The sequence below is a fragment of the Mauremys reevesii genome, linkage group 22 (assembly GCF_016161935.1).
Source record: "Mauremys reevesii isolate NIE-2019 linkage group 22, ASM1616193v1, whole genome shotgun sequence".
Classification (NCBI taxonomy): domain Eukaryota; kingdom Metazoa; phylum Chordata; order Testudines; family Geoemydidae; genus Mauremys; species Mauremys reevesii.
The window spans coordinates 9,555,915-9,670,288 of record NC_052644.1 but is presented as its reverse complement, the minus strand read 5'-3'; the positions used below and the strand labels follow the sequence as shown (position 1 = coordinate 9,670,288).

General features: G+C 51.7%; 3 protein-coding genes across 5 annotated transcripts; all 3 read left to right on the top strand.

Annotated features, from left to right (window-relative positions):
• Positions 1–14,466: 14,466 nt before the first annotated feature.
• LOC120388076 (deleted in malignant brain tumors 1 protein-like) lies at positions 14,467–55,879 on the top strand. The gene is made up of 16 exons (XM_039509638.1): positions 14,467–14,699; positions 19,872–19,898; positions 22,415–22,744; positions 23,529–23,858; positions 25,018–25,341; positions 26,117–26,446; positions 27,154–27,483; positions 30,049–30,378; positions 35,230–35,559; positions 36,365–36,694; positions 37,536–37,865; positions 38,481–38,810; positions 52,396–52,725; positions 53,916–54,029; positions 55,011–55,148; positions 55,223–55,879. Exons 1-15 carry the CDS (start codon positions 14,579–14,581, stop codon positions 55,139–55,141), a joined length of 4,017 nt encoding a protein of 1,338 aa, XP_039365572.1. The 5' UTR covers positions 14,467–14,578; the 3' UTR covers positions 55,142–55,148; positions 55,223–55,879.
• A 14,766-nt stretch (positions 55,880–70,645) lies between these two features.
• Positions 70,646–80,728, top strand: LOC120388836 (scavenger receptor cysteine-rich domain-containing group B protein-like). Its single transcript, XM_039510929.1, has 5 exons — positions 70,646–70,866; positions 78,330–78,356; positions 79,423–79,752; positions 80,521–80,684; positions 80,720–80,728. Exons 1-5 carry the CDS (start codon positions 70,746–70,748, stop codon positions 80,726–80,728), a joined length of 651 nt encoding a protein of 216 aa, XP_039366863.1. The 5' UTR covers positions 70,646–70,745.
• A 4-nt stretch (positions 80,729–80,732) lies between these two features.
• Positions 80,733–113,694, top strand: LOC120388081 (deleted in malignant brain tumors 1 protein-like). 3 transcript variants are annotated; one of them, XM_039509647.1, is made up of 12 exons: positions 80,733–80,850; positions 81,558–81,887; positions 84,429–84,758; positions 90,276–90,605; positions 91,420–91,749; positions 92,590–92,919; positions 95,352–95,681; positions 98,037–98,366; positions 108,237–108,566; positions 109,763–109,876; positions 110,847–110,984; positions 111,062–113,694. In XM_039509647.1, exons 1-11 carry the CDS (start codon positions 80,739–80,741, stop codon positions 110,975–110,977), a joined length of 2,997 nt encoding a protein of 998 aa, XP_039365581.1. In that variant the 5' UTR covers positions 80,733–80,738; the 3' UTR covers positions 110,978–110,984; positions 111,062–113,694. The 3 variants fall into 3 exon arrangements, with proteins under 3 accessions (XP_039365581.1, XP_039365580.1, XP_039365582.1); XM_039509646.1 differs by having other exon boundaries at positions 110,847–113,694; XM_039509648.1 differs by lacking the exon at positions 98,037–98,366 and having other exon boundaries at positions 110,847–113,694.
• Positions 113,695–114,374: the final 680 nt, after the last annotated feature.

The following is a 114,374-nucleotide window of genomic DNA, read 5'->3' as shown; positions in this document are numbered from 1 at the left end:
CATCAGCAGAGTTGAAGGATGCCGCACGCAGGTAATCCGATGCTGGTTAGTGGCAGTGCTCTGATTTGTAAATGCTGGTTTTTTTCTGGTTAGTTGAGTTGCAGCTGCAGGCTGAAAGCAGCGTGATGGTCTCTTCCCAGCTCCAAGGTTTGCCTTGCTTGGGAGCCTGAGTGTTGAGACAGTGTGAAATAGGAAGGGTTTTTAGTTGCACATTTTGTTTTAGCTAAGAGTCTCCCTGAGCCAAACAGGCTGCCTGCCGTAGAGGCAGAGGGCCGTGCCCAGATGCTGGGCTGGGCCAGTGTTCCGAGAAAGCCTTGTGACGGAACACTTGCAAATCAGTTCTTCCCTGGTGTTTCAGTATCAGATTTACCAGGCCATAGAGATCTCTAGTGTAAACCCTTCGACTTGGAGATTAACTTGGCTCATAGCAAGAAATTGGTTCAGCAAAACAGAGGCTGTTAGGAGCAGGGTCCCAGCTGGAGGCAGACTGACATCATGTATCCAAAACATCCCTACAAGGAGCACACACAGTTCATTGACACACATGTTCTCCTTTGACAAGAGCTGGTTGTGTTACAAGTAAGGGTGGCAATACCACCATGCTACTCTTACTTCTGTGCTGCTGCTGGCGGGGGCGCTGTCTTCAGAGCCAGGCAGGCCAGCAAGCAGCCAATGCTCTCCATTGCCCAGCTGTGAAGGCAATGCTGCCCCCAGTCACAGGATGTTGCCAGGTGATGCTTTTGTTCCTTTTGGAGGGGTGTGGGGGTGAGCCTTGTGCATATCTGTGTCCTTAGAAGAATCAATTGTTTGTGTGTGGTCATTTTTTGCTATACAAATGTCTAGGAAACAGCTGTGTAATTGTAATGAAGACCTCCAAAAACAGTTCATGTTTTTAAAAAAAGACACTTCAACACTGGACAACAGCAAAGTTGTATGTGAGACATGTGGAGCACATTCCTCCATTGCCAACGGTTGAAATGACATTACCCAGCACCTTCAAAGCAAGAAACACAGAGATGCTGGTAAAAATAAGTGTTTAACACTAAGTGTTTCAGGATTTTTTCTGAGGCAAGACACAGAAGCTGAAAAAGTTTTTGCCAGTGAGGGAGTATTTGCTTACTACTCAGTGCGGCACGCACACAGTTTCCGCTCCAGTGACTGTACATCACAATAATTGGGAAACTAGGCCAGTCTACGTTTTCATCTGCTCACACAAAATCCGAGGCAGTCGCTTGCAACGTCTTAGCCCCTTTAACCATTGAAAAAATGCAGCTTGAGTTGGACAGGAGTTTCTTTATTGCGCTTCGTGTGGATGTATCGATCAAAAACGAGCAAAAACTATTTCCTGTTCTTATATGGTATTTTCTCCCACTGGGTGGAGTTTGCACAAAAATTACTGATTATTCATCTCTATCCAGGGAAACATCAGATTTGCAGTGTGCATTCATCCAGCAAGTGATTAAGAAGTACTCTCTTAGTGGCAAGATTGTTGGAATTTGTGCAGCTAACACTAACACTAACGCTGGGGGTGCCAGACGTTGTGGGAAAAACAATTTGTGGTGAAATCTCCAGGCCAACTTAGGAAAAGAGATCTTCAGTATTGGGTGCGGTGCACATATTGTGCATAACTCCAAACTGATTGTCTTCCTTTAGATGTAGAGATCTTTGCTGGAAAGGTTTACAAATACTTTCATATCTACACAGAGCATGTTGAAGAGCTGAAAGGTTTCTGTGGATGTATTGAAACTGAGTATACCAAATTACTAGAGCATGGCAGCACACAATTCCTCTCACTGAGACCAGCAACACGGGATTCTGTCAATTTTGATGGGCTTAAAGCGTATTTTCTTTCTCAAGATAAATGCCCAACACTGCCAAAGAAGCTCTTCGATGCTCCTGCCACTCAACTGTGTCTTCGATTTGTCAGCAGACAAACTGCCATGTTTCAAAACCTAATGGAGATGATAGAGAAAAATGCTTTGTCAGTGGCACTTCAAATACATTCCCTGCAGGTTAACTTATTGGAGAGGCTTGGAGAAAGATGTGTCACCACAGAAGTGAAGAACCTACTGCACACTTTTGTAGAATGCAGGCAAATGAAAGAAAAGGAGTTTTACAACGTAGTTGACAATTTTTACACAACAGGCCTATCCTACTTAGAGACTGAGAGCACTGAAGACCTGCCTTTGAGTGCACCGAAAAGTTTGAGTGGGCTTTGCTAAGAAATATACAAGACAGCCTCCCTGCATGCCACATCAGAATTCCCACCTTATATATGTTGGATGAGAATCGTCTCTTTGACAAGTGGTCTAGTGCCAAATCAATTGTCTCCAGTTGTCTTTCAAACTGGAACCGTCAAAGAACGCCCATCACCGAAAGGTGGCAGAAGAATTTTCAAGAGCGATTGACAGTAATGCAGTCCAATACACAGATCTAGCCAAGGCTGTGGAATTTGTGCTGTGTCTGCCTGGTACTACAGTGCCTGTTGAATGTGTCTTTTCAATTATGAATGATGTGTGGTCTCCTGAAAAATCACATCTGAATATCTCCACCACGAAGGCGGTCTTGAGTGTGCGAGTTCACTTTTCTCTAGACTGCACTGCATTCTACGACAAGTTGCTGAAAGACGAGCAAACCCTCAGCCAAATAGCATCGTCAGAGAAATATAACGGGCATCAAGCAGCTTCACACCCTGAAGAACGGCAAGGCAAGGAACAATCCCAGTAACAACTGAGTTTTAAATAAAATATATGAACATGGATATAAAATATATGAAACGGCCTTATCTTGTTTGCATACTGTAAACTCCCCTGAGCACTGGCCATCTCTTACCCGGTGTCCCGTTTTCAGAGTAGGGAAATATGGTCACCCTACCCTGTAGTCACTGCTCGGAGCTGCTCGCCTGGCAAAGGGGGCGCTGTGGGGATGTCAGGCTTCACCCCATGAGGGGCCAGCAGGTCCCTTTGCACAGACTGAAGCCCCTGCTGGCCGGATCCCCTTCCTGTCCCCAGTGTGGCCCCAAGGCATGGGAGAGACCCAAAGGAGGGGCCTTGCGGGAAGCTGAGAGCCCCCTGTTTTACTGGCTCCCTCCCGTCCCTGGGCCGGGCCTGCACAGTCTATTCAGTGCTGAGTGTGTGCAGGGGTTGGGGGGGGACCCAGTGTGTACGGGTGTGGGGGTTGGAGAGCGGTGCTGAGGGGTTGCCAGGGCAGGACGGGCTCAGCTGCTGGCTGGATGAGTCCCAGAGAAGGCCTGGTCCAGAGAGTTGAGAACCAGCTCCCACCACACACAGAGGCCCCAAATGGGGACAATTTGCCAAACTTTCCCAGTACCTTCCAGTGGCCTGGCTTAAGAGAGGGGCAACAGATACAGATTTGTTATTGTAGGGTCTCTCCTTTGAGCTGTACTGCACACACTGCCTTGTTATTGTAGGGTCTTTCCTTAGGGGTGTACTGCACACTCTGCTTTGTTATTGTAGGGTCTCTCCTTAGGGCTGGGCTGCACCCACTGTTTTGTTATTGTAGGGGGTCTCACAATAGGGCTGAGCTGCACACACTGCTTTGTTATTGTAGAGCAGTGGTCCCCAACCTTTTTGTGGCCAGTAGCACAGTCATGGTTTCAGAAGAGTGTGGCGGGCGCCAACAATTTTTCAAGGCTTATTTTGTATTTCTACATTAAATAATATGAAAAATATCATATTTAATATACATAATATATGAATCCATACAATAAAAGGGTAACTTTACATGTAAAAGGTATTAATTAAATTATTCGGCAATTACTCATTCACCCGACCATGTGAATTTGCCCTTTTTTATCTACCTGTAAGAAAAATTAAGGAGTTTTTACAAAATAAATATCATAAACAGTTTTAATCTTATTTATTTTAAAAAGGTTAAACATTGTTGAATTGCTAGTCCAAATATATTTATTATTCTTATTTTAACATAGAATGAAACCTGTAGCCCCGAAATTCTCTGCCCCTGGCAGGCGCGGGGCCCCGACTTCTCCGGCACGCGCCCCGCGCCTGACGGGGACCAAGAACACCGGCGCCTGCAGCCTGCAGCACCAGAGAAGCTGGAGAGAAGCTGCAGCCCCGCGCCTGCCAGGGACAGAGAACACTGGTGCCCGCAGCCTGCAGCCCCAGAGTTCCCTGTACCTGGCAGGTGCGGGGCCGTGGCTTCTCTCCCCTGCTGGGCACTAGGCGAGTGCACATAAATGCCCCGGTGGGCGCCATGGCACCTGCGGGCACTGTGTTGGGGACCACTCTTGTAGGGTCTCCCCTTAGGGCTGGGCTGCATAGGCTGCTTTGTTATTGTAGGGTCTGTCCATAGGGCTGAGCTGCACACACTGCTTTGTTATTGTAGGGTCTGTCCATAGGGCTGAGCTGCACACACTGTTTTGTTATTGTAGGGGGTCTCACAATAGGGCTGGGCTGCACACACTTCTTTGTTATTGTAGAATCTCCCCTTAGGGCTGGGGCTGCATAGGCTGCTTTGTTATTGGAGGATCTCTTGCAAACACTGCTCTGCCAGGCAGAAGCTTCATTCCCATGCTGGGGGGAGGGGCTGCAAGGACACTGGGCAGTGTTCAGGATGGCGGGAGGGAGCAGAGCTGGAGGGTGAGTGTGACACAACATACCTGTGTCCACACCCTACACTGCACTGTAATAATCTCTGTACAAGGTATGCCTGGTGAGGTATCATTTGAAAACTCCTAGTTTGCTGATTGAGAATATCATGGCAAAGGGCTCGCAGCGGCATTAGATGTGAGTTATAAATGGAAGCTGAGACCATGACTAAAAGTATGTTTTCCAGAGTGGTCTGGGGAATGGCCAAACTAGTTCCTTGGAGCCAAAGGGCAAGCGGATGCCTCTGCCAGGCGTAAACTCGGCTGATGGGTTAGGACTCGCTAAGTAGCCATTTTTTGGCAAGAAAGGGGCAGGTGCAAAAATCTGCATCTTAGCAAAGAAACAGCCTGGAGCTCCCTTCCACACAGACTCCCTGTCACCCAGCTCCCAGCTGGAAATGCTTCCCAAGAGCGGAGAGGACTATAACGAGAAGCGGCAGACACACCAAGGCACCACCTCTCTGTCCCGGTCTTTCTCTGGCATTGCACCTAAAAAGACAAAGGGAACGGTCACTGCATTCTGGAACAGGGGGTCTTGACCTGAGAGTTTGTTCAGTAATCTGCTGAAAGCATGCGGTGAGAACTCTTTGCTTTGACTCTGATATAGTTAGTTAAGTTAGGCACCAGTAAGTGTTTTATCTTTATTTTTCTTGTAACCATTCCTGGCTTTTATGCCTTATTTCTTGTACTCACTTAAAATCTCTCTCTTTGTAGTGTGACAAAGTTCCTCCTCTATCTTGTTGGGTCCTGCGCTTATTGGCAGATTTGCTCACCTCGGTGATCTTCCCCACAGTCTGGGTCAACTTCTCCTGTGTCTGATCAGGCATTGGGAGGTTTGGGGGGAACCCGGGCCCACCCTCTACTCCGGGTTCCAGCCCAGGGCCCTGTGGATTGCAGCTGTCTGTAGTGCCTCCTGTAACAGCTGCATGACAGCTACAGCTCCCTGGGCTATTTCCCCATGGCCTCCTCCAAACACCTTCTTTATCCTCACCACAGGACCTTCCTCCTGGTGTCTGATAACGCTTGTACTCCTCAGTCCTCCAGCAGCACACCCTCTCACTCTCCGCTCCTTGCGCCTCTTGCTCCCAGCTACTCACATGCACTTCCTCTCCTCTGGCTCCCCCTCCCTGACTGGAGTGAGCTCCTTTTTAAACCCAGGTGCCCTGATTAGCCTGCCTTGATTGGGTGCAGGTGATCTAATCAGCCTGGCTGCCTTAATTGGTTCTAGCAGGTTCCTGATTACTCTAGTGCAGCCCCTGCTCTGGTCAGTCAGGGAACAGAAAACTACTCATCCAGTGACCAGTATATTTGCCCTCTACCAGACTCCTGTACCCCACTGGTCTGGGTCTGTCACAGTAGTTAATAAACTTGTTTTATTTTTTATCTAATCCAGTGGGTTCAAGTTGAAGCATCTGAGTAACTCCATTTGGGGTAACAAGTTGTATGCATATTAATCCCTTAAAGGAATAACGGACTCAATATACTTGTACTGGCTGGGCAGTACAGGACACGTTTCTGGGGGGAAATCTGGGACTGGGAATGCAGGGGGGTCACCCTGTGGTAATCTTTAATGCTGATAGGAGCCAAGGCGTGGCTGGCTGTCTGCAGCCCACACAGACATAGCTGGGAACAACTTACATGTTGGGGACTGTTTGTGAGCAGTCCAGACTGGAGGCTACAGCAACAAGGAATTGTAAAGGGCACCTCAGGCTGCAGGGCCAGGGTGACACAGCCCCCCACCAGCCTGGATTGTTCCCCGGGATGTCACAATGGTGCGGCAAACTAGGGGTTATGCACAACTTGTTATTTTGAATGGGGTTTACACTTTAAGCACTGGTAGAGCAATTTGAAGTGAGTCTCAAGTGCGGTGGCTGGGAACAGTCAAAGCGAGGTTATCGATTGGTGTTTTCTGTTTGCTTATTTTGGGCAAGGAAAATAGAAACAGTAAAGCATGACTACGACTGCCAGTGAAACAACTGCAAAGCTAGAACTGGCCAGGCTGGAGACAGAAGAAAGAGGAGAAGTCTACATTAGAAAATTAAGTCAACCTAAGTTACCTCAGTGTACAGTTGCCACAGTAATTAAATCGCTTTTGCATATCCATACTACACTCCTTGTGTCGTCGATGTGCATCCTCACTAGGAGTACTTGCATCGATACACAGAGCAGTGCACTCACTGTGCAAATTGCCACCATCTAGCACAAGGTGTTTTGGGAAGGATCTTCAATGTCTCATGGGGACAAATAAGTCGCACAGAGGTGACTGGGAACATGATTTCAATGTCTCATGATGCAGTTTTCTCCATCCCATGTTTTTATCTGCATCCCATAATGTTTTGCACCTCTTTACAAAAGCCCCACAAGCCTGCACATCTGCCATCTCTGTGAGAAGACTGGATCCTGCACAGATCTGCACTGTTGTGATGAGCATTGTGAGCGCAACATTCCTGATCCTGCAGTATTTCCAGAGCCATGTGGAATATGGCAATTCCTTGCAGACTGGCTTGCCATGAGTCATGAAAGAAACAATTCACGTTTATCGTTGGCAGTCACGGAGCAGCTGCAGACAGTGGAGCACTGGTTCTGGACCTGAGAAAGAAGCACTGACTGGTGGGATCACATTCTTATGCAGGTATAGGATAACGAGCTGTGGCTGCAGAACTTTTGGATGCACAAGGCCACATTCCTGGAATTGTGTGTGGAGCTCACCCCAGCCCTCTGGCTCAGCAACACCAAAATCAGAACTGCACTTACAGTAGAGAAGCAAGTGGTGATTGCTGTGGGGAAGCCTGCAATGCCAGATTACTACTGATCAGTCAGGAACCATTTTGAAGTTGGGAAATCCACTTTAGGGGTTGCTATGATCAAGTGTGTAGGGCCATTAATCGTGTCCTGCTATGAGGGACTGTGATTCTGGGCAATGTGCAGGACATACTGGGTGGCTTTTTCAGCATTGGGGTCCCCGAACTGCGGTGGGGTGATAGCTGACATGCATATCCCCATTTTGGCACTAGACCACCTTGCCTTCATCAACAGAAAGGACTACTTTTCTACAGTATTGCAAGTGCTGGTGGGTCACCATGAACATTTTACTGACATCAGTGTGGGATGGTCAGGGAAGGTGCATGACACAAGCATCTTTAAGAACACAGGCCTGTTCAGAACGCTGCAACAGGGACTTTTTTTCCAGACAAGAGGATACCATTAGGGATGTTGAAATGCCAGTAGTGATCCTGGGGGACCCAGTTTACCCCTTAATCCCGTGGTTCATGAAGGCGTACCCTGGCCACCTCAACAGCAGCAAGGAGCACTTCAACTACAGGCTCATCGGGGCAGAATAACAACTGAATGTGTCTTTGGCTGCTTGAAAGTCCAGTGGCTCTGACGACTCACTAGGTTAGACCCCCATGAAAATAAATAGCCCAGTAGTTATAGCTGCCTGCTGTGTGCTTCATACTATCTGTGAAGCAAAGGGGGAAATGTTTTCACCAGGGTGGAGAGTGGAGGTGGGAAGGCTGTCTGTTGATTTGAGCAGTCAGATCCCAGGACTATAAGAATCGCTCAGTGGGGAGCTATAGGGCTCAGGGAGGCACTGAAACGTTGTTTTAATAACAAGCCACAGTAACTTGTGTTGCTATTGTGTGGTGTGCCTGACATTGATTTTTTTGCACCCCACTATGGACTTTGTAATGAGTGCCGTGTGTGTACTACTGTAACATTGCAAATGCACCTATTGCTATTATCTATGAATGATGTCAGCCCCAGCTACCATATGCTGCGAACTAGTAAAGATTAATTGTTTCTGTAAATAGACTTTATTCCAAACAGAAGGAAACAGACATATTAATAACTGGATTAAACTTTATAAATACAAGGTGTAACCGGGGTCCTAGTGGGAGCCAGCTGTGGTCAGTCAATCGGGATGAACTGCAAAGAATGGGGCAGACAATCCCCATAAAGCTGGTGGATATTCCAATACTTAGATTCACCAAAACAGCCTAAAACAGCTTCTCTATTACCTTACTGTTACTCAGAAGTCCAAACAACACAGTTCCTTTAAAGTGACCCAGCCTCAGGCCTCCATCCAGGTACCCACGTCAAATATGATGAAAATTTCTCTAGCAAAGGATGTTAGGTCAAGAAAAGTGTGGGCCCCTTACTGAATGAGGGAGGAAACCTAGTGACATTAGAATTAGGGTGATTCATGCTAAATAGGCTAGAACTTTGAAATGCAAACCTATATTGTTAGAAGTAATACTCATTGTGTGTATCTTAGATGCTACCCAGAAACAGACAGTTCCTGCCTGTCACTATAACTATTGATTCAGGGATCAAAAGGGAATATTAACATTTGGATGAATCTTGGGTAAAAGAATGTCATTGTCTATATGTCTCTTTGAAGTCTGTAATAGACTACCTAATGGATAAATTGCCCTATGTTAATTTGTGTAACTAATTACTGATGGTGTTTAGAAAGGAAAAGGTTACATCAAAGGCCTATTGTTCAGTCAGGACTGTGTGGTCAAGTGGTTGCTAGAACTCTGTATAAAAAGGCCCTTGGGTCCTGATTCTGTCATCCCAAATATGCTTAGGCTTCATCAGGGGAAGTTTGAGTCACAAGACTGAGGTCCCAGTTATGCTTAGTTAATAAGAGATGGCTGTAGCATGTACCCAAGATTCATCCAAATGTTAATATTCTCTTTTGATCCCTGAATCAATAGTTATAGTGACAGGCAGGAACTGTCTGTTTCTGGGTAGCATCTAAGATACACACATTCAGTAAGGGGCCCACACTTTTCTTGACCTTCCTCTTGTTGCTAACATACCTGAAGAAACCCTTCTTGTTACTCTTAACATCCTTTGCTAGCTGAAACTCCGAGTGTGATTTGGTCTTCCTGATTTCACTCCTGCATGCCTGAGCAATATTTTTATACTCCTCCCTGGTCATTTGTCCAATCTTCCTCTTCTTTAAATTGTTTTTTGTGTTTAAGACCGTCAAGGATTTCACTGTTAAGCCAAGCTGGTCGCCTGCTGTATTTACTATTCTTTCTACACATTGGAATGTTTTGTTCCTGCAACCTCAATAAGACTTCTTTAAAATACAGCCAGCTCTGCTGGACTCCTTTCCCCTTCATATTCGCTTCCCAGGGGATCCTGCCCGTCAGTTCCCTAAGGGAGTCAAAGTTTGCTTTTCTCAAGTCCAGGGTCCATATTTTGCTACTCTTCTTTCTTTCTTCCTTTCTTTCTTTCTTGTGTCAGGATTCTGAACTCGACCATCTCATGGTCACTGCCTCCCAGGTTCCCATCCACTTTTGCTTTCCCTGCTAATTCTTCCCTGACTGTAAGCAGCAGATCTAGAAGAGCTCTGCCCCAATCTGGTTCCTCCAGCACTTGCACCGGGAAATTGTCCCCTACAGTTTCCAAAAACTTCCTGGATTGACTGTGCACTGCTGTATTACTCTCCCAGCAGATACTGGGATGATTGAAGACCCCATGAGAACTAGGGCCTGTGATCTAGTAACTTCTGTTAGTTGCCAGAAGAAAGCCTCATCCACCTCACCCCCCTGGTCTGGTGGTCTATAGCAGATTCCCACCACGACATCACTCCTGTTGCTCACACTTCAAAATTTAATCCAGAGATTCTCAGGTTTTTCTGCAGTTTCATACCAGAGCTCTGAGCAGTCATACTGCTCTCTTACATACAATGCAACTTCCCCACATTTTCTGTCCTGCCTGTCCTTCCTGAAAAGTTTATATCCACCAATGACAGTACTCCAGTCATGTGAGTTATCCCACCCAGTCTCTGTTAGTCCAATCATATCATAATTCCTTGACTGTGACAGGACTTCCAATTCTCCCTGCTTGTTTTCCAGGCTTCTTCCATTTGTGTATAGGCACTTAAGATAACTCGCTGCTCATCCTCCCCTCTTGCTTTTTGCCTCTGTCTTCACAAACAAGATGAGCTCCCAGACTACTGCACTGGGCAGCACAGCATGGGAGGAGGTGACCAGCCGTCTGTGGAGAAAGAAGTGGTTCAGGACTATTTAGAAAAACTTGATGAGCACAAGTCCATGGGGCCAGATGCACTGTTCTCGAGGGTGCTAAGGAAGTTGGTGGATGTGATTGCAGAGCCATTGGCCATTGTCTTTGAAAACTCATGGCAATCCAGGGAGATCCCAGATGATTGGAAAAAGGCTAATGTAGTGCCTATATTTTAAAAAGGGAAGAAGGAGGATCTTGGGAACTACAGGCCAGTCAGCCACACCTCAGTTCCTGGAAAAATCATGAAGCAGGTCCTCAAGCAGTAAATACTGAAGCACTTTGAGGAGAGGAAAGTGATCGGGAACAGTCAGCCTGGATTCACCAAGGGCAAGTCGTGCCCAACTAACCTAGTTGCCTTCTATGATGAGATAACTGGTTCTGTGGATGAGGGGAAAGCAGTGGATGTGTTATTCCTTGACTTTAGCAAAGCTTTTGATACGGTCTCCCACAGTATTCTTGCCAGCAAGTTAAAGAAGTATGGGCTGGATGAATGAACTATAAGGTGAATAGAAAGCTGGCTAGATTGTCGGGTTCAATGGGTAGTGATCAGTGGCTCCATGTCTAGTTGGCAACTGGTATTAAGCGGAGTGCCCCAAGGGTCGGTCCTGGGGCTGGTTTTGGTCAATACCTTCATTAATGATCTGGAGGATGGCGTGGACTGCACTCTCAGCAAGTTTGCAGATGACACTAAACTGGGAGGAGTGGTAGATACACTGGAGGGTAGGGATGGGATACAGAGGGATGTAGACAAATTAGAGGATTGGCCCAAAAGAAACCTGTTGAGGTTCAACAAGGACAAGTGCAGAGACATGCACTTTGGACGGAAGACTCCCATTCAATATTACAGACTAGGGACCGAATGGCTAGGCAGCAGTTCTGCAGAAAAGGACCTAGGGGTTACAGTGGATGAGAAGCTGGATATGAGTCAACAGTGTGCCCTTATTGCCAAGAAGGCTAATGGAATTTTGGGCTGTATAAGTAGGGGCATTGCCAGCAGATCGAGGGATGTGGTCATTCCCCTCTATTCGACATTGGTGAGGCCTCATCTGGTGTACTGTGTCCAGTTTTGGGCCCCACATTACAAGAAGGATGTGGAAAAATTGGAAAGAGTCCAGCGGAGGACAATAAAAATGATTAGGGGGCTGGAGCACATGACTTCTGAGGAGAGGCTGAGGGAACTGGGATTGTTTAGTTTGCAGAAGAGAAGAATGAGGGGGGATTTGATAGCTGCTTTCAACTACCTGAAAGGGGGTTCCAAAGACTAGATCTAGACTGTTCTCAGTGGTAGCAGATGACAGAACAAAGAGTAATGGTCTCTAGTTGCAGCGGGGGAGGTTTAGGTTGGATATTAGGAAAAACTTTTTCACTATGAGAGTGATGAAGCACTGGACTGGGTTACCTTCGGAGGTGGTGGAATCTCCTTCCTTAGAGGTTTTTAAGGTCAGGCTTGACAAAGCCCTGGCTGGGATGATTTAGTTGGTAACTGTTCCTGGTTTGAGCAGGGGGTTGGACTAGATGACCTCCTGAGATCCCCGCCAACCTGATATTCTATGATTCTATGAAATACGATGACCACCCTCTTTCCAAATGCTTTTTTTGCTCTGTGCATACTTCTAACACTTCCCGTAACACCTGTCAGTGGAAAATGCAGCTTCTCCAAGATGAAGTTAATAAAAACACATCTATGCTCCACAATGACACAGGAGAGGCTGGTCAGCCTTGCAACCATCTCACTGGAGCATGAGCTGGCCCAGACTGTGGATCTTCAGGAAGCAACTAAAATCTTTGCAACCGAAAAGGCATAGAAAGCACCACTTTGATTATTCAAACAGCTAAAAATGCCAGTGTTTACTATGCAGACAAGACAAGTCACATTTGCTGTTCAGGTGTTTGAAAGTTAAGTGTTACTTAACATTTTTGAACAAGGCACTTTAAGTTGTTAGTTCTCCTTTATTGGGGTAGGTAGCAGAGCAGTACCATGAGAAGAGTAGAACAGGAAGAAGGCAGAATTGAGACCTTTCAAAGTTTTAGCCCAAGCGAGGGGGAATGGCTCCCAGCCTGAGGTGCCAAAATTTTGTGGGCCAGCCCTGGTCCCACCCAACTCTGTGGGTCCCTTTGTCCCATCCCCCAGAACTGCCCCGTCACTATAGTAACCAGTCCCAGCTGTTCAGTCCTACCACAAAGGAGCTCCCTCCCCCAGCATTCTCCCCTGGCCCTGACCCCTCAGCTCTGGTGGACACTTTTGCAGATAGGAGTTCAGCACTGGGGCGGAGAGGGGGGCACTTTTCACCATCTCCAGGGGGCGCCCCTCGGCTCTATCCAAACATAGGGCAGATTCTCACAGGGGCCCAACCCGGCCCTTGTGCACCCAGCGCTGTGCCAGTGACCCTGCTATGCACTGAGCCCTGGTGTCCATCGAGCTGCTCATGGGCCTGTCCCTGTGCTGTGACAGTTCGTGCAGACTCAGGGGATGAGGGTGAGGGGTTCGCACGGCTCCCCCCAGCCTCAGGCCACCTGACCATTTACCAGCATCCAGGCTCACCACCATTGTGCTGCCCATCCCCCAGCCTGCTCCCATCCCTGGACTCCCTCGGTAGCTCTGTGTCATCTGCACCGGTCTCCCCCTCCCCTGCTCACCCTGCTCCCAGCAGGGGAATAAATGTGTGAAACACCCACCCCAAAGCAGGCCCAGCCCCGTATCTCCCTGCTGCCAGGAGGAGAGTCACCACTGGGGGCTCCTCTTTGGCCTTGTCCACACTAGGCCAGTAGCCTCGGTTGGAGGCTGGGCAGCTAAGATGTTAACTAGCCTGGCTGTAAACCCTCGTGCAGGCCAAGTGCAGACTTTTAAACGTGTGTGAACTTGGGACAGGAGACCAATGAATTACGAAGCATGTTTACCAATGAAAAATGCTAGTCAGACTGTGATCACTTAGATGCCAAACACTTCCCTGTTCTGCTGAGATCACCAAGGATGGGCATAGACCAAACATCCACCCCAAGCCTTCAGGAGCTAGCCAGAGACTGAGCCGCGTAATCCTCGATCTGCAAGGAGGCAGCATCCTTTCGGGATTTGCGGAGATGCTAACATGGGAACGTGGCTTGGGCATAATCTCAGGTGCGAATGGACCTGCTCTAGGTACACGGGGGTGTCCCCACAGGGTGAGGCCAGTGCAGTGATGCCCTTTCCCTGGGCAGACAAAAGCTGTGTCTACACCACAACTGCTGCAGTGTCACAGATCAGTGCTGCAGCTACGCCGCTGTGGTGTCGTGTTGCAGATTCTACAGCAATGGAAGGGGCTTCGCCATTGCCGTAGTTAATCCATCCCTCCAAGCTGGGTGAACCTAAGCTTTCTGTGTCGATCAGACCAAGCCTCAGCCTCGTTCAACTGGAGTAAGGATGTCCACATGGCCCTCAGCTCACTTTAACTGCATGGGCTCATGCTCGTACGCTCAGTCCAACCTGTGCACCTGCCCCGTGTCCACCAGGCCTCCGTGGATCAGTTCTGCTGACTCCCTGTGAACCAGCTCCAGGAACAACTCCTCTGCCCCATGTGCCCCAGAACCAGCTGTGCCAAGAGAGGTTTGTTTGCTCAGCGTGTTCCAGGAACACATATTTCACAATCCAATGATTTCAATAAAGCCACAGCGCAGGGCACAAGGGTCACTTCTCCTCTGTGGGCTCAGTCGCACACACCCACTGCGTCATTTCACGGGGGGCACGGAGGGAGGGGTCTCTGCAGTGAGAGGCCTGTCACACATCCTGTCCCCTTGGGTCCCTGCCTCCTTGGTGCCTGCCCCATCTCCCCAGCCTCCCAGCCTGTGACCATCACACGGAGCTCAGCCTGCCACTCTCACAAGGACGATCGCCTGCCCTAACGCCTGGCCACACTGCCCCAAAAGGACTGTGCTATGAACATGGAGTTTCCCGGGTGCCTCCTGCTCCCAGCTGGACACCCCCTTGGCAGGAGCTCGGCTGCCTGCACGGGAGCTAGGAACGCAAGGTTCCCCATCCTCCTGGCCTGGTTTTGGGGTGAGTGGCCTTTTCCCTTTTCTCTGGCTTTGAATAGCCCTGGGGGCATCCTGTGATTCTCCAGTCCCACCCATCAGACACGGCATAGCTGTGTCCTGGGAGCCAGGACTCCTGGAGTCTAGTCTGTCTTGGGAAGGAGAATGGGGTCTAGTGGATAGAGTGGGGGGGGGGAGGGGGATGATACCAGGATCTATCTAGCCGGATGTATGATTTTACAATACAATTCGTTTAACTTTTGTTAAGTGTTAAAAGAGTAAAAAGAAACTGGCATGTCTCTGACTCCTGGAGGTATTTCCCAGCCACTCTGGGCTGGTCTCTTTAGGAACACGGGACACAGAGTGCGTCATATAATCCTAGTCACATACTTATCCAGCGCCATCTTCACGTGAGTTAGCGGGTTCTCCCCTCACCCATTAGGAGGCTGTTCCCGAACCTTCTTCTCTCAGCCTAACATGACTCCTGGACAGTTTATTCCCACTTGTTCTTGTGCCAACAATTTCCTTTCGCTTTATTTGGAATTAATCCTGCTTTGAATAGGGGTTGGACTAGATGATCTCCTGAGATATCTTCCAACCCTAATCTTCTATGATTCCATGAGTAGCTCTTCTCACTCCCTGGGGGTCCCATGATGGATTCATACAGAGCAACCAGATCCCTGCTCAGCCTCTGCTGTGCCAGCTAAACTGGCCAATCCCCTCTTGTCTGACCAGCCTCCATGCCCCGACTGTCCTAGCAGCCCTTCTCTGCACCTGGTCCCATCTGAATCCATCTGTCTTGCATGCAGGTGACCAGAACTGCACACAGGATTCCAAATAATCGCCCCAAATGACCTAACTCCTGTCCTGCTCTCACTGTGTTTGTTCAGAGTTTGACGCTTCATTTCTTAAACATTATTTATTATGCAAACACAAGAATTCATGTTACGGCAGCACTGTAGGCCGAGCTCAGGGCCCTGTGGTGCTGAGGTAATGACGGCCTCTGAATTTCCATAAATCTGCAGCTAGTCTCTGCAAGGTCTCTCTGGTAGAAATATTTGTACACTGTACAGTTCAGCAATGTCTCTTAAGTTGATTTGTATTGGATTTCCTTTCAAAAGCCTAAGAACATAAGAACATAAGAACAGCCATACTAGATCAGAGCAATGGTCCATCTAGCCCGGTATCTTGTCTTCCAACAGTGTCCAATGCCAGGTGCCCCTGAGGGAATGAACAGAACAGGTAGTCATCGAATGATCCATCCCCTGTCACCCATTCCCAGCTTCTGGCAAAAAGAGGCTATGGATACCATCTCTGCCCATCCTGGCTAATAGTCTTTGGTGGACCTATCCTCCATGAACTTATCTAGTTCTCTTTTGATCCCTGTTATGGTTTGGTCCTTCACAACATCCTCTGGCAAAGAGTTCTGCAGGTTGATTTTGTGTTATAGCATCAACTCTTCCAGTGAGTTCTTCCACCTTTCTCACTAGGCCCATTGTGGCTGACAAGCTGCTGCTGAGAAGGTTGATGGCCTGTGGTCCTTTGATCCCATGCACTCTGAATGCAAAGCTTTTGTCTTAGTAAGTTGTTTCTGTGGTGAACTGGCCCATGCATTTAAGAGTACCTCCAGGGCTAGGCACAGCCCTCAGGTGACTTCAGCTATGGGAGGATGTGACAGGGTGCACTCACCCTGAACTGGATGGGGAAGGGTTATTTCCTCACCGTGGGCGGAAGAGGCCACGCCCCCATGTCCCTACCTGGCATGTGCCAAGTGTAGCGCTTCTATAAAAGGGAGCAGCACAGCTCAGTCAGGGCAGACCGCTGGAGAGGAAGGACTCTCCCCTCTCAAAGTCCCAGACTGCAGGACCCAGAGGTACCGAGATGCTTAGGTACTTGAGGACACCACTCGAAGGTAGGAGCCACTGGGAGCAGCACAGCCTAGGGAGACCAGAGACCCAGAGGATGTCTACAACAAGACTGCAGGAGTCACAGTAGGAAGTAGCCCAGGAAAGGACTAGCCATTGTTCCTACAGCAGTCAGCGCGTATCAAGTGGATCCCAAATGATGAAGTGGCGAGTCTATTCGCCACTACCATTGTCCTGGGCTGGGACCCAGTGGAGCAGGGAGAGCGAAGGTCCCCCTACAATGGCCGCCACTCACTTCTGGGAGGCAGCCAAATCCCCACTCCAACCAATAAGCCTTCCTGCCCTGAGGATTAGGACAAGCCATTGGCTCTGGCCTCAAGGCCTTACTGCCCCATGGACCAGGGCAAACCTTATTGTCTCAGGCCACTAGACCTTTCTGTCCTGCAGCTCAGGGCAATCCTATGGGCTCAGGTCACTGGGCCTCACTATCCTACGGACAAGGGCAACCTTATTGACTTTATCCACTGGGCCACATTGTCTTGAGACAACAGACAGCTTGAAGACTGGGGTGCACTCACCCGCGCTAGACGGGAACACCCCACCCTGTCACAGAGAGGTTGAAGAGGATTCTAAGTCCCTTCTGAGATGCCTGAAACATTAGCTCCTGAGTCGGTTTTACAGTCAAGTGTCTTGCCATGAACATTCAGTTTCACTCTCCAGACAGGCTCCATGTCAACACAAGCGATGGATCCCAGAAACAATGGCTCTGGATTGTCTGTAATCTGAAGTGGCTCCCTAACTGCTCTGGTGCTGCAAAGAGCTGCAAAATGTCCATATTTCATGCAAATATTACCCATGTGCCTCTGGCTGGACATGTATCAACTCTTGGGATAGGACCTTTTCCGCACCTGACGTATGTAGTCTGTCCCTCTTAGCCTGGGTATTCTCTCTCCCTGCCTCAGACCTTTTACGGTAATGACCTCTAATACTGAAGTATCTGTTTATAGCTTCTAAGAGCTACACCAGAGTTTACAGCAAGGTAAGGCAGCTGTGCCAAGCTCTCTAATGTAACCACTTGAGCTGACGGGAGAGCTCTCCACTTGGCTTAACTACTCCAGCCCCGTAAGCGGCAGTAGCTACATCGGTGGGAAAGCTTCTTCTGCCCACATAGTGCTGTCCACACTGATGCTTAGGTCAGTGTAACTTACATCGCTCGGGGGGTGGGGGGTTTCACACCCCTAAGCGCCATAAGTTATACCACAGCAAGTGCTAGTGTAGACATTGCCTAAGCTAAGCCATAGCTAGTTTCCGGTTTATCAATTTGCTCCTGGCTTTTGTTCTGTTGTTTGACTAATTCAGACTGGTTTGTTATTTGAACAGCTGGAGCTAGAGTTAAATGTCTTTTCAGATGTAGCTGCTGTGAAATTTTTTTATCTGTTAGCCCACACAGGCTGGTTATTGGGTTATTTCAACCTTACATTCCTGAAATCACAGTTTTCACCCAATATATGTGGAGCTTTTATAAAACATTTGAAACTTTCCCCTGGTTTTTGAGTTCTCTGGTTGAAAGAAGCTTCTGCATAAGCCACATTTCTCTGAAGTATGCATCAAACATAGCCAGATCCCTTTCATAGTCACCTTTGTGACTGTCTTCAGTAAAGTCAAAGGATTTAAAGATATGCTCTGCCTCCTTCCCATAGCCTACATTAAAGACGATACCTGCATGTCTCCAGTTTCCTTGTGCAGCTTGGCAGCAATGTGAAATCTTGTTTCCAGTCTGTCCATGGTGAAGTTTGTGAAAGCTGAAGTTCTCTGGGGCACTGAAGAGTGGCCTGGTGATGAGATCCTGCATCCTGTGTAGCTTTTTTCCTTCTGTTTATGTTCTTAATTTACTCCACACGCCATGTCCTGTTCTTCTGTACCAGACATGGACTGGTCACAGAGCTTGCTTTTACACACCACGATCCTTTAATGCTCTGCCAGGCGTGGCTGATATCAGCTTAAAACAGGGGCAGGCAAACATTTTGGCCTTAGGGCCACATCTGGTGGCGGAAATTATATGGAGGGCCAGTAAGTGGAGGCTGTGCCTCCTCAAACAGCCAGACATGGCCCAGCCCCTGCCCCTATCTGCCCCCCCACTTCTCGCACCCTGACGGCCCCCCTGTAACCTCTGCCCCATCCACACACACACCTGCTCCCTCTTGCCTGACTGCCCCCGGAACCCCCACCCCTGACTGCCCCCCGCTGTCACATCCAACCCCTCCTCACATTCCTGACTGCCCCCCCGGCACCTCTGCCCCATCCAACCACCCCTTCTCCCTGTCCCCTGACTGCCCCTGGAACCCCTGCCCCTGACTGCCCCCGCCACCTCATCCAACCCCACCCCTCCTTCCTGACTGACCTCCGGGACCCCTGTCCCGAAGCAACTCCGCTGTTCCCTGCTCTCTGACCGCACCGACCCCTATCCACACCCCTACCTTCTGCCCACCCGCCTGAGCTCCCCTGCCCTCTATCCAACCCCCCCCCTGCTCCCTGCCCCCTTACCGTGCTGCCTGGAGCACTGGAGGCTGCTCATGCCACCGCGCAGCACAAAGCACCGGGTCAGGCTGGGCTCTGCAGCTGCGCTGCCCCAGGAGCTCGCAGCCCTGCCACCCAGAGCATTGCGCTGCCGGCGGGGTGAGCTGAGGCTGCGGGGGAGGGGGAACAGCAGGGGAGGGGCCGGGGCAGGAGCTCAGGGGCCGGCAGGAGGGTCCCATGGGCCGGATGTGGCCTGCAGGCCGTAGTTTTCCCACCTCTGGCTTAACATAAGGTATTTTACACACATCACCACCTAGTGGCTGAGCAGCATAATACTCTTTTGCATTCCATGACAGGGCTTGTGGGGCTGTCACACTCCAGGGTGTGGGGAGACTAGCCCCAGCCAGGCCTGAGGGGAGCAGGGTGTGTGGGCCCTTCAGCGATGCAGGCAGTGTGAAAGCAGGTGGCTCGGTTTGGAAGGGCTGGTGCAGTGTCACTGGTTCTCAAGTCGCTCACTACGTCTTGTATTTTGCTGGCTACTTAGGGCTCATATGCACTGGAAACATTACAGTGTAGATGCTACCAATGCCGATGGGAGAGGTTCTCCCATTGGTGTAGGCAATCCAGCTCCCTGAGAGTCAATAACTAGGATCACTGAAATATGACCTGCAGCTGAGACCTTTTCTCCCAGTGCATCAACAGATGGCAGGGTAGAGCTCACTCAGACCACTGCTTACCTCAGCCAGTGTTTGGAGATCCCTCAAGTGTCCAGTCATAGAGATAGAGACTTACCTCATGTCTTTGCTTTCTTTCAGCTTCCATGACAGGACTCCCCATGGCAGGTAAATATGAACATACGCAGAGGGTGCGGGGTGCATGTTGCAGGGTGCAGCTCTGTGTGCAGCTATCTCATAAATATGGGGTGGGAAAGAGCAGAGTTAAGTTTATTTAAACTAGTGGTTCAAATGTAGAGTTGGAGATCTGGGTTCAAATCCTGCCTCTGCCAGACTCACCCTGTGGACTCAGCCTCACTATGTGCCTCAGTTTTCCCCATCAGTGAATTGTTAGCAAGGCAGACTGTCACCACAGGAGGGTGCTCAGTTCAGCATGGGGCCGGCACTGTCTGTGTGTGGAATATAGAGGAGCCCAGTCAGGGCCAGTGGAGGCTTTGGGGGAGCAGAACTACAGCTCCTCGAGGCTGCTGCTGTTGGCTCTGGTCAGGTAGGGTCATTGGGGCACAAACGGGGAGGGAGCCCAGGCAGGGACAGAGGGCAGTTTAATCTCCTCACCATTACGCCCTTTGCCCCTCGGCTGGGAGCAGCTCAGACTGAGGGCTGGCCTGGCTTGCGCACACTTGTCCTGTCATGGAGGGGAATTAACCCCAGCAGCTCATTTTACATTTTGGGCATCAGAGAGCTGCAGTGGCTGCGACTTCCACTCACTACCAGCTTGGACCCAGGGCCCCAGATGTGAAAGCCCAAGTGCCTGTTCCCCCCACGCCAGCCGCTGCCCCAGCCTGAGCTGGAGCCAAATGGGAACTTGTGCCCTCCAGGGGAAAAGCTCCAGGTCTCCTTCCCCCAGTGCACTGCATCAGCTCATCCCCCTCACACAGACTGCACTGGCCAGTGTCCCCTCGGAGAAAAGAGCCTGTTTCCCATTCTCCATCCCACGAGTCAGCCATTCCCCTCTGCCTGGGGCTGGATCACAGCTGCTGACCTCTCGAGAGGAACCCCGCAGTGTCCCATTCCCAGCCCCGCTGAGCCAGCCAATCTGCCACACTGAAACTGAAAGGGAGCCAGAGTAAATGGTAGGAGAAAAATCCCATGTTCCTTTCCTCTAGCCCATCCCTGAGTGTTTATCCCCTTCAGGTGTTTGCAGACTCAGGCATCCCCGAACTAACTCAGCTCCGACTGGTGAATGGCCCGAGTCGCTGCGCTGGGAGGGTCGAGGTGCTTCACAACAAGCAGTGGGGAAACGTGTGTGATGATGGCTGGGACTTAACTGATGCTGGAGTCGTGTGCTGGCAGCTGGGCTGTGGGACGGCGTTATTAGCCTTGGGGAGGGCTCACTTTGGGAGAGGTTCTGACACCATCTGGATGGATCAGGTTAACTGCACAGGGACAGAAGCTGTCCTCGCCGATTGCAGGGCTCGGCCTTTGGGAGAGAATAACTGTCACCATGGAGAAGATGCCAGTGTTGTGTGCTCAGGTAACCCTCCTCAGTCACATCACTGGGACTGCTGCCTGGAACAGGCTGGGAAGCTTTCAGCACAGTCCCTGCTTTCCTGTCTGAGCCAGTGCTGACTCCAGTGTCCCAGAGAGGTGCTGGGGGGCTCTGCTGTAGGGAGAGGTGTATGTGTCCCTGTGAGAGACCTTCCCCCATCTCTGCTTGCTCCAGTCCCAGTGCCAAGCTATGGCACAGTCTGGCACTCTGTGGCCATTGGTGCCACCAGTCACATTCAGTGTCAGCTGGAGCCTGTAGCTGTTCACTGGGAACTGTGGTCACTTTACCAAGCATCAGGCTCCTGAACCCAGTGTCCCGGGAAATTGGCAACTTAGCTATATGTTACCCTTGGCGAGGAGATTGGACACTGTCAGGGCCAGTAACACAGTGGTGTGGCCTAGTTGTCAAAGACAAGGTGGCATCAGGATCACGGTTGGAAATCACAGAAAATATGAAAGACAGAAACAGAGTATGAAGCCTTGTCCAAAATCAAGCCACAGTCAGAGTTGGTCTCTGGAGTTAGGGTGAGGAAGCAGGAACAAGGGGCAGTAATGGGAGCAAGGAGCAGGCACAGGGCCAGGCAGCAGGAGCCAGGAACTAGGGGTGGTAACGGGAGCAAGGAGCAGGAACCGGGCGAGGAAGCAGGAACCTGGTCCCTGGGGTCTGGCCAGCAGCAGCCTTAACAATGAATTGCTCAGACAAGGGGTAGGATGGGAATAGGAAGTTTTACACCTGGAGGTGTCCAATCACCAATTTGCTTCTAGTCATCTGCAAATGGTGGGTGGGCCTCTGCTGCTGGGCCATTAGCTACTATTCCCTCATTTCACCATGATGTGACAGGTAAGGCTGTAGTTCGGCAACCTCTCGTGGATCTGGGTTTGAGACCTGTAGTGCATGGGAGATGACTAATTCTTTCCCATTTCCTGCATAAACAGCTGGGCCAACTTTGCCTACCATGTCTCTCAGCTGTCCTGATTCACCCCAGAGGTGGCAGCATGTCAGTGGTGGGGAGTGAGCCCTTGATGAGTATCTGTTATGCAGACCTATAAGTGGGAAGCACTACATTCTCCAGTGTCACTAATGATCACATGCACAGGAACTTCCCTGAATGTTTATTCCCTTGGGGTGTTTGCAGACTCAGGCATTTCAGCAGTGGCTCAGCTCCAACTTGTGAATGGCCCAAGTCGCTGCGCTGGGAGAGTCGAGGTGCTTCACAACCAGCAATGGGGAACCGTGTGTGATGACAGCTGGGATTTAACTGAGGCCAGAGTCGTGTGCAGGCAGCTGGGCTGTGGGACGGCGTTATCAGCCCCACGTGGGTCTCAGTTTGGACAGGGAACTGACCGTATCTGGCTGCATAAGGTAAACTGCACAGGGACAGAAGCTGCCCTCTCCGAATGCAGGGCTAGGCCTTGGGGAGAGCATAACTGTAACCACGTAGAAGATGCTGGTGTTGTGTGCTCAGGTAAGCCTCATGTCTTCTGTCACGGTAGGTGCTGAATGGAGTGGATTAGGAAGCTTTCAGCACAGTCCCTGGTTCCCCATCTGAGTTCCTGTGCCCCAGCATTGTGCCATGGGCCTGTACTGAAGGGAGCAGTTTGGGAACACAGTAGGGGGTGCTCTCCCCTAGCAGTCTGGGCTCACCCCAGTCATCTTGTTGTCTGATAAAAGGATTGTGCTGCAGGGTACAGGACTCTCTCCTCACAGTCAGAGACACTCACAATACCTCAGAACTGAGCTAGGCACCTCGAGCTGCAGAGGGTGATGTGTGGGTCACAGTGAGAGGCCCTCTCCCTGCTCTGATCGCTCTGACCCCCACCCCTCCCTGGCACAGTGGGGTGCTGGTAAGCATGGATTCCAGCTGTGGGACTTGGTGTCAAACCGAGCTTGTAGCTGCTCCTGGGGACTACAAACCCAGGTCACTTTGTTGGGCTCCTAGCTCAACCATGCTGGATAATCTGCACCACAGATAATTACCCCTGAACCTGTGATGTCCCTCACAGCTCTAACCGGATGAACATTTCCCCCTACTTCCTGTCATGCACAGTCACCATATTTCTGAGCCGTGACTTTCAGCTGTCCTGTCCCATCCCGAAGTGGCAGCATGTCAGTGGTGGGGAGTGAGCCCTTGGCATGCAGTGGCTGTGGTAGGAGGCCAGTCACACCCATCAGCGGTAGGTGATACAGTCATCAGCATCGCTTGTGATCAGATGCACAGGAATATTCTTGAGTTTTTATTGCATTTGCAGACTCCAACATTCCAGACCCAGGTCCTCTCCAACTGGTGAACGGCCCCAATCGCTGCGCTGGGAGAGTCGAGGTGCTTCATAACCACCAGTGGGGAACCGTGTGTGATGATGGCTGGGACTTAACTGATGCTGGAGTCGTGTGCAGGCAGCTGGGCTGTGGGTCAGCATTATTAGCCCCGGGGGAGGCTCACTTTGGGAGAGGTTCTGACACCATCTGGATGGATGAAGTTAACTGCACAGGGACAGAAGCTGTCCTCGCCGATTGCAGGGCTTGGCCTTTGGGAGAGAATAACTGTCACCATGGAGAAGATGCCAGTGTTGTGTGCTCAGGTAACCCTCCTCAGTCACATCACTGGGACTGCTGCCTGGAACAGGCTGGGAAGCTTTCAGCACAGTCCCTGCTTTCCTGTCTGAGCCAGTGCTGACTCCAGTGTCCCAGAGAGGGGCTGGGGGGCTCTGCTGCAGGGAGAGGTGTATGTGTCCCTGTGAGAGACCTTCCCCCATCTCTGCTTGCTCCAATCCCAGTGCCAAGCTATGGCACAGTCTGGCACTCTGTGGCCATTGGTGCCACCAGTCACATTCAGTGTCAGCTGGAGCCAGTAGCTGTTCACTGGGAACCGTGGTCACTTTACCAAGCATCAGGCTCCTGAACCCAGTGTACCGGGAAATTGGCAACTTAGCTATATGTTACCCTTGGCGTAGATGGGATTGGACACTGTCAGGGCCAGTAACACAGTGGTGTGGCCTAGTTGTCAAAGACAAGGTGGCATCAGGATCACGGTTGGAAATCACAGAAAATATGAAAGACGGAAAAAGAGTGTGAAGCCTTGTCCAAGGTCAAGCCACAGTCAGAGTTGGTCTCTGGAGTTAGGGTGAGGAAGTAGGAACAAGGGGCAGTAATGGGAGCAAGGAGCAGGCACACAGCCAGGCAGCAGGAGCCAGGAACTAGGGGTGGTAACGGGAGCAAGGAGCAGGAATCGGGCGAGGAAGCAGGAACCTGGTCCCTGGGGTCTGGCCAGCAGCAGCCTTAAGAACAAGTTGCTCAGACAAGGGGTAGGATGGGAACAGGAAGCTTTACACATGGAGGTGTCCAATCAGCAGTTTGCTTCTAGTCATCTGCACATGGTGGGTGGGTCTCTGCTGGTGGGTGATTAGCTACTATTCCCTCATTTCACCGTGATGTGACAGGTAAGGCTGTAGTTCGGCAACCTCTCGTGGACCTGGGTTTGAGACCTGTAGTGCATGGGAGATGCCTAATTCTTTCCCATTTCCTGCATAAACAGCTGGGCCAACTTTGCCTACCATGTCTCTCAGTTGTCCTGATTCACCCCAGAGGTGGCAGCATGTCAGTGGTGGGGAGTGAGCCCTTGATGGGTATCTGTTATGCGGACCTGTAAGTGGGAAGCGCTACATTCTCCAGTGTCCCTAGTGATCACATGCACAGGAACTTCCCTGAATGTTTATTCCCTTGGGGTGTTTGCACACTCAGGCATTTCAGTAGTGACTCAACTCCGACTTGTGAATGGTCCAAGTCGCTGCGCTGGGAGAGTCGAGGTGCTTCACAACCAGCAATGGGGAACCGTGTGTGATGACAGCTGGGATTTAACTGAGGCCAGAGTCGTGTGCAGGCAGCTGGGCTGTGGAACAGCGTTATCAGCCCCACATGGGTCTCGGTTTGGACAGGGAACTGAACGTATCTGGCTGCATGAGGTACACTGCACAGGGACAGAAGCCGCCCTCTCCGTATGCAGAGCTAGGCCTTGGGGAGAGCATAACTGTAACCACGTAGAAGATGCTGGTGTTGTGTGCTCAGGTAAGCCTCATGTCTTCTGTCACGGTGGGTGCTGAAGGGAGTGGATTAGGAAGCTTTCAGCACAGTCCCTGGTTCCCCATCTGAGTTCCTGTGCCCCAGCATTTTGCCATGGGCCTGTACTGAAGGGAGCAGGTTGGGAACACAGTAGTAGGTGCAGTCTGGGCTCACCCCAGTCCTCCCGCTGGCTGATAAAAGGTCTGTGCTGCAGGGTATGGGGCTCTCTCCTCACAGTCAGTGACTCTCACAATTCCCCAGAGTTGAGCTAGGGAGCACGCGCTGCAGAGGGTGATGTGTGGCGTACAGTGAGAGGCCCTCTCCCCGCTCTGATCGCTCTGATCCCCCACCCCTCCCTGGCACAATGGGGCACTGGGTAAGCATGGATCCCAGCTGTGGGACTTGGTGTCAAACCGAACTTGTAGCTGCTCCTGGGGACTACAAACCCAGGTCACTTTGTTGGGCTCGTAGCTCAACCATGCTGGATAATCTGCACCGCAGATAATTACCCCTGAACCTGTGATGTCCCCCACAGCTCTGACTGGATGAGCATTTCCCCCTACTTCCTGTCATGCACAGTCACCATGTTTCTGTGCCCTGACTCTCAGCTGCAATGTCCGACCCCGAAGTGGCAGCATGTCAGTGATGGGGACCTAGCCCTTGACATGCAGTGGCTGTGGGAGGAGGCCAGTCACTCCCATCAGCGGTAGGTGATACAGTCATCAGCATCGCTTGTGATCAGCTGCACAGGAATCTTCTTGAGTGTTTATTGCATTTGCAGACTCCAACATTCCAGACCCAGGTCCTCTCCAGCTGGTGAACGGCCCCAATCGCTGCGCTGGGAGAGTCGAGGTGCTTCACAACCATCAGTGGGGAACCGTGTGTGATGATGGCTGGGACTTAACTGATGCTGGAGTCGTGTGCAGGCAGCTGGGCTGTGGGACGGCGTTATCAGCCCTAGCGGGGGCTCGATTTGGGAGAGGATCTGACACCATCTGGATGGAAGAGGTTAACTGCACAGGGACAGAAGCTGCCCTCGCCGATTGCAGGGCTCGGCCTTGGGGAAACAATAACTGTCACCATGGAGAAGATGCCGGTGTTGTTTGCTCAGGTAAGCTGCCTCTCTCACGTATCTGGGGGTGCTGCGTGGAACAGGCTGGGAAGCTTTCAGCACAGTCCCTTCTTTCCTGTTTGAGTCAGTGCTGACCCCAGTGTCCTAGTGAGGTGCTGGGGGGCTGTGCTGTTTCCCTGTGAGATATATAGCACTCCCTGGGCCAGGCAACAGGCGTCAGGAGCAAGGAACAGTAACTGGGCAAGGAAGCAGAAGTCAGGAACAAGAATGAGGAACTTGGGCAGGTCCGATGGGTCTGGCCAGCAGCTGGCCTAGCAACTGGTTGTTCAGATAAGGGGTAAGACAGGACCAGGAATCTTTATACCTGGAGGTGTCCAATCAACAGTCTGCTGCTAGTCACCTGACCATGATGAGTCAGCAAGTGTGGCCTCTGGTGGTGGAACATTGACGCTCTAGTTGGGCAATCTCGTAGGCCTAAGTTTCAGACCGGCAGTATCTGAGAGAGACATAATTCTTCCCCACTTCCTGCCTAAACTACTAGGCCATCTTTTCGTAGCCTGTCTCTCGGCTGCACTGTTCTACCCCAGAGGTAGTAGCATGTCTGTGGTGAGGAGTGAGCCCTTGATGGTCAGTCACTGTGTGCTGAGGCTGTTTAGACCTGTCAGTGGGAGGCGTTGCATTTCCCAGCATTGCTAGTGATAAGATGCACAGGAATCTCTCTGTCTACTCCCTTGGGGACTTTGCAGACTCAGCCCTTCCACATTTGGCTCAGGTGCGATTGATGAACAGCCCAAGTCGCTGCGCTGGGAGAGTCGAGGTGATTCGCAACCAGTTGTGGGGAACCGTGTGTGATGACGGCTGGGACTTACAGGATGCCGGAGTCGTGTGCAGGCAGCTGGGCTGTGGGACGGCGTTATCAGCCCCAGGAGGGGCTCGATTTGGACAAGGATCTGGGCCAATTTTGCTGGATGAGGTTAACTGCACAGGGACCGAAGCTGCCCTCTCCGAATGCAGGGCTAAGCCTTGGGGGGATCATAATTGTCACCACAGAGAAGATGCCGGTGTTGTGTGCTCAGGTAACTCTCCTTCATCATGCCCATGTGAAAAGCAGTTCGGGGATTCATTGGGGCGCTCTCCCCTCACAGTGAGTCCTGACCCTACTACACAATCTGATGCAAAAACTGTGCTGCAGGGAGTGGGGCTGGGCTCAGCGGAGGCTGCTCTCCCTGCAGATTTATGCGTAACCACAAGGCCCCAGGTCACCTCTAAGGGCCTTGCTGCAGGGAGCAGTGTGGGGACCACAGGAGGGGGCTGCCCTCTCTCAGAGTCAGTGCTGATCCCAAAGCCTCCGCGTGGTGCCAGGGCACCATGCTGCAGGCTGAGATGTATACGCCACCTCTGCTCAATCTGATCCCCCCACCCAACTACAGCACTGTGGGCGCTCTGTGACCAGTGAGTTCTAGTCAGACTCGCTTGGTGTCTTATTCTGATGAGATGGGAGGGAATAGCCTTGATGTGCGTAGACAGCTGCCATTTTTGTATGCAGTGTAGTTGCAGCCATGTCAGTCCCAGGATACGAGAGAGACAAGGTGGGTGAGGAAATGTCTTTTATTGGACCAACTTCTGTTGGTGAGAGAGACAAGCTTTCCAACCATACCAAGCCCAGACCTGAAGAAGAGCTCTGTGTGAGCTCCAAAGCTTGTCAGGAGAGAGGTGGGGTGTGGGATGCAGCAGGGGGCTCAGCACAGGGGGTTGGGGTGCAGGATGCAGGAGGGGTTCGGAGTGTGGGCTCTGGCCCGGCACTGCTTACCTGGAGCGGCTTCGGAGTGCCAGCGGCCTGGCACCACTAAGGCAGGTTCCTTGCCTGCTCTGGGCCCACACCGCTCCCGGGAACAGGGAACTGTGGCCAATGGGAGCTTTGGGTGTGGAACCCACAGGCAAGGGCTGCGCACGGAGCCCTCAGACCCCCTACCCTCACCTGGCCGCTTCGAGGAGCAGCACGGTACCCACGGCGCCACTGGGGTGGCAATCCCACAGGCCGGATCCAAAGCCCTGAGGGGCTGGATCCTGCCTGAGGGGATGGATCCTGCCTGTGGGCTGCAGTTTGCCGACTACTGCTGTAGATTCCTGTAAGGCATTCAACTTGGCACTGCACGAGAACAATGCAAAATTGACATTATACATGATAAATCAATTAAAAACTGGCCAACTTCCTGGTCTCAAAATGTAATTGTGAATGGGGAATCATCATCAGGCAAATGTCTTTGATTGGGGTCCTGCAGGATCACTTCTTGCCTCTACACTATTTAACAATTTTATCAAGGGACTGGAGGAAAACATCACTTAGAAAGTTTGCAGATGACACAAAATTTGAGAGACTGGTAAATAGTGAAGAGGACCGGTCACTGACACAGAATGATCTCAATCACTAGGTAATCTGGGTGCAAGCAAACAAGATGCCTTTTAACATGACTGAATGTAAAATTATACATCTAAAAACACAGAATGCAGGCCATACTTAAAGAGGGGGGACTCTTTCCTGGGAAGCAGTAACTCTGAGAAAGATTTGGGGATGGGGGGGTGGATAATCATCTAAACAGGAGCTCCCAGTGTGACTCTGTGACCAAAATGGCTAATGCAGTCCTGGGATGCACACACAGGGGAATCTCGAGTAGCTGTAGAGAGGTTATTTTACCTCTGTAGTTGGTGCTGGTGCGAACGCTGCTGGAATCTTGTGTCCAGTTCTGGTGCCCACAATTCAAGAAAGATGTTGATAAATTTAAGAAGGTTCAGCAAAGAGCCATGAGAATGATCAGAGGATTAGAAAACCTGCCTTGTGGTGATAGACCCAAACAGCTCAGTCTGTTTAGTTTAACAAAGAGAAGGTGAAGGGGTCACTTGAGCACAGTCTGTAATTACCATCATGGGGAACAGAAATGTGATAATAAAGGACACTTCAATCTTACAGGCAAGTGATTAATAAGATCCAATGGCTGGAAGTTCAAGAGAGACAAATTTAAATGACAGATAAAGTGCAAATTTGTATCGATGAGGATTCATAGCTGTTCGAACATCTTATCAAGGGCTGTGGGGGATCCTCCCTCACTGGCAATTTTTAAATCAAGATTGGACGTTTATGAAAGATCTGCCCTAGGAATTACCCTGGGGCAGGTCTCTGGCCCATGCTACACAGGAGGTCAGACGAGGTGGTCACAGTGGGCACTTTGGGCCTTGGGACTCTCTGAATCCTGCTGATCAGATTCAGTGTCAGATGGAGCCTGCAGCCATTCCCAAGGAGTAGGGACCTTGGGTCACTTTGTCAAGCATCAGGCTCCTAAACCCATTGCCCTGGCCAATTAGCATCTTAGCTGATGAACCATGAACCTTTCACATTTGGCACCGTTCTGACTGGCTGCAGAATTCTTCCCCCCGTCCTGCCTAAATAACTGGGCCAGATTTCTCTTCCCTGTTTCTCAGCTGCACCCTAGTAGTGGCTGCATATCAGTGGTGGGGAGTGAGACCCTGAGAGGCGGTAGCTGTGTGAGGAGGCTGTTCAGACCCATAAGTGGGAGGTGCTACTTTCCCCGGAATCACCACTGATTAGATGCACAGGAGTGTTTATTCCCTTGGGGTGTTTGCAGGCACAGGCATCTCACAAGTGGCTCAGCTCCGACTGGTGAACGGCCCGAGTCGCTGTGCTGGGAGAGTCGAGGTGCTTCACAACCAGCAGTGGGGAACCGTGTGTGATGACAACTGGGACATAATTGATGCTGGAATCGTGTGCAGGCAACTGGGCTGTGGGACAGCGCTATCAGCCCCAGGAGCGGGTCGATTTGGGCAAGGATCTGACCGTATCTGGCTGGACGATGTTCAGTGCAAAGGGACAGAAATTGCCCTTTCCGAATGCAGGGCTCGGCCTTGGGGAGACAATAACTGTCACCACAGAGAAGATGCCAGTGTTGTGTGCTCAGGTAACCCTCATCCATCACTATGCTGTTGCAGGGAGCAGGGTGGGAAGCTCATTACAGGGCATTGTCTCCTCACACCCATTATTAACCCCAGCACGGTGCTTAGGGCCTGTGCTTCAGTGAGCAATATGGCGGTTCCAGTAGGGAGCGCTCTCCTCTCACAAGCCCTGGTGACCCTAATTCCCCTGTGCAGATCTATAGGCCTGTGCTGCAGGGAGCGGCATGGGGGCTCAGTAGGGGGCACTCTCCCCTTGAAGTCAATGCTGGCCCCTGCGCCCCAGTGTGGGGACGAGGGGCCTGCGGTGCAGGGAGGAGGGCTGGGTGTAAGTAGGGGGTGCTCTCCCCTTGTAGTTGTGCTAGTCCTAAGGCCCCAGTGCGGTGCCATGGGCCCCTAGTATGAGGAAGCCTTGTCTGTGCCCACTGGGGGGCAGTTCTCCAACTCCCTCAGCCACAGGCCACACAAGCCATTTCCTCTAGGCCTCGTGGGGTGGCCTCTCTCCAGGTTGGCAATAGGCACACTCCAGCCCCCTGCCCTCCGAGTGTCCCCCTATAGCTCCCAGCCCCTGCCCCACTGGGCATTCACAGCAGTCACAGATCTGCTGCTCCCAAAGGAACAGGGCCCTCAGCTGACCAGTTCCACCTCCCATCTCTGCCCCAATCGACACACATCCCTAGTTCACTTCATAGTCACACCAAGGACAAGTGATTTCACAGAGTGTAGAGATTCGAGGGGTAGCAAGGAGAAGGGTTGGAATGAAATGGTTCCATGGCCAATAAAATCATACCACGCTGACTAGAGCCTGGACTCATTGAACGAGATACTTTTCTGTCTGGTAGAGCAACGCTCACCCCACAGTCCTTCCAGGGTTTTACACCAGGCTTGGCTGTTATCTCCTGTTCCTGAGACAAACGCTGTCAGCTGCCTCCTGGGTGAAAGGGAGCTCTTGTCCCCTCTCCTCTTTCTTTCTACATACAGACCATTGTCTCTTCCTAGAGGAGGTCTCTCTTCAGACACTTATTCTAGGGGTCTTTGTCCTTGTAAATTCTCAGGCCCCCACAGGCCCAGACAGTGAATATAGCCTGTCTCCACGGCTGTGCTTTGTTCTATGTGCTGATTGGCTCAGCCGAAGGGATTGCCATGGCGCAGGTGACAAGCTTCACTTCAGCACTTCTGGAGCCTCATATTCCACATTTTACATCTCTCTTCAACTATGTCCCATCCAAACATCTTGCTCCCATTAGGTCGACCTCACATGCCACCTTTGGTGAGCTATTGTGCATATATCTCACCCAGGGGATCCCGGTATAACTCTAAGTATCCCTGTGCCCTCTGCCAGTTGGCATTTAGTTATCCCTGGGACAGACCCCTCTGCTGCACAAGGGGGGGCTGGATAACTATAACTTCCATTAGTTGGATTTGGTGTCAACGGAGCCTGCAGCCGCTCACTCAAACTAAAAATCCAGGGCCAATTTCTCAAGAGTCCAGTTCCCAATCACCGTGTTCCGGCGGATTTGCATCTCAGGAAATTAGCCCTGAACCTGTAACTTCCCCAACAGCTGGACATAGGACACTTCCTGTCCTACACAGCCTAAATATTTCCCTGTCCTGTTTCTCAACTGCCCTGTCCTAACCCAGAAGTGGCTGCATCTCAGTGCGGGGAGTCGTCTTCTTTTGTGTATTTCACAAGTTGATATCTAGGTAACCCTTCTGCCAGGTGGAGTCAGCAGCAACCAGGGCTGGCTTCAATATCTAGGATTCTAGGGGTCCTTTTCATCAATACCACAGAACCTGCTTGAGCACCCCCCCCAGTAACCTGGGACAATTACACACCACCCCCTGGGTGCTTCTATGAGGCAAAGCTTCCCTTCTTGGAAGCACAGAGTCTCAGGGCAGAAAAGAAACTTTTTAATAAAACCCAGCATTAGCTTGGGAAAACACCGGAAATAGATAAAACCATGAACAAAACACCTATCCCAGAGTACACTGGGCAGTGTCTTGCCTCAGTTTCTAGAGTCCAGCAACTCAAAGTTCCTTTAAGGTGCCCCTCCCTTCCTTCTCCACCACATCCCACTCACAGAGGGGGGAGGGATAGTTCAGTGGTTTGAGCATTGGCCTGCTAAACCCAGGGTTGTGAGTTCAATCTTTGAGGGGGCCACTTAGGTATCTGGGGCAAAAATTGGTCCTGCTAGTGAAGGCAGGGGGCTGGACTCAATGACCTTTCAAGGTCCCTTCCAGTTCTAGGAGATTGGTATATCTCCAATTATTACCTATTACCACAGTGGTTGTCCTTGGTTTGTGAAGACCCAGAGTTTAGAGGTGCACCTGTGTGAGTTCAGCTCCCACCATGGGGGCAGGGAGGAGAGTGCCTGGCTCGCTCTGCTGTCTGGGTGCTTGCTCTGGTGGCAGCTGCCCTGCCAGCCACTCACCAATCTGCTCACCCTCACCTTCTGCTGCCCCTGGTCTCTCCACTGTGACCTCTGTAGTCGCTCTCTTGAGGCTCCACCCAGCTCTCAGTGACTGTCAGCTGCTAGTGGGGAACCCTCAGTGCTGAAGCAGGCTGGACAGAAACAGTGTCTGACAGCAGGTGATTTCAGCTCTAGTGATCACTGAAACCAAAAAACCTCCTAATGGAACTTTAATTAACTGGGCAGATTGAACCATGGCTAGACCTCATACACAGAGCCCACACCCCTCAGCAGGAACACCCATCTCCACCCACCCCACTCTTCATAGGAGTCTGGTGTCTGAACCCCCCTGGTTAGTGAGTTCAGTTCAGTTGTGGGTGACCCCCTCAGTCAGGGCAGGCTAAGCACAGTTCTGCTGCCCTTTACTCAGACAATCAGGACAACAACATTTCACTACCCCTGTATTCAGTACTACAGTGATTTGTAACCCAGCACCAGCCAACACAGCTCTGTCTGCTGGATACCTGCTGGATACGAGGTGGAATGGGTGTGTTCATGTAAATAGTATCTGGTCCTGAAGCCTTTTCCCCTCCCCAGCTCATCACTCGCTGTCAGGGGAGAGCTCATTCCAACCGTACTCACCTCTAGTTCAGGGATCGGCAACCTTTGGCACACGGCCCATCAGGGAAATCCGCTGGCGGGCCGGGAAGGTTTGTTTACCTGCAGCGTCCACAGGTTCGACCAATTGCAGCTCCCACTGGTCGCGGTTCGCCACTCCAGGCCAATGGGGGCTGTGGGAAGCAGCGGCCAGCACATCCCTCAGTCCGTGCCGCTTCCTGCAGCCCCCATATCAAAAGCTTTGTTAAAATCAAGGAATAACATGTTCACTGCTTTCCCTTCTTCCACACAGCCAGTTATCTTATCATAGAAGGCAATTAGGTTGGTCAGGCATGACTTGTCCTTGGTGAATCCATGCTGACTGTTCCTGACCACTTTCCTCTCCTCAAAGTGCTTCAAAATTGATTCTTTGAGGACCTGCTTCATGATTTTTCCAGGACTGAGGCGAGGCTGACTGGCCTGTAGTTCCCCAGATCCTCCTCCTTCACTTTTTTAAAGATGGGCACTACAGTAGCCTTTTTCCAGTCATCCGGGACCTCTCCTGATCGCCATGAGTTTTCGAAGATAATGGCCAATGGCTCTGCAATCACACCTGCCAATTCCTTTAGCACCCTGGGATGCGATGCATCCTGTCCCATGGACTTGTGCTCATCCAGCTTTTCTAAATAGTCCTGAAGCACTTCTTTCTCCATAGAGGGCTGGTCACCGCCTCCCCATGCTGTGTTGCCCAGTGCAGTAATCTGGGAGCTGGCCTTGTTTGTGAAGACAGAGACAAAAAAAGCATTGAGTACATTAGCTTTTTCCACATCCTCTTTCACTAGGTTCCTCCCCCATTCAGCAAGGGGCCCACTCTTTCCCTGACTACCTTCTTGTTGCTAACATACCTGTAGAAACCTTTCTTGTTACTCTTAACATCCCTTGCTAGCTTCAACTCTAAGTGTGATTTGGCCTTCCTGATTTCACTCCCGCATGCTTGAGCAATATTTAGTACCTCTTCCTGGTTATTTGTCCAATCTTCCACTTCTTGTAAGCTTCTTTTTTGTGTTTAAGATCAGCAAGGATTTCACTGTTAAGCCAAGCTGGTCGCCTGCCATATTTACTATTCTTACTACACATTGGAATGGTTTGTTCCTGGACTCTGGGTGACGTTTTCAGGGAGCTATGGAACCAATATATGTAAATTCAGTGCTGATGTCAGGCTAAGGCAACCACTAATAACAGGGGTGACTGTGTTCAGCTGCCAATCACCAAGATGCTTATGCCAGCATCTGCCCCGCAGCACTGCACAGTATCACACTGAAGTGAATACCAGCGCCAGGAGTGAGGGTGTAAATCTCCTCCTCAGGAGGTTCCTGCCAGCTGCACGGGGATAATCTTTTTAAGTGCTCTAGTGGAAGTGGTTTGTTAGTGGGGAGGGATAGCTCAGTGGTTTGAGCATTGGCCTGCTAAACCCAGGGTTGTGTGTTCAATCCTTGAGGGGGCAACTTAGGGATCTGGGGCAAAAAATTGGTCCTGCTAGTGAAAGCAGGGGGCTGGACTAGATGACCTTTCAAGGTCCCTTCCAGTTCTAGAAGATTGGTATATCTCCAATTATTACCTCTTTTATTACCAATCTGCCTAACTAGGTGACAGCTGGATGGGAGGGGAACGAACAGACTTCAACATTACCCAAGTGATTAGCCTGCTCGGTGGTGGGGAGCCCTTGAAAGGCAGTTGCTGTGTGCAGAGACCGGTCAGACCCATCAGCAGGAGACGCTCCATTCCCCAGTGAAACAAGAGATCAGAGGCCCAGGAACCTCCCTGAGTGCTTATTCCCTTGGGTGTTTGCAGACACCGGCATCTCCGAAGTGACTCAGCTGCGACTGGTGAACGGTTCGAGTCGCTGCGCTGGGAGAGTCGAGGTGTTTCATAAGAAGAAGTGGGGAACTGTGTGTAATGACAGCTGGGACCTACTGGATGCTGGAGTCGTGTGTAGGCAGCTGGGCTGTGGGACGGCGTTATCAACCCCCACTGGAGCTCACTTTGGGCGAGGATCTGACCATATCTGGCTGGGTAATGTCAACTGCACGGGGACAGAAGCTGCCCTCTCCCAATGCAGGGCTAGGCCCTGGGGAGACAGTAACTGCACCCATGAAGAAGATGCCAGTGTTGTGTGCTCAGGTAACCCTCCTCCATCACTTCACTGTGGATGGTGCAGGGATCGGGTGGGAAGCTTTCAGCACAGACCCAGCTCTCCTGTCTGAGTCAGCACTGACTCCAGTGCCCCAGCATAGTACTAAGGGCCTGTACTGCAGGGAGCCCGTTGGGGGTCACAGAAAATGTTGCTCTTCCCATGGTGTCAGCACTGACCCCATTTCCCCACACAGTTCTACAGGCCTGTGCTGCAGGGAGCGGGATGGGGGCTCAGTAGGGGACGCTCTCCCCTCGCAGTCAATGCTGAGCCCAGTGCCCCAGCACAGCACTTAGGGCCTGTGCTGCAGGGAGCAGTACGTGCGCCTCCGTGAGAGACCCTCCCCATCGCTGATCCCCCTGCCCCACAACAGCACAATGGGGCGCTAGGTAACCGTAGCTCCCATTTCTGGGGTTTGGGGTTGAATGGATCCTGCAGCAACTCAGGGATCCCTTTATGAAGTGTGGGGTTCCTATCCCCGTCACTTCGGGTGATTTACATCTCAACTAATTTGCCTGAACCCGTAACATCCCCCACAGCTGTGTCTGGAGACAGGGTTCTTCCTCAATTCCTCTCTTACACAGCCCATGAATTTCTATGTCCTGTCTCTCAGCTGCCTTGTTCCACCCCAGAAGTGACTGCATATCAGAGGTGTGGGGTATGTCCTTGACAGGCAGGCGCTCTGTTTAGAGGCTGTTCAGACCTGTCAGAGGGAGGTGCTAAGTTCCCCAGCATTAGTAGCAAACACATGTACAGGAACCTACCTGAGAGTTTATTCCATTGGGGTATTTGCAGACTCAGGAATTTCAAAGCAGACTTCGCTCCGTCTGGTGAACGGCACGAGTCGCTGCGCTGGGAGGGTCGAGGTGCTTCACAACCAGCAGTGGGGAACTGTGTGTGATGACAGCTGGAACCTACAGGATGCCGATGTCGTGTGCAGACAGCTGGGCTGTGGGCTGGCGTCCACAGCCCCAGGCGCGGCTCACTTTGGGCGAGGAACTGACTCCATCTGGCTGGATGATGTTCACTGCACAGGGACAGAAGCTGCCCTCACTGATTGCAGGGCTCGGCCTTGGGGAGAGAATAACTGTCACCATGGAGAAGATGCCGGTGTTGTGTGCTCAGGTAACCCTCCTCCATCCCGGTAGATGCTGCAGGGAGTGGGGTAGAGATCAATAGGGGGCGGTCGGTTCAGAGCCCAATGTAACCGCAGTGTGCTGGGGCCCATGCTGCAGGGACAGCGTGCGGGCTCCTGAGGGACTGCTCTGCCCTTGCAGTCAGTGCTGACCCCCATGTGGGTGAAGGGACTGTGCTGTAGGGAGCAGTTTGGGGACCACACAAGGGGCCTTTCCCCCTGCAGTTAGTGCTGACCCCAGTATTCCAGGGTGGTGACGGCTGTAGGAGGCAGGGTGCTGGTTTTAATAATAATGCCCTCCCCTTGCAGGCAGGGCTGGCCCTAGTACAGCACTTAGGGCCTGCGCTGCAGGGAGCAGTATGTGCACTTCTGTGAGAGACCCTCCCATCGCTGATAGCTCTGGTCCCCCTGCCCCACTACAGCACAATGGGGCGCTGGGTAACCGTAGATCCCATTTCTGGGATTTGGGGTTGAATGGAGCCTGCAGCTGCTCAGGGGCAGTAGAAACCTGGGATCCCTTTATGAAGTGTGGGGCTTCTCCTCCCCACACTCTGGGTGAGCTAATTACCCTTGAACCTGTAATATCCCCAAAGCTGTGACTGTTGACAGGGTTCTTCCTCACTCCCTCTCCTGCACAGCCCATGAGTTTCTGGGCCTGGTCTCTCAGCTGCCCTGTCCTACTCCAGAGGTGGCTGAATGTCAGTGGTGGGGAGTGAACCCCTGACAGGCAGTTGCACAGGCTGTTCACAGCCATTAATGGGAGGTGCTCCTTTCCCCAGGGTTAATAGTGATCAGATGCAGTGAGTGTTTATTTCCTTGGGGCATTTGCAGACTCAGGCATTTCAGAGCAGACTCAGCTCCGACTGGTGAACGGCCCAAGTCGCTGCACTGGGAGAGTCGAGGTGCTTCACAACCTGCTATGGGGAACCGTGTGTGATGACAGCTGGGACATAACAGATGCTGAAGTTGTGTGCAGGCAGCTGGGCTGTGGGACGGCATTATCAGCCCCAGGAGGGGCTCGATTTGGACAAGGATCAGACCCCATCTGGCTGGATAACATCAACTGCACAGGGGCAGAAGCTGCCCTCTCCGATTGTAGGGTTCTGCCTTGGGGAATCCATAACTGTAACCATGGAGAAGATGCCGGTGTTGTGTGCTCAGGTAACCCTCCTCCATCACTGTGGGTGTTGTGGGGAGCAGGATGGGGGCTCAGTAGGGGGCGTTCTCCCCTCGCAGTCAGTGCTGAGCCCAGTGCCCCAGCACAGCACTTAGGGCCTGCACTGCAGGGAGCAGGACGTGCGCCTCAGTGAGAGACCCTCCCCGTCGCTGATCGCTCTGATCCCCCTGCCCCAGTACAGCACAATGGGGCGCAGGGTAACTGTAGATCCCCTTTGTGGGATTTGGGGTCAAATGGAGCCTGCAGCTGCTCAGAGGCAATATAAACCCTTGGTCCCTTTATGAAGTGTGGGGCTCTTACCCCATTATAGTGATTTTAATCTCAGCCAATTACCCCGAACCTGTAACATCCTCCACTGCTGTGATTGGAGACGGGGTTCTTCCTCACTCCCTCTCCTACACAGCCTGCGTGTTTTCATGGCCTGTCTCTCAGCTGCCCCTTCACGCCCCAGAGGCTGCTGTATATTAGTAGGGGGGAATGAACCTGTGTCAGGCAATTGTAGAGACTGATCAGATCTGAGTTGCTATGTTCCCCAATGTCACTAGTGATCAGAGGCAAAGGAATTTCCCTGAGTGTTTATTCCCTTGGCACATTTGCAGACTCATCCGTTCCAGAGAGGGCTTCAATCCGACTTGTTGATGGTTCGAGTCGCTGTGCTGGGAGAGTCGAGGTGTTTCACAACCAGCAATGGGGAACCGTGTGTGATGACAGCTGGGACATAACAGATGCTGGAGTTGTGTGCAGGGAGCTGGGCTGTGGGATGGCGTTATCTGCCCTAGCGGGGGCTCACTTTGGGCAAGGATCTGACAATATCTGGCTGGATGATGTTCAGTGCACAGGGACAGAAGCTGCCCTCGCCGAATGCAGGGCTCGGCCGTGGGGAGACAATAACTGTCACCATGGAGAAGATGCCGGTGTTGTGTGCTCAGGTAACCCTCTTCCATCACGTCACTGTGGGTGGTGCTGGGAAGCTTTCAGCACAGACTCAGCTCTCCTGTCTGAGTCAGCACTGACCCCAGTGCCCCAGCATGGTGCTAAGGGCCTGTACTGCAGGGATCCAGTTTGGGGTCACAGTAAGTGTCTCTCTTCGCGTGGTATCAGTGGTGACCCCATTTCCCTTGCCTGTGCTGCAGGGAGTAGGGTGGGGGCTCAGTAGGGGGCGCTCTTCCCTCGCAGTCATTGCTGAGCCCAGTGCCCCATCACAGCACTTAGGGCCTGCGCTGCAGGGAGCAGTACGTGCACCTCAGTGAGAGACCCTCCCCGTCGCTGATCGCTCTGATCCCCCTGCCCCACTACAGCACAATGGGGCGCTGGGTAACCGTAGATCCCATTTGCAGGATTTGGGGTCGAATGGAGTCTGCAGCCACTCAGAGGCAGTAGAAACCTGGGATCCCTTTATGAAGTGTGGGGCTCCTCCCCCCGTCATTCCGGGTGATTTCCATCTCAGCTAATTACTCCTGAACCTGTAACATCCCCTAGAGCTGTGACTGGAGACACGGTTCTTCCTCACTCCCTCTCCTATGTAGCCCATGAGTTTCTGTGCCTATTCTCTCAGCTGCCTTGTTCCACCCCAGAGATGGCTGCATGTCAGGGGTGGGGCGTGAGTCCTCGATAGGCAGGTGCTGTGTTTAGGGCTGTTCAGACCTGTCAGCGGGAGGCGGTACGTTCCCCAGCGTCACTAGCAATCAGAGGCTCAGGATCTCTCTGAGTCATTATTCCCTTGGGGTGTTTGCAAGCTCAGTCATTCTAGGTTTTGATCCACTCCAACTGGTGAATGGCCCAAATCCCTGTGCTGGGAGAGTTGAAGTGCTTTATAATCAGCAGGGGGGAACCGTATGTGATGATAACTGGCAGTTACCTGACACTGACATCCTGTGAAGGCAGCTGGGCTGTGGGACGGCATTATCAGCCCTGGCAGAGCTTGATTTTGGTGAGGGTCTTATCCCATCTGACTGGATGATGTTCACTGCAGAGGATCAGAAGCTTCCCTCAGTGAATGCAGTGCTTGGCCTTGGGGAAACCATAACTTTCACCACAGAAAAGATGCTGGTGTTATGTGCTCAGGTAACCCACATCCATCACCATGGTGCAGGGAGTGGGAGAGGGACTCAGCAGGGGGCACTCTGCCCTCACAGTCAGTGCTGACGCCAACACTCCAGTGTGGTGCTAAGGGCCTGTGCTGCAGGGAGCAGCTCAGGGACTACCATGAGGGCTGGATGTCAGTGGTGGTGATTCAGCCCGAGACAGGCAATCACTATGTGTGGAGCCCATTCAGACCCCTCAGTGCTATGTTCCCCAGCGTCTCTAGCAATCAGAGGCACAGAAATCTCTCAGAGTGTTTATTCCCTTCGGTGTTTGAAGATTCAGGCATCTCAGAAGTGTCTTTGCTCCAGCTAGTGAATGGCCACACTCGTTGCACTGGGAGAGTTGAGGTGTTTCATAACCAGAAGTGAGGAACTGGGTGTGATGGCAACTGGGACTTACATGATGCTGGAGTTGTGTGCTGAGCAGTGAGACGCCATTATCAGCGCCACATGGGGCTTGGTTTGGACATGGATCTAACTGTCCCTGGCTGGATGATGTTAACTGCACAGGGACAGAAGCTGCCATCTCCAAATGCAGGGCTCGGCCTCTACTGCAGAGGGGTATGTGTGCTGTGTGGAGAGGCCTTCAGCCCCATTTGATTGTTCTAGTTAGGAAAGCAAAGGGACAGAATAAGAAATCTATGACCAGCAGAGTTATTTTTATTTTTAAAATATATTAAGAACCAAAAGAATCCTAACAATGATATCGGTCCATGCTTAGATGGAAATGGTAGAAATATCAATAACAATGCAGAAAGAGCAGAAGTGTTCAATAAATATTTTTGTTCTGTATTTGGGAAAAAGAGATCATATAGTCTCACCATATGGTGATGGTAATGCTCTGTCCATTCCACTAATGTATCAGGAGGATGTTAAACAGAAGCCACGAAAGACAGATAGTTTACAATCAGCAGATTCAGATAATTTGCATCCAAGGGTTTTAAAACAGTATGGAGCATGCTGGAATGTTATTATTGATTTTCAGTAAGTCTTGGAGCGCTTGGAAAGCTCCAGCAGCCTGGAAGAAAGCTCATGTTGTGCCAATTTTTAAAAAGAGATAACTCGGGTAATTACAGGCCTGTCAGCCTAACGTCAATCCCAGGCAAGATAATGGAGTAGCTGATATGAGAGTCGAACAATAAAGAATTAAAGGAGGGTAATGCAATTAATGGAAATGAACATGGGTTTATGGGAAATAGATCTTGTCAAACTGAGCTGATTTTTTTTTTTGGATGAGATTACCAATTTGGTTGATAAAGGTAATAGTGTGGATGAAATAGATGGAGACTTCTGTAAGGTACCGCACAGCATTTTGATTAAAAAAACTATAGCAGTATAAAATTAACATGGCACACGTGGCAGGGAGCGGTTCTTAGACCTATGATATTTAACATTTTTATCAATGACTTAAAATAAAATATAAAATCATAGGTGTTAAAATTTGCAGATGATACAAAAATTGGGGGAGTGGTAAATAATGAAGTGCACAGGTCACTGATTCAGCCTGATCTGGATTGCTTGGTAAACTAGGTGCAAGCAAACAATGTACATTTAAATGTAAATATCTACATCTAGGAACAAAGAATGCAGATCATGTTTACATGATGGGGGATTATATCCTGGGAAACAGTGACTCCGAAACAGATTTCCAGGTTGAGGTAGACAATCCAGCATGAGCTCCCACTGAGACTCTGTGGTCAAAATGGCTAATGCAATCCTGGGATGTATGAAGAGAGGAATCATGAGCAGGAGCAGAGAGGATATTTTACCTCTGTGTTTGACACTGCTGTGGCCATTGCAGGAATACTGTATTCAGTTCTGCTGCCCACAATCCAGGAATGATGTTGATAAATTGGAGAGGGTCATAGAAGAGCCACAAGAATGATTAAACGATAAGTAAACCTGCCTTACAGCGACAGGCTCAAAGAGCTCAGTCTATTAACAAAGAGAAGGGTGAGAGGTGACTTGATCACAGTGTACAAGAATCTACCTGGGGAATAAATATTTAATAATGGGCTCTTCAATCTAGCAGAGGAAGGTAGAACAGCATCTAATTGTTGAAGGTTGAAGCTAGACATATTTAGAATGGTAATTAACCATGGCACAAATGACCATGGGTGGTGGTGGTTGAGTCAAGAATGGATATTTCTGTAAAAGCTCTGCTCTAGGATCAGACTAGGTGCTCAAAAAGGTACGTTCTAGCCTTGGAGTCGATGACTCTATGATCCCCTGCCCTGCTATGGCACAATGGGGCACTGTGTAATCACAGGCCCCACTGGTTTGGTATGGTGTTAAATTGAGCCCGTAGCCAATTACATGGACTAGAAATGAGAACATAAGAACATAAGAAAGGCCGTACCGGGTCAGACCAAAGGTCCATCTAGCCCAGTATCTGTCTACCGACAGTGGCCAATGCCAGGTGCCCCAGAGGGAGTGAACCTAACAGGCAATGATCAAGTGATCTCTCTCCTGCCATCCATCTCCATCCTCTGACGAACAGAGGCTAGGGACACCATTCTTACCCATCCTGGCTAATAGCCATTTATGGATTTAGCCACCATGAATTTATCCAGTCCCCTTTTAAACATTGTTATAGTCCTAGCCTTCACAACCTCCTCAGGTAAGGAGTTCCACAAGTTGACTGTGCGCTGCGTGAAGAAGAACTTCCTTTTATTTGTTTTAAACCTGCTGCCTATTAATTTCATTTGGTGACCCCTAGTTCTTGTATTATGGGAATAAGTAAATAACTTTTCCTTATCCACTTTCTCAACATCACTCATGATTTTATATACCTCTATCATGTCCCCCCTTAGTCTTCTCTTTTCCAAGCTGAAGAGTCCTAGCCTCTTTAATCTTTCCTCGTATGGGACCCTGTAAACGGGTCGACTCACCCCTGCAGCACCTCCTGCTGGTTGCTCTGCGAACTTCGCTCAGTCTCGCCCTGGAGCACCCTCTGCAGGCGGGTGATCTACCGGTTCTTAGGCCCCCCCCCCCGGGGCCCTCCCTGGACCCGGGCCCTTCTACATGGGGCGCTGCCCCTAGCAGCAACCCCTGTTTCTTGGGTCTCCCTTTCTGTCTCAGGGAACCCCCCACCCTCTATCCCTACCTTGCCTCAGTAGTGGCTACTGACAGTCATTGTCTAGCCCCACACTCTGGGACAGACTGCAGTGTCAGCCAACTCATCCCTGGCAAGGAGGGTTTGGACCTGCTGCTTGTCCTACCCCTGGGCTGCCCTCTGCAACCCCCAGTACCCTTTTGGGCCTATAACTAGGCTGCAGCCTGGGGCTTTCCTGGCTGGAGCTCCCCAGCCCCTCAGCCTTCCCCAGCCCTGCTTCACTCAGGTACCTTCTTCTAAGTCCCAGCAGCTAGGCCCATCTCCCTCTACATACAGAGGAAGACTGCCTGGGCTCCTGGCTTCCCTGCCTTTTATAAGGCCCAGCTGTGGCTTAGTTTGGGGCCTGGCCCCCAGCTGCAGCCACTTCCTTGGTCAACTCAGCCCTGTCAGGCCACTTTCTAACCCCCCTGGGCCCGGAGCAGGGGTCACCCTGCTACAGACCCTCTCTAAACCCCTAATCATTTTAGTTGCCCTTTTCTGAACCTTTTTTAGTGCTAGAATATCTTTTTTGAGGTGAGGAGACCACATCTGTACACAGTATTGGAGATGTGGGCATACCATGGATTTATAAAAGGGCAATAATATATTCTCAGTCTTATTCTCTATCCCCTTTTTAATGATTCCTAACATCCTGTTTGCTTTTTTGACCGCCTCTGCACACTGCGTGGACATCTTCAGAGAACTATCCACGATAACTCCAAGATCTTTTTCCTGACTCGTTGTAGCTAAATTAGCCCCCATCATGTTGTATGTATAGTTGGGGTTATTTCTTCCAATGTGCATTACTTTACATTTATCCACATTAAATTTCATTTGCCATTTTGTTGCCCAATCACTTAGTTTTGTGAGATCTTTTTGAAGTTCTTCACAATCTGCTTTGGTCTTAACTATCTTGAGTAGTTTAGTATCATCTGCAAACTTTGCCACCTCACTGTTTACCCCTTTCTCCAGATTATTTATGAATAAATTGAATAGGATTGGTCCTAGGACTGACCCTTGGGGAACACCACTAGTTACCCCTCTCCATTCTGAGAATTTACCATTAATTCCTACCCTTTGTTCCCTGTCCTTTAACCAGTTCTCAATCCATGAAAGGACCTTCCCTTTTATCCCATGACAGCTTAATTTACGTAAGAGCCTTTGGTGAGGGACCTTGTCAAAGGCTTTCTGGAAATCTAAGTACACTATGTCCACCTGTCATAGGTCTCACCCCCACTTAGAGCTGTTGGGTTCCAAAATGGGGACCTGCCTTTGTTTCCCTCTAAACTAAAATCCTAGTTTAGATCTGGTAAAAGTTGCCACCACCCAATAAGGTACGTGTATTGGGACATAGTCCTTCCCCAAAATCCTTGGGGATCCCAAGAGCCCCAAATCCATGGAGTTCTTACACCCAGGAGAAATAAACCATTCCCCCCTGCTTCCTCCCCCCTCCCTTTTCCTAGGAGACATACCGGGATCCACCTCAGAGGGATGCTTCCCTCCTCCCCTTTCCCTGAGAATCCACCCAAGGAAAGATCAACCAAGTCCTTTATAGAAAAGATTTATTAAAGAATAAAAAGAAAGTCACTGTCTCTGTAACCAAGATGGAACAATACACAGGGTCTAAACTTATCAATCTCTGGAGAGAATTCCCCCTCCCCTTCTTTCTCAGTAAAAGCAATAACAGTACAGAATTAAAGAAATTATATAGCAAAACACAGAATTGCAAATACAGAAATAAAAGTATAAGAATACTAGTTCCTTGCTAATACTCACTAGCTTGAATAGAAGAATTTATTGCAGAAACCTGGGAGGACTTGATTAAGATGTCTGGACTCTCTTAATTCCCAAGAGAGACTCTCTAAAAACACAAAGAACAGAAAAAAAAACTTTCCTCCACAGGGATTTGAAATTATCTTGTCCCTGATTGGTCCTCTGGTCAGGTGTCCGCAGGTACTGCTTGTTAACCCTTTACAGGTCGAAAACAAAACCTTAACCCTTAACTAACTGTTTATGACACCACCGGATCCCCCTTGTCCACATGTTTGTTGACCCCTTCAAAGAACTCTAATAGATTAGTAAGACACGATTTCCCTTTACAGAAACCATGTTGACTATTGCTCAAGAGTTTATGTTTTTCTATGTGTCTGACAATTTTATTCTTTACTATTGTTTCAACTAATTTGCCCGGTACCAACGTTATACTTACCGGTCTGTAATTGCCGGGATCACCCCTAGAGCTCTTTTTAAATATTGGCATTACATTAGCTAACTTCCAGTCATTGGGTACCGAAGCCGATTTAAAGAACAGGTTACAAACCTTAGTTAATAGTTCCGCAACTTCACATTTGAGTTCTTTCAGAACTCTTGGGTGAATGCCATCTGGTCCTGGTGACTTGTTAATGTTGAGTTTATCAATTAATTCCAAAACCTCCTCTAGTGACACTTCAATCTGTGACAGTTCCTCAGATTTGTCACCTACAAAAGCCAGCTCAGGTTTGAGGGTCACTTTGTCAAGAGAGGTCTGGTATCCCCATTCTTGTGGCCAATTTGCATCTTAGTTAATTAATCCTGACCCTGTAATGTTCTTTAGGAGCTATGATTAGACACAGGCTGCTTCCTCGCTTCCTGTTCTAAACAGCTGGGCCATATTTCCCTGTCCTGTTTCTCAACTGCCTGGCCCACCCAAGAGGTGGCTTCATTTCAATGGTGAGAAGAGATCCTGTTCTCCCATTCTCATGCAGTTTCTGTGTCTGGAGCCTGTTCAGACTAACAGAGTTTAAGGCTGGAAGGGAGCGTTTTGAGCATTGAGTCAGGCCATCAGCAAAACTCGGCGAGAGAATCTCTCTTGTGCCAAGGCCACAACTTTTGTTTGAGTTATCACAGATTTTTAAGAAAAACTCCCAATCTTCTTCTTCCTGTATAGATTTAAAGTGCCAGAGGACCTCACGTGTCCCTAGATACATTGTTCCAGTAATTAATTAACCTCACTGGTATCAATGCCCTGATATTTCTGAATATATCTAGCTTCAGTCACTGGATCTCATTCTGTTTTTGCCTGCTGGATTCGAGAGCCCTCTGTGTCCTCTGATAGGTACTGATAGAGTGTAATCAAGTCATCTCTTAACTTTCTCTAAATTAAACTAAATAGGATGAATGGACTAAAAGGTGGATGAAAGAAAGCTGTCTAGATCGATGGGCTCAACGGGTAGTGATCAACAGCTCAATGTCTAGTTGGCAGCTGGTATCAAGAGGAAAACAAGGCATTGTTGACTAACAGATTTATTTGGGCATAAGGTTTTGTGGGTAAAAAAACCACTTCTTCAGATGCATGGAATGAAAATTACAGATTCAGGCATTATATACTGACACATGAAGAGAAGGGAGTTACCTCATAAGTGGAGAACCAGGGCCAATTCCATCAGGGTGGATGTAGTCCACTCCCAATAATTGATGAGGAGGTGTCAATTCCAGGAGCAGGAAAGCTGCTTTTGTAGTGAGCCAGCCACGCCCAGTCCCTATTCAAGCCCTAATTAATGGTGTTAAATTTGAAAATCAAGAAGAAGACATCAGGACATCAGGAATGGCCACATACAAAAGCCAGTAGGAGAACACTTCAGTCTTCTATAGACATTCTAGAACAGATTTAAAAGTAGCCATACTTGGACAAAAAAAACTTCAGAAACAGACTGCAGAACTAAAATTCATTTGCAAATTTTCAGTGGATTGTTTCTGTTCAAAGGAGAGATTGAAGATTCTATAGCTAAGCGGGCAAACATGATCCTGCAATGTATAAGTGGGGGAATATCAAGTAAGAGGAGAGAGACAGTTATTGACATTGCTGGATTTCTGCAACGCAGTCCTGGTTATTTACAAAGCACGTACAAAGTCCCATCTGGCTGAACACAGCAGAAATCAAACAAAAGGAGAGAGTTTCGTTGCTCACAGTTCAAAGTCTCTTTCAGCCCATCCTGACCCCAAAGCGCTTAGCATTTTTCTGAAGGTCACATGATCAGCGATTCTCTGGCTGTGTCTGGGCTTCTTTGCTCCTTCTCTGAATCACTCTCTGTAGCTTAAGACTAAGATAAAGATTCAGCATCAGCCCCGTCTGTTGGTATTGGTGCTGTCTGCACTGATCACTAGAGCTTTCCCCTCCCCCCTGCCAGTTAAATGAGAATTCAAAATAATAACTTCCTAGGAACCCAGGTACTCTGCCATCCACACAGGTTTCCTTGTCAGTCTGCATGCTCGAGTCCTATATTCACTCATGGAGACATCAGTCATAGTTGGATCTAGGTTATCAGTGAGTTCAGGGTTCATGCCCTGTCGGTGAGGCCTATCTGTTGTGGACAGGCTGTCTGTAGAAGATGGCAATGTGCCGAGGTAAGCTGCATGCACTTGCTTTTGGTATCAGCAAGGATAAGTTGTTCAGCTTTTAATGACCATGTAAAGTCCCCTCCAAAAAGGAGTAAGTTTGGGATTCTTTTCCAGGATGCTTTTTTCCAGTTGTGTAGCCGCTGCTGCAGCTAGTGTCCTTCCTGCGCGGGCATTCCATTCTCCTCTCTCCTGGCATCTCGTGTCTGGCACGCTCCCTTCCGGCTCATCTTTTCCTCCACCTGCTGGAATGCTGTCCTCAAGCACTCAGATACGGCCAGGGTTACGCTACACAATTACTTTGGTATAACCACATTGCTCAGGGCTGTGAAAAATCCGCACCCCTGAGTGACGTAGTTATACCGACCTCAACTCCCCATGTAGAAAGGGCTATGCTGGCAGGAGAGTGTCTCCCGTGGACACAGCTACTGCCTCTCATGGAGATGGGGTTAATAAGCTGACCAGAGAGCTCTCCCCTCAGCTTAGAGCAGTGGTTTTCAATCTGTGGTCCGCGGGCCCCGGGGGTTTGCAGACAATGCCTAAGGGGTCAATAAAAGGTTGTCATTACCATAGAACCGTGGTTTTCAGTCTGTGGTTCCTGAACCCCTGGGGGTCCACAGACTATGTCTGAGATTTCCACCTCCATTTGAAATATTTCAAGGTCTGCAAATGAAAAAAGTTCGAAACCCCCTGGCTTAGAGCATCTTCATCAGAAGAGCTACAGCAGCTGGCGCAAGTTTGCAGTGTCGGCCTGCCCTAAGGGTCCACTGTATCTCTGACCTGTATGGGTGCCAGGGACCTGGCCAGTTCTTGCTGCTGAACATCAAGTCACTGGGAGGCCTGGGTTTCCAGGGTCCACAAATTATCCCAGAAGCAGAGTAAGGGATAGTTGCTTGATGGCTGTGCTAAGATAACAAACAATACCTTCATTTCCCAGTCTTGTTAGTCTTCATCGACTCAGGCTGTAAGAATGGAACCAGTGGTGTGGTTTACAAGGCAACACTGGTACTTACCTTGGTTATCTGGAGTTCTCAGCAAACCTCGTGTAGTAACCGTGATACAAATTCGTTCTCCTCATAACTGCAGACGCAGCCTGGTGGGATGAATTGCAACCCTACCTGTCTCATCAATGCAGTCATAGCTGTTTCAGTCATTTTACTCTTCAGTCGCTGCAGCACCACATGCTTTGGGAAAGTGTACTCACTCCCTACTGGAAGGGGAAGAGTTAACTCCCTGCTGTGAGGTGAGGATGTCACAACCCCACGTCCCTACTGGGCATGCTCCAGGTGCAGCACTAGTATAAAAGGGAGCAGCCAGGTTCAGTTTGGGCTGACCACCGAGGAGGAAAGATGTTCTTTGCTGGCTCCTTCCCAGGAGCAGCTGGAACCCCTGACTGTGCATGCCGGAGACACCGAGACCTAGAGATATGCCCAAGTGCATGCGGACGCACAAGAGGGATCAGAGTCACTGGGAACCACATGCACCAAGAAGCCTGGAGATCTCAACGGCAGTTCCAAGAGACATGGTAGGAAGTGGCCCGCAGGGAACTAGCTATAGTCCTGTGGGAAGTTGATGTGTTTCAGTTGAAGCCCCGCTGACTCTGTGGCGGAGAACTCCACCACTGGTAGGGCCCTGGGCTGGGACACAGTGGAGCACAGACGCACACCACAGATGGCGGCCCATTGGCACTGACTGCAAGGCCTTACTGCCCTGAAGATTATGGCGACTCTACTGCTCTGCGAGTGAGGGCAACTCTGCTGACTCTGGCCATTGGGCCACACAGCCCTGAGACATGGGCAGTCCTATTGGCTCTGGCCTTTGGGCCATCCAGCCCTGAAGGAGAGGGAATCTGTATAGGCCCTTACCTTTAGGTTTTCTACCCCTGAGGACAAGGGCAGACTAATTGACTCTGACCACTAGGCCATACCATCCCAGAGGCAGAGGCAGTTATATTGACTGTAGCCATTTGGCCACACTGTGCTGAGGCTGAGGGCAGCTCAAAGTATGGGGTGCACTCACCCGGCACTGGTTGTGGTTCCCCCACCCCATCACACATGGTACAGAATGATAGGCTTACACTAGGAAACCTGACAGAGGGATGGGTTTTCCCCCTGTTTGTTATAGTGATTTGCATTGGGAGAATATTAGAATGAGAAGTGGAGTCTGATAAAGTCTCGCAGTGGTTACTTGAGAGCCAGCAACAACAAGCACCTCAGCAACAGCAGCACCAGGTGGACCTGTTGCAACGGATCGCTCACTAGCAACAGCAATTGATGAGTGAACTATCCATGCAGCCACAGGCCCAGCAGGAAAGGCTGGTTCAGCAGATGGTGATGTTACTATGCCCTGGAGGGGCTTTGAGTGTCACCCCAACAGAGTCCAACTCAGGGTCCATCCATGCTGCCTGGCCTCCCACTGCAGCTTGCCAAGATGGGGCCTTCCATGGCCACTCAGTGACCTCCAGAACACTGGGCTACCCTTCTAGCCCCCTACATGATGGGGCCAGCCCAGCTGGCTTACCGAAAATTGGATCACCAGGATGCCTTGGATTATGTCAAGGTGAAGGCGGCCATCCTTGACCAGACCGGTATTAGCCCAGAAACATACCAACAGTGGTCCCGTTGTGAGCGGTACCCCACCGGGGCTAGCCTGAGGGCAGTAGCCCAGTGCCTCAGAGCTTATGCCTGGAGGTGGCTGGAGCCCAACAAGGGGTCTGGAGCCCAGGTGGCAGAGGCTGTAACCCTCGAGCAGTTCACCCAAGTCCTCCTGGCGGAGGGAAGGAATGGGTACAGTGACACCAGCCTGTGACACTTGTGGATGCCATTGTACTGCTGGAAGATGACTTAGCGGCCGAAAGTGTGGAGCAATCTCACATGAATGATGAGTCGGGGGGAAGAGAGAAGCCAGTCAGGGGAAGTACACACCAGACTGAACCTGGAGGGCTGTGACATTTGTCTGGGGGCTCAGGCATTACCTCAGACCTGACCCGGAGATTGATGGCCACTCAAGTCTCAACTCGGCAGGAGGAAGTGTGTGTGAGGGGGGGAAGGGACTTGCCCCCAGGGATTCAAGTCAAGACTGGGGACATCTGAGGTCTGGCCTGTAATTTTAAATATCATGTTGGCAACCCTCATCTTAGCTTCTGCATCTCTTACTCACCCACCCTCACTCCCTGCTGCAGCCTGGACCCACCACAGCCCATCTCTCTGGGCCCTCTGTGCATTTAGGCCTCTTCTCCGTCTGCTCGGCTGCTACCTCTGCAGCTTTTGGCTGTTCTGGCTGGGCTGGCCGGCCAGCTGGGCTGTTTTCCTTTCCCCCTTTCCCCTCCTTAGGGGGTGCTCTGTGATCTGTTGGGCTCTTCTTCCATCCCACCCCTCACACCCTGTAGAGATGACACAGACCCAGGGCTGTCTTCAGTTCCTGGTTACACACAGAGACTCTTACCTCTTTGCTCTGTGCCCCTAGTGACCGCTCTGAACACTGCAACCCCCACCAGCCCCAGCATAACCATACTGAAGTGCACTGGCCATAGATTATATACACTTGGAACCCTTCTGCCCCTCTGAGTTGGCAGCAACAAGGGCCGGGTTCAGTATCCAGGGGTTCCTTTTCAATAACGCAATGCAAAACCGGCTCGAGCCCCCACCCAGTGACCTGGAACAATTACATACCACCCCCCAGGCGCCTCTAGAAGGCAATACTTCCCCTCTCGCAAGCACAGAGTCTGAGTGTAGCAAAATCCTTTCAATAAAGGAGGGAACCAATGCGGCATTATGTTGGGGAAACACCACAAACAAGATTCATAACACAAACCATGAGCAAAAGCCCCACCCCCAAGTAAGTCTGGCAGTGTCCTTTTCCCCTCAGGGTCTTAAGTCCAACAACCCAAAAATCTCTGTCCCTGGTCAGTGCAGCCCCAAAGTTCAAAAGTTTATCTGCAGAGTTTTACCTGCCCAGCCTGGGTGGAAATGGGGGGGGGCACACGGGGTGTTAAGGGGCAGCTTACGTGGTCCGAGGGGGTTCTGCTGCTGCCTTCACCATGAGCCGCTCCACTCCACCAGCCGTCCCGTGAGCCGCTCCAGCCGTCCCACGAACTGCTCCGCTCTGCCCCACTTCACTCCACTCACAATCCTGTGGGCTGCTCCAAACACCCTACAAACTGCTCTGCTTTGCCAGCCACTTAGCAATAGATCTTCAGGCTCCCCCCACTAGTTAACACAGCACTCGCTGATTCTGCCTGCAGCTGATTGTGGAAGACCCCTCGAGGCAACCCCTGGCGGTCTGAACTCAGTGCTCTTCTCTTCCAGCAGGGCAGCCTGTTAGGGCAGGGGGTGCTGAAGAGCTGGGGCATCCAGCAGTGGGCAGCAAACATCTGGTTCACCCCATCACTTCTGTCAGGGCAGTTTTGTGTTCGCACATAGCCAGTGTAATCAGGTCCAGATCACTTGCACCTCTGCACCTTCACATTTCTAATTCTGTGATAAATTCTCCTTTATCCATCAGTCTCCTGGAATCAGCCTCAATCTCCCAGAGGCTACTGAAACCAATCCAGGAGATTTTAGGCACTAAAAGTCCAGCAGCACAGCAGGGCTAAGGCAGGCAGCCTACCTGCCCTGGCTCTGCACGGCTCTGTGTATGTGTCTTCTTGTTTAACAGCGTGTGTAAGGGGGTGCAGTATGTATGTGTGTTTGAGGCAATGTGTATATGTGTGCACAGGGCCATATAGCAGTTGTGCATGGGACTCTGTGTGTGTGTGTCTGCTTGTATAGCAGCATATCGTATAGGGGGATGCAGTGTGTGTGAGTGAGGGAGCGCACGCACACATGCACACAGGTGGAGTGATAGAGAAATGGCTCCTCTCTGCTCTGTGCAGACACTCACACCCCATCCAAGAGCCATGCCGGGTATCCGGGCGCCTGGCGGCAGGGAACAGCCTCTCACGGCCTGGGCTTTGTGTTTCAGATCAGGGCCAGCTGAGTCTGCGGCTGACGAGTGGCCCAAGCCCCTGCTCTGGGCGAGTGGAGGTGCTGATTAACAACACCTGGAGTGCCGTGTGTGACGCCGGCTGGGGCCTGCCGGAGGCGGGGGTGGTGTGCAAGCAGCTGGGCTGCGGCTCGGCGCTGTCAACCCCGGGGGCTGCTCAGTTTGGCCATGGGGCCGGCGACGTCTGGCTGGAGGGCGTGAGCTGCTTGGGCCAGGAGTCTCTCATCAGCGAGTGCCAGCTGAGCCGGCTGGGTCCCGGGCAGTGTGGCCATGGCTCCGAGGCCAGCGTGGTGTGTGCCGGGCAGGCCGGTGAGTGACCAGCGCCGTAGCCGTGCCCATGTTCCTGCAGACACGGGGTGGGCGGGAGTGACACCCTGGCCATGCCAGGGGGAGGCCAGTCTCCAGGGGGGCAGCAGCAGGGCTCCTGCCCACCACACTGAGGTTACTGGCTGTCCCAGAGATTCCAACAGCCCTGCACAGCCTGGGGCACCACTCCTGGGTCTCTGAGCAGCCTCCTCTGCCAGGGGGCTCCTGCTCCTGCCAGCCTGGCTCCGGCGCTGGAGGCTGCTACCCCTGCAGGCAAACCCAGAGCACAGATCTGGGGGGCAGAGTCTGGGGGGCAGGGCCTGAGGAGGAGTATGAGGGACAGGGATTGTGGGAAAAGCTGGGAGCCCCCAACCCCCTCTAACACGTCCCACTCCCCCGGACTTCATGGGCTGGGAATGGTCCCAGGGGGCAGCCCAGCCCTGGGCCTACTCCCATATCCCAACTCCCTGCCCCAGCCCCGAGCCCCCTCCTGCACCCAAACTCCCTCCCAGAGCCGGCAACCCCTCCTGAACCCCAACCCCCCGCCCCGAGCCCCCTCCTGCACCCAAACTCCCTCCCGGAGCCCACATCCCCTCTCACACCAACCCCCTGTCTCAGCCTGGTGAAAGTGAGTGAGGGTGGGGGAGAGCCAGCAAGGGGAGGGAGAGGGGATGGAGTGAGAAGGGGCATGGCCTTGGGGAAGGGGCAGGGGACAGGGGTGGGGCAAGGGTGCTTGGGTTAGTGTGATCAGACAGTTGGCAACCCTACCCCTTAGCCACCCCCCGGTGCAGGGCCCTGCACTGCCCCACACTCCGCCCTCCTCCCCGGGCCCTGTGGCAGAGGGGGTGGGGTTGGCCAGCCAAGGTTCTGAAGGCAAGAAACTCAATCCCGGGTGGGGCTGTGGGGTGTGGCAGGGAGGTCACCTCAGGATAGGGGCTGTGGAGGGGGGGACAGAGTCAGACCCATAGGGACTGTGGTGCAGGGGAGGGAGTCAGCCGTGGGGGGTCCTGTGGGGTGGGGACCGTGTGGGGCCATGTGGGGTTGTCGGGGCGGGGAGGGAGTCAGCCTTGGCAGGAGGCTGTGGGGGGGGGAGAGAGTCAGTCTCAGGGGCTGTGGGGCAGAGGCAGGGTCAGCCCCATGGTTGTGGCAGGTCTGTGCGGGGGGAACAACTCACTGCCTGGCTCTCTCCCCAGGCTCTGGGCTGCTCTTGTCCCTGCTCCTCGGCCTGGGGGCTGTCGTGGTGCTGATCTTCGTGGCCCTGCTCTGCTGGAGGATGCGGCGGGACGGAGCCGCTGGGAACCCCCGGGGTAAGAGCCCTGGACCTCGAGCACAGCGCCGCAAGGAAGCGGGGCTGGGATGAGGGTTGCCGTCCTAACCCAGGAGTCCAGCCCCTGCTGGCACCCAGTGCCCCTGGGCTGCCTCCCTGCATGGGGACCTGCTGCTCTCACAGTTATTGGGATCCCTGCTCTGGCTGCCATGCACAGGCCCAGTGTCCCGGCCTGCGGGTGCCCCATCCCTACAGCCCAGCCCTGGCAGTGGTGTAGGGTTGCCAGGCATCCAGTTTTTGACCAGAACCCCCGTTCAAAAAATGACCATGGCAGCTCCGATCAATGGCACAGCAGGGGCCCGAGGCTATGGCAGGCTCCATGTGCTGCCTCCGCCCTGAGTGCTGGCTCCAGAGCTCCCATTGACTGGGAACCATGACCAATGGGAGCTGTGAGGGAAGTGCCTGCAGATGAAAGGCAGCACACGGAGGCTCCCCGGGCACCCATGCACCTAGGATCCGCAAGGGCCTGGTGGCCACTTCCTGGGAGCCATGGTAAGCGGCGCCGGGACCTTGAACCCCTAACCCCCTCCCAGACCCTCACCCTCTACTCCAACCTGCTCCCACACCCAAACTCCCTCCTGGAGCCTGTACCCCACACACATCCCAACCCCCTGCCCCAGCCCCCTCCTGCACCCCAAACCCCTTAACCCCGGCCCCGCCCCAGAGCCCAGATCCCAGCCGGATCCCACACCTCCTCCTGCACCCCACCCCCCTGGTCCAGACAGGTGAAAGTGTGGGAGGGTGTGGGAGAGCGAGCAATGGAGAAAGGGGTCATGGAGCGAGGGGACGGAGCCCAATGACCGTGGCCTTAGAGGGGCAGGGGTGTTCAGCTTTGTGTGATTCAAAAGTTGGCAACCCTACAGTGGGGTCCCGTTCACAAGGTGCCCTGGCACCTGGGTGAGGTTGGGCCGGGGGCAAAGGTCAGTGGCCTGGGTGCTTCACCCTGTCCTCTTGCTTGCAGGCCATGTGCACCTGAAGGAGATGAGGGCTCCAGGGACCCCACCCCGGTCCCAGGGAGCGGCAAATCCAGAGCCCTCCGAGGAGCCCGACAGCCAGATGACCTGGCTGGTGAGGGAAGACATGGTGCTGTGAGAGCCGCGTGCCAGCCGGGCTGGGCTGGGCTCAGCCTGCAGTGAGAGACTGGGTGGGATCCTTCTCAGAGCAGCCCCAGAGCTGCCAGCTGCCTGGACTGTGGGGATGCTGATGGGGCTCATCTGGGGGCTGGGGATCTCCACTCCCACTGTGGGGCCCCTGGCACCATTGTCCCCCCAGCTGACTTGGAAAACTCCCCTGCTCCACCCCACCCCCAGCTTTCCCTGCTGTAGCTCCCAGCAGCTCCCATGCCCATCCCTGAGCAGCCTGTGCCCAGCCATGCAGACAGCATGTGGTGCACCCTTCAGAACCATTGTCAGGTGCACAGGGACAGCCGGCTCCTTCCCCACCCAGCGACCATCCCAACATTTAAATGAGCTATGCGGAGAGACTGACTATGGGTGTCTGCCTGTGCCCGATGTGCCAGGCCCTGGTAAAGCCTGGTGTTCTCATATGTATGTGCCCAGTACAGCCTGCTCTCGGGGTGCTGGGCTCTGTCTATCTGTACCCAATGCCCCCTGAACTGAGTGTGCCAGGCCCCGTCTGTCTCTCTGTGCCCAATGCACCCTGAGCTCAGGCCACCAGGCCCCATCTGTCTGTGCAGCAGCCAGCCCGAGCCCCCAGTAAATGATCATTACAGCTTCTAGTGTGTAGATAAGGTGCAGAACTACGTGCAGCTGCATGATGGTGCCTTGCTTAATGGAAAGGGATGGGCCGGGTTACAGATACAGATACAAAGAGTTTGTCTCTAAACTTCCCTCCCCCACCCCATCCTTGTGCTGTATAAATACCCTGTGGTAATATTACACAGCTAGATACGGAGACAGCAGCTGCGTCCAGACATGAGCCCTGTTGCACATTTCCCAGGGGAAGATGTTGGGGAACAACCACATTATTCCCCCTTTTCTTTGCATTAGTAGCATATTGGCAGCTGAAACCTTTCTGATTTCTTGTAATTCCCAAAAGCTTCCACAAGGTGTCAATGGCTCCCCACTCCTCAAAGTGCCCCACTCTCACCCCCTCTGTAGTAGGGTGACCATATGTCCTGTTTTGGCAGGGACAGTCCCTTTTTCAGCTCTGTTCAGGCCGTCCCTACTTTTTTTCAGTAAAACTGGACATTTGCCCTGATTTGTGAAGGCAGCGCTGCCTTCAGAGCTGTCCCCCCGGCAGCAGTCCCCGATCTCCGCTGCACACTACAGGCAGTTGTTATGTCTGGGTCAACTTAGGACAGCTGTTCACTGCTTGCATTACAGGATAGTGAGGAGTATACTTAGAGGATTGTACCTCAGAGATGTATAATCCCTTCCCGAGCAGCCTGGTGTTCTGGTAAAATGAGTGTGCTGCACACATTACAGTGGGGCATTCCTCCCTGAGCTCAGTGAGTGCAGTCGTGACTGGTAGGATGCACAGAGAGTAGGGTGACAGAGTGGAGAGCAGAGAGATGTGGCTGCTGCCAGGGGGATCAGCTCTGAAGGCAGCGATGCCCGCCAGCAGCAGCAGAGAAAGTTGCTGCTGTCAGACAGTGCTAATTTCAGAACTGACCCCAAGGAAGCAGCCCCGCTTGCTGGCCGCAGGGCAGAGCAGAGAAGTAAGGGTGACATGGTATTGCCACCCTTACTTCTGCGCTGCCTCAGAGTCTGAGCTTCCCTTACTGTAAGGCTCAGAATAAAATGCTTTGATCAACTTAACCGGAGGCTGTATAGAAGTACTAAATTAATTTTCCCGTCAGCTCAGTGCGAGGTCAGCAACGAGAAAGTAGAAACTGATGGGCACAGATCATAGCTAAATGGATTGTCAGCATCAGCAGGGTTGAGGGATGCCGCATGCAGGTAATCCGATGCAGGTTAGTGGCAGTGCTCTGATTTGTAAATGCTGGGTTTTTTTCTGGTTAGTTGAGTTGCAGCTGCAGGCTGAAAGCAGCGTGATGGTCTCTTCCCAGCTCCAAGGTTTGCCTTGCTTGGGAGCCTGAGTGTTGAGACAGTGTGAAATAGGAAGGATTTTTAATTGCACATTTTGTTTTAGCTAAGAGTCTCCCTGAGCCAAACAGGCTGCCTGCCGTATAGGCAGAGGGCCGTGCCCAGATGCTGGGCTGGGCCAGTGTTCCGAGAAAGCCTTGTGACGGAACACTTGCAAATCAGTTCTTTCCTGGTGTTTCAGTATCAGATTTACCAGGCCATAGAGATCTCTTGTGTAAACCCTTCGACTTGGAGATTAACTTGGCTCATAGCAAGAAATTGGTTCAGCAAAACAGAGGCTGTTAGGAGCAGGGTCCCAGCTGGAGGCAGACTGACATCATGTATCCAAAACATCCCTACAAGGAGCACACACAGTTCATTGACACACATGTTCTCCTTTGACAAGGGCTGGTTGTGTTACAAGTAAGGGTGGCAATACCACCATGCTACTCTTACTTCTGTGCTGCTGCTGGCGGGGGCACTGTCTTCAGAGCCAGGCAGGCCAGCAAGCCTCCGATGCTCTCCATTGCCCAGCTGTGAAGGCAATGCTGCCCCCAGTCACAGGATGTTGCCAGGTGATGCTTTTGTTCTTTTTGGAGGGGTGTGGGGGTGAGCCTTGTGCATATCTGTGTCCTTAGAAGAATCAATTGTTTGTGTGTGGTCATTTTTTGCTATAAAAATGTCTAGGAAACAGCTGTGTAATTGTAATGAAGACCTCCAAAAACAGTTCAAGTTTTTAAAAAAAGACACTTCAACACTGGACAACAGCAAAGTTGTATGTGAGACATGTGGAGCACATTCCTCCATTGCCAACAGTTGAAATGACATTACCCAGCACCTTCAAAGCAAGAAACACAGAGATGCTGGTAAAAATAAGTGATTAACACTAAGTGTTTCAGGATTTTTTCTGAGGCAAGACACAGAAGCTGAAAAAGTTTTTGCCAGTGAGGGAATGTTTGCTTACCACTCAGTGCGGCACGCACACAGTTTCCACTCTAGTGACTGCACATCACAATTAATTGGGAAACTAGGCCAGTCTATGTTTTCATCTGCTCGCACACAATCTGAGGCAGTCGCTTGCAACGTCTTAGCCCCTTTAGCCATTGAAAAAATGCAGCTTGAGTTGGACAGGAGTTCCTTTATTGCGCTTAGTGTGGATGTATCGAACAAAAACGAGCAAAAACTATTTCCTGTTCTTATATGGTATTTTCTCCCACTGGGTGGAGTTTGCACAAAAATTACTGATTATTCATCTCTACCCAGGGAAACTTCAGATTTGCAGTGTGCATTCATCCAGCAAGTGATTAAGAAGTACTCTCTTAGTGGCAAGATTGTTGGAATTTGTGCAGCCAACACTAACACTAACGTTGGGGGTGCCAGATGTTGTGGGAAAAACAATTTGTGGTGAAATCTCCAGGCCAACTTAGGAAAAGAGATCTTCAGTATTGGGTGCGGTGCACATATTGTGCATAACTCCAAACTAATTGTCTTCCTTTAGATGTAGAGATCTTTGCTGGAAAGGTTTACAAATACTTTCATATCTACACAGAGCATGTTGAAGAGCTGAAAGGTTTCTGTGGATGTATTGAAATTGAGTATACTAAATTACTAGAGCGTGGCAGCACACAATTCCTCTCACTGAGACCAGCAACATGGGATTCTGTCAATTTTGATGGGCTTAAAGCGTATTTTCTTTCTCAAGATAAATGCCCGACACTGCTACAGAAGCTCTTCGATGCTCCTGCCACTCAACTGTGTCTTCGATTTGTCAGCAGACAAACTGCCATGTTTCAAAACCTAATGGAGATGATAGAGAAAAATGCTTTGTCAGTGGCACTTCAAATACATTCCCTGCAGGTTAACTTATTGGAGAGGCTTGGAGAAAGATGTGTCACCACAGAAGTGAAGAATCTACTGCACACTTTTGTAGAATGCAGGCAAATGAAAGAAAAGGAGTTTTACAACGTAGTTGACAATTTTTACACAACAGGCCTATCCTACTTAGAGACTGAGAGCACTGGAGACCTGCCTTTGAGTGCACCGAAAAGTTTGAGTGGGCTTTGCTAAGGAATATGCAAGACAGCCTCCCTGCATGCCACATCAGAATTCCCACCTTATATATGTTGGATGAGAATCATCTCTTTGACAAGTGGTCTAGTGCCAAATCAATTGTCTCCAGTTGTCTTTCAGACTGGAACCCTCAGAGAACGCCCATCACCGAAAGGTGGCAGAAGATTTTTCAAGAGCGATTGACCGTAATGCAGTCCAATACACAGATCTAGCCAAGGCTGTGGAATTTGTGCTGTGTCTTCCTGGTACTACAGTGCCTGTTGAATGTGTCTTTTCAATTATGAATGATGTGTGGTCTCCTGAAAAATCACATCTGAATATCTCCACCACGAAGGCGGTCTTGAGTGTGCGAGTTCACTTTTCTCTAGACTGCACTGCATTCTACGACAAGTTGCTGAAAGACGAGCAAACCCTCAGCCAAATAGCATTGTCAGAGAAATACAACGGGCATCAAGCAGCTTCACACCCTGAAGAACGGCAAGGCAAGGAACAATCCCAGTAACAACTGAGTTTTAAATCAAATATATGAACATAGATATAAAATATATGAAACGGCCTTATCTTGTTTGCATACTGTAAACTCCCCTGAGCACTGGCCATCTCTTACCCGGTGTCCCGTTTTCAGAGTAGGGAAATATGTTCACCCTACTCTGTAGTCACTGCTCGGAGCTGCTCGCCTGGCAAAGGGGGCGCTGTGGGGATGTCAGGCTTCACCCCATGAAGGGCCAGCAGGTCCCTTTGCACAGACTGAAGCCCCCCCCCCCCCAGGCCGGGGGCCCCTTCCTGTCCCCAGTGTGGCCCCAAGGCATGGGAGAGACCCAAAGGAGGGGCCTTGCGGGAAGCTGAGAGCCCCCTGTGTGACTGGCTCCCTCCCGTACCTGGGCCAGGCCTGCACAGTCTATTCAGTGCTGAATGTGTGCAGGGAGTGGGGGGGACCCAGTGTGTATGGGCATGGGGGTTGGAGAGCGGTGCTGAGGGGCTGCCAGGGCAGGACGGCATCAGCTGCTGGCTGGATGAGTCCCAGAGAAGGCCTGAGTTGAGAACCAGCTCCCACCACACACAGAGGCCCCAAATGGGGACAATTTCCGAAACTTTTCCAGTACCTTCCAGTGGCTTGTCTTAAGAGAGGGGCAACACATACAGATTTGTTATTGTAGCGTCTCTCCTTAAAGCTGTACTGCACACACTGCTTTGTTATTGTAGGGTCTCTCCTTAGGGCTGGGCTGCACCCACTGTTTTGTTATTGTAGGGGGTCTTACAATAGAGCTGGGCTGCACACGCTGCTTTGTTATTGTAGGGTCTCTCCTTCGGGCTGGGCTGTATACACTTCTTTGTTATTGTAGGGTCTCCCCTTAGGGCTGGGGCTGCATAGACTGCTTTGTTATTGGAGGGTCTCTTGCAAACACTACTCTGCCAGGCAGAAGCTTCATTCCCATGCTGGGGGGTGGGGCTGCAAGGACACTGGGCAGTGTTCAGGATGGCGGGAGGGAGCAGAGCTGGAGGGTGAGTGTGACAGAACATTCCTGTGTCCACATCCTACACTGCACTGTAATAATCTCTGTACAAGGTATGCCTGGTGAGGTATCATTTGAAAACTCCTAGTTTGCTGATTGAGAATATCATGGCAAAGGGCTCGCAGCGGCATTAGATGTGAGTTATAAATGGAAGCTGAGACCATGACTAAAAGTATGTTTTCCAGAGTGGTCTGGGGAGTGGCCAAACTAGTTCCTTGGAGCCAAAGGGCAAGCGGACACCTCAGCCAGGCGTAAACACGGCTGATGGGCCAGGACTCGCTAAGTAGCCATTTTATGGCAAGAAAGGGGCAGGTGCAAAAATCTGCATCTTAGCAAAGAAACAGCCTGGAGCTCCCTTCCACACAGACTCCCTGTCACCCAGCTCCCAGCTGGAAATGCTTCCCAAGAGCGGAGAGGACTATAACGAGAAGCGGCAGACACACCAAGGCACCCCCTCTCTGTCCCAGTCTGTCTCTGGCATTGCACCTAAAAAGACAAAGGGAAACGGTCACTGGATTCTGGAACAGGGGTTCTTGACCTGAGAGTTTGTTCAGTAATCTGCTGAAAGCATGCGGTGAGAACAGTTGCTTTGACTCTGATATAGTTAGTTAAGTTAGGCACCAGTAAGTGTTTTATCTTTATTTTTCTTGTAACCATTTCTGGCTTTTATGCCTCATTTCTTGCACTCACTTAAAATCTCTCTCTTTGTAGTGTGACAAAGTTCCTCCTCCACCTTGTTGGGTCCTGTGCTTATTGGCAGATTTGCTCACCTCGGTGATCTTCCCCACAGTCTGGGTCAACTTCTCCTGTGTCTGATCAGGAGTTGGGAGGTTTGGGGGTAACCTGGGCCCACCCTCTACTCTGGGTACCAGCCCAGGGCCCTGTGGATTGCAGCTGTCTGTAGTGCCTCCTGTAACAGCTGCATGACAGCTACAACTCCCTGGGCTACTTCCCCATGGCCTCCTCCAACACCTTCTTTATCCTCACCACAGGACCTTCCTCCTGGTGTCTGATAACACTTGTACTCCTGAGTCCTCCAGCAACACACCCTCTCACTCTCAGCTCCTTGTGCCTCTTGCTCCCAGCTCCTCACATGCACTTCCTCTCCTCTGGCTCCCCCTCCCTGACTGGAGTGAGCTCCTTTTTAAACCCAGGTGCCCTGATTAACCTGCCTTGATTGGCTGTAGGTGTTCTAATCAGCCTGGCTGCCTTAATTGGTTCTAGCAGTTTCCTGATTACTCTAGTGCAGCCCCTGCTCTGGTCACTTAGGGAACAGAAAACTACTCATCCAGTGACCAGTATATTTTCCCTCTACCAGACTCCTGTACCCCACTGGTCTGAGTTTGTCACAGTAGTTAATAAACTTGTTTTATTTTTTATCTAATCCAGTGGGTTCAAGCTGAAGCATCTGAGTAACTCCATTTGGGGTAACAAGTGCATATTATTCCCTTAAAGGAATAACATACTCAATATACTTGCACTGGCTGGGCAGTACAGGACACGTTTCTGGGGGGAAATCTGGGACTGGGAGTGCATGGTGGTCACACTGTGGTAATCTTTAATGCTGATAGGAGCCAAGGCGTGTCTGGCTGGCTGCAGCCCACACAGACATAGCTGGGAACAACTTAAGTGTTGGGGACTGTTTGTGAGCAGTCCAGACTGGAGGCTACAGCAACAAGGAATTATAAAGGGTACCTCAGGCTGCAGGGGTGTCACAATGGTGCGGCAAACTAGGGGTTATGCACAGCTTGTTATTTTGAATGAGGTTTACACTTCAAGCACCGGTAGAGCAATTTGAAGTGAGTCTCAAGTGCGATGGCTGGGAACAGTCAAAGCGAGGTTACAGTTTGGTGTTTTCTGTTTGCTTATTTCGGGCAAGGGAAATAGAAACAGTAAAGCATGACTATGACTGCCAGCGGAACAACTGCAAAGCTAGAACTGGCCAGGCTGGAGAAAGAAGAAAGAGGAGAAGTCTACATTAGAAAATTAAGACAACCTAAGTTACCTCAGTGTATAGTTGCCACAGTAATTAAATCGCTTTTGCATATTCATACTACACTCTTTGTGTCGTCGATGTGCATCCTCACTAGGAGTACTTGCATCGATACACAGAGCAGTGCACCCACTGTGCAACTTGCCACCATCTAGCACAAGGTGTTTTGGGAAGGGTCTGAGAGCTGACTGGGAACATGATTTCAATGTCTCATGATGCAGTTTTCTCCATCCCATGTTTTTATCTGCATCCCATAATGTTTCGTACCTCTTTACAAAAGCCCCACAAGCCTGCACATCCGTCATCTCTGTGAGAAGACTGGATCCTGCACAGATCTGCACTGTTGTGATGAGCGTTGTGAGCGCAACATGCCTGATCCTGCAGTATTTCCAGAGCCATGCGGAATATGACAATTCCTTGCAGACTGGCTTGCCATGCGTCATGGAAAGAAACAATTCATGTTTATCGTTGGCAGTCACGGAGCAGCTGCAGACAGTGGAGCACTGGTTCTGGACCTGAGAAAGAAGCACTGGCTGGTGGGATCACATTCTTATGCAGGTATAGGATAACGAGCTGTGGCTGCAGAACTTTTGGATGCACAAGGCCACATCCCTGGAATTGTGTGTGGAGCTCGCCCCAGCTCTCTGGCTCAGCAACACCAAAATCAGGGTTGCACTGACAGTGGAGAAGCAAGTGGTGATTGCCATGGGGAAGCCTGCAAGGCCAGATTACTACTGATCAGTCAGGAACTATTTTGAAGTTGGGAAATCCACCTTAGGGGTTGCTGTGATCAAGTGTGCAGGGCCATTAATTGTGTCCTGCTATGAGGGACTGTGATTCTGGGCAATGTGCTGGACATACTGGGTGGTTTTTCAGCATTGGGGTCCCCGAACTGCGGTGGGGTGATAGCTGACATTCATGTCGCTATTTTGGCACTAGACCACCTTGCCTTCATCAACAGAAAGGACTACTTTTCTACGGTATTGTAAGTGCTGGTGGGTCACCATGAACCGTTTGCTGACATCAGTGTGGGATGGTCAGGGAAGGTGCATGACACAAGCATCTTTAAGAACACAGGCCTGTTCAGAACGCTGCAACAGGGACTTTTTTCCAGACAAGAGGATACCATTAGGGATGTTGAAATGTCAGTAGTGATTCTGGGAGACCTAGTTTACCCCTTAATCCCGTGGTTCATGAAAGCATACACTGGCCAGCTCAACAGCAGCAAGGAGTACTTCACCTACAGGCTCATCGGGGCAGAATAATAGTTGAATGTGTCTTTGGCTGGTTGAAAGTCCAGTGGCTCTGACTACTCACTAGGTTAGACCCCAGTGAAAATAAATAGCCCAGTAGTTATAGCTGCCTGCTGTGTGATTCATACTGTCTGTGAAGCAAAAGGGGAAATGTTTTCGCCAGGGTGGAGAGTGGAGGTGGGACGGCTGTCTGTTGATTTGAGCAGTCAGATCCCAGGACTGTAAGAATCACTCAGTGGGGAGCTATAGGGCTCAGGGAGGCACTGAAACGTTGTTTTAATAACAAGCCACAGTAACTTGTGTTGCTATTGTGTGCTGTGCCTGACATTGATTTTTTTGCACCCCACTATGGACTTTGTAATGAGTGCCGTGTGTGTACTACTGTAACATTGCAAATGCACCTATTGCTATTATCTGTGAATGATGTCAGCCCCAGCTACCATACGCTGCGAACTAGTAAAGATGAATTGTTTCTGTAAATAGACTTTTATTCCAGACAGAATGAAACAGACATATTAATAACTGGATGAAACCTTATAAATACAAGGTGTGACCGGGGTCCTAGCGTGGAGCCAGCTGTGGTCAGTCAATCGGGATGAACTGCAAAGAATGGGGCAGACAATCCCCATAAAGCTGGTGGATATTCCAATACTTAGATTCACCAAAACAGCCTAAAACAGCTTCTTTATTACCTTCCTGGTTACTCAGAAGTCCAAAGAACACAGTTCCCTTAAAGTGACCCAGCCTCAGGCCTCCATCCAGGTACCCACGTCAAATATGATGAAAATTTCTCTAAATCTTATTTAATCATATAAAGGAAAAGGTTCTACCACTCCCAAAGGACAGGACATATTACCTCCCAGGTTAATGAATGTTAATGACTGTTTCAGATCTTACCCAAATACACGCTACAGCCATCTCTTATTAACTAAGCATAACTGGGACCTCAGTCTTGTGACTCAAACTTCCCCTGATGAAGCCTAAGCATATTTGGGATGACAGAATCAGGACCGAAGGGCCTTTTTATACAGAGTTCTAGCAACCACTTGACCACACAGTCCTGACTGAACAATAGGCCTTTGATGTAACCTTTTCCTTTCTAAACACCATCAGTAATTAGTTACACAAATTAACATAGGGCAATTTATCCATTAGGCAGTCTATTACAGACTTCAAAGAGACATATAAACAATGACATTATTTTACCCAAGATTCATCCAAATGTTAATATTCCCTTTTGATCCCTGAATCAATAGTTATAGTGACAGGCAGGAACTGTCTGTTTCTGGGTAGCATCTAAGATACACACAATGAGTATTACTTCTAACAATATAGGTTTGCATTTCAAAGTTCCAGCCTATTTAGCATGAATGGCCCTAAATCTCATTCCCATACCTATCTAACCTGACTTTAAAGGTGGACTTTGGGTCATTCAGCTTAAAAGTTGCTTAACCCTTTCTAGCCATTCCATGTGTGACAAAAGGATAGGAATAAATGGTCCTAGTCCTGTACTAGGACTTCTGCTAGTCAACATTTTCATAAATGGTTGGGAAAAGGGGGTGAATAATGAGGTGGCAAAGTTTACAGATGATACAAATTTACTCTTTTTCCACATCCTCTGTCATTAGGTTGCCTCCCTCATTCAGTAAGGGGCCCACACTTTCCTTGACCTTCTTCTTCTTGCTAACATACCTGTAGAAACCCTTCTTGTTACTCTTAACATCCTTTGCTAGCTGCAACCCCGAGTGTGATTTGGCCTTCCTGATTTCACTCTTGCATGACTGAGCAATATTTTTATACTCCTCCCTGGTCATTTGTCCAATCTTCCTCTTCTTGAGATTCTTTTTTGCGTTTAAGATCAGCAAGGATTTCACTGTTAAGCCAAGCTGGTCGCCTGCCATATTTACTAGTCTTTCTACACATTGGGATGGTTTGTTCCTGCAACCTCAACAAGACTTCTTTAAAATACAGCCAGCTCTGCTGGACTCCTTTCCCCTTCATATTCGCTTCCCAGGGGATCCTGCCCATCAGTTCCCTAAGGGAGTCAAAGTTTGCTTTTCTCAAGTCCAGGGTCCATATTTTGCTACTCTTCTTTCTTCCTTTCTTTCTTCCTTTCTTGTGTCAGGATCCTGAACTCGACCATCTCATGGTCACTGCCTCCCAGGTTCCCATCCACTTTTGCTTTCCCTGCTAATTCTTCCCTGACTGTGAGCAGCAGATCTAGAAGAGCTCTGTCCCTATCTGGTTCCTCCAGCACTTGCACCGGGAAATTGTCCCCTACAGTTTCCAAGAGCTTCCTGGATTGACTGTGCACTACTGTATTGCTCTCCCAGCAGATACTGGGATGATTGAAGACCCCATGAGAACCAGGGCCTGTGATCTAGTAACTTCTGTTAGTTGCCAGAAGAAAGCCTCATCCACCTCATCCCCCTGGTCTGGTGGTCTATAGCAGATTCCCACCACAACATCACTCCTGTTGCTCACACTTCTAAACTTAATCCAGAGATTCTCAGATTTTCTGCAGTTTCATACCAGAGCTCTGAGCAGTCATACTGCTCTCTTACATACAATGCAATTTCCCCACATTTTCTGCCCTGCCTGTCCTTCCTGAAAAGTTTATATCCACCGATGACAGTACTCCAGTCATGTGAGTTATCCCACCAAGTCTCTGTTTGTCCAATCATATCATAATTCCTTGACTGTGCCAGGACTTCCAATTCTCCCTGCTTGTTTCCCAGGCTTCTTCCATTTGTGTATAGGCACTTAAGATAACTCGCTGCTCATCCTCCCCTCTTGCTTTTTTTGCCTCTGTCTTCACAAACAAGATGAGCTCCCAGACTACTGCACTGGGCAGCACAGCATGGGGAGGAGGTGACCAGCCCTCTGTGGAGAAAGAAGTGGTTAAGGACTATTTAGGAAAGCTGGACAAGCACATGTCCATGGGGCCAAATGCACTGTTCCCGAGGGTGCTAAGGAAGTTGGTGTATGTGATTGCAGAGCCATTGGCCATTGTCTTTGAAAACTCTTGGCAATCCAGGGATATCCAGGATGATTAGAAAAAGGCTAATGTAGTGCCTATATTTTAAAAAGGGAAGAAGGAGGATCTTGGGAACTACAGGCCAGTCAGCCTCATCTCAGTTCCTGGAAAAATCATGAAGCAGGTCCTCAAGGAGTAAATACTGAAGCACTTTGAGGAGAGGAAAGTGATCGGGAACAGTCAGCATGGATTCACCAAGGGCAAGTCATGCCCGACTAAACTAGTTGCCTTCTATGATGAGATAATTGGCTCTGTGGATGAGGGGAAAGCAGTGGATGTGTTATTCCTTGACTTTAGCAAAGCTTTTGATACGGTCTCCCACAGTATTCTTGCCAGCAAGTTAAAGAAGTATGGGCTGGATGAATGGACTATAAGGTGGATAGAAAGCTGGCTAGATCGTCGGGCTCAACGGGTAGTGATCAGTGGCTCCATGTCTAGTTGGCAGCTGGTATTAAGTGGAGTGCCCCAAGGGTCGGTCCTGGGGCTGGTATTGGTCAATACCTTCATTAATGATCTGGAGGATGGCGTGGACTGCACCCTTAGCAAGTTTTCAGATGACACTAAACTGGGAGGAGTGGTAGATACACTGGAGGGTAGGGATAGGATACAGAGGGATGTAGACAAATTAGAGGATTGGCCCAAAAAAACCTGATGAGGTTAAACAAGGACAAGTGCAGAGTCCTGCACTTTGGAAGGAAGACTCCCATTCAATGTTACAGACTAGGGACCGAATGGCTGGGCAGCAGTTCTGCAGAAAAGGACCTAGAGGTTACATTGGACGAGAAGCTGGATATGAGTCAACAGTGTGCCCTTATTACCAAGAAGGCTAATGGCATTTTGGGTTGTATAAATAGGGGCATTGCCAGCAGATCGAGAGATGTGATCATTCCCTTCTATTCGACATTGGTGAGGCCTCATCTGGTGTACTGTGTCCAGTTTTGGGCCCCACCTTACAAGAACGATGTGGAAAAATTGGAAAGAGTCCAGCGGAGGACAATAAAAAGGATTAGGGGGCTGGAGCACATGACTTCTGAGGAGAGGCTGAGGGAACTGGGATTGTTTAGTCTGCAAAAGAGAAAAATGAGGGGGGATTTGATAGCTGCTTTCAACTACCTGAAAGGAGGTTCCAAAGAGGATGGATCTAGACTATTCTCAGTGGTAGAAGATGACAGAACAAGGAGTAATGGTCTCTAGTTGCAGCAGGGGAGGTTTAGGTTGGATATTAGGAAAAACTTTTTCACTAGGAGAGTGGTGAAGTACTGGAATGGTTTACCTCGGGAGGTGGTGGAATCTCCTTCTTTAGAGGTTTTTGAGGTCAGGCTTGACAAAGCCCTGGCTGGGATGATTTAGTTGGTAACTGTTCCTGCTTTGAGCAGGGAGTTGGACTAGATGACCTCCTGAGGTCCCTTCCAACCTAATATTCTATGATTCTATGAAATACGATGACCACCCTCTTTCCAAATGCTTTTGTTGCTCTGTGCATACTTCTAACACTTCCTGTAACAGTTGTCAGTGGAGAATGCAGCTTCTCCAAGCTGAAGTTAATAAAAACACTTCTATGCTCCACAATGACACAGGAGAGGCTGGTCAGCCTTGCAACCATCTCACTGGAGCATGAGCTGGCCCAGACTGTGGACCTTCAGGAAGCAACTCAAATCTTTACAACCGAAAAGGCACAGAAAGCACCACTTTGATTATTCAAACAGCTAAAAATGCCAGTGTTTACTATGCAGACAAGACAAGTCACATTTGCTGTTCAGGTGTTTGAAAGTTAAGTGTTACTTAACATTTTTGAACAAGGCACTTTAAGTTGTTAGTTCTCCTTTATTGGGGTAGGTAGCAGAGCAGTACCATGAGAAGAGTAGAACAGGAAGAAAGCAGAATTGAGACCTTTCAAAGTTTTAGCCCAAGCGAGGGGGAATGGCTCCCAGCCTCAGGTGCCAAAATTTTGTGGGCCAGCCCTGGTCCCACCCAACTCTGTGGGTCCCTCTGTCCCATCCCCCAGACCTGCCCCATTACTATAGTAACCAGCCCCAGCTGTTCAGTCCTACCACAGAGGACCTCCCTCCCCCAGCTCTAACTATCCTCACCCCCTGGCCCTGACCCCTCAGCTCTGGTGGACACTATTGCAGATGGGAGTTTGGCACTGGGGGGGCACTTTTCACCATCTCCTGGGGGCGCCCCATGGCTCTATCCAAACATAGGGCAGATTCTCACAGGGGCACTAGCCCGGCCCTCGTGCACCCAGCGCTGTGCCAGTGACCCTGCTACGCACTGAGCCCTGGTGTCCATGGAGCTGGCCATGGGCCTGTCCCTGTGCTGTGACAGTTCGTGCAGACTCAGGGGATGAGGGTGACGGGTTCACATGGCTCCCCCCAGCCTCAGGGCACCTGACCATTTACCAGCCTCCTGCCTCCCCGCCATTGTGCTGCCCATCCCCCAGCCTGCTCCCATCCCTGGACTCCCTCGGTAGCTCTGTCATCTGCACCGGTCTTCCCCTCCCCCACTCGCCCTGCTCCCAGCGGGGGAAACAAATGTGTAAAACACCCACCTCAGGGCAGGCCCAGCCACGTATCTCCCTGCTGCCAGGGGGAGAGTCACCACTGGGGGCTCCTCTTTGGCCCTGTCCACACCAGGTCAGTAGCTGCGGTTGGAGGCTGGGCAGCTAAGATGTTAACTAGCCCAGCTGTAAAGCCTCGTGCAGTCCGTGCAGAGCCCTTTAAATGTGTGTGAGCTTGGGACAGGAGACCAATGAATTACGAAGCATGTTTACCAACGAAAAATGCTAGTCAGACTGTGATCACCTAGATGCCAAACACTTCTCTGTTCTGCTGAGATCACCAAGGATGAGCATAGACCAATCATCCACCCCGAGCCTTCAGGAGCTGGCCAGAGACTGAGCCGCGTAATGCTCGATCTGCAAGGAGGCAGCATCCTTTCGGGATTTGCGGAGATGCTAACATGGGAACGTGGCTTGGGCATAATCTCAGGTGCGAATGGACCTGCTCTAGGTACACGGGGGTGTCCCCATGGGGTGAGGCCAGTGCAGTGATGCCCCTTCTCTGGGCAGTCAAAAGCTGTGTCTACACCACAGCCGCAGTAGTGGCACAGATCAGTGCTGCAGCTACGCCGCTGTGGTGTCGTGATGCAGATTTTACAGCAATGGAAGGGGCTTCGCCATTGCCATAGTTAATCCATCCCTCAAAGCTGGGTGAACCTAAGCTTTCCGTGTCGACCAGACCAAGCCTCAGCTCGTTCAACTGGAGTAAAGACGTTCACATGGCCCTCAGCTCACTTTAACTGCATGGGCTCATGCTCGCATGCTCAGTCCAACAAGTGCACCTGCCCAGTGTCCACCAAGCCTCCGTGGATCAGTTCTGCTGACTCCCTGTGAACCAGCTCCAGGAACAGCCCCTCCGCCCCATGTGTCCCAGAACCAGCTATTCCGAGGGGGTTTGTTTACTCAGCATGTTCCGGGAACACGTATTTCACAATCCAATGATTTCAATAAAGCCACAGCGCAGGGCACAAGGGTCACTTCTCCTCTGTGAGCTCAGTTGCACACACCCACTGGGTCACTTCAGGGGGGCACGGAGGGAGGGGTCTCTGCAGTGAGAGGCCCGTCACACATCCTGCCCCCTTGGGTCCCTGCCCCCTTGGGTGCCTGCCCCATCTCCCCAGTCTCCCAGCCTGTGACCATCACACGGAGCTCAGCCTGCCTCTCTCAGAAGGACGATGGTCTGCCCTAATGCCTGGCCACGCTGCCCCACAAGGACTGTGCTATGAACATGGGGTTTCCCAGGTGCCTCTTGCTCCCAGCTGGGCACCCCCTTGGCAGGAGCTTGGCTGCCTGCACGGGAGCTGGGAACACAAGGATCCCCATCCTCCTGGCCTGGCTTTGGGGTGAGTGGCCTTTTCCCTTTTCTCTGGCTTGGAATAGCCCTGGGGGCAACCTGCAATTCTCCAGCCACACCCATCAGCCAGGACTCCTGGAGTCTAGTCTGTCTTGGGAAGTGGAATGGGGTCTAGTGGATAGAGCAGAGGGGCTGGGAGCCAGGACATCTGGGGTATATTGCTGCCTTGGGAAGGAGAATGGGGTCTAGTGGATAGAGCGGGAGGGTGGGGGGTGATATCAGGATCTCTCTAGCCGGATGTATGATTTTACAATAAAATTAGTTAAACTTTTGTTGAGTGTTAAAAGAGTAAAAAGAAACTGGCATGTCTCTGACTCCTGGAGGTATTTCCCAGCCACCCTGGGCTGGTCTCTTTAGGAACACGGGACACAGAGTGCGTCATATAATCCTAGTCACATACTTATCCAGCGCCATCTTCACATGAGTTAGCGGGTTCTCCCCTCACCCATTAGGAGGCTGTTCCCGAATCTTCTTCTCTCAGCCTAACATGACTCCTGGACAGTTTATTCCCACTTGTTCTTGTGCCAACAATTTCCTTTAGCTTTATTTGGAATTAATCCTGCTTTGAATAGGGGTTGGACTAGATGATCTCCTGAGATATCTTCCAACCCTAATCTTCTATGATTCCATGAGTAGCTCTTCTCACTCCCTGGGGGTCCCATGATGGGTTCATACAGAGCAACCAGATCCCTGCTCAGCCTCTGCTGTGCCAGCTAAACTGGCCAATCCCCTCTTGTCTGACCTGCCTCCATGCCCCGACTGTCCTAACAGCCCTTCTCTGCACCTGGTCCCATCATCTGTCTTGCATGCAGGTGACCAGAACTGCACACGGGATTCCAAAAGATCGCCCCAAATGACCTAACTCCTGTCCTGCTCTCACTGTGTTTGTTCAGAGTTTGACGCTTCATTTCTTAAAATTATTTATTATGCAAACACAAGAATTCATGTTACGGCAGCACTGTAGGCCAAGCTCAGGGCCTTGTGGTGCTGGGATTTGCACTGGCAGGGCGACAGGCAGTCTCTGCGCCCAAGAGCTCAGTCTAAATGGAGAGGATAGAGAGGGGCAGTAGGGACACAGAGAGGGGATGTGATAGCAGCTGTTGGGAACAGAGCTCTGGTCTCATCACTCCCAGCCCGGTGCCCATCCGCACTGCCGCTGTGCTTGGTGCTGTACAACACACAACCAGAGATGGCCACTGGGCTCACAGTCAGCCATGAAATGTGCTGTCCCCAGATACAGGCCGTCTCAGACTCAGGTAGGCACTGACAGAGCTTGTGGGACAAGGACAAGTTAATATTACAAATCTCAGCTCCCTCTCAGCATCCACCAGCATTTCCAGAGGGCCAGCAATCCACTTTGTAAGCCCGAATATAGAGACGATGGCTCTGTCGCTGGACACTAAAAGAAGAGCTCATCACTGAGAAAGTTTGCAGATGACACGATTGGGAGAGTGGTAAATAATGAAGAGGACAGGTCATTGGTTGAGAGATCTGGGCACTTTGTAAACTGGGTGCAAGCAAACAACATGCATTTTAATGGAGCTACATGCAAATGTATAAATCTAGGGACCAAGAACATGGGCCATACTTACACGGTGAACTCTCTCCTGAGAAGCAATTACTGGGAAAAAGGTTTGGGATCATGGTGGATGAACATGAGCTCCCAGTGTGACACTGTGTCCAAAAGATCTGCTGTGATCATAGGATGTATGACCAAGGGAATTTCTAGGACAAGCAGATAGCTTATTTTACCTAAGCATTTGGCACTGATGTGACCGATGCTGGAATCCTGTGTCCAGTTCTGGTGTCCCCAGTTCAAGAAAGAGGTTGAAGAATTGGAGAGGGCTCAGAGAAGAGCCATGAGAATGAGGAGAGGACTAGAAAACCTGCTTTATAATGTTGGATTTAAAGAGCTCGATCTTAAAAAAGGAGAAGGTTAGGAGATGACTTGATCACAGTCTGTGAGTATCTACTCAGGGAATAAGTATTTCATAATGGGCTCTTCAATCTAGCAGAGAAACTTCCAATACCTGGAAGTTGAAGCTAGACAAATTGAGGCTGGAAATGACTCATTTATCAAGGGTTGTGGTGGATTCTCCATCACTGTCAGCTTTTAACTCATGATTGGATGTTTTTCTAAACAATCTGCTCTAGGAATGTTTTCAGGGCAGGTCTCTGGCCTGTGCTATACAGTCTGGGGCAGGTTTTGTGGAGCCCATAGGATCTCACAAAGGTGCTGAAACACTTTGCATTCAAAGTTTCTCCCTTGATTTGAGAGAAGCACTGCTGGGACCCCACTGGGATTCCAAGTCTTGTAAAGAATTTATTCACTAGAATGAACATAGCACATTGCTTCATTACATACTTATTAGCCATAATGGATCATAGAATCATAGAAGATTAGAGCTGTAAGAGAACTCAGGAGGTCCTGTAATCCAACTCTCTGCTCAAAGCAGGACCCACACTAACTAAATCATCCCAGCCAGGGCTTTGTGAAGCCGGGCCTTAAAAACCTCTAAGGATGGAGATTCCACCAGCTCCCTAGGTAACCCATTCCAGTGCTTCACCACCCTACTAGTAAAATATATTTCCTAATATCCTCCCACTGCAACTTGAGACCATTGCTCCTTGTTCTATCATCTGCCACCACTGAGAACAGCCGAGCTCCATCCTCTTTGGAACCCCCCTTCAGGTAGTTGAAGGCTGCTATCAAATCTCCCCCCACACACACTCTTCTCTTCTGCAGACTAAATAAGACCTGTTCCCTCAGCCTTTCCTCATAAATCATATGCCCCAGCCCCCATTCATTTCCATTGACCTCCACTGGACTCTTTCCAATTTGTCCACATCCTTTCTGTAGTGGGGGCCCCAAAACTGGACACAATATTCCAGATGTGGCCTCACCAGTGCTGAACAGAGGGGAATAATCACGTCCCTCAATCTGGTAATTGGGTTGCAGCCTTAAACCCAATCCCAGGATGTTCTGGGCTCTCAGTAGGTAAATTGCTAGGTAACTTGGGGGAAGAAGGTCACCTGGAGTTACTAGTGTCCCTCCCCTTCCCAAAGACAGTGCATCATGCCTAGCCTGTTCCTCAGGGCAACAGTAGGGTTGGTGAGAGACAGGTTGCTTCTTAACAAGATAACTTAGGGTGGAGTAGGGTCTCATCTTACAATACCCCGCCCCTAATGCCATTACAATAAGCTCATTTCGGCCTTTTAATCCGATTTGGTGAATCTCTTCATGTCTGGCCCCTTCGGAGATAGGTTCTTTTCCAAATTTGGACCAGTCATTCTGAGCTGTTTTCCCATCAAGAGTTGTGCGGGACTATCTGCAGCAGCTGCTATCAGTGTTGATCTGTAACTCATTAGAGCAAGGAATGGGTCTTCCTGATGTAGGATTTTCTTGGCTGTCTGTACAGCTATTTCAGCTTCTCCGTTTGCTTGGGGTAATGTGGGAGGCTCACAATAAGATCAAAATCATATTCAGTTTCGAATGACAAATTCTGCTGTGGTGAATTGTGGTCCCTTGTCTGTCATTAGTTGCTCTGGAATACCAAAGTGAGCAAAAGTGCACTTCAGTTTCTCCATAACACTGTGACATGTCTTTCAAGTACATTATCTCTATATACCTCGAAAAATAGTTCATGATGACTGGGTAATGATGGCCTCTGAATTTCCATTAATCTTAAGCTAGTCTCTGCAAGGTCTCTCTGGTAGAAATATTTGTACACTGTACGGTTCAGCGATGTCTCTTAAGTTGATTTGTACTGGATCTCCTTTCAAAAGCCTAAGAACATAAGAACAGCCATACTAGATCAGAGCAATGGTCCATCTAGCCCGGTATCTTGTCTTCCAACAGTGTCCAATGCCAGGTGCCCCTGAGGGAATGAACAGAACAGGTAATCATTGAGTGATCCATCCCCTGTCACCCATTCCCAGCTTCTGGCAAAAAAAGGCTATGGATACCATCCCTGCCCATCCTGGCTAATAGGCTTTGGTGGACCTATCCTCCATGAACTTATCTAGTTCTCTTTTGATCCCTGTTATGGTTTGGCCCTTCACAACATCCTCTGGCAAAGAGCTCTGCAGGTTGATTTTGTGTTATATCATCAACTCTTCCAGTGAGTTCTTCCACCTTTCTCACTAGGTCCATCGTGGCTGACAAGGGTTAATTCCTCACTGTGGGTGGAAGAGGCCATGCACCCATGTCCCTACCAGGCATGTGCCAATTATTGTCTCAGGCCACTAGACCTTTCTGTCCTGCAGCTCAGGGCAATCCTATGGGCTCAGGTCACTGGGCCTCACTACCCTACCGACAAGGGCAACCTTATTGAATTTATCCACTGGGCCACATTGTCTTGAGACAACAGTCAGCTTGAAGACTGGGGTGCACTCACCCGTGCTAGACGGGAACACCCCCACCCTGTCACAGAGAGGTTAAAGGGGATACTAAGTCCCTTCTGAGATGCCTGAAACATTAGCTCCTGAGTCGGTTTTACAGTCAAGTGTCTTGCCATGAACATTCACTTTCACTCTCCAGACAGGCTCCATGTCAACACAAGTGATGGATCCCAGAAACAACGGCTCTGGAATGTCTGTAATCTGAATCGGCTCCCTAACTGCTCTGGTGCTGCAAACAGTTGCAAAATGTCCATATTTCATGCAAATATTACCCTATGTGCCTCTGGTTGGACATGTATCAACTCTTGGGATAGGACCTTTTCCACACCTGACGTATGTAGTCTGTTCCTCTTAGCTTGGGTATTCTCTCTCCCTGCCTCAGGCCTTTTACGGTAATGACCTTTAATACTCAAGGATCTGTTTATAGCTTCTAAGAGCTACACCAGAGTTTACAGCAAGATAAGGCAGCTGTGCCAAGCTCTCTAATGTAACCACTTTGAGCTGACGGGAGAGCTCTCCACTTGGCTTAACTACTCCAGTCCCGTGAGTGGCAGTAGCTATGTTGGTGGGAGAGCGTCTTCTGCCCACATAGTGCTGTCCACACTGGTGCTTAGGTCGGTGTAACTTACATCGCTCAAGGGGTGGGGGGTTTCACACCCCTAAGCGCCATAAGTTATACCACAGCAAGTGCTAGTGTAGACATAGCCTAAGCTAAGCCATAGCTAGTTTCCGGTTTATCAATTTGCTCCTGCCTTTTGTTCTGTTGTTTTACTAATTCAGACTGGTTTGCTATTTGAACAGCTGGAGCTAGAGTTAAATCTCTTTTCAGATATAGCTGCTGTGAATTTTTTTTATCTGTTAGCCCACACAGGCTGGTTATTGGGTTATTTCAAACTTTACATTCCTGAAATCACAGTTTTCACCCAATATATGTGGAGCTTTTATAAAACATTCAAAACTTTCCCCTGGTTCTTGAGTTCTCTGGTTGAAAGAAGCTTCTGCATAAGCCGCATTTCTCTGAAGTATGCATCAAACATAGCCAGACCCCTTTCATAGGCCTGGTCTACACTAAGAAGGGGGTTCGAATTAGGGTACGCAAATTCAGCTACGTGAATAGCGTAGCTGAATTCGAAGTACCCTAATTCGAACAACTCACCCGTCCAGACGCGGCGGGGTCGAACTCCGCGGCTCCCCCTTCGACTCCGCCAACTCCTTCTGCCGAGGTGGAGTACCAGAGTCGACCGCGGCGCTTCCGGAGTTCGAACTATTGCGTCTAGATCAGATGCGATAGTTCGAACTCCAAAAAGTCGAACTCTCCGCGTCGAACCGGCAGGTAAGTGTAGACATACCCATAGTCACCTTTGTGACTGTCTTCAGTAAAGTCAAAGGATTTAAAGATATGCTCTGCCTCCTTCCCATAGCCTACATTAAAGACGATACCTGCATGTCTCCAGTTTCCTTGTGCAGCTTGGCAGCAATGTGAAATCTTGTTTCCAGTCTGTCCATGGTGAAGTTTGTGAAAGCTGAAGTTCTCTGGGGCACTGAAGAGTGGCCTGGTGACGAGATCCTGCAACCTTTGTAGCTTTGTTCCTTCTGTTTATGTTCTTAATTTACTCCACATGCCATGTTCTGTTCTTCTGTACCAGACATGGACTGGTCATAGAGCTTGCTTTTACACACCACGATCCTTTAATGCTCTGCCAGGCATGGCTGATATCAGCTTAAAACAGGGGCAGGCAAACTTTTTGGCCTGAGGGCCACATCGGATGGCGGAAATTGTATGGAGGGCCGGTAAGCGGAGGCTGTGCCTCCTCAAACAGCCAGACATGGCCCAGCCCCCACCCCTATCTGCCCCCCTGCTTCTCACACCCTGACGGCCCCCCTGGAACCCCTGCCCCATCCACACACACACCTGCTCCCTCTCCCCTGACTGCCCCCAGAACCCCCACCCCTGACTGCCCCCCGCTGTCACATCCAACCCCTCCTCACATTCCTGACTGCCCCCCCGGCACCCCTGCCCCATCCAACCACCATTTCTCACTGTCCCCTGACTGCCCCTGGAACTCCTGCCCCTGACTGCCCCCGCCACCTCATCCAACCCCACCTCTCCTTCCTGACTGCCCTCCGGGACTCCTGTCCACAAGCAACCCCGCTGTTCCCTGCTCTCTGACCGCACCGACCCCTATCCACACCCCTGCCTTCTGCCCACCAGCCTGAGCTCCCCTGCCCTCTATCCAACCCCCCCTGCTCCCTGCCCCCTTACCGTGCTGCCCGGAGCACTGGAGGCTGCTCATGCCACCACGCAGCACAAAGCACCGGGTCAGGCTGGGCTCTGCAGCTGCGCTGCCCCAGGAGCTCGCAGCCCCGCCACCCAGAGCATTGCGCTGCCGGCGGGGCGAACTGAGGCTGCGGGGGAGGGGGAACAGCAAGGGAGGGGCCGGGGCAGGAGCTCAGGGGCCGGCAGGAGGGTCCCATGGGCCGGATGTGGCCTGCAGGCCGTAGTTTTCCCACCTCTGGCTTAAAAAAAGGTATTTTACACACATCACCACCTAGTGGCTGAGCAGCATAATACACTTTTGCATCCCATGACAGGGCTTGTGGGGCTGTCACACTCCAGGGTGTGGGGAGACTAGCCCCAGCCAGGCCTGAGGGGAGCAGGGTGTGTGGGCCCTTCAGCGATGCAGGCAGTGTGAAAGCAGGTGGCTCGGTTTGGAAGGGCTGGTGCAGTGTCACTGGTTCTCACGTCGCTCACCACGTCTTGTATTTTGCAGGCTACTTAGGGCTCATATGCACTGGAAACATTACAGTGTAGATGCTACCAATGCCGAAGGGAGAGGTTCTCCCATTGGCGTAGGCAATCCAGCTCCCTGAGAGTCAGTAACTAGGGTCACTGAAATATGACCTGCAACTGAGACCTTTTCTCCCAGTGCATCAACAGATGGCAGGGGAGAGCTCACTCAGGCCACTGCTTACGTCAGCCAGTGTCTGGAGATCCCTGAAGTGTCCAGTCATAGAGATAGAGACTTACCTCATGTCTTTGCTTTCTTTCAGCTTCCATGACAGGACTCCCCATGGCAGGTAAATACGAACATAGGCAGAGGGTGCGGGGTGTGTGCGGGGTGCACGTTGCAGGGTGCAGCTCTGTGTGCAGCTATCTCATAAAGATGGGGTGGGGAAGGGCAGAGTTAAGATTATTTAAACTAGTGGTTCAAATGTAGAACTGGAGACCTGGGTTCAAATCCTGCCTCTGCCAGACTCACCCTGTGGACTCAGCCTCACTATGTGCCTCAGTTCTCCCTACCAGTGAATTGTTAGCAAGGCAGACTGTCACCACAGGAAAGTGCTCAGTTCAGCACGGGGCCGGGCCTGTCTGTCTGGACGCTGTGGAATACAGAGGAGCTGAGTCAGCCCCAGTCAGGTCCAGTGGAGGCTTTGGGGGAGCAGAACTAAAGCCCTGTGAGGCTGCTGCTGTTGGCTCTGGTCAGACAGGGGCATCGGGGTGTAAACGGGGAGGGAGCCCAGGCAGGGGCGAAGGGCAATTTGGTCTCCTGACCAGTTTTGCCCTTTGCCCCTTGGCTGGGAGCTGCTCAGACTGAGGGCTGGCCTGGCCTGCACACACCTGTCCTGTCATGGAAGGGAATTAACCCCAGCAGCTCATTTCACATTTTGGGCATCAGAGAGCTGCAGTGGCTGCCACTTCCACTCACTACCAGCTTGGACCCAGGGCCCCAGACGTGAAAGCCCAGTGCCTGTTACCCCCACACCAGCCACTGCCCCGGCCTGAGCTGGGGTCAAATGGGAACTGGTGCCCTCCAGGGGAAAAGCTCCAGGTCTCCTTCCCCCAGTGCACTGCATCAGCTCATCCCCCTCGCACAGACTGTACTGGAGCTGGCGCCCCCTCGGGGGAAAGACCCTGTGTCCCATTCTCCATCCCATGAGTCAGCCATTCCCCCCTGCCTGGGGATGGATCAGAGCTGCTGATCTCCCGAGAGGAACCCCGCAGTGTCCCATTCCCAGCCCCGCTGAGCCAGCCAGTCTGCCACACTGAAACTGAATGGGAGCCAGAGTAAATGGTAGGAGAAAAGCCCCATGTTCCTTTCCTCTAGCCCATCCCTGAGTGTTTATCCCCTTCGGGTGTTTGCAGACTCAGGCATCCCAGAACTAACTCAGCTCCGACTGGTGAATGGTTCGAGTCGCTGCGCTGGGAGAGTCGAGGTGCTTCACAACCAGCAGTGGGGAACCGTGTGTGATGACAACTGGGATTTAACTGAGGCCAGAGTGGTGTGCAGGCAGCTGGGCTGTGGGACGGCGTTATCAGCCCCACGCGGGTCTCGGTTTGGACAGGGAACTGACCGTATCTGGCTGCATGAGGTAAACTGCACAGGGACAGAAGCCGCCCTCTCCGAATGCAGAGCTAGGCCTTGGGGAGAGCATAAGTGTAACCACGTAGAAGATGCCGGTGTTGTGTGCTCGGGTAAGCCTCATGTCTTCTGTCACGGTGGGTGCTGCAGGGAGTGGATTAGGAAGCTTTCAGCTCAGTCCCTGGTTCCCCGTCTGAGTTCCCGTGCCCCAGCATTGCGCTATGGGCCAGTACTGAAGGGAGCAGGTTGGGAACACAGTAGTGGGTGCAGTCTGGGCTCACTCCAGTCCTCCCGCTGGCTGACAAAAGGTCTGTGCTGCAGGGTATGGGGCTCTCTCCACACTGTCAGTGACACTCACAATTCCCTAGAGCTAAGCTAGGGAGTACGCGCTGCAGAGGGTAATGTGTGGGGTACACTGAGAGGCCCTCTCCCCGCTCTGATCGCTCTGATCCCCCACCCCTCCCTGGCACAATGGGGCGCTGGGTAAGCATGGATCCCAGCTGTGGGACTTGGTGTCAAACCGAGCTTGCAGCTGCTCCTGGGGACTACAAACCCAGGTCACTTTGTTGGGCTCCTAGCTCAACCATGCTGGATAATCTGCACCACAGATAATTAGCCCTGAACCTGTAACGCCCCCCAAAGCTCTAACTGGATGAACATTTTCCCCTACTTCCTGTCATGCACAGTCACCATATTTCTGTGCCTCAGCTGCCCTGTCCCATCCCGAAGTGGCAGCATGTCAGTGGTGGGGACTGAGCCCTTGGCATGCAGTGGCTGTGGGAGGAGGCCAGTCACTCCCATCAGTGGTTGGTGATACAGTCATCAGCATCGCTTGTGATCAGCTGCACAGGAATCTTCTTGAGTGTTTATTGCATTTGCAGACTCAAACATTCCAGACCCGGGTCCTCTCCAGCTGGTGAACGGCCCCAATCGCTGCGCTGGGAGGGTCGAGGTGCTTCACAACCATCAGTGGGGAACCGTGTGTGATGACGGCTGGGACTTAACTGATGCTGGAGTCGTGTGCAGGCAGCTGGGCTGTGGGACGGCATTATCAGCCCTAGCAGGGGCTCACTTTGGGAGAGGATCTGACACCATCTGGATGGATGACATTAACTGCACAGGGACAGAAGCTGCCCTCGCCGATTGCAGGGCTCGGCCTTGGGGAAACAATAACTGTCACCATGGAGAAGATGCTGGTGTTGTTTGCTCAGGTAAGCTGCCTCTCTCACGTATCTGGGGGTGCTGCGTGGAACAGGCTGGGAAGCTTTCAGCACAGTTCCTGCTTTCCTGTTTGGGTCAGTGCTGACTCCAGTGTCCTAGTGAGGTGCTGGGGGGCTGTGCTGTATCCCTGTGAGACATACAGCACTCCCTGGGCCAGGCAACAGGCGTCAGGAGCAAGGAACAGTCACTGGGCAAGGAAGCAGGAGTCAGGAACAAGAATCATGAACTTGGGCAGGTCCCAGGGGTCTGGCCAGCAGCCGGCCTAGCAACTGGTTGTTCAGATAAGGGGTAAGACAGGACCAGGTATCTTTATACCTGGAGGTGTTCAATCAACAGTCTGCTGCTAGTCACCTGACCATGATGAGTCAGCAAGTGTGGCCTCTGGTGGTGGGACATTGACACTCTAGTTGGGCAATCTCGTAGGCCTAAGTTTCAGACCAGCAGTATCTGAGAGAGACATAATTCTTCCCCACTTCCTGCCTATACTACTAGGCCATCTTTCCGTAGCCTGTCTCTCGGCTGCACTGTTCCACCCCAGAAGTAGTAGCATGTCTGTGGTGAGGAGTGAGCCCTTGATGGTCAGTCACTGTGTGCTGAGGCTGTTTAGACCTGTCAGTGGGAGGTGTTGCATTTCCCAGCATTGCTAGTGATAAGATGCACAGGAATCTCTCTGTCTACTCCCTTGGGGTATTTGCAGACTCAGCCCTTCCACATCTGGCTCAGGTGCAATTGCTGAACAGCCCAAGTCGCTGCGCTGGGAGAGTCGAGGTGATTCGTAACCAGCTGTGGGGAACCGTGTGTGATGACGGCTGGGACTTACAGGATGCCGGAGTCGTGTGCAGGCAGCTGGGCTGTGGGACGGCGTTATCAGCCCCAGGAGGGGCTCGATTTGGACAAGGATCTGGGCCAATTTTGCTGGATGAGGTTAACTGCACAGGGACCGAAGCTGCCCTCTCCGAATGCAGAGCTAGGCCTTGGGGGGATCATAATTGTCACCACAGAGAAGATGCCGGTGTTGTGTGCTCAGGTAACTCTCCTTCATCATGCCCATGTGAAAAGCAGTTCGGGGATTCATTGGGGCGCTCTCCCCTCACAGTAAGTCCTGACTCTACTGCACCATCTCATGCAAAAGACTGTGCTGCAGGGAGTGGGGCTGGGCTCAGCGGAGGCTGCTCTCCCTCTAAGGGCCTTGCTGCAGGGAGCAGTGTGGGGACCACAGGAGGGGGCTGCCCTCTCTCAGAGTCAGTGCTGATCCCAAAGCCTCCGCGTGGTGCTAGTGCACTGTGCTGCAGGCTGAGATGTATACGCCACCTCTGCTCACTCTGATCCCCCCACCCAACTACAGCACCGTGGGCGCTCTGTGACCAGTGAGTTCTAGTCAGACTCGCTTGGTGTCTTATTCTGACGAGATGGGAGGGAATAGCCTTGATGTGCTTAGGCAGCTGCCATTTTTGTGTGCAGTGTAGTTGCAGCCATGTCGGTCCCAGGATACGAGAGAGACAAGATGGGTGAGGAAATCTCTTTAATTGGACCAACTTCTGTTGGTGAGAGAGACAAGCTTTCCAACCATACCAAGCCCAGACCTGAAAAAGAGCTCTGTGTGAGCTCCAAAGCTCGTCAGGAGAGGGGGTTGGGGTGCAGGTGGGGAGTGGGATGCAGCAGGGGGCTCAGCTCAGGGGGTTGGGGTGCAGGATGCAGGAGGGGTTCGGAGTGCGGGCTCTGGCCCGACACTGCTTACCTGGAGTGGCTTCGGAGTGCCAGCAGCGTGGCACCACTGAGGCAGGTTCCTTGCCTGCCCTGGGCCCACACCGCTCCCGGGAACGGGGAACTCTGGCCAATGGGAGCTTTGGGTGTGGAACCCACAGGCAAGGGCTGCGCACGGAGCCCTCAGACCCCCTACCCTCACCTGGCCGCTTCGAGGAGCAGCACGGTACCTACGGCGCCACTGGGGTGGCAATCCCACAGGCCGGATCCAAAGCCCTGAGGGGCCAGATCCTGCCTGCGGGCCGTAGTTTGCCCACTACTGCTGTAGATTCCTGTAAGGCATTCGACTTGGTACTGCACGAGAACAATGCAAAATTGACATTGTACATGATAAATCAATTAAAAACTGGCCAACTTCCTGGTCTCAAAATGTAATTGTGAATGGGGAATCATCATCAGGCAAATGTCTTTGATTGGGGTCCTGCAGGATCACTTCTTGCCTCTACACTATTTAACAATTTTATCAAGGGACTGGAGGAAAACATAAAAACATCACTTAGAAAGTTTGCAGATGACACAAAATTTGAGAGACTGGTAAATAGTGAAGAGGACCGGTCACTGACACAGAGTGATCTCAATCACTAGGTAATCTGGGTGCAAGCAAACAAGATGCCTTTTAACATGACTGAATGTAAAATTATACATCTAAAAACACAGAATGCAGGCCGTACTTACAGGAGGGGGGACTCTTTCCTGGGAAGCAGTAACTCTGAGACAGATTTGGGGGTGGGGGGATGGATAATCATCTAAACAGGAGCTCCCAGTGTGACTCTGTGACCAAAATGGCTAATGCAGTCCTGGGATGCACACACAGGGGAATCTCGAGTAGCTGTAGAGAGGTTATTTTACCTCTGTAGTTGCTGCTGGTGCGAATGCTGCTGGAATCTTGTGTCCAATTCTGGTGCCCACAATTCAATAAGGATGTTGATAAATTTAAGAAGGTTCAGCAAAGAGCCATGAGAATGATCAAAGGATTAGAAAACCTGCCTTGTGGTGATAGACCCAAGCAGCGCAGTCTGTTTAGTTTAACAAAGGGAAGGTGAAGGGGTCACTTGAGCACAGTCTGTAATTACCATCATGGGGAACAGAAATGTGATAATAAAGGACACTTCAATCTTACAGGCAAGTGATTAATAAGATCCAATGGCTGGAAGTTCAAGAGAGACAAATTTAGATGACAGATAAAGTGCAAATTTGTATCGATGAAGATTCATAGCTCTTGGAACATCTTATCAAGGGCTGTGGGGGATCTTCCCTCACTAGCAATTTTTAAATCAAGATTGGACGTTTCTGAAAGATCTGCCCTAGGAATTACCCTGGGGCAGATCTCTGGCCCATGCTACACAGGAGGTCAGACTAGGTGGTCACAGTGGGCACTTTGGGCCTTGGGGCTCTCTGAATCCCGCTGATCAGATTCAGTGTCAGATGGAGCCTGCAGCCATTCCCAAGGAGTAGGGACCTTGGGTCATTTTGTCAAGCATCAGGCTCCTAAACCCATTGCCCCGACCAATTAGCATCTTAGCTGATGAGCCATGAACCTTTAACATTTGGCACCGTTCTGACTAGCTGCAGAATTCTTCCCCCCGTCCTGCCTAAATAACTGGGCCAGATTTCCTTCCCTGTTTCTCAGCTGCACCCTAGTGGTGGTTGCATATCAGTGGTGGGGAGTGAGACCCTGATAGGCGGTAGCTGTGTGTGGAGGCTGTTCAGACCCATCAGTGGGAGGTGCTACTTTCCCCGGCATCACCATTGATCAGATGCACGGGAACCTCCCTGAGTGTTTATTCTCTTGTGGTGTTTGCAGGCTCAGGCATCTCAGAAGTGGCACAGCTACGACTGGTGAATGGTTCGAGTCGCTGCACTGGGAGAGTCGAGGTGCTTCACAACCAGCAGTGGGGAACCGTGTGTGATGACAGCTGGGACATAATTGATGCTCAAGTCGTGTGTATGCAGCTGGGCTGTGGGACAGCGCTATCAGCACCAGGAGCGGGTCGATTTGGGCGAGGATCAGACCCTATCTGGCTGGATGATGTTCAGTGCAAAGGGACAGAAATTGGCCTTTCCGAATGCAGGGCTCGGCCTTGGGGACACAATAACTGTCACCACGGAGAAGATGCCGGTGTTGTGTGCTCAGGTAACCCTCATCCATCACTGTGCTGTTGCAGGGAGCAGGGTGGGAAGCTCATTACAGGGCATTGTCTCCTCACACCCATTACTAACCCCAGCACGGTGCTTAGGGCCTGTGCTTCAGGGAGCTATATGGCGGTTCCAGTAGGGAGCGCTCTCCTCTCACACACCCTTGTTTCCCTAATTCCCCTGTGCAGATCTATAGGCCTGCGCTGCAGGGAGCGGCATGGGAGCTCAGTAGGGGGCACTCTCCCCTTGAAGTCAGTGCTGGCCCCTGCGCCCCAGTGCGGGGACGAGGGGCCTGTGCTGCAGGGAGGAGGGCTGGGTATCAGTAGGGGGTGCTCTCCCCTTGCAGTTGTGCTGGTCCTAATGCCCCAGTGCGGTGCCATGGGCCCCTAGTATGAGGAAGCCTTGTCTGTGCCTGCTTTGGGCAGTTCTCCAACTCCCTCGGCCACAGGCCACACAAGCTGTGCCCTCAAGGCCTCATGGGGTGGCCTCTCTCCAGGTTGGCAATAGGCACACTCCAGCCCCCAGCCCATGGCCAATAAAATCGTACCACGCTGACTAGAGCCTGGACTCACTGAACGAGATACTTTTCTGTCTGGTAGAGCAACGCTCACCCCACAGTCCTTGAAGGGTTTTACTCCAGGCCTGGCTGTGATCTCCTGTTCCTGAGACAAACGCTGTCAGCTGCCTCCTGGGTGAAAGGGAGCTCTTGTCCCCTCTCCTCTTTCTTTGTAGGTACAGACCATTGTCTCTTCCCAGAGGAGGTCTCTCTTCGGAGACTTATCCTGGGGGTCTTTAGTCTTGTAAATTCTCAGGCCCCCACAGGGCCCAGACAGTGAATACAGCCTGTCCCCACGGCTGTGCTTTGTTCTATGTGATGATTGGCTCAGCCGAAGGGATTGCCATGGCGCAGGTGACAAGCTTCACTTCAGCACTTCTAGAGCCTCATATTCCACATTTTACATCTCTCTTCAACTAGGTCCCATCCAAACATCTTGCTCCCATTAGGTCGACCTCACATGCCACCTTTGGTGAGCTATTGTGCATATATCTCACCCAGGGGATCCCGGTATAACTCTAAGTATCCCTGTGCCCTCTGCCAGTTGGCATTTAGTTATCCCTGGGCCAGACCCCTCTGCTGCACAAGGAGGGGCTGGGTAACTATAACTTCCACTAGTTGGATTTGGTGTCAATGGAGCCTGCAGCCGCTCACTCAAACTAAAAATCCAGGGCCAATTTCTCAAGAGTCCGGTTCCCAATCACCGTGTTCCGGCGGATTTGCATTTCAGTAAATTAGCGCTGAACCTGTAACTTCCCCAACAGCTGGACATAGGACACTTCCTGTCTTACACAGCCTAAATATTTCCCTGTCCTGTTTCTCAGTTGCCCTGTCCTACCCCAGAAGTGGCTGCATCTCAGTGGGGGGAGTCGTCTTCTTTTGCATATTTCACAAGTCGATATCTAGGTAACCCTTCTGCCAGGTGGAGTCGGCAGCGACCAGGGCTGGATTCAATATCTAGGATTCTAGGGGTTCTTTTCAGCAATACCACAGAACTTGCTTGAGCACCCACTCAGTAACCTGGGACAATTACACACCACCCCCTGGGTGCTTCTACGAGGCAAAGCTTCCCCTCTTGGAAGCACAGAGTCTCAGGGCAGAAAAGAAACTTTTAAATAAAACCCAGCATTAACTTGGGAAAACACCGGAAATAGATAAAACCATGAACAAAACACCTATCCCAGAGTACACTGGGCAGTGTCTTGCCTCAGCTTCTAGAGTCCAGCAACCCAAAGTTCCTTAAAGGTGCCCCTCCCTTCTTTCTCCACCGCACCCCACTCACAGTGATTATCCTTGGTTAGTGAAGACCCAGAGTTCAGAGGTGCACCTGTGTGAGTTCAGCTCCCACCATGGGGGCGGGGAGGAGAGCGCTTGGCTCGCTCTGCTGTCTGGGTGCTTGCTCGGGTGGCAGCTGCCCTTCCAGCCACTCACCAATCTGCTCACCCTCACCTTCTGCTGCCCCCGGGTTCTCTACTGTGACCTCTGCAGGTCGCTCTCCTGAAGCTCCACCCAGCTCTCAGTGACTGTCAGCTGCTAGTGGGGAACCCTCAGTGCTGAAGCAGGCTGGGCAGAAACACTGTCTGACAGCATGTGATTTCAGCTCTAGTGATCACTGAAACCAAAAAACCTCCTAACGGAGCCTTAATTAACTGGGCAGATTAAACCATCCCTAGACCTCTCACACAGAGCCCACACCCCTCAGCAGGAACATCCATCTCCACCCCCTCTCACTCTTGATAGGGGTCTGGTGTCTGAGCCCCCTGGTTAGTGAGTTCAGTTCAGTTGTGGGTAACCCCCTCAGTCAGGGCAGGCTAAGCACAGTTCTGCTGCCCTTTACTCAGACAATCAGGACAACAACATTTCACTACCCTGCATTCAAGTACTACAGTGATTTGTAACCCAGCACCAGCCAACACAGCTCTATCTGCTGGATACCTGCTGGATACGAGGTGGAATGGGTGCATTCATGTAAATAGTGTCTGGTCCTGAAGCTTTTTCCCCTCCTCAGCTCATCACTCGCTGTCAGGGGAGAGCTCATTCCAAACTTACTCACCTCTAGTTCAGGGATCGGCAACCTTTGGCACACGGCCCATCAGTGAAATCTGCTGGCGGGCCGGGACGGTTTGTTTACCTGCAGCGTCCACAGGTTCGACCAATTGCAGCTCCCACTGGCTGCGGTTCACCACTCCAGGCCAATGGGGGCTGTGGGAAGCAGCGGCCAGCACATCCCTCAGTCCGTGCCGCTTCCTGCAGCCCCCATATCAAAAGCTTTGTTAAAGTCAAGGAATAACATGTTCACCGCTTTCCCTTCTTCCACACAGCCAGTTATCTTATCATAGAAGGCAATTAGGTTAGTTAGGCATGACTTGTCCTTGGTGAATCCATGCTGACTGTTCCTGACCACTTTCCTCTCCTCAAAGTGCTTCAGAATTGATTCTTTGAGGACCTGCTTCATAATTTTTCCAGGACTGAGGCAAGACTGACTGGCCTGTAGTTCCCCAGATCCTCCTTCTTCACTTTTTTAAAGATGGGCACTACAGTAGCCTTTTTTCAGTCATCCGGGACCTCTCCTGATCGCCATGAGTTTTCAAAGATAATGGCCAATGGCTCTGCAATCACACCTGCCAATTCCTTTAGCACCTTGGGATGCAATGCATCCTGTCCCATGGACTTGAGCTCATCCAGCTTTTCTAAATAGTCCTGAACCACTTCTTTCACCACAGAGGGCTGGTCACTGCCTCCCCATGCTGTGCTGCCCAGTGCAGCAGTCTGGGAGCTGGCCTTGTTCGTGAAGAAAGAGACAAAAAAAGCATTGAGTACATTAGCTTTTTCCACATCCTCTTTCATTAGGTTGCCTCCCCCATTCAGTAAGGGGCCCACACTTTCCCTGACCTTCTTCTTGTTGCTAACATACCTGTAGTAACCTTTCTTGTTACTCTTAACATCCCTTGCTAGCTTCAACTCCAAGTGTGATTTGGCCTTCCTGATTTCACTCCCGCATGCTTGAGCAATATTTTGTACCTCTTCCTGGTTATTTGTCCAATCTTCCACTTCTTGTAAGCTTCTTTTTTGTGTTTAAGATCAGCAAGGATTTCCCTGTTAAGCCAGCTTGGTCACCTGCCATATTTACTATTCTTACTACACATTGGAATGGTTTGTTTCTGGACTCTGGGTGCCGTTTTCATAGAATCATAGAATCTCAGGGTTGGAAGGGACCTCAGGAGGTCATCTAGTCCAACCCCCTGCTCAAAGCAGGACCAAACCCAACTAAATCATCCCAGTCAGGGCTTTGTCAAGCCTGACCTTAAAAACCTCCAAGGAAGGAGATTCCACCACCTCCCTAGGTAACCCATTCCAGTGCTTCACCACCCTACTAGTGAAAAAGTTTTTCCTAATGTCCAGCCTAAACCTCCCCCTCTGCAACTTGAGACCATTACTTCTTGTTCTGTCATCTTCTACCACTGAGAACAGTCTAGATCCATCCTCTTTGGAACCCCCTTTCAGGTAGTTGAAAGCAGCTATCAAATCCCCCCTCCTTCTTCTCTTCTGCAGACTAAACAATCCCAGTTCCCTCAGCCTCTCCTCATAAGTCATGTGCTCCAGCCCCCTAATCAGTTTTGTTGCTCTCCACTGGACTCTTTCTAATTTATGCACATCCCTCTTGTAGTGTGGGGCCCAAAACTGGACACAGTACTCCAGATGAGGCCTCACCAGTGCTGAATAGAGGGGAATGATCACTTCCCTTGATCTGCTGGAAATGCCCCTACTTATAGAACCAAAAATGCCATTAGCCTTCTTGGCAACAAGGGCACACTGTTGACTCATATTCAGCTTTTCGTCCACCGTAACCCCTAGGTCCTTTTCTGCAGAACTGCTGCCCAGACATTCGGTCCCTAGTCTGTAGCAGTGCATGGGATTCTTCCGTCCTAAGTGCAGGACTCTGCACTTGTCCTTGTTGAACCTCAACATATTTCTTTTGGCCCAATCCTCTAATTTGTCTAGGTCCCTCTGTATCCTATCCCTACCCTTCAGCGTATCATCCACTCCTCCCAGTTTAGTGTCATCTGCAAACTTGCTAAGGGTGCAGTCCACACCATCCTCCTGATTGTTAATGAAGATATTGAACAAAACCGGGCCCAGCACCGATCTTTGGGGCACTCCACTTGATACCAGCTGCCAACTAGACATGGAACTATTGATCACTACCCGTTGAGCCCGACCATCTGGCCAGTTTTCTATCCACCTTACCGTCCATTCCTCCAGCCCATACTTCTTTAACTTGCTGGCAAGAATACTGTGGGAGACTGTATCAAAAGCTTTGCTAAAGTCCAGAAATAGCACATCCACTGCTTTCTCCTCATCCACAGAGCCGGTTATCTCATCATAGTAGGCAATTAGGTTAGTCAGGCATGACTTGTCCTTGGTGAATCCATGCTGACTGTTCCTGATCACGTTCCCCTCCTTTAAGTGGTTCAAGGAACTATGGAGCCAATACATGTAAATTCAATGCTGATGTTAGGCTAAGGCAACCATTAATAACAGGGGTGACTGTGTTCAGCTGCCAATCACCAAGATGCTTATGCCAGAATCTGCCCTGCAGCACTGCACAGTATCGCACTGAAGTGAATACCAGCGCCAGGAGTGAGGGTGTAAACCTCCTCCTCAGGAGGTTCCTGCCAGCTGCACGGGGATAATCTTTTTAAGTGCTCTAGTGGAAGCAGTAGGTCAGACTGCCGTCCAATCTGCCTAACTAGGTGACAGCTGGCCGGGAGGGGAAGAAAGAGACTTCAACATTACCCAAGTGATTAGCCTGCTCAGTGGTGGGGAGCCCTTGACAGGCAGTTGCTGTGTGCAGAGACTGGTCAGACCCATCAGCAGGAGGCGCTCCGTTCCCCAGTGACGCGAGAGATCAGAGGCCCAGGAACCTCCCTGAGTGCTTATTCCCTTGGGTGTTTGCAGACACCGACATCTCCGAAGTGACTCAGCTGCGACTGGTGAACGGTTCGAGTCACTGCGCTGGGAGAGTCGAGGTGTTTCATAACAAGAAGTGGGGAACTGTGTGCAATGACAGCTGGGACCTACTGGATGCTGGAGTCGTGTGTAGGCAGCTGGGCTGTGGGACGGCATTATCAACCCCCACTGGAGCTCACTTTGGGCGAGGATCTGACCATATCTGGCTGGGTAATGTCAACTGCACGGGGACAGAAGCTGCCCTCTCCCAGTGCAGGGCTAGGCCCTGGGGAGACAGTAACTGCACCCATGAAGAAGATGCCGGTGTTGTGTGCTCAGGTAACCCTCCTCCATCACTTCACTGTGGGTGGTGCAGGGATCGGGTGGGAAGCTTTCAGCACAGACTCAGCTCTCCTGTCTGAGTCAGCGCTGACCCCAGTGCCCCAGCATGGTGCTAAGGGCCTGTACTGCAGGGAGCCCGTTGGGGATCACAGAAAATGTTGCTTTTCCCATGGTGTCAGCACTGACCCCATTTCCCCACACAGTTCTATAGGCCTGTGCTGCAGGGAGTAGGATGGGGGCTCAGTAGGGGGCGCTCTCCTCTCACAGTCAGTGCTGAGCCCATTGCCCTAGCACAGCACTTAGGGCCTGCGCTGCAGGGAGCAGTACGTGCACCTCTGTGAGAGACCCTCCCCATCACTGAATGCTCTGATCCCCCTGCCCCACTACAGCACAATGGGGCTCTGGGTAACCGTAGATCCCATTTGTGGGATTTGGGGTTGAATGGATCCTGCAGCAACTCAGGGAACCCTTTATGAAGTGTGGGGTTCCTATCCCCGTCACTCCGGGTGATTTATATCTCAACTAATTTGCCTGAACCTGTAACATCCCCCACAGCTGTGACTGGAGACAGGGTTCTTCCTCACTTCCTCTCCTACACAGCCCATGAATTTATGTGTCCTGACTCTCAGCTGCCTTGTTCCACCCCAGAAGTGACTGCATATCAGAGGTGGGGAGTGAGTCCTTGACAGGCAGGCGCTCTGTTTAGAGGCTGTTCAGATCTGTCAGTGGGAGGTGCTAAGTTCCCCAGCATTAGTAGCAATCAGATGTACAGGAACCTACCTGAGAGTTTATTCCATTGGGGTATTTGCAGACTCAGGCATTTCAGAGCAGACTTCGCTCCGTCTGGTGAACGGCCCGAGTCGCTGCACTGGGACAGTCGAGGTGCTTCACAACCAGCAATGGGGAACTGTGTGTGATGACAGCTGGGATTTAACTGATGCTGGAGTCGTGTGCAGGCAGCTGGGCTGTGGCACGGCGTTATCAGCCCCAGGCGCGGCTCACTTTGGGCGAGGATCTGACCCCATCTGGCTGGATGCCGTTCACTGCACAGGGACAGAAGCTGCCCTCTCCGATTGCACGGCTCGGTCTTGGGGAGACAATAACTGTAACCACGGAGAAGATGCCGGTGTTGTGTGCTCAGGTAACCCTCCTCCATCCCGGTGGATGCTGCAGGGAGTGGGGTAGGAGATCAGTAGGGCGCAGTCAGTTCAGAGCCCAATGTAACCGCACTGTGCTGGGGCCCGTGCTGCAGGGGCAGCGTGCGGGCTCCGCTGGGACTGCTCTGCCCTTCCAGTCAGTGCTGAACCCCATGTGGGTGAAGGGACTGTGCTGTAGGGAGCAGTTTGGGGACCACACAAGGGGCCTTTCCCCCTGCAGTTAGTGCTGACCCCAGTGTTCCAGGGTGGTGACGGCTGTAGGAGGCAGGGTGGTGGTTTCAATAATAATGCCCTCCCCTTACAGGAAGGGCTGGCCCCAGCACAGCACTTAGGGCCTGCGCTGCAGGGAGCAGTACGTGCGCCTCAGTGAGAGACCCTCCCCATCACTGATCACTCTGATCCCCCAGCCCCACTACAGCACAATGGGGCGCTGGGTAACCGTAAATCCCATGTGCGATTTGGGGTTGAATGGAGCCTGCAGCTGCTCAGGGGCAGTAGAAACCAGGGATCCCTTTATGAAGTGTGGGGCTTCTCCCCCACACACTCTGGGTGATTTCCATGTCTGCTAATTACCCTTGAACCTGTAATAACCCCAAAGCTGTGACTGTTGACAGGGTTCTTCCTCACTCCCTCTCCTGCACAGCCCATGAGTTTCTGGGCCTGGTCTCTCAGCTGCCCTGTCCTACTCCAGAGGTGCCGGAATGTCAGTGGTGGGGAGTGAACCCCTGACAGGCTGTTCACAGCCATTAATGGAAGGTGCTACTTTCCCCAGGGTCACTAGTGATCAGATGCAGTGAGTGTTTATTTCCTTGGGGCATTTGCAGACTCACGCATTTCACAGCAGACTCAGCTCCGACTGGTGAACGGCCTGAATCGCTGCACTGGGAGAGTCGAGGTGCTTCACAGCCAGCTGTGGGGAACGGTGTGTGATGACAGCTGGGATTTCGCTGAGGCCAGAGTCGTGTGCAGGCAGCTGGGCTGTGGGATGGCGTTATCAGCCCCAGGAGGGGCTCGATTTGGACGAGGCACTGATCCCATCTGGCTGGATAACCTTCACTGCACAGGGGAAGAAGCTGCCCTCTCCGATTGCAGGGCTCAGCCTTGGGGAGACCATAACTGTAACCACGGACAAGATGCCGGTGTTGTGTGCTCAGGTAACCCTCCTCCATCACTGTGGGTGTTGTGGGGAACAGGATGCAGGCTCAGTAGGGGGCGTTCTCCCCTCGCAGTCAGTGCTGAGCCCAGTGCCCCAGCACAGCACTTAGGGCCTGCGCTGCAGGGAGCAGTACGTGTGCCTCTGTGAGAGACCCTCCCCCATCACTGATCGCTCTGATCCCCCTGCCCCATTACAGCACAATGGGGCGCAGGGTAACTGTAGATCCCCTTTGTGGGATTTGGGGTCAAATGGAGCCTGCAGCCGCTCAGAGGCAATAAAAACCCTGGGTCCCTTTATCAAGTGTGGGGCTCCTATCCCATTATAGTGATTTTAATCTCACCTAATTACCCCCAACCTGTAACATCCCCCACTGCTGTGACTGGAGACACGGTTCTTCCTCACACCCTCTCCTACGCAGCCCATGAGTTTCTGTGCCTGTTCTCTCAGCTGCCTTGTTCCATCCCAGAGGTGGCTGCATGTAAGGGGTGGGGCATGAGTCCTTGATAGGCAGGTGCTGTGTTTAGAGGCTGTTCAGACCTGTCAGCGGCAGCCGGTAAGTTCCCCAGCGTCACTAGTGATCAGAGGCACAGGAATCTCTCTGAGTCATTATTCCCTTGGGGTATTTGCAGGCTCAGTCAGTCTAGGTTTTGATCCACTCCAACTGATGAATGGCCCAAATCTCTGTGCTGGGAGAGTTGAGGTGCTTCACAATCAGCAGGGGGGAACCGTATGTGATGATAACTGGCAGTTACCTGACACTGCCGTCCTGTGAAGGCAGCTGGGCTGTGGGACGGCATTATCAGCCCTAGGCAGAGCTTGATTTTGGTGAGTGTCCGATCCCATCTGACTGGATGATGTTCACTGCACAGAATCAGAAGCTTCCCTCAGTGAATGCAGGGCTAAGCCTTGGGGAAACCATAACTTTCACCACAGAAAAGATGCCGGTGTTATGTGCTCAGGTAACCCACATCCGTCACCATGGTGCAGGGAGTGGGAGGGGGACTCAGCAGGGGGCACTCTGCCCTCACAGTCAGTGCTGACCCCAACACTCCAGTGTGGTGCTAAGGGCCTGTGCTGCAGGGAGCAGCTCAGGGACTACCATGAGGGCTGGATGTCAGTGGTGGTGATTCAGCCCAGGACAGGCAATCGCTGTGAGTGGAGCCCATTCAGACTCCTCAGTGCTATGTTCCCCAGCATCTCTAGCAATCAGAGGCACAGAAGTCTCTGAGAGTGTTTATTCCCTTGGGTGTTTGAAGACTCAGGCATCTCAGAAGTGTCTTTGCTCCAACTAGTGAATGGCCACACTCGTTGCACTGGGAGAGTCAAGGTGTTTCATAACCAAAAGTGAGGAACTGGGTGTGATGGCAACTGGGACTTACATGATGCTGGAGGTGTATGCTGAGCAGTGGGACGCCATTATCAGCGCCACATGGGACTTGGTTTGGATGTGGATCTAACTGTCCCTGGCTGGATGATGTTAACTGCACAGGGACAGAAGCTGACATCTCCAAATGCAGGGCTAGGCCTTGGAGAGACCCTAACTTCAATTATGCAGAAGATGCCAGTGTTGTGTGCTCAGAGCCGGCTCTAGACCCCAGCGTGCTAAGCGCACGCGTGGCGGCACTTTGCCGGCAGGGCGGCAGGCGGCTCCGCCGGACCTTCCGCAGTCATGCCTGTGGAAGCTCCACCGGAGCCGCGGACCAGCTGCAAGAGGTCCCGCGAAGTCGCGGGACCGTCGCCCGGCAGCGTGCCCCCTGCGGCATGCTGCACTGCTTGGGGCGGCCAAATTCTTAGAGCCGCCCCTGTGTGTGCTCAGATAACCCTCCTCCATCACTATGGGTGTTGTGCGAAGCAGGATGGGGGCTCAGTAGGGGGCGCTCTCCTCTCACAGTCAGCGCTGTCCCCAGTGCCCCAGCACAGCACTTAGGGCCTGCGCTGCAGGGAGCAGTACGTGCACCTCTGTGAGAGACCCTCCCCATCACTGATCGCTCTGATCCCCCTGCCCCACTACAGCACAATGGGGCGCAGGGTAACTGTAGATCCCCTTTATTGGATTTGGGGTCAAATGGAGCTGCAGCCGCTCAGAGGCAATATAAACCCTGGGTCCCTTTATGAAGTGTGGGGCTTCTACCCCATCATAGTGATTTTAATCTCAGCTAATTACCCCAAACCTGTAACATCCCCCACTGCTGTGACTGGAGACGGGGTTCTTCCTCACTTCCTCTCCTACACAGCTTGCGCGTTTTCATGGCCTGTCTCTAAGCTGCCCCTTCACACCCCAGAGGTTGCTGTATATTAGTAGAGGGGAATGAACCTGTGTCAGGCAATTGTAGAGACTGATCAGATCTGAGGTGCTATGTTCCCCAATGTCACTAGTGATCAGAGGCAAAGGAATTCACCTGAGTGTTTATTCCCTTGGCACATTTGCAGACTCATCCGTTCCAGAGCGGGCTCCAATCCGACTGGTTGATGGTTCGAGTCGCTGTGCTGGGAGAGTCGAGGTGTTTCACAACCAGGAGTGGGGAACCGTGTGTGATGACAGCTGGGACATAACAGATGCTGGAGTTGTGTGCAGGCAGCTGGGCTGTGGGACGGTGCTATCAGCCCTAGCGGGGGCTCAATTTGGGCAAGGATCTGACCGTATCTGGCTGGATGATGTTCAGTGCACAGGGACAGAAGCTGCCCTCGCCGAATGCAGGGTTCGGCCTTGGGGAGACAATAACTGTCACCATAGAGAAGATGCCGGTGTTGTGTGCTCAGGTAACCCTCTTCCATCACGTCACTGTGGGTGGTGCTGGGAATCTTTCAGCACAGACCCAGTTCTCCTGTCTGAGTCAGCACTGACCCCAGTGCCCCAGCATGGTGCTAAGGGCCTGTACTGCAGGGATCCAGCTCGGGGTCACAGTAAGTGTCTCTCTTCCCGTGGTATCAGTGCTGATCCCATTTCCCTTGCCTGTGCTGCAGGGAGTAGGGGGCACTCATTCCTCGCAGTCAGTGCTGAGCACAGTGCCCCAGCACAGCACTCAGGGCCAGCACTGCAGGGAGCAGTACGTGCGCCTCAGTGAGAGACCCTCCCCATCGCTGATCGCTCTGATCCCCCTGCCCCACTACAGCACAATGGGGCGCTGGGTAACCGTAGATCCCGTTTGCAGGATTTGGGGTCGAATGGAGTCTGCAGCCGCTCAGAGGCAGTAGAAACCTGGGATCGCTTTATGAAGTGTGGGGCTCCTCCCCCGGTCATTCCGGGTGATTTCCATCTCAGCTAACTACTCCTGAACCTGTAACTTCCCCTAGAGCTGTGACTGGAGACACGGTTCTTCCTCACTCCCTCTCCTACACAGCCCATGAGTTTCTGTGCCTCTTCTCTCAGCTGCCCTGTTCCATCCCACAGGTGGATGCATGTCAGGGGTGGGGAGTGAGTCCTTGATAGGCAGGTGCTGTGTTTAGAGGCTGTTCAGACCTGTCAGCGGGAGGCGGTATGTTCCCCAGCGTCACTAGCGATCAGAGGCACAGGATCTCTCTGAGTCATTATTCCCTTGGGGTGTTTGCAGGCTCAGTCAGTCTAGGTTTTGATCCACTCCAACTGGTGAATGGCCCAAATCTCTGTGCTGGGAGAGCTGAGGTTCTTCACAATCAGCAGGGGGGAACCGTATGTGATGATAACTGGCAGTTACCTGACACTGCCGTCCTGTGCCGGCAGCTGGGCTGTGGAATGGAGTTATCAGCCCTGGCAGAGCTTGATTTTCGTGAGGGTCTGATTCCATCTGACTGGATGATGTTCACTGCACAGAATCAGAAGCTTCCCTCAGTGAATGCAGGGCTAAGCATTGGGGAAACCATAACTTTCACCACAGAAAAGATGCCGGTGTTATGTGCTCAGTTAACCCACATCCGTCACCATGGTGCAGGGAGTGGGAGGGGGACTCAGCAGGGGGCACTCTGCCCTCACAGTCAGTGCTGACCCCAACACTCCAGTGTGGTGCTAAGGGCCTGTGCTGCAGGGAGCAGCTCAGGGACTACCATGAGGGCTGGATGTCAGTGGTGGTGATTCAGCCCGGGACAGGCAATCGCTATGTGTGGAGCCCATTGGGACTCCTCAGTGCTATATACCCCAGCATCTCTAGCAATCAGAGACACAGAAGTCTCTGAGAGTGTTTATTCCCTTCGGTGTTTGAAGATTCAGGCATCTCAGAAGTGTCTTTGCTCCAGCTAGTGAATGGCCACAATCGTTGCACTGGGAGAGTTGAGGTGTTTCATAACCAGTAGTGAGGAACTGGGTGTGATAGCAACTGGGACTTACGTGATGCTGGAGCTGTGTGCTGAGCAGTGGGACGCCATTATCAGCGCCACATGGGGCTTGGTTTGGACATAGATCTAACTGTCCCTGGCTGGATGATGTTAACTGCACAGGGACAGAAGCTGCCATCTCCAAATGCAGGGCTAGGCCTTGGAGAGACCCTAACTTCAATTATGCAGAAGATGCCAGTGTTGTGTGCTCAGGTAAACCTCCTCCATCACTGTGGGTGTTGTGGGAAGCAGGATGGGGGCTCAGTAGGGGGCGCTCTCCTCTCGCAGTCAGTGCTGAGCCCAGTACCCCAGCACAGCACTTAGGGCCTGCGCTGCAGGGAGCAGTACGTGCGCCTCTGTGAGAGACCCTCCCCATCACTGATCGCTCTGATCCCCCTGTCCCGCTACAGCACAATGGGGCGCAGGGTAACTGTAGATCCCCTTTGTTGGATATGGGGTCAAATGGAGCCTGCAGCTGCTCAGAGGTAATATAAACCCTGGGTCCCTTTATGAAGTGTGGGGCTCCTACCCCATCATAGTGATTTTAATCTCAGCTAATTACCCCGAACCTGTAGCATCCCCCACTACTGTGACTGGAGACGGGGTTCTTCCTCACTTCCTCTCCTACACAGCTTGCACGTTTTCATGGCCTGTCTCTCAGCTGCCCCTTCACACCCCAGAGGTTGCCGTATATTAGTAAGGGGGAATGAACCTGTGTCAGGCAATTGTTGAGTCTGATTAGATCTGAGGTGCTATGTTCCCCAATGTCACTAGTGATCAGAGGCAAATGTGTTTCCCTGAGTGTTTATTCCCTTGGCACATTTGCAGACTCATCCGTTCCAGAGCGGGATTCAATCCGACTGGTTGATGGTTCGAGTCGCTGCTCTGGGAGAGTCGAGGTGTTTCACAACCAGCAGTGGGGAACCGTGTGTGATGATGGCTGGGACATAACAAATGCTGAAGTTGTGTGCAGGCAGCTGGGCTGTGGGACGGCATTATCAGCCCTAGCGGGGGCTCACTTTGGACAACAATCTGACCCCATCTGGCTGGATGATGTTCAGTGCACAGGGACAGAAGCTGCCCTCTCCGAATGCAGGGCTCGGCCTTGGGGAGACAATAACTGTCACCATGGAGAAGATGCCGGTGTTGAGTGCTCAGGTAACCCTCTTCCATCACGTCACTGTGGGTGGTGCTGGGAAGTTTTCAGCACAGTCCCAGCTCTCCTGTCTGAGTCAGCACTGACCCCAGTGCCCCAGCATGGTGCTAAGGACCTGTACTGCAGGGATCCAGCTCGGGGTCACAGTAAGTGTCTCTCTTCCCGTGGTATCAGTGCTGACCCCATTTTCCTTGCCTGTGCTGCAGGGAGTAGGGTGATGGCTCAGTAGGGGGCGCTCTTCCCTCACAGTCAGTGCTGAGCCCAGTGCCCCAGCACAGCACTTAGGGCCTCCGCTGCAGGGAGCAGTACGTGCACCTCTGTGAGGGACCCTCCCCGTCGCTGATCGCTCTGATCCCCCTGTCCCGCTACAGCACAATGGGGCGCTGGGTAACCGTAGATCCCTTTTGCAGGATTTGGGATCGAATGGAGTCTGCAGCCACTCAGAGGCAGTAGAAACCTGGGATCCCTTTATGAAGTGTGGGGCTCCTCCCCCCATCATTCCGGGTGATTTCCATCTCAGCTAATTACTCCTGAACCTGTAACATCCCCTAGAGCTGTGACTGGAGACACGGTTCTTCCTCACTCCCTCTCCTATGCAGCCCATGAGTTTCTGTGCCTCTTCTCTCAGCTGCCTTGTTCCACCCCAGAGATGGCTGCATGTCAGGGGTGGGGCGTGAGTCCTTGATAGGCAGGTGCTGTGTTTAGGGCTGTTCAGACCTGTCAGTGGGAGGCGGTATGTTCCCCAGCATCACTAGCGATCAGAGGCACAGGAATCTCTCTGAGTCATTATTCTCTTGGGGTGTTTGAAGGCTCAGTCAGTCTAGGTTTTGATCCACTCCAACTGGTGAATGGCCCAAATCTCTGTGCTGGGAGAGTTGAGGTCCTTCACAATCAGCAGGGGGGAACCGTATGTGATGATAACTGGCAGTTACCTGACACTGCGGTCCTGTGCCGGCAGCTGGTCTGTGGGACGGCGTTATCAGCCCTAGGCAGAGCTTGATTTTTTTGATGGCAACTGGGACTTACATGATGCTGGAGTTGTGTGCTGAGCAGTGGGACACCATTATCAGCGCCACATGGGGCTTGGTTTGGACATGGATCTACCTGTCCCTGGCTGCCTGATGTTAACGGCACAGGGACAGAAGCTGCCATCTCCAAATGCAGGGCTAGGCCTTGGAGAGACCCTAACTTCAATTATGCAGAAGATGCCAGTGTTGTGTGCTTAGGTACCTCTTGCTTTCCCTTGCACTGTTGATGCTGCAGAGTGCCTGTTGGGAAGCTAAACAGAGCATGCTTTCCTGAGGTTAGGGTTAGTGAGTGCTGACCCCAGAGCCCCACCGCTGTGCTATAGGCCTCTACTGCAGAGAGGTATGTGTGCTGTGTGGAGAGGCCTTCAGCCAGGGGCGGCTCTAGAAATTCCGCCGCCCCAAGCTTTGCGGCGCGCCGGCGCCCTTTCCCGGTCCCGCGGACGGGGCAGAAGTGTCTGTGGCGGGTGTGGTGGTCGCGCGGCTCCAGTGGAGCATCCGCAGGCATGCCTGTGGGAGCTCCATCCGAGCCGCGGGACCAGCGCACCCGCCGCAGTCATGCCTGCGGGAGCTCAAGCGGAACCGCGGGAAGAGGGGACCCTCCGCAGTCATGACTGCGGCAGGTCCGCTCCTCCCGGGGCTCCGGTGGACCTCCCGCAGGCATGACTGCGGAAGGTCCGCCGGACCCAAATGCCGCCCTGCTAGGACAATGCCGCCCCACGCGCCTGCTTGGCGCACTGGGGTCTGGAGCTGGCCCTGCCTTCAGCCCCATATGATTGTTCTAGTTAGGGAAGCAAAGGGACAGAATAAGAAATCTATGACCAGCAGAGTTAATGGCAACAAGAAGGTGTTTTTAAAATATATTAAGAACCAAAAGAATCCTAACAATGATATCGGTCCATGCTTAGATGGAAATGGTAGAAATATCAATAACAATGCAGAAAGAGCAGAAGTGTTCAATACATATTTTTGTTCTGTATTTGGGAAAAAGAGATCATATAGTCTCACCATATGGTGATGGTAATGCTCTGTCCATTCCACTAATGTATCAGGAGGATGTTAAACAGAAGCCATGAAAGATAGATAGTTTAAAATCAGCAGATCCAGATAATTTGCATCCAAGGGTTTTAAAACAGCCAAGTAGGGAGCATGCTGGACTGTTATTATTGATTTTCAGTAAGTCTTGGAGTGCTAGGAAAGCTCCAGCAGCCTTGAAGAAAGCTAATGTTGTGCCAATTTTTAAAAAGAGTAAAAGGGATAACTCGGGTAACTACAGGCCTGTCAGCCTAACGTCAATCCCAGGCAAGATACTGGAGTAGCTGATATGAGAGTCGAACAATAAAGAATTAAAGGAGGGTAATGTAATTAATGGAAATGAACATGGGTTTATGGGAAATAGATCTTGTGAAACTGACCTGTTTTTTTTTTTTGGATGAGATCTCCAATTTGGTTGATAAAGATAATAGTGTGGATGAAACAGACTGAGACTTCTGTAAGGTACCGCACAAAATTTTGATTAAAAAAACTATAACACTATAAAATTAACATGGCACACGTGGCAGGGAGTGGTTCTTGGACCTATGATATTTAACATTTTTATCAATGACTTAAAATAAAATATAAATTCATAGGTGTTAAAATTTGCAGATGATACAAAGATTGGGGGAGTGGTAAATAATGAAGTGCACAGGTCACTGGTTCAGCCTGGTCTGGATTGCTTGGTAAACTAGGTGCAAGCAAACAATGTACATTTAAATGTAAATATCTACATCTAGGAACAAAGAATGCAGATCATGTTTACATGATGGGGGATTATATCCTGGGAAACAGTGACTCCGAAACAGATTTCCAGGTTGAGGTAGACACTCCAGCATGAGCTCCCACTGAGACTCTGTGGTCAAAAGGGCTAATGCAATCCTGGGATGTATAAAGAGAGGAATCATGAGCAGGAGCAGAGAGGATATTTTACCTCTGTGTTTAACACTGCTGTGGCCATTGCAGGAAAACTGTACTCAGTTCTGCTGCCCACAATCCAGGAAGGATGTTGATAAATTGGAGAGGGTCATAGAAGAGCCACAAGAATGATTAAATGATAAGAAAACCTGCCTTACAGCGATAGGCTCAAGGAGCTCAATCTGTTAACAAAGAGAAGGGTGAGAAGTGACTTGATCACAGTCTACAAGAATCTACCTGGGGAATAAATATTTAATAATGGGCTCTTCAATCTAGCAGAGGAAGATAGATCAGCATCCAATGGATGAAGGTTGAAGCTAGACATATTCAGAATGGAAATGAGGCATACATTTAGAATGGTGAGGGTAATTAACCATGGCACAAATTACCATGGGTGGTGGTGGTTGAGTCAAGAATGGATGTTTCTGTAAAAGCTCTGCTCTAGGATCAGACTAGATGCTCAAAAAGGTACGTTCTAGCCTTGGAGTCGATGACTCTATGATCCCCTGCCCTGCTATGGCACAATGGGGCACTGTGTAATCAGAGGCCCCACTGGTTTGGTATGGTGTTAAATTGAGCCTGTAGCCAATTACATGGACTAGAAATGAGGGTCACTTTGTCAAGAGAGGTCTAGTATCCCCATTCTTGTGGCCAATTTGCATTTTAGTTAATTAATCCTGAATCTGTAATGTTCTTTGGGAGCTATGATTGGACACAGGCTGCTTCCTCGCTTCCTGTTCTAAACAGCTGGGCGATATTTCCCTGTCCTGTTTCTCAACTGCCTGGCCCACCCAAGAGGTGGCTTCATTTCAATGGTGAGAAGAGATCCTGTTCTCCCATTCTCATGCAGTTTCTGTGTCTCGAGCCTGTTCAGACTAACAGAGTTTAAGGCTGGAAGGGAGCGTTTTGAGCATTGAGTCAGGCCATCGGCAAAACTCGGCGAGAGAATCTCTCTTGTGCCAAGGCCACAACTTCTGTTTGAGTTATCACAGATTTTTAAGAAAAACTCCCAATCTTCTTCTTCCTGTATAGACTTAAAGTGTCAGAGGATCCTACGTGTCCCTAAATACATTGTTCCAGTATTTAATTAACCTCACTGGTATCAATGCCCTGATATTTCTGAATATATCTAGCTTCAGTCACTGGATCTCGTTCTGTTTTTGCCTGCTGGATTCGAGAGCCCTCTGTGTCCTCTGATAGGTACTGATAGAGTGTAATCAAGTCATCTCTTAACTTTCTCTAAATTAAACTAAATAGGATGAATGGACTAAAAGGTGGATGACAGAAAGCTGTCTAGGTCGACGGGCTCAATGGGTAGTGATCAACAGCTCAATGTCTAGTTGGCAGCTGGTATCAAGAGGACAACAAGGCATCCAGTGGCACCTTAAAGACTAACAGATTTATTTGGGCATAAGGTTTTGTGAGTAAAAAACCCACTTCTTCAGATGCATAGTGAAAATTACAAATTCAGGCATTATATACTGACACATGAAGAGAAGGGAGTTACCTCACAAGTGGAGAACCAGTGTTGACAGGGCCAATTCCATCAGGGTGGATGTAGTCCACTCCCAATAATTGATGAGGAGGTATCAATTCCGAAGCTCACATGATCAGCGATTCTCTGGCTGTGTCTGGGCTTCTTTGCTCCTTCTCTGAATCACTCTCTGTAGCTTAAGACTAAGATAAAGATTCAGCATCAGCCCCATCTGTTGGTATTGGTGCTGTCTGCACTGATCACTAGAGCTTTCCCCTCCCCCGTGCCAGTTATATGAGAATTTAAAACAATAACTTCCTAGGAACCCAGGTACTCTGCCATCCACACAGGTTTCCTTGTCACTCTGCATGCTCGAGTCCTATATTCACTCATGGAGACATCGGTTGTAGTTGGATCTATGTTATCAGTGAGTTCAGGGTTCATGCCCTGTTGGTAAGGCCTATCTGTTGTGGACAGGCTGTCTGTAGAAGATGGCAATGTGCCGAGGTAAGCTGCATGCACTTGCTTTTGGTATCAGCAAGGATAAGTTGTTCAGCTTTTAAAGACCATGTAAAGTCCCCTCCAAAAAGGAGAAAGTTTGGGATTCTTTTCCAGGGTGCTTTTTCCAGTTGTGTAGCTGCTGCTGCAGCTTCTGTCCTTCCTGCGCGGGCATTCCATTCTCCTCTCTCCTGGCGTCTCATGTCTGGCACACTCCCTTCCGGCTCATTCTTTCCTCCACCTGCTGGAATGCTGTCCTCAGGCACTGAGATACGGCCAGGGTTACGCTACACAATTACTTTGGTATAACCACGTTGCTCAGGGCTGTGAAAAATCCGCACCCCTGAGTGACGTACTTATACCGACCTCAACTCCCCATGTAGAAAGTGCTATGCTGGCAAGAGAGCGTCTCCCGTGGACACAGCTACTGCCTCTCATGGAGATAATAAGCTGACCAGAGAGCTCTCCCCTCGGCTTAGAGCAGTGGTTTTCAATCTGTGGTCCGTGGGCCCCGGGGGTTTGCAGACTATGCCTAAGGGGTCAATAAAAGGCTGTCGTTACCATAGAACCGTGGTTTTCAGCCTGTGGTTCCTGAACCCCTGGGGGTCCACAGACTATGTCTGAGATTTCCACCTCCATTTGAAATATTTCAAGGTCTGCAAATGAAAAAAGTTCGAAACCCCCTGGCTTAGAGCATCTTCATCAGAAGAGCTACAGCAGCTGGCGCAAGTTTGTAGTGTTAAGCTGCCCTAAGGGTCCACTGTATCTCTGACCTGTATGGGTGCCAGGGACCTGGCCAGTTCTTGCTGCTGAACATCAAGTCACTGGGAGGCCTGGGTTTGCAGGGTCCACAAATTATCCCAGAAGCAGAGTAAGGGATAGTTGCTTGATGGCTGTGCTAAGATAACAAACAATACCTTCATTTCCCAGTCTTGTTAGTCTTCATCGACTCAGGCTGTAAGAATGGAACCAGTGGTGTGGTTTACAAGGCAACACTGGTACTTACCTTGGTTATCTGGAGTTCTCAGCAAACCTCGTGTAGAAACAGTGATACAAATTTGTTCTCCTCATAACTGCAGACGCAGCCTGGTGGGATGAATTGCAACCCTACCTGTCTCATCAATGCAGTCGTAGCTGTTTCAGTCATTTTACTCTTCAGTCGCTGCAGCACGACATGCTTTGGGAAAGTGTACTCACCCCCTTCTGGAAGAGAAAGGGTTAACTCCCTGCTGTGAGCTGAGGAAGTCACAACCCCACGTCCCTACTGGGCATGCTCCAGGTGCAGCACTAGTATAAAAGGGAGCAGCCAGGCTCATTTTGGGCTGACCACCGAGGAGGAAAGATGTTCTTTGCTGGCTCCTTCCCAGGAGCAGCTGGAACCCATGACTGTGGATGCCGGAGGCACCGAGAACTAGAGATATGCCCAAGTGCATGCAGACGCACAAGAGGGATCAGAGTCACTGGGAACCACATGCACAAGAAGCCTGGAGATCTCAACGGCAGTTCCAAGAGACATGGTAGGAAGTGGCCCGCAGGGAACTAGCTATAGTCCTATGGGAAGTTGATGTGTTTCGGTTGAAGCCCCGCTGACTCTGTGGCGGAGAACTCCACCACTGAGAGGGCCCTGGGCTGGGACCCAGTGGAGCACATACGCACACCACAGATGGCGGCCCATTGGCACTGACTGCAAGGCCTTACTGCCCTGAAGATTAGGGTGACTCTACTGCCCTGCGAGTGAGAGCAACTCTGCTGCCTCTTGCCATTGGGCCACACAGCCCTGAGACATGGGCAGTCCTATTGGCTCTGGCCTTTGGGCCATCCAGCCCTGAGGGAGAGGGCATCTGTATAGGCCCTTACCTTTAGGTTTTCTACCCCTGAGGACAAGGGCAGACTAATTGACTCTGACCACTAGGCCATACCATCCCAGAGGCAGAGGCAGTTATATCGACTGTAGCCATTTGGCCACACTGTGCTGAGGCTGAGGGCAGCTCAAAGTATGGGGTGCACTCACCCGGCACTGGTTGTGGTTCCCCCACCCCATCACACATGGTACAGAATGATAGGCTTACACTAGGAAACCTAACAGAGGGATGGGTTTTCCCCCTGTTTGTTATAGTGATTTGCATTGGGAGAATATTAGAATGAGAAGTGGAGTCTGATAAAGTCTCGCAGTGGTTACTTGAGAGCCAGCAACAACAAGCACCTCAGCAACAGCAGCACCAGGTGGACCTGTTGCAACCGATCGCTCACTAGCAACAGCAATTGATGAGTGAACTATCCATGCAGCCACAGGCCCAGCAGGACAGGCTGGTTCAGCAGATGGCGATGTTACTATGCCCTGGAGGGGCTTTGAGTGTCACCCCAACAGAGTCCAACCCAGGGTCCATCCATGCTGCCTGGCCTCCCACTGCAGCTTGCCAAGATGGGGCCTTCCATGGCCACTCAGTGACCTCCAGAACACTGGGCTACCCTTCTAGCCCTATACATGATGGGGCCAGCCCAGCTGGCTTACCGAAAATTGGATCACCAGGATGCCTTGGATTATGTCAAGGTGAAGGCGGCCATCCTTGACCAGACCGGTATTAGCCCAGAAACATACCAACAGTGGTCTCGTTGTGAGCGGTACCCCACCGGGGCTAGCCTGAGGGCAGTAGCCCAGTGCCTCAGAGCTTATGCCTGAAGGTGGCTGGAGCCCCACAAGGGGTCTGGAGCCCAGATGGCAGAGGCTGTAACCCTCGAGCAGTTTACCCAAGTCCTCCTGGCCGGAGGGAAGGAATGGGTACAGTGACACCAGCCTGTGACACTTGTGGATGCCATTGTACTGCTGGAAGATGACTTAGCGGCCGAAAGTGTGGAGCAATCTCACAGGAATGATGAGTTGGGGGGAAGAGAGAAGCCAGTCAGGGGAAGTACACACCAGACTGAACCTGGAGGGCTGTGACATTTGTCTGGGGGCTCAGGCATTACCTCAGACCTGACCCGGAGATTGATGGCCACCCGAGTCTCAACTTGGCAGGAGGAAGTGTGTGTGGGGGGGGAAGGGACTTGCCCCCAGGGGTTCAAGTCAAGACTGGGGACATCTGAGGTCTGGCCTGTAATTTTAAATATCATGTTGGCAACCCTCATCTTAGCTTCTGCATCCCTTACTCACCCACCCTCACTCCCTGCTGCAGCCTGGACCCACCACAGCCCGTCTCTCTGGGCCCTCTGTGCATTTAGGCCTCTTCTCCGTCTGCTCGGCTGCTACCTCTGCAGCTTTTGGCTGTTCTGGCTGGGCTGGCCGGCCAGCTGGGCTGTTTTCCTTTCCCCCTTTCCCTTCCTGAGGGGGTGCTCTGTGATCTGTTGGGCTCTTCTTCCATCCCACCCCTCACACCCTGTAGAGATGACACAGACCCAGGGCTGTCTTCAGTTCCTGGTTACACACAGAGACTCTTACCTCTTTGCTCTGTGCCCCTAGTGACCGCTCTGAACACTGCAACCCCCACCAGCCCCAGCATAACCATACTGAAGTGCACTGGCCATAGATTATATACACTTGGAACCCTTCTGCCTGTCTGAGTTGGCAGCAACAAGGGCTGGGTTCAGTATCCAGGGGTTCCTTTTCAATAACGCAATGCAAAACCGGCTCGAGCCCCCACCCAGTGACCTGGGACAATTACATACCACCCCCCAGGCGCCTCTAGAAGGCAATACTTCCCCTCTCGCAAGCACAGAGTCTGAGTGTAGCAAAATCCTTTCAATAAAGGAGGGAACCAATGCGGCATTATGTTGGGGAAACACCACAAACAGGATTCATAACACAAACCATGAGCAAAAGCCCCACCCCCAAGTAAGTCTGGCAGTGTCCTTTTCCCCTCGGGGTCTTAAGTCCAACAACCCAAAAATCTCTGTCCCTGGTCAGTGCAGCCCCAAAGTTCAAAAGTTTATCTGCAGAGTTTTACCTGCCCAGCCTGGGTGGAAATGGGGGCGGGGGGCACACGGGGTGTTAAGGGGCAGCTTACGTGGTCCGAGGGGGTTCTGCTGCTGCCTTCACCATGAGCCGCTCCACTCCACCAGCCGTCCCGTGAGCCGCTCCAGCCGTCCCATGAACTGCTCCGCTCTGCCCCACTTCACTCCACTCACAATCCTGTGGGCTGCTCCAAACACCCTACAAACTGCTCTGCTTTGCCAGCCACTTAGCAATAGATCTTCAGGCTCCCCCCACTAGTTAACACGGCACTCGCTGATTCTGCCTGCAGCTGATTGTGGAAGACCCCTCGAGGCAACCCCTGGCGGTCTGAACTCAGTGCTCTTCTCTTCCAGCAGGGCAGTCTGTTAGGGCATGGGGTGCTGAAGAGCTGGGGCATCCAGCAGTGGGCAGCAAACATCTGGTTCACCCCATCACTTCTGTCAGGGCAGTTTTGTTTTTGCACATAGCCAGTGTAATCAGGTCCAGATCACTTGCACCTCTGCACCTTCACATTTCTAATTCTGTGATAAATTCTCCTTTATCCATCAGTCTCCTGGAATCAGGAGATTTTAGGCACTAAAAGTCCAGCAGCACAGCAGGGCTAAGGCAGGCAGCCTACCTGCCCTGGCTCTGCACGGCTCTGTGTATGTGTCTCCTTTTTAGCAGCGTGTGTAAGGGGGTGAAGTATGTATGTGTGTTTGAGGCAATGTGTATATGTGTGCACAGGGCCATATAGCAGTTGTGCATGGGACTCTGTGTGTGTGTGTCTGCTTGTATAGCAGCATATCGTATAGGGGGATGCAGTGTGTGTGAGTGAGGGACCGCACGCACACATGCACACAGGTGGAGTGATAGAGAAATGGCTCCTCTCTGCTCTGTGCAGACACTCACACCCCATCCATGAGCCTGTGCCGGGTATCCGGGCGCCTGGCGGCAGGGAACAGCCTCTCACGGCCTGTGCTTTGTGTTTCAGATCAGGGCCAGCTGAGTCTGCGGCTGACGAGTGGCCCAAGCCCCTGCTCTGGGCGAGTGGAGGTGCTGATTAACAACACCTGGAGTGCCGTGTGTGACGCCGGCTGGGGCCTGCCGGAGGCGGGGGTGGTGTGCAAGCAGCTGGGCTGCGGCCCGGCGCTGTCAGCCCCGGGGGCTGCTCAGTTCGGCCACGGGGCCGGCGACGTCTGGCTGGAGGGCGTGAGCTGCTTGGGCCAGGAGTCTCTCATCAGCGAGTGCCAGCTGAGCCGGCTGGGTCCCGGGCAGTGTGGCCATGGCTCCGAGGCCAGCGTGGTGTGTGCCGGGCAGGCCGGTGAGTGACCAGTGCCGTAGCCGTGCCCACGTTCCTGCAGACACGGGGTGGGCGGGAGTGACACCCTGGCCATGCCAGGGGGAGGCCAGTCTCCAGGGGGGCAGCAGCAGGGCTCCTGCCCACCACACCGAGGTTACTGGCTGTCCCAGAGATTCCCACAGCCCTGCTCAGCCTGGGGCACCACTCCTGGGTCTCTGAGCAGCCTCCTCCGCCATGGGGCTCCCGCTCCTGCCAGCCTGGCTCCGGCGCTGGAGGCTGCTACCCCTGCAGGCAAACCCAGAGCACAGATCTGGGGGGCAGGGCCTGAGGAGGAGTATGAGGGACAGGGATTGTGGGAAAAGCTGGGAAGAGGCCTCTGGGAGCTAGTGGCCCCAACCCCCTCTAACACGTCCCACTCCCCCGGACTTCATGGGCTGGGAATGGTCCCTGGGGGCAGCCCAGCCCTGGGCCTGCTCCCATATCCCAACTCCCTGCCCCAGCCCCAAGCCCCCTCCTGCACCCAAACTCCCTCCCAGAGCCCGCAACCCCTCCTGAACCCCAACCCCCAGCCCCGAGCCCCCTCCTGCACCCAAACTCCCTCCCGGAGCCCACATCCCCTCCCACACCAACCCCCTGTCTCAGCCTGGTGAAAGTGAGTGAGGGTGGGGGAGAGCCAGCAAGGGGAGGGAGAGGGGATGGAGTGAGAAGGGGCATGGCCTTGAGGAAGGGGCAGGGGACAGGGGTGGGGCAAGGGTGCTTGGGTTAGTGTGATCAGACAGTTGGCAACCCTACCCCTTAGCCACCCCCCGGTGTAGGGCCCTGCACTGCCCCACACTCCGCCCTCCTCCCCGGGCCCTGTGGCAGAGGGGGTGGGGTTGGCCAGCCAAGGTTCTGAAGGCAAGAAACTCAATCCCGGGTGGGGCTGTGGGGTGGGGCAGGGAGGTCACCTCAGGATAGGGGCTGGGGAGCGGGGGACAGAGTCAGACCCATAGGGACTGTGGTGCAGGGGAGGGAGTCAGCCGTGGGGGGTCCTGTGGGGTGGGGACAGAGTTGGGCCATGTGGGGTTGTAGGGGAGGGGATGGAGTCAGCCTTGGCAGGAGGCTGTGAGGGGGGGAGAGAGTCAGTCTCAGGGGCTGTGGGGCAGAGGCAGGGTCAGCCCCATGGTTGTGGCAGGTCTGTGCGGGGGGAACAACTCACTGCCTGGCTCTCTCCCCAGGCTCTGGGCTGCTCTTGTCCCTGCTCCTCGGCCTGGGGGCTGTCGTGGTGCTGATCTTCGTGGCCCTGCTCTGCTGGAGGATGCGGCGGGACGGAGCCGCTGGGAACCCCCTGGGTAAGAGCCCTGGACCTCGAGCACAGCGCCGCAAGGAAGCGGGGCTGGGATGAGGGTTGCCGTCCTAACCCAGGAGTCCAGCCCCTGCTGGCACCCAGTGCCCCTGGGCTGCCTCCCTGCATGGGGACCTGCTGCTCTCACAGTTATTGGGATCCCTGCTCTGGCTGCCATGCACAGGCCCAGTGTCCCGGCCTGCGGGTGCCCCATCCCTACAGCCCAGCCCTGGCAGTGGTGTAGGGTTGCCAGGCATCCAGTTTTTGACCAGAACCCACGTTCAAAAAATGACCATGGCAGCTCAGGTTAATGGCACAGCAGGGGCCCGAGGCTATGGCAGGCTCCATGTGCTGCCTCCGCCCTGAGTGCTGGCTCCAGAGCTCCCATTGACTGGGAACCATGACCAATGGGAGCTGTGAGGGCAGTGCCTGCAGATGCAAAGGCAGCACACGGAGGCTCCCCGGCCACCCATGCACCTAGGTTCCGCAAGGGCCTGGTGGCCGCTTCCTGGGAGCCATGGTAAGTGGTGCCGGGACCTTGAACCCCTAACCCCCTCCCAGACCCTCACCCTCTACTCCAACCTGCTTCTACACCCAAACTCCCTCCTGGAGCCTGTACCACCAACACATCCCAACCCCCTGCCCCAGCCCCCTCCTCCACCCCAAACCCCTTAACCCTAGCCCCACCCCAGAGCCCAGAGCCCAGATGGATCCCACACCCCCTCCTGCACCCCACCCCCCTGGTCCAGACAGGTGAAAGTGTGGGAGGGTGTGGGAGAGCGAGCAATGGAGAAAGGGGTCATGGAGCGAGGGGGGGCGGAGCCTTAGAGGGGCAGGGGTGTTCAGCTTTCTGTGATTCAAAACTTGGCAACCCTACAGTGGGGTCCCATTCACAAGGTGCCCTGGCACCTGGGTGAGGTTGGGCCGGGGGCAAAGGTCAGTGGCCCGGGTGCTTCACCCTGTCCTCTTGCTTGCAGGCCATGTGCACCTGAAGGAGCTGAGGGCTCCAGGGACCCCACCCCGGTCCCAGGGAGCGGCAAATCCAGAGCCCTCCGAGGAGCCCGACAGCCAGATGACCTGGCTGGTGAGGGAAGACATGGTGCTGTGAGAGCCGCGTGCCAGCCGGGCTGGGCTGGGCTCAGCCTGCACTGAGAGATGGGCCGGTGGGATCCTGCTCAGAGCATCCCCAGAGCTGCCAGCTGCCTGGACTGTGGGGATGCTGATGGGGCTCATCTGGGGGCTGGGGATCTCCACTCCCACTGTGGGGCCCCTGGCACCATTGTCCCCCCAGCTGACTTGGAAAACTCCCCTGCTCCGCCCCACCCCCAGCTTTCCCTGCTGTAGTTCCCAGCAGCTCCCACGCCCATCCCTGAGCAGCCTGTGCCCAGCCAAGCAGACAGCATGTTGTGCGCCCTGCAGAACCATTGTCAGGTGCACAGGGACAGCCGGCTCCTTCCCCACCCAGTGACCGTCCCAACATTTAAATGAGCTATGGGGAGAGACTGACTATGGGTGTCTGCCTGTGCCTGATGTGCCAGGCCCTGGTAAAGCCTGGTGTTCTCATATGTATGTGCCCAGTACAGCCTGATCTCGAGGCACCAGGCCCTATCTGTCTGTGCCCAATGCACCCTGAGCTCAGGGCACCAGGCCCCGTCTGTCTGTCTGTGCCTAATGCACCCTGAGCTTGGGGAGCCAGGCCCCGTCTGTCTGTCTGTGCCCAATGCCCTCTGAGCTCAGGCCACCAGGCCCCATCTGTCTGTGCAGCAGCCAGTTCGGGCCCCCAGTAAATGATCATTACAGCTTCAAGTGTGTAGATAAGGTGCAGAAATACGTGCAGCTGCATGATGGTAACTTCCTTAATGGAAAGGGATGGGCCGGGTTACAGATACAGATACAAAGAGCTTGTCTCTAACCTTCCCTCCCCCACCCCATCCTTGTGCTGTATAAATACCCTGTGGTAATATTACACAGCTAGACACGGAGACAGCAGCTGCATCCAGACATGAGCCCTGTTGCACATTTCCCAGGGGAAGATGTTGGGGAACAATCACATTATTCCCCCTTTTCTTTGCATTAGTAGCATATTGGCAGCTGAAACCTTTCTGATTTCTTGTAATTCCCGAAAGCTTCCACAAGGTGTCAATGGCTCCCCACTCCTCAAAGTGCCCCACTCTCATCCCCTCTGTAGTAGGGTGACCACATGTCCTGTTTTGGCAGGGACAGTCCCTTTTTCAGCTCTGTTCAGGCCGTCCCTACTTTTTTTCAGTAAAACTGGACATTTGCCCTGATTTGTGAAGGCAGCGCTGCCTTCAGAGCTGTCCCCCCGGGCAGCAGTCCCCGATCTCCGCTGCACACTACATGCAGTTCTTATGTCTGGGTCAACCTAGGACAGCTGTTCACTGCTTGCATTACAGGATAGTGAGGAGTATACTTAGAGGATTGTACCTCAGAGATGTATAATCCCTTCCCGAGCAGCCTGGTGTTCTGGTAAAATGAGTGTGCTGCACACATTACAGTGGGGCATTCCTCCCTGAGCTCAGTGAGTGCAGTCATGACTGGTAGGACGCACAGAGAGTAGGGTGACAGAGTGGAGAGCAGAGAGATGTGGCTGCTGCCAGGGGGATCAGCTCTGAAGGCAGCGATGCCTGCCAGCAGCAGCAGAGAAAGCTGCTGCTGTCAGACAGTGCTAATTTCAGAACTGACCCCAAGGAAGCAGCCCCGCTTGCTGGCCGCAGGGCAGAGCAGAGAAGTAAGGGTGACATGGTATTGCCACCCTCACTTCTGCACTGCCTCAGAGTCTGAGCTTCCCTTACTGTAAGGCTCAGAATAAAATGCTTTGATCAACTTAACCGGAGGCTGTATAGAAGTACTAAATTAATTTTCCCGTCAGCTTAGTGCGAGGTCAGCAACGAGAAAGTAGAAACTGATGGGCACAGATCATAGCTAAATGGATTGTCAGCATCAGCAGTGTTGAAGGATGCCGCACGCAGGTAATCCGATGGAGGTTAGTGGCAGTGCTCTGATTTGTAAATGCTGGGTTTTTTTCTGGTTAGTTGAGTTGCAGCTGCAGGCTGAAAGCAGCGTGATGGTCTCTTCCCAGCTCCAAGGTTTGCCTTGCTTGGGAGCCTGAGTGTTGAGACAGTGTGAAATAGGAAGGATTTTTAATTGCACATTTTGTTTTAGCTAAGAGTCTCCCTGAGCCAAACAGGCTGCCTGCCGTAGAGGCAGAGGGCCGTGCCCAGATGCTGGGCTGGGCCAGTGTTCCGAGAAAGCCTTGTGACGGAACACTTGCAAATCAGTTCTTCCCTGGTGTTTCAGTATCAGATTTACCAGGCCGTAGAGATCTCTAGTGTAAACCCTTCGACTTGGAGATTAACTTGGCGCATAGCAAGAAATTGGTTCAGCAAAACAGAGGCTGTTAGGAGCAGGGTCCCAGCTGGAGGCAGACTGACATCATGTATCCAAAACATCCCTACAAGGAGCACACACAGTTCATTGACACACATGTTCTCCTTTGACAAGGGCTGGTTGTGTTACAAGTAAGGGTGGCAATACCACCATGCTACTTTTACTTCTGTGCTGCTGCTGGCGGGGGCGCTGTCTTCAGAGCCAGGCAGGCCAGCAAGCAGCCGATGCTCTCCATTGCCCAGCTGTGAAGGCAATGCTGCCCTCAGTCACAGGATGGTGCCAGGTGATGCTTTTGTTCTTTTTGGAGGGGTGTGGGGGTGAGCCTTGTGCATATCTGTGTCCTTAGAAGAATCAATTGTTTGTGTGTGGTCATTTTTTGCTATAAAAATGTCTAGGAAACAGCTGTGTAATTGTAATGAAGACCTCCAAAAACAGTTCAAGTTTTTAAAAAAAGACACTTCAACACTGGACAACAGCAAAGTTGTATGTGAGACATGTGGAGCACATACCTCCATTGCCAACGGTTGAAATGACATTACCCAGCAGTGGGTGCACTGCTCTGTGTATCGATGCAAGTACTCCTAGTGAGGATGCACATCGATGACACAAGGAGTGTAGTATGGATATGCAAAAGCGATTTAATTACTGTGGCAACTGTACACTGAGGTAACTTAGGTTGACTTAATTTTCTAATGTAGACTTCTCCTCTTTCTTCTTTCTCCCGCCTGGCCAGTTCTAGCTTTGCAGTTGTTCCGCTGGCAGTCATATTCATGCTTTACTGTTTCTATTTCCCTTGCCCGAAATAAGCAAACAGAAAACACCAATCGGTAACCTCGCTTTGACTGTTCCCAGCCATCGCACTTGAGACTCACTTCAAATTGCTCTACCAGTGCTTAAAGTGTAAACCTCATTCAAAATAACAAGCTGTGCATAACCCCTAGTTTGCCGCACCATTGTGACATCCTGGGGAACAATCCAGGCTGGTGGGGGGCTGTGTCACCCTGGCCCTGCAGCCTGGTGTGCCCTTTACAAAACCTTGTTGCTGTAGCCTCCAGTCTGGACTGCTCACAAACAGTCCCCAACATGTAAGTTGTTCC

Bases quoted from the DNA above. Each gene is read 5' to 3' on its own strand.
- LOC120388076 (XM_039509638.1), top strand. From the start codon at position 14,579: ATGAACATGGAGTTTCCCGGGTGCCTCCTGCTCCCAGCTGGACACCCC. The intron at 22,745-23,528 runs GTAAGCCTCATG...TTGCATTTGCAG, and splicing joins TGCTGGTGTTGTGTGCTCAG to ACTCCAACATTCCAGACCCA. The intron at 35,560-36,364 runs GTAACCCTCCTC...GGGTATTTGCAG, and splicing joins TGCCAGTGTTGTGTGCTCAG to ACTCAGGAATTTCAAAGCAG.
- LOC120388836 (XM_039510929.1), top strand. From the start codon at position 70,746: ATGAACATGGGGTTTCCCAGGTGCCTCTTGCTCCCAGCTGGGCACCCC. The intron at 70,867-78,329 runs GTGAGTGGCCTT...GCTTTCTTTCAG, and splicing joins CCTCCTGGCCTGGCTTTGGG to CTTCCATGACAGGACTCCCC. The intron at 78,357-79,422 runs GTAAATACGAAC...GGGTGTTTGCAG, and splicing joins GACAGGACTCCCCATGGCAG to ACTCAGGCATCCCAGAACTA.
- LOC120388081 (XM_039509647.1), top strand. From the start codon at position 80,739: ATGGATGACATTAACTGCACAGGGACAGAAGCTGCCCTCGCCGATTGC. The intron at 91,750-92,589 runs GTAACCCTCCTC...GGGCATTTGCAG, and splicing joins TGCCGGTGTTGTGTGCTCAG to ACTCACGCATTTCACAGCAG. The intron at 109,877-110,846 runs GTAAGAGCCCTG...TCTTGCTTGCAG, and splicing joins AGCCGCTGGGAACCCCCTGG to GCCATGTGCACCTGAAGGAG.